This window comes from Trachypithecus francoisi, unplaced genomic scaffold, assembly GCF_009764315.1.
Source record: "Trachypithecus francoisi isolate TF-2019V2 unplaced genomic scaffold, Tfra_2.0 Contig01579, whole genome shotgun sequence".
In the NCBI taxonomy this organism is placed as follows: domain Eukaryota; kingdom Metazoa; phylum Chordata; class Mammalia; order Primates; family Cercopithecidae; genus Trachypithecus; species Trachypithecus francoisi.
The window spans coordinates 30,642,352-30,780,578 of NW_022681442.1; the positions used below are offsets into that span (position 1 = coordinate 30,642,352).

At 49.2% G+C, this 138,227-nt stretch overlaps 8 protein-coding genes across 22 annotated transcripts in view; 2 read left to right on the forward strand and 6 right to left on the reverse strand.

Moving 5' to 3' along the window:
• KAZALD1 (Kazal type serine peptidase inhibitor domain 1) overlaps positions 1-463 on the reverse strand; it is an 8,127-nt gene extending 7,664 nt beyond the window's left edge. For 2 of the 4 annotated variants that reach the window (XR_004431023.1, XM_033185306.1), the window contains exon 1: positions 1-461. This exon is cut by the window's left edge and continues 1,640 nt beyond it. The gene's annotated coding sequence lies outside the window, so the exon portion shown is untranslated. The other 2 variants (XM_033185309.1, XM_033185307.1) reach the window with 2 other exon arrangements.
• An 18,393-nt stretch (positions 464-18,856) lies between these two features.
• SFXN3 (sideroflexin 3) lies at positions 18,857-27,924 on the reverse strand. Of its 3 annotated transcripts, XM_033185342.1 has the most exons (13): positions 27,593-27,924; positions 26,641-26,809; positions 25,313-25,476; positions 24,501-24,671; positions 24,069-24,167; positions 23,609-23,684; positions 23,362-23,447; positions 22,963-23,090; positions 22,736-22,785; positions 21,826-21,920; positions 21,441-21,490; positions 20,916-20,963; positions 18,857-20,649 (listed from the first exon to the last, which is right to left on the reverse strand). In XM_033185342.1, the coding sequence occupies exons 3-13, from the start codon at positions 25,471-25,473 to the stop codon at positions 20,642-20,644; spliced, it is 972 nt and encodes a 323-aa protein (XP_033041233.1). In that variant the 5' UTR covers positions 25,474-25,476; positions 26,641-26,809; positions 27,593-27,924; the 3' UTR covers positions 18,857-20,641. The 3 variants fall into 3 exon arrangements, with proteins under 3 accessions (XP_033041233.1, XP_033041245.1, XP_033041238.1); XM_033185354.1 differs by lacking the exon at positions 24,501-24,671; XM_033185347.1 differs by lacking the exon at positions 21,826-21,920.
• Positions 27,925-27,977: 53 nt separating this feature from the next.
• Positions 27,978-51,781, forward strand: PDZD7 (PDZ domain containing 7). Of its 2 annotated transcripts, XM_033185316.1 has the most exons (17): positions 27,978-28,062; positions 28,753-29,143; positions 35,078-35,218; positions 35,553-35,727; positions 36,769-36,945; positions 37,208-37,355; positions 38,464-38,524; positions 39,895-40,290; positions 40,818-41,015; positions 43,503-43,553; positions 44,146-44,321; positions 47,736-47,827; positions 47,978-48,069; positions 48,232-48,303; positions 49,150-49,755; positions 50,659-50,759; positions 51,158-51,781. In XM_033185316.1, exons 2-17 carry the CDS (start codon positions 28,918-28,920, stop codon positions 51,404-51,406), a joined length of 2,961 nt encoding a protein of 986 aa, XP_033041207.1. In that variant the 5' UTR covers positions 27,978-28,062; positions 28,753-28,917; the 3' UTR covers positions 51,407-51,781. The 2 variants fall into 2 exon arrangements, 1 of the variants encoding a protein (XP_033041207.1); XR_004431030.1 differs by lacking the exons at positions 44,146-44,321; positions 48,232-48,303; positions 49,150-49,755; positions 50,659-50,759; positions 51,158-51,781 and having other exon boundaries at positions 47,978-47,988.
• Positions 51,782-52,163: 382 nt separating this feature from the next.
• On the reverse strand, positions 52,164-62,967 carry LZTS2 (leucine zipper tumor suppressor 2). 3 transcript variants are annotated; one of them, XM_033185330.1, is made up of 5 exons: positions 62,751-62,967; positions 57,050-57,499; positions 55,825-56,484; positions 54,265-54,522; positions 52,164-53,510 (listed from the first exon to the last, which is right to left on the reverse strand). In XM_033185330.1, the coding sequence occupies exons 2-5, from the start codon at positions 57,455-57,457 to the stop codon at positions 52,827-52,829; spliced, it is 2,010 nt and encodes a 669-aa protein (XP_033041221.1). In that variant the 5' UTR covers positions 57,458-57,499; positions 62,751-62,967; the 3' UTR covers positions 52,164-52,826. The 3 variants fall into 3 exon arrangements, with proteins under 3 accessions (XP_033041221.1, XP_033041229.1, XP_033041217.1); XM_033185338.1 differs by lacking the exon at positions 62,751-62,967 and adding an exon at positions 61,252-61,369; XM_033185326.1 differs by lacking the exon at positions 62,751-62,967 and adding an exon at positions 60,002-61,011.
• A 2,964-nt stretch (positions 62,968-65,931) lies between these two features.
• Positions 65,932-72,867, reverse strand: TWNK (twinkle mtDNA helicase). Of its 2 annotated transcripts, none has more exons than XM_033185387.1 (5): positions 70,959-72,867; positions 70,527-70,705; positions 69,895-70,002; positions 69,433-69,574; positions 65,932-67,139 (listed from the first exon to the last, which is right to left on the reverse strand). In XM_033185387.1, exons 2-5 carry the CDS (start codon positions 70,646-70,648, stop codon positions 66,819-66,821), a joined length of 693 nt encoding a protein of 230 aa, XP_033041278.1. In that variant the 5' UTR covers positions 70,649-70,705; positions 70,959-72,867; the 3' UTR covers positions 65,932-66,818. The 2 variants fall into 2 exon arrangements, with proteins under 2 accessions (XP_033041278.1, XP_033041276.1); XM_033185385.1 differs by having other exon boundaries at positions 65,933-67,139; positions 70,527-70,767.
• Positions 72,867-74,547, forward strand: MRPL43 (mitochondrial ribosomal protein L43). The gene is made up of 3 exons (XM_033185398.1): positions 72,867-73,093; positions 73,222-73,328; positions 73,449-74,547. Exons 1-3 carry the CDS (start codon positions 72,963-72,965, stop codon positions 73,688-73,690), a joined length of 480 nt encoding a protein of 159 aa, XP_033041289.1. The 5' UTR covers positions 72,867-72,962; the 3' UTR covers positions 73,691-74,547.
• Positions 74,548-74,808: 261 nt separating this feature from the next.
• SEMA4G (semaphorin 4G) lies at positions 74,809-92,830 on the reverse strand. 4 transcript variants are annotated; one of them, XR_004431066.1, is made up of 16 exons: positions 91,127-92,830; positions 87,717-88,223; positions 87,477-87,625; positions 87,144-87,206; positions 83,080-83,178; positions 82,422-82,515; positions 82,170-82,283; positions 81,792-81,961; positions 81,539-81,708; positions 80,785-80,929; positions 80,433-80,655; positions 80,084-80,199; positions 79,791-79,951; positions 79,554-79,615; positions 76,064-77,119; positions 74,809-75,932 (listed from the first exon to the last, which is right to left on the reverse strand). XR_004431066.1 is itself a non-coding variant. In XM_033185378.1 (15 exons), exons 2-15 carry the CDS (start codon positions 87,838-87,840, stop codon positions 76,290-76,292), a joined length of 2,535 nt encoding a protein of 844 aa, XP_033041269.1. In that variant the 5' UTR covers positions 87,841-88,223; positions 91,127-92,830; the 3' UTR covers positions 74,809-76,289. The 4 variants fall into 4 exon arrangements, 1 of the variants encoding a protein (XP_033041269.1); XR_004431064.1 differs by having other exon boundaries at positions 79,776-79,951; XR_004431065.1 differs by having other exon boundaries at positions 79,776-79,951; positions 90,793-92,830.
• Positions 92,831-96,085: 3,255 nt separating this feature from the next.
• Positions 96,086-138,227, reverse strand: part of SLF2 (SMC5-SMC6 complex localization factor 2) — a 55,150-nt gene continuing 13,008 nt past the window's right edge. For 2 of the 3 annotated variants that reach the window (XM_033185366.1, XM_033185372.1), the window contains exons 6-20: positions 137,446-137,516; positions 134,417-134,539; positions 133,854-134,021; positions 132,759-132,861; positions 125,536-125,611; positions 124,283-124,424; positions 118,891-118,993; positions 116,930-117,106; positions 114,990-115,087; positions 114,266-114,353; positions 111,901-112,032; positions 111,354-111,431; positions 105,592-105,678; positions 101,695-101,763; positions 96,086-99,354 (exon numbers count right to left, since the gene is read on the reverse strand). In XM_033185366.1, the coding sequence (XP_033041257.1) occupies positions 99,319-99,354; positions 101,695-101,763; positions 105,592-105,678; positions 111,354-111,431; positions 111,901-112,032; positions 114,266-114,353; positions 114,990-115,087; positions 116,930-117,106; positions 118,891-118,993; positions 124,283-124,424; positions 125,536-125,611; positions 132,759-132,861; positions 133,854-134,021; positions 134,417-134,539; positions 137,446-137,516 (1,551 nt within the window). In that variant the 3' untranslated portion in view covers positions 96,086-99,318. Of the gene's footprint in view, positions 99,355-101,601; positions 101,764-105,591; positions 105,679-111,353; positions 111,432-111,900; positions 112,033-114,265; positions 114,354-114,989; positions 115,088-116,929; positions 117,107-118,890; positions 118,994-124,282; positions 124,425-125,535; positions 125,612-132,758; positions 132,862-133,853; positions 134,022-134,416; positions 134,540-137,445; positions 137,517-138,227 lie in introns of those variants that run through there. The other variant, XM_033185363.1, reaches the window with a different exon arrangement.

A 138,227-nucleotide genomic window follows, 5' to 3' on the forward strand; every position in this document is an offset into this window, starting at 1 on the left:
GGATCTCTTAATGAATTGCTGCCGGCTTCTAAGGCCTGGAGCCGATATTTCAACAACAAACTCCACAGACCTGGAAACTCTTCACTTATCCCACTATTGTAAACGGTTGCTTACTTTCAGTCTTTCCTATGCTCTAAGCTTCTGGTAGTAGGAATCGTGCCTAACTCACTACTGTATCTTGTGAACCTAGCCCCGAGCCAGGTGGCACGGCAAACTCTTGGTAAATATTTGTGGATTAAATGTGAAAGACTGCCTGAGTGTTTAACCTGGATTTTCTGAGTCGCTGATGGAGAACAGTAGATAGACGGCGAACCGGCGCCCTCTGGTGGACTTGTGGTTAGTGACGAGAACATCCTGGAACCGTGCATCCAGGTAGGCACAAAGATAATAAAAGGGGATCCAACCCGGGAGGCGGGGCTTGCAGTGAGCTGAGATCCGGCCACTGCACTCCAGCCCGGGCGACAGAGTGAGACTCCGTCTAAAAAAAAAAAAAAAAAAGGGGGGATCCGCTGTTATTAAGTAGAGATTTTGTTCCTGTAAAACCCTACATACCGTAAAAATACTTTTAGAAGGGAGTTTTTTGAATAGGACACAACTTGAGAGTTTAGATACATTCCCCGATCCTCAGCATCCCATACTTTATCCGTCAAGGCTCCAAAACTTTCGGTAACACCTATGCGCATCGTAAATAGTAAAGAGATAGCAAATGATTTTGCGTATTTATACTTTGAAAACGTTTACTCGGTTTTGTGCAAAACGGGCCAAAGGGAAGGGATTCTCTAGCCTAGATGATGTGAATACTGCTAGGGAGAGGAGCCAGGTGGCAGCATCCTTTGCATTTAATGAGGGAGACTAGATCCAGATGGGCAGGGTGACGTTGAAATTTGTTGACTAATAGATGGCCCCGCCTCTTTTTTCCCTTTTTCCTGCAGATGCTTGTACTGAAGAAGGAATGAGGTATAGAATGTAGTTTTCTTTCCACCGTGAAACCCTCTGTTCACAAGATTATCATACGTTCACTTTCAGTCACTGACACATGAAATAACTGCAATATAATGACAGAATGATGAGCTGGAGTGTGGTGGTGCACACCTGTAGTCCCAGCTATTTGGGAGGCTGAGGCAGTAGGATCCCTTGAGCTCAAGGGTTCGAGAGACCATGTCTTTTTAAAAATACAATTTTAGGGCCAGGCATGGTAGCTCACACCTCTTAATCCCAGCACTTTGGGAGGCAGAGGCAGGCAGATCACCTGAGGTCAGGAGCTGGAGACCAGCTTGGCCGATATGGTGAAACCCCCGTCTCTACTAAAAATACAAAAATTAGCCGGGCGTGGTGGTGCACGCCTGTAATCCCAGCTACTCAGGAGGCTGAGGCAGGAGAATCGCTTGAACCTGAGAGGCAGAGGTTGCAGTGAGCCCAAATCACCCCACTGTACTCCAGCCTGGGCGACAGAGCAAGACCTCCTCTGAAAAAAAAAGAAAGAAAGAAAGAAAAAAAGAAAAAATAGAATTTTAAAAATAAAAGAACTCTTGGTAAATATTTGTGGATTAAATGTGAAAGACTGCCTGAGTGTCTCTACTAAAAAATACAAAAAACTAGCCGGGCGAGGTGGCGGGCTCCTGTAGTCCCAGCTACTCGGGAGGCTGGGGCAGGAGAATGGCGGGAACCCGGGAGGCGGAGCTTGCAGTGAGCTGAGATCCGGCCACTACACTCCAGCCTGGGCGACAGAGCGAGACTCCGTCTCAAAAAAAAAAAAAAGAGAAAAGAAGAAGTATATGGATACTGATCACAACTGTATGTATATTTATCATCTATATCATCAATAAACACCCTAAGAGAATTTGGAATGAGGCTAGTGGTTGAGTGTAATACTCACTACTCCTTTATTTTGTAAGTTATTTTTCCTTTTCTTTTTTTGAGACAGAGTCCAGTTTTGTCACCCAGGCTGGAGTGCAGTGGCACAGTCTCAGCTCACTGCAACCTCGGCCTCCCAGGTTCAAGTGATTCTCCTGCCTCAGCCTCCTGAGTAGCCACCCGGCTAATTTTTTTTTTTTTTTTAAGTAGAGACAGGGTTTTGCCATGTTGGCCAGGCTGGTCTTAAACTCCTGACCTCAAGTGATCTGCTTACCTTGGCTTCCTGGTAGAGGCTATTTTTATAGGTAAAATAGAATGTCAAGATAAATGTAGCACAGCTGGGACGGCAGGGTAAAAAGATTGGCTGGGCATGGTGGTTCATGCCTGTAATCCCAGCACTTTGGGAGACCAAGGTGGGCGGATGACCTGAGGTCAGGAGTTCGAGACCAGCCTGGCCAACATGGGGAACCCCATCTCTACTAAAAATACAAAAATTAGCTGGGTATGGTGGTGCATGCCTATAATCCCAGCTACTTGGGAGGCTGAGACAGTAGAATGGCTTGAACCCAGGAGGCGGAGTTGCAGTGAGCTGAGATCATGCCACTACATGCCAACCTGGGCGACAGAGCAAAACTCCATCTAAAAAAAAAACAAGAAAAAAGGAAAACATAATTCAGCTACAAGTAATGTTACAAAATGAAGACTGGAATAGCCAGGAACTGGCTCTCTGGAATACCTAGGCATTAAGGCAAGTTAAATAAGCTTTAGGACATCTAGAAGGAATCAGGCCTCAGTCTACCTTCCCATATCTCAAAAGGCAATCCCTCTCCCCAGCACCCACCTTCAGTATCCCATTGACCCTTGAGATGGTGATTATAGCTCCATCCAACCTGATGACTTGGCCAAATGTTATATTGATAAACTTAGAAAATATGCTTAAATCATTCTACATGTAGATTCTTTCTACATTTCTTTTTCTTTCTTTCTTTTTTTTTTTTGAGACAGAGTTTCACTCTTGTTGCCCAGGCTGGAGTGCAATGGCACAATCTCGGCTCACTGCAACCTCCACTTTCTGCGTTCAAGCGAGTCTCCTGCCTCAGCCTCCCATGTAACTGGGATTATAGGCGTGCACCACCACGCTAGGCTAATTTTGTATGTTTAGTAGAGACAGTGTTTCACCGTGTTGGTCAGGCTGGTCTTGAACTGACCTCAAGTGATCCGCCCACCTCGGCCTCGCAAAGTGCTGGGATTACAGGCGTGAGCCACTGCTCCCTGCCCTTTCTACATTTCTTGTTCTCATTTTGTTTTTAACTTAATTTCATTATGAAGTATAACAGACAAGCAGAAGAGTGCACAAAGTAGACATATGGTTAAATTAATTATTACTGAATGAACACTTATGTGATCATCATCCAGGTCAAGAAACAGAACATTGCCAACACCTGCAGAAGCCCCCATCATGCCCCCTCCACAATAGTTTCCCTCCTCTTCTCCCTAGATAACCTTTTTGTTTGTTTGGTTGGTTGGTTGGTTCGTTTGTTTTTGTTGAGACATGGTCTTTCTCTGTTGCCCAGGCTAGAGTGCAGTGGCGTGATCATGGTTTGCTGCAGTCTCAAACTCCTGGGCTCAAAGGATCCTTCCACCTCAGCCTCCCAAGTAACTGGGACTACAGGCACACCACCACACCTGGCTAATTTTTTTATTTTTATTTTTGCAGAGACAAGGTCTTACTATGTTATCCAGGCTGGTGTGGAACTCCTGACCTCAAGCAGTCCTCCCACCTCAGCCTCCCAAATTGCTGGGATTATGTAAACCACTGTGCCTGGCCAATAACCACCTTTAACTCTATACTTTAATTTTACCTGGTTTTGAAATTTATATAAATTGGGACATGCCTAGGATTGGAATTACTGCTTCATGTGATATGCATATTCAACATTAGTAGATTTTCTTTTCCTTCCTTCCTTCCTTTCCTTCCTTTCTTTCTTTTCTTTCCTTTCTTTTTTCTTCCCTTCCCCTTTCCCCTTCCTCCTTTCCTTTCCTTCCCCCTTCCTTCCCCCTTCCTTTCCCTCTCTTTCCCTCCCTTTCCCTCCCCTCCCCTTCCCTTCTCTCCCCTCCCCTTCCCCTCCCCTTCCCCTCCCCTTCCCCTTCCCCTCCCCTCCCCCTCCCCTCCCCTTCCCCTCCCCTCCCCTTCCCCTCCCCTCCCCTTCCCCTTCCCCTTCCCCTCCCCTTCCCCTCCCCTCCCCTTCCCCCCCCCTCCCCTCCCCTCCCCTTCCCTCCTCTCCCCTCCTCCCCCTTCCCTCCTCTCCCCTCCCCTCCCCTCCCCTCCCCCTCCCCTCCCCTTCCCCTTCCCTTTCTTTCTTTTTCTTTTTCTTTTTTGTTTTGTGAGACAGGGTCTCACTCTGTCTCCCAGGCTGGAATACAGTGATGTGATCTCACAAACCCCATAGCAGATGCAGTCAGTGCCTCACCCGTATACCCTTGGCTCACACCAAAGGTTACCTGCAGATAGTTCCTTTATGATCTGGTGGGTCTGTCTGTCTGAGGGAGTTCTTTAGCTCCTAGAGTGAGCTTGGCTGACGTGCAGGGCAGGCTGGAAATGCCATGGAGGTAACAACTCGGGATCAAGCCACATCCAGTGAGGAAAAACACTGGAGGACAGATAATCCTGTTCCTTTCCCTTCAGTGGGGTAATTTTGAGGTGTGTTCTCCACGGTTTCGCAGAAGGCTTAGAGAGACTTGAGTCACAGTTGCCCTCAGTGGTAACCTGCTCATTAATGCATCCTTTATTCGGTTTTCTTCCCCTCTCTGACTTCCCTTCTCCCTCACAGTGTTTTCTGGGATAAACTCCCAAATAAACTACTTGTACCAAAATCCTTGCCTTGGGATCTGCTTTCTGGGAAACCAAAACCTAAGACAACCCCTGTAAAGGGAGGAGGCCATCTTCCTGAGTGCCCTATCAAGACCATAGGGACCAGGGAGAGATCTTAGACCCCAGCACCACATTGTGACAATATCTTTGCTCACATCCCACTTTATTTCCTTCCTTTTTTTTTTTTTTTTTTGAGATAGAATCTTTTTCTGTAGCCATGGCTAGTCTTGAACTCCTGACCTCAGGTGATCTGCCTGCCTCGGCCTTCCAAAGTGCTGGGATTACAGGCATGAGCCACCGCACCCAGCCTGGATATCCCACTTTCAACCTTTTCTCTTGAGAAATAACAGAGTCTAGTGTTGGCTTCTGTGGAGTGTTGGGACTCCCCTCAGCTGACCAGTTCACTGAAACTAAGGAAGAACCTGACAAATGTGTGCTCTGAACTCCAAGCAAGAAACAGTGGGGGCTTTTTCAGGGCTGATGGGAAATAAAAAGGACTAATTAGCTAACAACTACTTGGCTTTTAAGCAGCCAAACCACACGGAGAATCTCAGGTCCCAGTAGATCATCAGTATATGATTCATAGAATGCTGTGCATGTTTAAAAGTTCATAAGCATTACATGTCAACATACTCAGCCTACCAAAATCCAGAGCCTTTTGTGCCTTTTCTATCATTTTCCTCAAGGGTAAGGTACAAGAAGAGAGGTAGCAAAATGTTGCAATCAAATCATGGGACCAGGAGCAGTGGCTCATGCCTGTAATCCTAGTGCTTTGGGAGGCCAAGGCAAGAGGATCACTTGAGGCCAGGTGCCTTGGGAACATAAGGATACCCTGCCTCTATCCCCTCCCCAAATAGCTTAGCATGGTGGCATGCACCTATAGTCACAGCTACTTGGGAGGATGAGATGGGAGGATCGCTTGAGCCCAGGAGTTCAAGGCTGCAGTGAACCACAATTGTGCCACTGCACTCCAACCTGGGTGACAAAGCAAGACCCCGTCTCCAAAAACAAAACAAAACAAAAAAGCGGCAATCAGGAGAACTTCCCAATAAACCTGCTGGATCTGTCCCCCAGTGTGGGGGATAGAGGTGGGAAATTGGTTGAGTAGAATCATATAGAAGTTGATGAACTAAAAAAGTATGTACAATTTTGGGGCTCTAAATTGGGGGTTAAGATCCCCTGGGTCCTTGGACTTTTTGACTTGCTGTCACACTCCCCTCAACAACTTTTTTTTTTTTTTTTTTGAAGGGTCTTTCTCCATATCCCAGACTGGAGTGCAGTGGCACAATCACAGCTCACTGCAGCCTTGACCTTCTGGGCTTAAGCAATCCTCGTGCCTCAGCCTCCTAAGTAGCTGGGACCACAGCTGCTTGTCACCACACCTAGCTAATTTTAAAAAAATTATTTGTAGAAACGAAGTCTTGCTGTGTTGCCCAGGCTGAACTCAAACTCCTGGGCTCAGGTAATCCTCCCACCTCAGCCTCCCAAAGTGCTGGGATTACCAGGGTATGCCACCACACCTGGCCTAACATTTTTGTTTTGTTTGGAGATGGAGTTTCACTTTGTCACCCAGGCTGAAGTGCAGTGGCACCATCTTAGCTCAGGGCAACCTTCACCTCCCAGGTTTGAGCAAATCTCATGCCTCAGCCTCCTGAGTAGTTGGGATTACAGGTGCACACCACCATGCCTGGCTAATTTTTTTGTATTTTAGTAGAGACAGGGTTTTACCATGTTGCCCAGGCTGGTCTCAAACTCCTAAGCTTAGGCAATCTGCCCGCCTCAGCCTCCCGAAGTGCAAGGAGTACAGGCATGAGTCACTGTGCCTGGCCTGGCCTAACATTTTTGAAAGTGTGGATGTATCACAAGAGACAAAGCTGCTGCGACCCAGGTCAGCTGTGACGGGCAACATGTAGGGTAGGTGGCAGCTAGAGGCCCCACAGTCTAGGAAGGGCCTCCTAGAAGTTTTTATTTTGACTTAGAATGGAGGCTTTCAGCCTCAGCTTTGTCAGCAGCTGAGACCCATCTGAACCAAGGTTTCTTCTGAGAAACGAGGGTAAATTTGGACTTCAGGCATGTCATATTTGGCATGGTGTTTTTAAGTTTTTACTCAAACATTGAGACATTTTATATAAAAGTCCAGAATTTGGGGCCAGAATTGTCAGGCCAGGATGTTCAGAGAGGCTTTGAGGAGAACCCCCAGCTGTTCCTAGTGCTAGGATAGAGAGGTGGGAGGGGTAAGGTAAGAAAAGCCAGAGCTGATATCCAAGCTGCTGATGCTGCCAGATTGTTTTGAAAACAAAAAACAAGCAGTGGGGAATCTGGTCTACCCAGCAACAATTGAAGGCGAGTACTGGCTGCTCTTTTAAATAGGACTGGCCCTCTCCAGCTCAACACAATCCCAACCTAGTGTGCTTCCCTCATTTAGGATTCCTGACTGCTCTTGTAGTCTTTGAGTTCATGTTCCTTGAACTAGATGGTTCCTTCAGCTCTAACATGCAATAATGATAACAAGCCAGGCACGGTGGCTCATGCTTGTAATCTCAGCACTTTGGGAGGCTGAGGTGGGAGGATCTCTTGAGCCCAAGAGTTCAAGATCAGCCTTGGAAACATAGTGAAACCCCCATCTCTACAAAAAGTAAAAAATTACCCGGGTGTGGTGGCACATACCTGTAGTCCCAGCTACTAGGGAGGCTGAGGCTGGAGGATGATCACTTGAGCCCAGGAGTTGAGGCTGCAGTGAGCTATGATGGTGCCACTACACTCCAGCCTGGGTGACAGAGCGAGACCCTGTGTCAAAATAATTATAATAATGATGATAACGACAACAATAATAGCTATCATTTATCAGTGCGACAGGCCCTATGGCAAGCAATTTATGTATGTTAACTTGTTTCAGACTTACAAAACCGTGTAGGGTAGGATTATTAGAAGAGAAAGCTGAGTTTCAGACCTGTAGGAAACTTTGCCCAGTGTCACTGACCAGTAAGCAACAGAGCTAAGACTTGAACCTGGAGCTGCCTAGGTCCAAGGCATGGTTCTAACATCACACATCCTGCCACTATTAGTGTATCTTTGTCAGCCTAACTTCATTGCAGCTGGAGCCAGAACAGCAGAAAGTGTTTTATAAATGTAAACACCCTATATTCAGGGGCCAAGCTGTGGAAATGCAGGCGAATGTGTGCCCAGATGGCAGGAGATCAAGAGGTAGGGAGATGATGGGGAAATCGCAGGTCACAGCATCTGGGCACCTGAGGCCAAAGTGCTTCAGGGTTGGCCTCAAGAGAAGACAAGAAAGATGAGGTGGGGGGAGGAGAGGGGAAGCCAGGATGTTTGAGAGTCCTTGGGGAGAACCTCCAGGTGTTCCTCCTGCTGAGACAGGCGGGTGGGAAGTGAGAGAAGCGAGCGCTGATGACTGAGCTGCTGGGGTTGGCAGGAACCTGACTCCGTGGTTGGAGCGGGGGAGTGAGACTAATGGGAATCAGGAGGCTCTCTGAGCCCCAGGGCTTGGTCCTCCCCATTCTTGCTCCCCTCTCCTTGCCTGAGTGGTCTGTGGCGACCAGACCAGTCGCCACAGACCTTTGCAGGAAACAGCCCAGCAACCTTACAGGGGAAAAAATTGAGTCCTGCTTAGGTACAGAAACACAGCAACTTACTTAAGGTCTTGGGGCACCCGCCCGGGGCAGTGCATCGAGTTGGGACGTGAGAAGAGGAAAGGGCTTGTCCAGAGGCGCGTGGTTCCACAGCACATAAGTTTGGGGGTGGCCCGAACCTGAAACGGAACCTTGGCCAGCATCCTGCAACCAAAGCCTGAAGCGCCCCCCGGTGGGGACCGAGAGCGCTGCAGGCAGGTGGCGGCGCGGGTCGGGCGGGCGGGCGGAGGGAGCTCCCGCTACGTGGAGAACGAGGTGCGCCCCCTTCCCACCTGCGCGAGGGCACCCTGCCCGGGGGAGGAAAGGCGGGAGTCCGAGGCGGGTCGGATTCCCAGCCAGCTCCCTCCTCACAGGAGGCGGCCCATTATCCGGCGTCGTTAAAGAGCAATTAGATGGAAATTAAGCTGAGAACAAGTATTGATTATCTCATTAAGGCCCGGGGAGCCCGCTCAGTCGGGGAGAGTTTACCGCTGCTCAACCCATTATCTGCAAGGTGAAAGCCTGCGGTCATCAAAACCCAGTCATGTATCGATCTTGCCCCCATCCCCAGACCCATTCCACCCCTCCCCCCTAGAGTAACTGGGTTCTAGAGAGGTGACACCAGGGGTGTGATGAGCTGGAGGGAGAGCTCAGGCCCCTACTGTCTCTCTCAGCACTTTCTCTTTAGTTCCCTTTATTTCTTCAGTTTCTAGTCCCAAATTTCTTCTTTTTTTTCTTTCTTTCTTTTTTTTTAATACGGAGTCTCGCTCTGTTGCCCAGGCTAGAGTGCAATGGCGCGATCTCAGCTTAGGGCAACCTCCATCTCCTGGGTTCAAGCCTCCTCGATTCTCCTGCCTCAGCCTCCCGAGTAACTAGGATCACAGGCATGTGCCACCACACCCGGCTAATTTTTGTGTTTTTAGTAGAGACGGGGTTTCACCATGTTGACCAGGATGGTCTCCAACTCCTGACCTCAGATGATCCTCCCGCCTTGGTCTCCCAAAGTTCTGGGATTACAGGCGTGAGCCACCGAGCCCGGCCCAAATTTCTTCTGATGGTGGGGAAGGAGGAAAACCAGAGACAGTTCACATCACTCTGAGATTGGAGAAAGAGGAATTCTGTGGTTTTACATCCAAGGAAGAGAAACCGGAGTTGAGACGTAATGGAAAGAATTTGCCCCTGCTGACACACAGTACAGGGCACCCCTGGCCCCTGAACTCCTTACCTCCCAGGAGCGGCTGAGTTCTGGGTCACCATCATCGCCAAAGGAAGAAATTCCTAGGACAACCCCACAGGCTCCCCAAAGCCCAGCAACTTCAGAAGTCAGAGGGAGATTCCTGGGGGTCCCTGATGGTGTGATCTTTGTAGAAAAATCAGTGTCCAAGAGGAAAGTTTTCATCCTGGCTTTACTTCTAACTGGCTGTGTGACCTCCTGCAAGTCACTCTGCCTCTCCAGGCCACAGAGTCCTCAAAAGAACGGGACCAGAAGAGCCCCAAGGCTCCAGGCCAAGTTCCTAGCTCCCTGCTGGCAGGCACTGGGGATGCGGCTGTGTGCTCTGCTCCACGTGTCCTCAGGAGCTCATGGTCCCAAAGGGGAAAAGACGCTGAACTGACATCATGGAAATCAATGTTACAATTATAATAGGAGTTAGAAGAAAGAGTGCAGATGCTGTGACGAAGTTTAAGCCTCAAGGAGGCTTGCACAGGAAGCAGATATTCCAATAAACACACAGGGGACAAGCCTGTTGCCCACTCATTCATTCAACACACAATTACTGAATGCACATCAGAGCCCCTGGTGAGCAAAACTATGGCGTCTTCCCCCTGGAACCCACAGTCCAGTGAGGGAGACAGACATCAATGGTATATATAATTGCCCGATAATTGCCGCACAAATAAAGGCAAAAGCACAAATACGGTAGGTATGCTGAAAAGTATGACGGGGCGCACGGAGCGAGAATAAGAGAACTGAATTGAGGGAGGGCGGGGGCCAAGGAAGCCTGTCCGAAAAAGCGATGGTCAGCCATCATTTAAGGTTGGAAGTCCTTACATTGAAGCAGCAGGAAAGCTGGAGGAGTCCCCTGGAGAGGGCGAGCCCTTCTTCCCCCAAGTGCCAAGACTCTGCCTTGCCTTCGAGCGCTCCCAGGTCGGCGACGCAACAGAGAACACTGACACTCGCAATCCCATTGCTGGACTCACCTGAGCCTCAGGTGGGCGGGCGAGTGGTAGGGGGAGCTGAAAGGAAGGCGGAGCGGAGGGACAGCAGCTGCAGGTGGTGCGCGCAGCCCGCGCCGGGTTGGCTCGCGCCGCCGCCGCAGTATCTGGGCTCATCTCCCTGCCCCGGAGCCGGGCAACTATTAATCTTGGTTGACGGTTTCTAATGTCCTGGTTGGGAGGTGGGGAGTGCGGCCCAGTCCGCCCTAAAGGTAGAAGTGGTTAATGGGCCTCTTCATCACCGCCAGGAGCTGGTCCCTGGCGGAGCGCGAGGGGCGCTGCAGCAGGTGAGACACGGAGCTAGCGGAGACCCTTAATGAAGCTGCCCGGGCTGGGGCGGACAGATAGGGAAGCTGGGGGAGGGAGGCGGTTCCAGGGGTGAGAGATAGGTTCGTCCGCCCCAACAGTCCAGCTTTGGTTGTGTGGAATAGAGGAGCTCGCCTGGGCGCCCTTTACCTGAGGGGGCCTTCTGAAGGCGCAGTGCTGGGGTAGGATGCTGAGTTAGGCCTGCCTAGATATGGATCTTTTCAAAGGTGACACGAGTTGGGCTGGATTGGGGTGTGGGGGGGCGGTCCGAGAACCCGGGTCGTCCTGCAGTAAGTGAGGACCAGACACAAAGTGGGTGTCTGAAATGTTTGCTGACCTGCAAGGCCTGTGCCTCACGTGTGCAGGGGAGAGATGTTAGGGTCAAGTGAGAATTTCGGGACCTGCCGACCCCAGTGATCAATAGCTTCCCGTCTTTTTACAGTCGCTCCCCTTCCTGCTCTGTGACTCAGTTTCCCCTTTGAGGCGGGTTTTTAAGCTCCCCAGCCCTCCAACTCCCAAGCCCGTCCCCTCCTCCAGCATGAGCTAGCGGGACCTGTCCCTAACCCCGTCCTCTCAATGCAGTCACCACTACCTTCGTCTTCATCCTGGCCCAAACTGCTGGGAGAGAAGAGGTGGTCCCACCCAGCCGTGGTGGCGCCACTCCAAGGCCCTCCGCTGGGACCCGCTGCCTCGCGGAGCCCGGGCTTCTCTGCGGGCTTGGCTGTCTCTCGTTTGCTGTCAGCTTCTCTCCCGCCCCCTCCCGTCTCCAGCCGCATCAGAAATATATTGTATACTCACCTAATCCTGTTCAATTACAGCATAATAAAACACATAATAAAAACCTAATTCATTTTTCTCCTACGCCCCCAGTCTCCCAGCATGTTCTTGCTCGGGATTAAAAATTTGTCTTCGTGTTTGTGGCACGCAGTCCCAACGCCTCCACATATTTAATGTATGAGCTGGGGCCCGCGAGCTCTGCGGTCTTTGAGCCAGGATGGCGCCTGCCAGTCACCTGAGGATGCTGGCAGGAAAGAGGGAGGGGTGTGGACCTGCGTGGGGCCCCAGCAGTGCCCACTCCCTTCCTTTTCCTGGATGAGGCGCTTGAAGGCCCCCAGGTCTCCAGTGGCAGGGAGACAGCACATCCTTCCCATCCAGCAGACCCAGGGTAGCTGCCAGTAGTCACATCTTGGAGCAGGCCTACCTGGTGCCGCTCAGCGGGAGATACAGAGTAAAACCACAAAGAGGGGCCCCTCTATCCTCAGCCTCCATTCCCTCCTCTGCCTCTGACCTTCTGAGATGGCTTGGCCTGGCCTGGCCAGTGAAGCTCTGCCTTTCCTGCCTGGACCACCATGTCCAGTCCCAATGGATTCCCTAACACCCTCTGATCACATTGTGAACAACCTTGAATTGCTAAAATAAGGTTAGAACTTCCCACCAATAAGGGAAAATTTCCTACAAAGACACAGTACCTGGTAGGTTTACAGAGGGCAGGTCTGAGACCCAAATACAGCCCAGTGATATTCTTTTGTTTTCTTTCTCTCCCTTTCTCTCCTCTCTTTCTCTTTCTTTCTCTCTCTTTTTCTCTTTCTCTCCTTTTTCTTTCTTTTGACAGGCTCTCACTCTCTTGTCCAGGCTGGAGTGCAATGACATAACTCACTGTAACCTCGAACTCCTGGGTTCAAGTGATTCTCCTGCCTTGGCCTCCTGAGTAGCTACGATTACAGCACATGCCACCATATCCAGCTAGTTAAAAAAATTTTTTTTTTTTTTTGTAGAGATGGGGTCTTGCTATGTTCCCCAGGCTGGTCTTGAACTCCTGGGCTCAAACCATCCTCCCACCTTGGCCTCCCAAAGTGTTGGGATTACAAGTGTGAGCCACCATGCCCCGCCTGTGTTCCTTCATTTCTTCCTTCATTTATTGAGGACAGAAGTTCTCAAACTTTCTACATCTATAGAACCCTTAGTTTTTCAGTAATTTTTTCACAGCACCTTAAGCCAAAAGAAATAGCTAACAGCCGGGCATGGTGGCTCACGCCTGTAATCCCAGCACTTTGGGAGACTGAGGCGGATGGATCACTTAGGGCCAGGAGTTTAAGACCAGCCAGGCCAATATGGTGAAACCCTAAAAATACAACATTTTTTTTCTACTAAAAATAAAAAAATTAGCCAGGCATGCTGGTGGGTGCCTGTGGTTCCACCTACTTGGGAAGCTGAGGCAGGAGGATCACTTGAGCCTGGGAGGCAGGGTTGCAGTGAGCTGAGGTTGCACCACTGCACTCCAGCCTGGGCAGCAGAGCAAGACTCCATCAAAAAAAAAAAAAAGAGAAGGAGAGGGAGAGGAGGAAGGGGGAGGGAGAGGGATTAGCTAACAGTTTTCTTCAAGTACTTAGGTCCAAACAACTTAAGTATTGACATCCTAACAACTTTGTAGCTGTCTGAAAAATGCATACACATAAATTGGAAGAAAAAAAGAATATTTTTTATTTCATTCTTAACCCCAGTTACTTACTGATGGGATGCAAGTGCCTGTTGGGTTCTGTGTAACTTCTCAGGACTTGGAATCACCTTGGACACTGTCACTCTCATTTCCCATTCCACATTGACTTTTGTATAGTTCTTTGTATTACATTAACCATCAAAAGCCCAGTGATGCTGGGCGCGGTAGCTCACGCCTGTAATTCCATCACTTTGGGAGGCCAAGATGGGTGGATCGCCTGAGGTCGGGAGTTTGAGACCAGCCTGACCAACATAGGGAAACCCCATCTCTACTAAAAATAAAAATTAGCCAGATGTGGTGGCACGTGCCTGTAATCCTAGCTACTCGGGAGGCGGAGGCAGGAGAATCACTTGAACCTGGGAGGCAGAGGTAGCGGTGAGCCAAGATTATGCCATTGTATTCCAGCCTGGGCAACAAGAGTGAGACTCCATCTCAAAAAAAAAAAAAAAAAAAAAGAGAAAAGATCATTAACAGTGATGAACAAATCTAGCAGGATGAACCAGACTCAGACGACTTGAGAATTTAGAAAGTAATGCTGCCAGGTAGAGCGCAGGGTGATGTTTTACCTGACACCATCACTGAGCAGCATCACCATCCCAACCCACTGTGCCTTGGTGCCTTGGAAAGAAGGTCATGAGAATGAAACTATATCACTAAGTACAAGCAACACAGCTGTGGGACCATTCTCTAGGAACTGGACAACAGTACGGTGAAGATGTCTGCCTTCCAGCCTGCCTTAAGCCACAGCAGTTTGGTGCCAGCCCCAAGAAGCTGCAGATGTGAAGGGTAGGTCAGCCCCACAGGGAACTGCCAAAGGAAATAGGCATTGGCTTGTGCAGGGAAAGAGATAAACAACAGACTTGGAGAGAGTGGCTCTGATTACATATGAGACACTCTCTCCAACACCCCATTCCCTGCATTGGAAACTCCTAGAGAGACAAGAGAAGAGGGAGGGAGGAGCTGAGCTCTTCCTTCGTCTTGCTGACTGTAATAAGTAGGGGAAAAGCTTCACTTCCTCAGGGGACTTTTCAAGCCATGTTATCCCCAAGATTCTGATATGCCTCCCTGGGAGGACGTGCTTCTCCATCCTCCAGGCTGAAAATCACTAAAGCTGTGAGCCATCATTTGTTTTGAAGGTGTCACATTTTTACATTTGTTGAGGTATAAAACAGATTGAGAACCATTGTGTTTATGACCTTACCTGAGATCAATATATGAGTGGAATTGGGTGGGATTTAGGGCACATTGGGATTCCTCATTCATTTACTAAGCAAACAAGTATTGAGTGCCTACTGTGGATAAGGCACTATTGTAGATGCTGTGGGCATTTAAAAGGCAATATGTGAATTGGTGATTAATGGGTATATACTTTCAGATTTGCAAGAGAAAGTTCTGGAGCCTGTTTCACAACAATGTGAAAATATATATATCTGTGTGTGTGTGTGTATGTATATACATTTTTTTTTTTGAGACAGGGTCTCCCTATATTGCCCAGGCTGGTCTCAAACTCCTTGGCTCAAGGGATCCTCCGGCCTTGGCCTCCCAAAATGCTAGGATGACAGGCGTGAGCCACCACACCCAGCCAACAATGTGAATATAGTTATTATTGTACACTTAAAAATGGCTAAGATGGTACATAGCATGTTATGTGTTTTTTACTACAATTTTAAAGTGAAGATATGGCACCTGCCCTCGGTGGGCTTTCATTTAAACTGGAAAGAAACATCTGTATAAGACCAGTAATACATGTAAATACCAATCAGGGTGATTCCCAGTTCACAGCAATTGCCCTGCTTTGGTTACAGCCTCAACGTCAGAGGTAAACCTGAATGTCCAATGTCCTTGCATGTTGACCCTGACCCCTGGCCACCTCCTAGGGGTACACAACTGATCTAAGCTGTTCCAGTTTTTGAAACTTGGAGAAAGCAGAGATAATTCTGTTATAAAATGTTCTTAAGGGTTTTGTTTTGCAGAGATTTCTGTATCTCGCTTCCCAGATGGGGTTATGTTACATAGATTTTCCAGTAAAAGTATTAGGTTGGTGCAAAAGTGATTGCGGTTTTTGGCAATACAAGGCCTCTTTTCAAGGGGATTGCCATGCCCATAAACTCCAGCTGCTGACACCCTCAAAACTGGCTTTGTCCTTTCCAGTCCTGTTATTAACCTCCATCTCTAGGTATGAAAACTATAGCAGAATCTTTCCAATATCTCCGCCTATTTAGTGAAGCTAGCCACAGTTATTTTCTGTTGGTTTCAACAAAATAATCTCAAAACCCAAACCAAAGTGTTCCTTTTGGTAAATAAAAATTGTCAATTGATGAGGACTTGCTGGTGATAGAGGAGGGGAGGTCGGAAGGAAAATAACATAGCTGGTTAATTTATAGGTTAACATAGCAAACTCTTGCCCCATAAGCAAGCACTTCAACCTCAAGGAGCTTTTCGTTTCTTTATTAAAGGCATGGGGTTATTTTCCTACTGGAGGTTTTGGATATGGGGTTGTGTGTGTAGTCCAAGCTATGCAGGGTTCCTCCTGCCTTCTCCAGGTCGTTATTCAGTTGCAAACATTGCTGGTCTGAGAAGAGGAAGGAGGAAGCTACCGGAGGCTGTGGCCTGCAGCAGAGGCTGCCTTTGTCTGGCAGCCTGAGCTGGGACTGGAGCCTAGGAGAGCACCAATGAGGGAAAAGATGTGTATAAAGGAAGAGAGAAGAGAGCATCTTAGGAAACTCCCCTTTTGGGGATGATAGAGCTGAATCAAGATTCCTCCCCAAGCCGGGCGCGGTGGCTCAAGCCTGTAATCCCAGCACTTTGGGAGGCTGAGACGGGCGGATCACGAGGTCAGGAGATCGAGACCATCCTGGCTTACATGGTGAAACCCTGTCTCTACTAAAAATACAAAAAACTAGCCGGGCGACGTGGCGGGCGCCTGTAGTCCCAGCTACTCGGGAGGCTGAGGCAGGAGAATGGCGTGAACCCGGGAGGCAGAGCTTGCAGTGAGCTGAGATCCGGCCACTGCACTCCAGCCTGGGTGACAGAGCGAAACTCCGTCTCAAAAAAAAAAAAAAAAAAAAAAAGATTCCTCCCCAATTCCTAGCAAACAGTTGTCCTTCATGCCTTTCGAGCACGCGCTGTGTACCTGCAGGTGGAAGGGTAGCTTCTCTGTTCACCCAACCGCCCATTTCTACCCAGCTCCGGCCACAGAACCACACGCGGTGGCTCACGCCTGTAATCCCAGCACTTTGGGAAGCCGAGGCGGGCGGATCACAAGGTTAGGAGATCGAGACCACGGTGAAACTTCGTCTCCACTAAAAATACAAAAAAACTTAGCCGGGCGCGGTGGCGGGCGCCTGTAGTCCCAGCTACTCAGGAGGCTGAGGCAGGAGAATGGCATGATCCCGGGAGGTGGAGCTTGCAGTGAGCTGATATCGCGCCACTGCACTCCAGCCTGGGGGACAGAGCAAGACTCCGTCTCAAAAAAAAAAAAAAGAGTTCAGCGAACGTTTCCTGGACTGTTAGGGAGGGAAAGGAGGAGGACGGCGCCGGAGAAAGAGCCAACAGCCTCTAGAGGCAGCTGAAAAAATCCGGGCTTGGGATCCAGGAGGAGAGTCCTCGCGTGATTCCTCAAAAACCTCGCGGATTTCTGGGCAGGAAGTCAAAGTGCTGGCGCTAGGGAACTCGTGGGTTTCGAAATTGGAAAGGAGGGAGGGGGAATTGGTGGATTTAGCGATCCAGGATCGAGGTCAGCGAGAAAGCGGATCTGAGACGTAGCTTCCAAGCTCCGACCCGGAAGGTGAGGGAGACTCCAGGCCTGAGGCACTAAAGCCGTTGCTCGGGAAACGGGAAGGAGGCGGAGCCTAGCTTAACTGACTGACAGGGACCACAGAAGGGGCGAGACTCTGCTTCTGAACTGTCCGTTCCCAGAGGGGCGTGGCTTACCTTTGACCGCGAGGACCCGGGGACAGGGCTTGAAATGGACAAGCTTCACTGAGAGGAAATGGGGCTTGGCTCTGACCTGTAGGGCACCAGACCCAGCAGGACTAGGCTAGAGTCTGTCATAGCCCCACAGTGCCAGAGCTGAAGCTGGCCCTGATTACCTGTCCTTAGGAAGCCTGTGTCACTGGTTCCGGTGATCCTGGAAAGGAGCAGGATATCGGTACTTGACCACCTCCCTATGGCCAGGCTAGACTTAGAACATGGGCAGGGAGAGAGGGAAGGTTGTGGTCTTTCCGGTCTTCATAATAGGCAGGATGGGGGCTCTGAAGCAAATGAGGCCAGGCAAGGGGAAGAAGATGGGAGGGAAGGCCAAGGACACCAATGCGGGCTTCCAGAGAAGGTTCCTGGAGTCTGAGATCTGGAAGGAAGACAGGAGGCCCACAGGATAATGGGGCAGAGCACTTTCCAGTGAAAAAGGTGCTGCCCTTCAGCCCAAATGCTGACTTCTGAGGAAATTTCCAAGTATAAGGAGGCAGTTTGGAAGGTATAACTGGCTAAGGTTTGTCCCTAGAGAGTCTGTGATGTGCCCTATAGCTAACTCTTCTGATGTGTCTGAGAAACTGGTGTGGAATTAGGAAGGAAAGATGACAGAGAAGCCCACTAGTGCCCTGGCCAATCTTTTCTCTGACGTGGTTTAATGTTATCTGTGGAACACAGATAACTCTGTTATAAAATGTTCTTAAGGGTTTTGTTTTGCAGAGATTTCTGTACCTCACTCCCTAGATGGGGTTATGTTACATAGATTTTCCAGTAAAAGTATTAGGTTGGTGCAAAAGTGATTGCAGTTTTTGGCAATACAAGGCCTCTTTTCAAGGGGATTGCCAAAGGCCAAAAGTGTAACTGCAGAAAGAGCTTTAAGAGTTGACCAAGGATTCCAGTGGGCTTGGTGATTGACAGGACAGGATGAAATTAAAACTGGTTATCTAGGCCAGGCACGGTGGCTCACGCCTGTAATCCCAGCACTTTGGGAGGCCAAGGCAGGTGGATGGCTTGAGCCCAGGAATTGGAGACCAGCCTGGGCAACATGGCAAAAACCATCTCTATAAAAAAATACAGAAAATTAGCTGGGTTTGGTGGCACGTGCCTGTAGTCTCAACTACTTGGGAGGCTGAGGCAGGCGGATAATTGAACTGGTGAGGTAGAGGCTGCAGTGAGCCGCTGATCCGTGCCACTGCACTCCAGCCTGGGCGATACAGGGAAACCCTGTCTCAAAGAAAAAAGAAAGAAAGAAAGAAAAGAAAAAAGAAAGAAAGAAAAAGGAAAAGGAGAAGAAAAAAGAAGGTGAAAGCATCTACATTCCCTGTCTACCATACTTGGTGTGCCAGTGGGAGTACTGATTTTCTAATCTCAGAGCTCCCTCTGCTGGGGGATGAGGCTCCCTACACAAGGGGAGGAATGAGACAAGACCTGCATTCAGTAGGGAGAGACGGAAGGCTGCAGGCAGGGGACTGTTTCTGGGCCCTCAGGACATGGAATCAAGTGAAGACCAAGAAGTAGACAAGTTTGCAGTTTATTGAGTAATGGCTGACTTCATAGATGTTATCACTGGGGGCGGTTGATGGGAGGAACTGCATCAGTTCTCACTCTCAGAGTTCCCCTTTTGGGAACAAGTGCTCTCAGAGGTTCTCACTGAAGCCCTTTTATCTGCCCCGCCCCACCCACCACTGAAGCCAGAGGTCATGGGAGTTGGGATCTAACTACACTCTGTGAACTTGCCAGCACCCATTCCATCCCCAAGCCCATATTTTATTTGGACTAGCCATTGATGCTCGGGCCCTTCCTCTTCCAGGGGGTGGGAGGGTGGAGGTAGGGACAGGACCAACCCTCAAGAAAGAAAAGAGGTTAAGGTGGGGGTTTTGCTGAATGTCTAAGAAATGTCAGTGGAACAGGCTGGGTGCGGTGGCTCATGCCTGTAATCCCAGCGCTTTGGGAGGCCAAGGCAGGTGGATCACCTGAGGTCAGGAGTTTGAGACTAGCCTGACCAACATGGTGAAACCCTGTCTCTGCTAAAAATACAAAACTAGCAAGATGTGGTGGCACATACCTGTAATCCCAGGTACTTGGGAGACTGAGGCAGGAGAATCACTTGAACCCAGGAGGCGGGGCTTGCAGTGAGCCAAGATCGTACCATTGCACTCCAGCCTGGGCAAAATAGTGAACCTCCATCAAAAAAAAAAAAAAAAAATAGTCAATGGAACACAAAATTCCCTGTCTAAACATTGTACATTCGGGGCCTAGCTGCCCTTGAGGATGTCCTAGTTACACCCTTTCTGATACCTGTGGAGTTTAAGCACCATTCCTACAGCTGTGTCCCTTGGGAGAGGGTGCAGTGGGAGCTCTTAAAGGGGAATGCTTGCTCTGCTTCTGTGGCTTTTTGTTTGGGAAAGGGAGTTGGGATTGCAGGATTTAGATTTGAGGTCATGATGTCAGAGCACACCAGGAACTCCTAAGACTGTGCCTGAAGATGCCCACGCTGCCAAGTAGGGTGCTGGGGGAGACAGCGAGGGCAGTACAGGACACAGGCGCTCCTTCGTCTGGTAGAGAGGAGGAGGTGAAACGGAGCTATTCCAGAATACAGGGGATGGCACTGAGGGATGCATAAGTCCCCTGCCTCCCTTGTCCAAACATGTTCTCCTCTGCCAGCCCAGTCAGCTTGGGGAGCTAGATATCAGAAACCTGAAGGATTCAGCCCACTTTGGCCTACTAGTGTCTGTAAGTCTCTGTCCTGAGATCCTGGGGCTCCTCCTATGTCTAGAAGGGATGAGGTGCCATCAAAAATAACTTGGCTGGTATAACAGTTTAGAGAAGGAAGTCCCACCTGTAGCCTGGCTGGCAGGCAGGTACATGAGGCTGAGAAGGGAAGCCAGATGTCAGAACATACTAGGCTAGCATGCCTGCTCCTAGCTTTCAGGACCCAATGTACAAATACACATATGTATCATGTATGTATATGCGTGGACACTCAAGCACAGGAGGGAGGGGTTATGTGTTCTGCTCTTTGAAACCAGAGAGGGGAGGAAAAGCCTTATGGTGGTATCTCCCCCACCCTAATAGGTTGCTACCCTCAATGGCCATCTGCCCACCAAGGCCCCTACCCAGTGCTGGGCAGATAGGCAAGTGGCAGGGGTGACATGACTCCACTAAAGCAGCAGCCCAAGGAAGTGAGGGAGGGGACAGAGGCTGACCCTCCTCAAAGCCCCTTGTTGTAGTAGACCACTTCTACGCTGGGGTTTTGCTCATGGATCTGAGCTCTCAGCTCTGGTTCCAGCTTGCTTACGTTTATGGAGCTGCAATAGAACAGCACAGGCCAGTTAATGTCCCCTGAATCCAACCCCACTCAGGCCCAGGGATTGCCATCCCACCTCCTCCAAGGCTGAAGAATCCTCTCCTTCTACTGCCAGAAGGACTGGCTCACTGTCATTCCCCCACTCCCAGAATCCGTGGAGTGCCTGCCAGGCCTCCTCCTGAACACACTGGAGGACCCTAGGTCAGCTGGTCCAGAGATGCAGAGTCCAATCCAGAGTCCCCCACCCAGCCCAGGGACAGCACTTACCTCTTCTGGGGGAATAGGGCACAGCACAGGGGGGTCGCAAATACCAGACTGGAGGAGATGAGTGTTGGAAAGGTTTGTAAAGCTTTGACCTTAGGGTGTTCCCTCCCTACACCCCACTCCATCCTTGGAGATCGCTCCTAAGGGTGGAGATTGATAAAAGCTGAAAGGACCTTTTAGGAATAGTAAACCCAACCTGGACATCTGGTTCTGAGGAAAGAGAGCCCCACAGCCAGTAAGTGGCAGAATCAGGAATTAAATGGGCATGAATCTCCTGGATGGCACCAAAAGGTACATTTCCATGGTTTCCTCTTATAGATGAAGACTGGAACCCCCTCACTAAACTCTTGACCTTCAAGGACAGGGACCGCCCCCAACACACAAATACACACACCTAGAGGTGTTCAAAACACACACCCACTGAATGTATGAATGGATGATATAACATCTTAAAGACAATCCATACCTACCCACATCCACCATAGACAAAGCACTCCCCACACCCCAGCTAATTCCTTGCATACTTACCAGAAGCCCACCAGTCCCACCTGCAGGGGCGCCCCCAGCCAAGGGCGGCGCTGTGGAGAGACAGAGAGACAATGGAATGGCTTGTGTCCCCTGCCTCACTGTCACCCCATTTTACCCACCATGGCTCTATCCCATCAGCCTTGCCTTGGAGCCCTTAGACCTGTGACCCTTTTCTTTTTCCCAAAGCAATAACAGGGCTGGGACCTCTAGATTGCACCCTTCCACTCCAGCCAGGCCTATATGCCGATTACCCTCCCTGGCACCCCATGACACATTCTCACCTCTCAGAACTGGTTGCCATGGCACTCCCCGGCCCTTTTTTCCCTTCCCTCACTTCCTCCAGGAGCTGATTTCTTCAGGAAACCTCCTCTGAACCTCCACTTACCTCTTCCCATCCCAGTGGCATGAATCTGACCCTTTCCAAGCACGTCTCTTCCTCGGCACTCTTCTCAGTTTGCTCTGGCCACGGAGACCACCAACCTGTTCCTCAAATGTGCAAGGCCCTCCTGCTGCAGTGCCCTTGCTACTATTTTCTCTACCCCAAACACTCTTCTCTGCATTCTTTGCCTCTCTCCTCATCCTTCAGGGCTTTAGAGATCCCTTCTCTGACCATCCTGTCTAAACAGCTATCCCCCATGAATCTCAATTACACTGTCCCACTGCTTTCCTACAAAGCACATATTACACTTTCTAAGAATGTATTTATTGGGTGCCTCCTTGTTTACTGGTTTCTGCATCAGACTATAAACTTCATGAGGACAGGGGCCATAACCATCTTGTTCAGTGCTGTCTCCTCAGCCCTAAAACATGCCTGGTGCATGGCACTCAATACATTTGTGAATAAATTATTCTGTGAATGAGCCAGGGCTTGTTCCTGTGCTTTGCTTTCATGTCCTGTTCGTGTCTGTGTGTGTGTGTGTGTGTGTGTGTGCGCATGTGTGTGTGTGTGCACCTGTGTGTACCTCTTAGTATGGAGGCACTAGGGAGTGAAAGAATGAGCATAAGATCAAGTGTGACTATGACAGTCCCCTCCTTTGTGTATCAGAAGCCCCTGGAGTAACACTGATGAAGTTGGTTTCCTTCCCTCATCCTCTCCTCCTGCCCCCGCAGTGTTCCTTCACCCCAGCCCAGTTCATTCTTGCTGAATGAATGAAGGTGGAGGAGGTGGTGCAGGGGTCAGGAGAAGGGCTAGCAAGTCTTAGAGACTCAGACCAGGCTGGAGAGAGGGTTGGGGCCTGGTCACTTCTTCTCCCAGCCATCCCCCATTCCAGGACAGGAGAGGTAGAGTTGCCTACCTTCAGGAAGTCTTTCTTCTCCAGAGTGTCCATGATCAGTGGGGGGATGGCTGTGGGGAGAGCAGGGCCAAGGAGGAGAGCATTAGTAGTGGAGTCAAAGTCAGGAACTGTGAAGGGTGACCCCCTCAAAGCTCCTCCCTCTCTCCCTAGAATCCTCCAAAGTCCCTGAGAACTGCACCTGCTTCTCTCAGAGTCTCCTGTGCCCCACCCAGCCACTCCCACCTTACCCATGGCAGGAATCGCCATGCAGATTCTTGAAATCACCACCTGGAAGATTCCCTGCTTGGCTGCAGTCACCGAGTAGCCAAGCCTCTGACCTGCCTCATCAGCCACCGGGATGCCCACCTGCAGCTCTCTGCGAAGGGAGCGGGGTTAGGGTCAGATCACAGGCCGCGGATCCCGCCTGCAATGCCCGAATGGGCAGCGGCTCCTCAGGGTTCCCTCACACACCCCAAACTTAAAGGCTGGTTCTCCCACCTGAGGATCCCAGGGTCAGACTGAGCCAGGGCCCAGCAGCTCATGTCTGAGGAGGGAGAGGGATGTCCCCATTCGGAGGTGGTCTGCATGACTGGACACTGTGCTACATTATACTGGGCATGCACGTGCCAGGAGCCGGGGTCACTCACCTCTGCCTCATCAGGGGGATGTTGATGCAGTTGGCAGCTGCCACCGCTGCAAAGGGCACAAATCTGCCAACCAAAGGGGGCAGGTGCTGCGGAGGAAGGGTGTTGTTCAGTGGCCCTGAGGGCCATGGGGTGGTGAGGGACTCTGAGGAGATATAGGGGGCCTATAGGTCAGGACTGGAGGCGTGATGAGGAAGAAGGAGACAGATAGAGGATGAATGGGGGGGTCAGGGGAGTAGGGGGCCTTTACCTTGGTGAGGGATTTGAGTCCCAGGGCCGTGGCCACAGCTCCAGTGGTGGCACTCACATAGGCTGTCCCCAGCTGCCTGTGGGTGGAAGAGCCAGGTCACAGGGAGAGGTGAAGAGTCCAGCAGGTGGCCCTTTCTTTTAGGGATATACTAAGTCCTCAATACATGAGGCGTAAAAGGGGAAGCTCCTTGCAGAGGAAGCCCTCCCTCCATCTCCAGTGTAAACTTGTCTGGAAGCCCCAATCACACCCTGTGAAGAGGGATGAGTCCCCCACAGCATGCATAAGAGGACCTCATGCTTTCAGTTAGGCAGGGTAAGTTGGGGTGGGGCAGGCTGAGGAGAGAGCGCTGAGCACTGGCTGCAGGGACTGCAGGGAGTGGGAGAGAAAGGAGAGGGCACTGTGGGCTGGGAGAAGAGGGTCAGATGGGACAGTGCAGCTGCTGCAGGGGGCTGGCTCTCACCTCACGGTGATGGGAGTGTCGCCACTGCGGTTGGAATAGTTAACAATGGCATTGAAGGACTGATTCACCCACTGCCAGAACACCACAGTTGGGGTCTTCCTGAGGGAATAAAGACACTCACTTCTGCCCCCTCTACAGTGGCCCTCATCTTTAGACCCCTGTAATGAAACCAAAGGTTATTCCCCAAGCCTAAGAAGGGACCCAGTTGATGGCCCTAGAACCTGCTCTGGTAACCCCTATGTACCCCCACCCCCATTTATACAAACACACCTACTGTCTCTGGGGTGAGAGAACTCCTGAGGCTGAATTCTGAGGAATGGAAGGGATTCTAACACAATCTTTCACTCGCCAAATTGGCCTAGACAAGAAGCACCTAGTCAAGCCGTGCTCTAGCTTAGGGCACTCAAAAGGGGGACATGGGACAAGACCTGCCTGTAGAAGGTGAGCATGCAGCCGGTGATGGTCATGTTCATGGGCACCTGGGCTGACATGCGGCCAATCAGGACCACCTTCTCCCCTGTGTCCGGATGGAAGGCAGAGTCATACACATACTTGGCCCTCCACAGCTGGTCCTCAGTGATCCCTGGGGTCACAACGCCAGCCCTGCAGAAGTTGGCAAGGAGCAGACAAGCTATCCCAGGGGGCAGATCTTCCCTCACAGGCCCCATCTGCCCAGCTCAGGGTAACTCTGGACAGAGAACCAGGAACTTCAGCCCCTAGTCTCAGCATAAGGGAGTTCCTTGTCTTTGGAGGAGGGCCAAAGTTTCCCAGAAGTGGAGGCTCCTATTTCTATTTCCCTTCTAGCCACACGAAGAGGGGTATCCTTCTGTTTCTGCTAAAATCCTGGGTCATGGGTGATGGTGGTTTCCAGTGGGTCAAAAATGGCTGCAAGCATCGCAAGAGTTTTTCCTCCCAAAGATAAGGGGAATTCCCTTCTATCTTCCTGGGACTCCACTTTGAGCACCTCTATCCTTGCAGATGGTGACCCAGCGATGGGATAGGTCCCTGTAGAGGTTTGTGAAACATACAGCAGCCCTTCCCATAAATATCAGTGCCATCTTCTCAACCCAAATGCTCTAAAATCCTTTGGGTTAAAGCTCTGTGATGCCAACAGAGGGGGCTAGAGAGTGAGGGGATTGAGGGACAGGGTCACTGTCAAGCTTGAGGAGGCAGGTACAAGACATACTATATTAATCCCAGAAAATGAGATCCTGGCACACAGGGTCAGACTGGGGGGTGGTCACCTGTAGTTCTGCACAATGTTCCGAGAAGTTTCCAGCTGTGCCGCGGACAGCAGCAGATTTCGAGGATCAGTAACAGTGAAAAAGTGCCGGGCTCTGCCCAGGAAAGTACTTTGGTCCCAGCGAGGTTCCTGGATGTTGATGTCTAAAGGCAATTCACCCATTTTCTGCAGGACAGATACAAGGGTCAGAGTGGGAGTCCAAGGGTCCAAGGGCTCCAGCTAGGGGAAATTTTGGTGCCCCTGCCCTGGCCCCTGAGCTTATCATCAGTCCCTTTAAGAGCTCAAGGTGACTAGAAAGATAAGCAAGGGTGTGGGAAGGAGCTGTTTCCTCAGCAATGTCCCTGCCCAGGGACCTGTAGCCACTGGAGGAAGGGGAGGGGAAGACCAGAAACAGGAAAACAGATCTCCTTGCGCTCTATCCTGGTACAGATTTTCATGAGGGAGGATTTACATGTATGTGGTTGACACATGAGCAGCAACAAACATCTCAGCCACGTGTACTGCAGATGCACAAGAATATATAACACATATATTACACACCCATGCTCAGGTGAGCTTTAGGTCCCAGCTGCCCTGAGACCTGGATACAAATCCCCAAGGCTATTTTGGAAAATGGCATAAGACATCCCACACTCCAGTCCCTGATTGGAGGAGAGCAAGGCCTTACTGGCCACCCAGGGCTTATCTGTTTCAGATCTCAATCAGGGGACTCTGATGTCAGCCATGTGTGTGCATGTGGGCACACACAAGTCCCCTCTACAGACCCATTTTCTCCAACTCACACTGAATGACTCCAGGCTCTCCCTGGTCTCTGGCCAGGTAGGGCTGGCACAGACACTCATCCACCTCTCTGAGCCACTTGCCTCCGGATAAGAGCAGGATTCAGTGGCTGCTCCCTCCACCCAGCACAGAGAGGAAAACCTGGTACAGCCATCTGGCTGAGTTGGGCAGAATCCTACAGAATGACTAATCCTCTCCAGCCACACTTCCTCCCGCAGAGGCAGACACACCCTCCCCTCACACTCACATACCCACACACAAAGACACCATCATGCACACCCTGCCCAGACATACAGACAGAGTGGAGGTGTCCTATATACACCGGCCCTCAAAGACTATTACAGGCGCACACTGTGCCCATCTGCAGACACTTGAATGTGTGACTACACACAGCCCCACCCTGACATTCCTCCCGCAACCTCCCTTGTGCCCTGTGGACCTCCATAGAGCCGAAGATACTGACTGCACCAGGATAGACAGTTTCAAGGCAGGCTTCCTTCTCTGACCCGCATTCCCGAACCCCGCCAGCCAGGGACAGCGAGCACTTACGCTTTCCAGGGCTTCCTGAAGCTCTCAGAACCGCCTTCCTCTCTGCCTCCGCTGTCGCCGCCGGGCCCTCCCAGCCATCACGCGGGACGTCACGCGTGACGCCGACCAGCAGGGAGGGGCAGGAACTTCCCGGCCGCGCCCACCCAGTGGGCACGGGGATTGGCAGAACCTGGGGGAGGTGGGTGTCATTCGAAGCGATCCCCCCGACCCCGGCCTGGGCCACCGGGACCAGGCCCTAAGCTGCTTCCCAGAGGCAATCCCACCTCGGGGATCAGTTCTGGCCCGCTCGCCAGCCAGAGGGAGGAGGGGCTGGAGCTGCGGGCGCTGCTCCCTTTGTTTACAGTCCCCTGGCGGGCCTCAGCAGACCCCCAGCCCTGCAGCAAGAGGTCTAGGTGCCCAGAGAGAAAGCCCAGGGTGCAGGTGGACAGTGTGGAGGGGCGGTCCTCTGCTGGCGCGCCGGTAGGGACTCGGGTTACCACCTGGCTTGTTTACTGGATGGCTACCTTGGCAATGGCCTCTGGCTGCTTGCCCCCCTGGGCTCCTACCCTAGTATCCACAAGCTCCTCTTGTAGCAGCGCGGCATCCGCATCACTTCACAGCCCTGCTCCTGTCGTGCCTGTGCCCCTTCTATGTCCGCAGCCCTCTCCCTGCTCTTCCTCTGTAACCCCTAGCTCCACTGTGTCCCTGGTCTCCTTACACTCCCAACCCCATCCCTGCACCCCAGACCGTAGCCCCACCCCTGGGATGTGGAGGGGCAGACAACCCCAGGAACCTCGCGGTCTGCATCCGAATAAGTACATCAGAAGGATTCTTAGGATTCTTCCCGTCCTGGCACCAGCTGCCCCACCCTGCGACCATTCCAGAACTGGGTAGCCAGAGACACCTTCTGACAGAGGAGAAGGATGCAAGTGAAGAAGGCACCCCCTCCGCCACACACATACTCACAACTCACCCAGTCACCACACAGAGCACACCTGCAGCAAACGCAGGCTCACGTCCCGCTCTGCCCGGTGACGTGCCCCCACGGAGGCCTCAAGGGTGCCCACGGAGGGATGGCAATTCCAGGAGCCCGGGTAGCTGGCTTGGCTCAGAGAAGAGGTGCTTCTAGCGGGAAGGGAACAAGCCGCTAAATTAGACCCAAGCCCTAAATTTGTGGGATGAACTAGGGCGTCAGAACCAGAACTGGGGTGGGTAAGGAACTCCGCTGCCCGGGACCAGGTAACACCAGTCTGTCCCTGGAGCGCAAGGGAGGTGTCGGAATAGAATGACTGACGGCCTTACCAGCCAATGGGAGCCCAGGGAGGTGCAGGCCAGCCCAATTCCCACAGCCTCCGCGGAGCGTGGGTGGGATTTGCAGACTGCCACAGTAGCTCTCGCCCGAGGGTGGTTTGACAAGGCTGGCGGCGCCACAGCAGCGACCAGGTGAGGGGGACCAGGCACAAAGGGGTGGGGGGCCTGGAGGGCCGAGTTGATATTGGGGTGCTTCATTCTGGGTCCCAGAGCTTCTCTGAGGGAATTGGCCTTGGGTTTTGCGCGGGATGTCGTGGGACCCCTCTCCAGCGGATCCTCCCCGCAAGCTTGGGAAAGGTTCATGCAGACTCTTTAGACCCGGAGCCGCAGCCTGGAGCCCGCGGGTGTCTGGGGGGCTTCCTCGGCCTCAGCTATCTAAGGTCCTGAAGCCCTGTCCTCGAGGCCCAGCCCGCCCCACGCCGCCCCCACCCTATCCCGGACCACCCCCATACCCGCATATGCATGAGAGAGGTGATGCCATGAGCTGTCCCGACCTCTCTTTTGTCTCACACCGCTCTAAGCCCCAGGGCCCTCAGTAATCCCAACTCCACTCTCAACCTCTACTGAGGACTGAGGACGGGAGTAGATGACTCAGCCGCCAGCAGCAATGAGGGGTGAAAGGTTCCCATCTGTCTTCTATAAAGTCAGCGAGAGTCCACGATGGTGCCTGGATGGGGCAGTTCTCTGGTCTGGGGTGAGACAGGAGGGCGGCCTAAGGCATGGGAGGGCAGGATGCTTAAACCAGCAGGGAGGGGTGGAAGTTTTGGAGGGCAGCAGGGGAAACATTTACACCCCTCCCTCATCCCTGCTCTCCCTGCCCAGGCCTGGAGCTCACACTTCTGAGAGGCATCGCAAGCAAGGGCCTTCACCTTACTGAGACCCCATCCCCTCAGAGAGGCTCATGGAGCTCGAAGCACGCGGGGCTGGCCTTTCCAGAGCTAGCAGATTCCTTCTGGACCTGTAGGGTGCCGCCCTAGCCCAGCCGCCATGGCGCAGGGTTTCGCAGTGGGCTTCGACCCACTGGGCCTAGGAGACCTAAGCTCCGGCTCTCTGAGCTCCATCTCCTCCCGAGGCCACCTAGGCAGCGACTCAGGCTCCACCGCAACGCGATACCTGCTAAGGAAGCAGCAACGGCTGCTGAACGGGCCCCCCCGCGGAATCCGAGCCTCATCACCCATGGGACGCGTCATCCTCATCAACTCCCCCATCGAAGGTGGGGGTGGGATCCAGCCACCGGCCTGGGTTGGGGAAGGTGGGGGTAGGGGACAGTGGGAACTCAGCAGGAGGAGGCAGAGCCTGTATGAGCGGGGGAATTCAAGAGATGGGAGTCACAGGGAGGTGGCAGGCAGCCTGGGAACCCATACACTCTTCCTCACCTGCTTCTTCTCCAGGCCAATCCTGCAGGGGTCCAGGGTGGTAGAAGGGTCAGAGGAGGGAGAGAAGGCCATGGCAGCAGGGAAAGGCATGCATGTGGTATGCTAGCCCCAGGTGGGCAAGGCAGGGGATTGAACTGGCCTCTTTCTCCCATGGGCTCTGCCCTTCTCCAGATCCACTGTGTGTACTTCTGGGGGATGGGGCAGGATAAAGGAGGACATCCTCCATCAACCAGTCCATTGTGTGACAAGCTCTGTGCTGGGCTGCGAGGAGTCAGTGCCCAAGTGGGTAGACAGAATTCAGGGCTTCAGTGCTGAAGGAGGGGAATGAAGGCAGCACAGCAAATGTTCAGAAGAGGAGGGTTGAGGGTGGAGAGGGAGCTCCATCAGGGAAGGGGAGACCTAAGCTTATGTAGTTGCTTAATGCTGCTTCATGGAGCACCAATCCTATACCAGCCCTGGGGAGGTGTTACAAGGGACCTAGAGAGAAATCAGGCTCCCTCTTCACCTTCCAGAAATCTACAGTGTAGCAGGACAGAGCAACAAGAACAGCTGGTGACAGGGGTGAGCTATCACCAACAAAGGCTGGAAATGAAAAGCATGGAGCATGGTGGGTGGGCACTTAGGAGCCAGCCTGGCTGCAGTGACAGATGTGAGGCGACTAAGAGCTGGTGAGCAAGACAGGACCTTGAATGCCAGGGGCGGAGCCAGGCCCCCTGAGTGTGGGCTTTCTGTGGGCAGGACCAGATAAATATCTCCAGCTCCTCTCCTCTTTCTTAGCCAGCAGAGCTGCCCTGGCTGGATCCCAGACTGGACTCTTCAGGCCCTGTTCCTCCCCCTCTGACCCAGCGGGGCATCTCTGTTCCCCTCCCTAGGCCACCGGAACAGGGGTGGGCATGTTGCTCAGGGAACAGGCTTTCCTTCACCAGTGGCTTGGCATGCTCACCCCTGTCATACACCAGTCTATGCCTCACCCTCTGGTGAGCAACAGGGCACTGCTGAGGGTCACCGCGGTCATTCTGTTCAGGGAGCAGAAGTCTCCAGGGGAGTTAAGAGACATTGGGGAAAAGGGAAGCAGGCACCGCAGCAGTCTTTATTTGTCCCATTCTATGAAAAGAACTATGCTATACTCCCTCTGATACGCACACTCTGTCTCTCCCTCTCCCTCTCTCCCTCCCTCTCCCCCCACCCCTTCCCTTTGCCCACGTATGATGCAAGGGCTGTTTATACTGTCCTTTTTTTTTTTTTTTTTTTTTTTTTTTTTTTTTTTAGAGGGAAAGGGTCTTGCTCTGTCGCCCACCCAAACTGAAGTGCAGTGCAGTGGTGTGATCATAGCTCACTGCAGCCTCAAACTTCTGGGCTCAAGTGATCCTCCAGCCTCAGCCTCCTGAGAAGCCAGAACTATAGGCATGCAACACCAAGCCTGGCTAATTTTATTTTATTTTACTTTTTGTAGAGACAGAGTTTCACCATGTTGCCCAGGCTGGTCCTGAATTCCTAGGCTCAAGTGATCTTCTGACCTCAGCCTCCCAAAGTGCTGGGTTTATAGGCATGAGCCACTGTGCCTGGCCTATACCATCCCTCTAAAGATCCTCTTCCAGGGTTTCATGATTGCTTTCTCCCTCTGCCTCATGCTACTGCCACTGTGCAGCCAAGGAAGCAGGATCTCCTAGCAAGTGAGGGACTGGGGAGTTGCTCTGACCAGTTGGCTTCTCCTCTGACTGGGCTGGGACCCTCTGAGTTCAGAATTCTCCCCTCTGCCTGAGCGCAGACATCTCCCAAGTCCCCGCAGCCTGGAACCCTGCCCCATATTATTATGTAGATCACTCCCAGGGAGTAAAGTAGCTGATAAGGAATAAACAGTGGGAAGAGGGACATTGCCACCTACATCAGCCCCATGAGGCCCCACCAGCTCCTTAAACTCAATTGGTCCCAGAGAAAATACATTACCTTTAATCCAGGAAAGCATTACCCTTAATGCATTTCTCATCACTCTCCTAGTTTGTCCATCCATCCATCCATTTACTCTTTCATTTATTCAAAAAAATACTTATCAAATACAAGTGCTGTCCAACATATTGGAGATATACTACAAGAGAATTACGAAGTCTCCACCATGATTGAGCTTACAGTCCAGTCAAAAGAGACAGATAAATAACACAAATAAGCAAACAATGGCAAAGGATGAAAAGAGTCAGAAGGTGATCATCTGATGATATGATAGAATGGTGCTTCTCAAACCTCAGATGCCTCAGAATTGCCAGGAAGGCTCATTCAGGGATAGATTGCAGGGCTCAGTCCCAGAGCTTCTTGGTCCAGTGGGTCTGTGGTAAAGCGAAAGAATTCCTGTTTTTAGCAAGCTGTCAGATGACACTGATGCTGCTGATACAGCACAATGCTTTGAGAAGCCCTACAAGAGGGAATCCCTGGGAGGAGGGGTAGGATACTCCAGGAAGCCTTCTCGGAGAAAGTGGTGTCTGAGCTAGGAGGGAAATGAGGAAGAGGAGCTGACCTTCTAAAGGCCTGGGCAGGAGCACTGCAGGCAGAGGGGACACTGGAAGGGTTTGACCTCCACGAGGAACAGGAAGATCAGGGTGGCCAGAGCTCAGTGAGGGAGGGAGGGTGGAAGGGAGGGCGGAGGGGTGGGCAGAGGGAAGCCCAGGCAGAGCCTTATAAGGCATGGTGAGGAGACTGGAGTTCTAGAAGCAGGAACAGGTGTTGAAGTTTTTAATCAGGGAAAAGACATGATCTAATGTAAGAGCTGACTCTGGGTACTGTATAAAGAATAGCTAATGGGGGCAAGAGCAGAAGCAAGGATAGTGCCGGGGCTGTAGTGGAGCACCTGGAGGAGAGGCTGGGGCAGTGGAGGTAGACAAGTTTCCATTCTTGCAGGGCCCAGGCTCCTGGAAAACCTCAGATTTCACATTCCCTGACCCAGGGCCCTAGGGAGGCCCCAGTGAGGCCCTGAGGAGAGAGGGTTGAGAGCAAGGGAGCAAAAGGCTCCTTGGCTAAGGCTGTAAGTGGCCTGAGATCTGTGTAATCTAATCAGCTGGGAAAGCCCTGGCCCCCCACATCTGTCCTGCACCGCCCCTCCCCACAAGCTGCCCTTGGGGATTTCTTTCTGAACTGCCCTGGCTGTGCCCTGTAACCTGACTTCTCTTAGATCAAATTGAAGAGTGTGTGTGTGTGTGTGTGTGTGTGATTTCTCCCTGTCAAACACCTCTAGAGTAACCCTTACCCACGAAGAAATCTCAGCTTCTCACCTGGGACCCAATTTACCCCTCCAGCCTTCTTGCTTTTCTGTAACTGGAAGGCCTCCTCAAGGGCCCACAGCTGAGCGTCTCTGGCTCCTTCCCCCTCATCAGTGCCCCTCCCTTTCCCCTCACCCATCAAAATCCCACCCATCAGAGTCCTTATAGAAAACTTACCTGGCCCGGGTGCCTTGGCTCATGCCTGTAATCCCAGCACTTTGGGAGGCCAAAGCAGGTGGATCACTTGAGGTTAAGAGTTCGAGACCAGCCTGGCCAACATGGTGAAACGCTGTCTCTACCAAAAATACAAAATTTAGCCCGGCGTGGTGGCACATTCCAGTAATACCAGCTATTGGGGAGACTGAGGCAGGAGAATCGCTTGAACCCAGGAGGCGGAGGTTGCAGTGAGCCAAGATTGAGCCATTGCACTCCAGCCTGGGAGAAGAAGTGAAACTCCATCTCAAAAAAAAAAAAGAATCCTTACCTGACAGGTTCAGCCTTAGGAACCCTCTTCCCCACCTACTTTCCCCAGTGTGATGGAGAGGGCCGCCTTGGGCACATACATATTGCAGTGCAGTGTGGCTTGGGGTTTCTTTCCCCATGTAGCCAGGTAGTTCCTAGAACCCTGACTTCCAGAATCACAGAGTCTAAGAGATGGAAGGGTGCTCAGGGATTCCATAACATCCCAGAGATTTGCTGGGTCTCAGCTTGCATGCCTCCAAAGATGGGAAGCTTACTATCTGTCTTAGAAAATCCCTTGGCCGGGCGCGGTGGCTCAAGCCTGTAATCCCAGCACTTTGGGAGGCCGAGACGGGCGGATCACGAGGTCAGGAGATCGAGACCATCCTGGCTAACACGGTGAAACCCCATCTCTACTAGAAATACAAAAACTAGCCGGGCGAGGTGGCGGGCGCCTGTAGTCCCAGCTACTCCGGAGGCTGAGGCAGGAGAATGGCGTACACCCGGAGGCGGAGCTTGCAGTGAGCTGAGATCCGGCCACTGCACTCCAGCCTGGGCGACAGAGCAAGACTCCGTCTCAAAAAAAAAAAAAAAAAAAAAAAATCCCTTCCATTTCAAGGCTGGGGCAGTGACTCACTCCTGTAATCCCAGCACTTTGGGAGGCCAGGGCAGGCGAATCACGAGGTCAGGAGTTCGAGACCAGCCTGGCCAACATGGTGAAACCCCCATCTCTACTAAAAATACAAAAATTAGCCGGGTGTGGTAGCACATGTCTGTAATCTCAGCTACTTGGGAGGCTGAGGCAGGAGAATCACTTAAACCTGGGAGGCCGAGGTTGCAGTGAACTGAAATCGCATCACTGCACTCTAGCCTGGGCGACAGAGCAAGACTTTGTCTCGAGGGAAAAAAAGAAAGAAAACCCATTCCATTTCCAATAGCTGAATGGTTTAGAAAGTTTTTCCTGACAAAATCTGCCTCTGTCTAATTCCACTATGTGAGCAAGAGTACTCCAGGCAGGTTCTGTTTACACAGATGAAAACATCCAATGCCTTCCACTGGGTAGCTCTACAAGCATTTGAAGATAGAGCTAATATACTAATTTATGCTGCAAGCTGATGAGGCCAGACACCCTCAACTGTGCCCCATAGAACAGAATCTTGAACCTTTTTGTCTGTCCATCTGACTCTCGGAGTAACAGAATTGTTTATTAATTTGGCTTCCCCCAGGCCCATGGGCATGTGAAGCTCAGAAAGCATTGATACACACACACACACACACACTCACTCATACACACACACTAAGAAGGAAGGAGAACAACATCTTTTTCTTTTTCTTTTCTTTCTTTCCTTTTTTTTTTGAGACAGGGTCTCACTCTGTCACCCAGGCTGGAGTGCAGTGGTGTGAACACAGGTCACTGCAGCCTCAACCTCCTGGGCTCCTGCCTCAGCCTTCCCACGTAACTGGGACCACAGGCATACACCACTACACCCGGCTAGAGAATAGTGTCTTTAGCATAGAGTCCTGTCCCACTGATCTCACCTTCTTCCACACCCTCCTGGCCCATGGTCTCAAAATCACTCAGAGGGGGCAGGACACGTGGCTCACACCTGTAATCCCAGCACTTTAGTAAGCCAAGGTGGGATAATTGCTTGAGGCCAGGAGTTTGAGGCCAGTCTGGGCAACAAAGTGAGATCCTGCCTCTACAAAAAATTAAAAAATAACCCAGGCACAGTGGTGTATGCCTGTAGTCCTAGCTACTTGGAAGGCTGGGGCAGGAGGATTACTTGAGCCCAGGAGTTTGTGGCTGCAGGGAGCCAATGATCACACCACTGCACTCCAGCCTGGATGACAGAGCAAGACCCTGTTACTTTAAAATAAAATAAAATAAAAATCACCCAGAGGGGCCTTAAAAATGGGCTGACCTGCCCCACTGCATTTAGGCCCCTACATGCCTGTGTGACTGTGCCCAGCAACCCAGCCTTTGCAGGCCCCAAGTTGGGGAACCCAGGGGCCCTCAATGCCCGCAATGAACATGGGAGCATCCCTAAATCCCTGTCCCCACAGCCAACAGTGATGAAAGTGACATCATCCATTCAGTCCGGGTGGAGAAGAGTCCAGCAGGGAGGCTGGGCTTCAGCGTGCGTGGGGGCTCAGAGCATGGCCTGGGCATCTTCGTCAGCAAAGTGGAGGAAGGCAGCAGTGCAGGTAAGCGGAACCCCCAGGTTGAAGTCCAGGCTTAGGATGTGACTCCAACCTCAGTGAATTGCAGGGGATGCTGCTGTCAGGGACAGAAGGAAGAGTCCCCAACTCTGGAAGGCCTGACTGATGGGGGGACAGGGCTCACCCTCAGGGCAGAATGGTTTAAGGGACAGATCCCTAGGCACTGGGAACACTCAGCCCCTGTTCTGACAATCCCCACTCTGACTGAGGAGATCAGTTGAACTCGAAGGAGCTCCATTTGATGGGGGAGGCTCAGCCCCCACCCTGGGGACCCTTCTCCCGAGTGCCCCATGCCAGCCACTCCCATCCTGTGGTGCAGAGCAGGCTGGCCTGTGCGTGGGGGACAAGATCACGGAAGTGAATGGGCTAAGCCTGGAGAGCATCACCATGGGTAGCGCCGTGAAGGTGCTGACGGGCAGCAGCCGCCTGCACATGATGGTGCGGCGCATGGGCCGCGTGCCAGGCATCAAGTTCTCCAAGGAGAAGACCACGTGGTGAGCAGCAACTCCCTCATCCTAGCCCTGGCCGTGCCCCAGCCCACCCCAGCCCTACCACCACGCAAAACCCACTGAGGGGAGAGGCTTCTACTCCTCCTGCTCACAGGCACAGGAAACACAGGGGATCCAAAGGCCTTACCTCAAAATAAGGAGAGACCACATCTGTCCCTTGCCCTCCTCCAATGGCTCTGCTCTCTCAGATCCCAGTGGTCCTGCTGCCACATTGCTGCTGCTCCTGCTGTGAAACCCGGGGGCAAAACACCACCTCCCCACAGGGGTGCTGTAAGGATTAGAACTGGGACCTAGCCTGGGCAACATAGCGAGACCCCTTCTCTAAAAAAAAAAAAGAAAAAGCCAGGTACAGTGGCTCAAGCCTGTAATCCCAGCACTTTGGGAGGCTGAAGCAGGTGGATCACCTGAGGTTGGGAGTTCAAGACCAGCCTGACCAACATGGAGAAACACTGTCTCTATCAAAAATAAAAAATTAGCCAGGCGTGGTGGAGCATGCCTGTAATCCCAGCTACTCGGGGGGCTGAGGCAGGAGAATCGCTTGAGCCCAGAGGCGGAGGATGTGGTGAGCTGAGATCACACTATTGCACTCTAGCCTGGGCAACAAGAGTGAAGCTCTGTCTAAAACAAAACAAAACAAAAAAACTGGGCATGGTGGGCATGTGCCTGTAATTCCAGCCATTCAAGAGGCTGAGCTGAGGTGGAAGGACTGCTTGAGCCCAGGAGGTTGAGGCTGCAGTGAGCCATGATCACACCATGGTACTCCAGCCTGGGTGGACAGAGCAAGACCCTGTCTCAAAAAAAAAAAAAAAAAAAAGGAATGGTCCTGGCACATTGCAGCTGCTCAATAAAAAGAGGCGATTTAGGCTGCTTTCCCAGCTAATGAACCTATGTCCCACTGCAGGTCTCAGGCCTGGGGAGTCCCCCAAAGGCAACCTCCACTTTCCCAGCAGTTGTCAGAGCTGCTGGGAGGGTGGTGGGTGGCAGCGGATAGAGGACCCTGCCTGAGGGCCCCCTGCTGTTGTCCAGGGTGGATGTGGTGAATCGGCGCCTGGTAGTGGAGAAGTGCAGTTCGACACCGTCCGACACCAGCTCAGAAGATGGTGTCCGGCGCATCGTCCACCTATACACAACCTCCGACGACTTCTGCCTGGGCTTCAACATCCGTGGGGGCAAGGAGTTTGGCTTGGGCATCTATGTGTCCAAGTGAGGGCTGAGGCAGGAAGTGTCTTGGGGTAGAACTGAGAATGGGGCGTGGTGTAGGGCCTAGGCTGGGATGTGGGGATGGTCAGCAAGTGAGGCCTGGCCAACCACCTGTCTCAGTGAGGGCCTGGGAGGGGCGGGAGGCCCCAGTAGGAGGGTCAAGGAGCTTGACTGGTACAGTCTTGTGTCCAAGAGAAGGGGGTCTGGAGTGGGGTGAGGGAGGGCAGGCCAGGGGCCTATCAGACTAATGCCTGTCTGGCCTCAGAGTGGACCATGGTGGGCTGGCCGAGGAGAATGGCATCAAGGTGGGGGACAAGGTCCTGGCGGCCAACGGTGTCAGGTTTGACGACATCAGCCACAGCCAGGCCGTGGAGGTGCTGAAGGGCCAAACGCACATCATGCTGACCATCAAGGTGGGCAGAACTGTGGGGGCAGGGAGAAGCGAGGCTAGAGGAGGGGCTTCCCAGGCCACCCTACTTCTTAATTATGCTTGGCAATTTATGATGTTCCCACAGCCACTAGAAGGTAGACAGGCATTGTTCTCATCCCTGTTTTGAAGAAGAAGAAACTGAGGTTCAGAGAGGCACAGCAACTCACAAACAGGTCACTTACTCAGCTGGTCAGTGGCTGGGCCTAGTTCCAGTCCTGCTCCCCACAGTGCTAGAGTGGTGCCCCTTTCTTATGAAGGGTGGAGGCCTAGGGTTGAAAGGAACAAATGTCTTGCCCAGAAGGGAGGGGTGGTGGGCATCCCCAGGGCATAGAGCAAGGAGAGCTGGGCTGGGGCCAGAGGTTGGATTTCACAGGAGGTGGCTGGATTCATTATTCCTGTGGGTCTCACACTTGTCTGAGGATCAGGTCTTCTCATTCCGGCTCCTGGAGGAGATGCCACCTCACTCTCCTCTGGTGTTCAGCCCTGGCCTCTGCTCTACCATTCTGTTTCCCCAAGCCTTCACTTGGAGTGAAACCTTCATTGGGTGCCTCCTCTGCTGCCCTCCCCCACCCATTTCTACCTCTTCCCCATCCAATTTTTCCTTTTCCTTCCTCTCAGATTATCCCAAACATCTCTCCTCACTCCCACTCTGCCCCTCATTCATTCAACAATATTTTTGGGCACCTGCTATGTGCCGGCCACAGTGCCAGGAAGTGGGGCTACAACAATGAACAGGACAGATAAGTTCTCTGCTACTAGAAGGAGACAGATCAGTAAACTAGATGCTTGCAGATGTTGACAAATGCTCTAAGGAAATTAATAGAGAGATGGAATGGAGTAATTCAGGAAGGCCCCTGTATCTTGGGGTCAGGGTGGCCTCCAGGCAGAGTGAACAGCAGGTACAAAGGCCCTGAGGTACAAAGGAACTTGGCATGTTCAGAAAGAAAGTGGCCTGTATGGCCAGAGCATGATGAATTTGGAGGACCAAAATGAAGTTGAACGTTTACTCCCATCCTGTCACCCCCGCCCCATTCTCACTCTCTGTCCTCACTGCTCCCCCTTCCCTCCTGTGCCCACCATCCCCTCCCCAGGAGACCGGCCGGTACCCTGCCTACAAAGAGATGGTTTCTGAGTACTGCTGGCTGGATCGACGTAAGTGGCTCAGATCTCCAAGGTTGGAGGGAAAGGGTGGAGGCCTGAGGGTGGGGCCCGGATCTCTGAAGAAGAAAAGGGCCAGGCTCGGTGGCTCACATCTGTAATCCCAGCACTTTGGGAGGTGGGAGAATCGCTTGAGCACAGGAGTTCAAGATCAGTCTGGGCCATATAGGGAGACCTCGTCTTTACAAATAATAATTTAAGCTGGCCATGGTGGCTCACGCCTGTAATCCCAGCACTTTGGGAGGCTGAGATGGGCAGATCACCTGAGGTTAGGAGTTCGAGACCAGCCTGACCAACATGGAGAAACCTCATCTCTACTAAAAATACAAAATTAGCCGGGCATGGTGGCCCATGCCTATAATCCCATCTACTCGGGAGGCTGAGGCAGGAGAATTGCTTGAACCCAGGAGGCAGAGGTTGCAGTGAGCAGAGATCATGCCATTGCAGTCCAGCCTGGGCAACAAGAGTGAAACTCCATCTCAAAAATAATAATAATAATAATAATAATTTTAAAATTAACTGGAGTGGTGGTGAGGGCCTGTGGTCTGTGCTACTTGTGAGGCTGAGGTGGGAGGATTGCCTGAGCCCAGGAGTTTGAGGCTGTGGTGAGCCGAGGAGCTGCACTCCAGCCTAGGCGACACAGTGAGAGACTGTCTCAAAAAAAAAAAAAAAAAAAAAAAAAAAGAGAAAAACAAAGTCCAGCACGGTGGCTTATGCCTATAATCCCAAAACTTTGGGAGGCTGAGGTGGGTGGATCACCTGAGGTCAGGTGTTCGAGACCAGCCTGGCCAACATGATGAAACCCATCTCTACTAAAAATACAAAAATTAGCTGGGTGTGGTTGTGCACACCTGTAATACCAGCTACTTGGGAAGCTGAGGCACGAGAGTCACTTGAACCCAGGAAGTAGAGGTTGCAGTGAGCTAAGAGCATGCCACTGCACTCCAGTCAGGGCCATAGAATGAGACTCTGTCTCAAAAAAAAAAGAAGGAAGAAGGAAGAAGGAGGAAGGAGGAGGGAGGAGGGACGGGAAGGGAGAAGGGAGAAGAAAGAAGAAAGAAGAAGAAGAAAGAAGAAGACCAAAACCCTTCACACAATCTAGAGCTATTTCTGGGCTCCGCTCTGAGAATCTGCGGATAAAATGCAGGCTCTCCTAGGGTCTGGAGTCCCTGTGGGTGATTGGAGAAGTGACATGCCTTAGGGCAGTGGCAGCATTTCGGAGCAGCGGGTTCCCCACCACTGCGGTTCTAACCCAGGCTGCTGCCTGACCTTGCCTCCTCCACCCCTAAGCCCAAGAGTGGTATGCAAGTCCGGTAGGGCCCTGAAGCAAGCCCGCTGACCCCTGGCTTCCCTACTCCCTGCAGTGAGCAACGGGGTGCTGCAGCAGCTGTCCCCGGCCTCTGAGAGCAGCTCCAGCGTCTCTTCGTGCGCCTCCAGCGCCCCCTACAGCTCAGGCTCCTTGCCCTCGGACCGCCTGGACGTCTGCCTGGGGCCGGAGGAGCCCGGCGGCCGCGGCCCAGGCTGGGGGCGGGCCGACACAGCCATGCAGACAGAGCCTGATGCCGGGGGCCGGGTGGAGACCTGGTGCAGCGTGCGGCCCACAGTCATCCTCAGGGACACCGCCATCCGCTCGGACGGCCCCCAGCACGGCCGCCGCCTTGACTCTGCCCTCTCTGAGTCCCCCAAGACGGCCTTGCTACTGGCCCTCAGCCGACCCCGGCCCCCTATCACGCGCTCCCAGAGCCACCTGACCTTATGGGGTACGTGGGGGATGGGTGGCTGCTGCTCCCTCCACAGCCTCTGGTCCAAAACCTGCCTCACACCCTGTCCTGGGCTCAACCCTCCCTTTGCCCCAGGCCTTGACGCAGCCCCTGCCCAACCCAAGCTCCAGGCTGCTCAGACCCTGCTGTGGGCTCCACTTTAAATTAGTCCTGGACCCTATGCTCACCCTTAGTCTCAGTCCCTGTTCCCCGAACCAGCCCTTACCCCAGCCCCTGGATCCTGGAGTTCCCAGGCCTGTTTACACACACAGTCGCTCACACTCACATGCACGCATGTGTGCCCTTCTCCAACTGGGCTTCAATGGAGATTCCTTACATAGCCACAGCTGTGCGTTGGGGAAAGGGTCAGAAAGTCGGAAGAGGAACCGCACTCCCACCCCCGCACAGCTGCAGATCCTGTCTGCCCTCTCCTCTCCCTTCTCTCTGCCCCTCTCCACACCCCTGCCCCTTGTCCTTCCCTTCTGCCCATCCCTCCAGCACCCCCGGTTGCTCCCTTGTGTCTGCAGAGGAGAAGAAGCAGCGGAAGAAGGAGAAGTCGGGGTCCCCTGGGGAGAAGGGTGCCCTGCAGCGCTCCAAGACGCTGATGAACCTCTTCTTCAAGGGAGGGCTTCAGGGGAGGCTAGCAGGGGATGGGCACAGAGAGGCCTGGACACTGGACAGCGGGATCCCGGCCAAAGCTTGCCCTCACCTGGACATAGAGAAAGGTAAGTAGTGGGTTGAACAAACAGGAAGACAAGGTCAAGTCCACTAGCTTCGGCATCCAGCAGTTCTGAGTTGAGATCCCACACGGCCTTTTACCAGCTGAGTCCCCACTCAACCCCTGAGAGCCTGAGTTTTCTCATGAGTAAAATGGGGGTAATAATACCTACTTTTCTTTCTTTCTTTCTTCTTTCTTTCTTTCTTTCTTTCTTTCTTTCTTTCTTTCTTTTTCTTTCTTTCTTTCTTATTTTCTCTCTCTCTCTCTCTCTCTCTTTCTTTCTTATTACTACCTTTTGAAACGGAGTTTTGCTCTTGTTGCCCAGGCTGGAGTGTAATGGCACCATCTCAGCTCACTGCAACCTCCACCTCCCAGGTTCAAGTGATTCTCCTGCTTCAGCCTCCCAAGTAGCTGGGATTACAGGCATGTGCCACCATGCCCGGCTAATTTTGTATTTTTAGTAGAGAGGGCGTTTCACCATGTTGGTCAGGCTGGCTGGTCTCAAACTCCTGACCTCATGTGATCCACCTGCCTCGGCCTCCCAAAGTGCTGGGATTATAGGCATGAGCCACCACACCCAGCCAGTAATACCTATTTCTTTAAGAGTAGTGGGGAGCAAGTGATTTAGTGTATGTGAATCATTTAGTACGTTGTCTGGCGTACAGAAGGTGTTCAGAAAATGTAGTGGTCATTGTTATACTGCCTCATCTCCCCATTTTATAGAAAGGAAAACTGATGAATCATAGCACAGCAAGGACGTGGGAGAGCTCTGATCAGATCCCTATGCTCTTGGTGGTGGCAGCGGTAGGGCACACTTTTCCTAGGGCATTTGGCTTCACCTCCCCTGGTCAGAGTTCTGTTTGCTTAATTCAGTTCTAGAAGCATCCTTGAGCAAAGCCATTTCTAGATCGGAGCCCAGGTAGAAAGGCCTAGCCCAGGCTGTACCCATGTCAGGGTCTGCGAAAGGATACTCACAAGAGGCCCTCTCATCCCTCTGGTGAGTTTCAGAGACTAGACCAAGGGTGGATGAGTTAAGACTCTTGGAGTTGCACGTGACAGAAACTCAACTCACACTAGCTTTACAAAGCATTTCTTCCAGGCTTAGTGGCACATGCCTGTAATCCCAACTATTTTGTTTTTTTGAGGCAGGGTCTTGCTCTCTCTCCCAGGCTGGAGTGCAGTGGCGTGATCTCAGCTCACTGCAACCTCCGCCTCCTGCGCTCAAGCGATCCTTCCACCTCAGCCTCCCAAAGTGCTGGTATGACAAGTGTGCATCACCATGCCCAGCTAATTTTTTTTTGTATTTTTTTTTGCAGAGATGGGGGTTTCACCATGTTGCCCAGGCTAGTCTCAAACTCCTGGACTCAAGCTATCTACCCGCCTCAGCCTCCCAAAGTGCTAGGACTACAGGCATGAGCTACCGCACCTGGCCAACCCCAACTACTCTGGAAGCTGAAGTAGCAACATCACTTGAGCCCAGGAGTTTAAGACGAGCCTGGGCAATATAGCAAGACCCCCATCTCTAAAGAAAAAAAAAGTAAAAGAAAAATAAAGCACATCTTGGCTCAGCTACTGATTTAAGCTGGGTCTAAACATCTGAGCAACATCATCAGACATCTGTCCCCCTCCATCTCTCCCGTGAGTTGGCTTCACTGTTGTGGGCTTTGCCGACTTAGGGGTAAGATGGCTTCTATTGCATAGCAACCCCAGGAGAAAGTGCTTCTCCTTAAATAGTTGCAGCTGAAGTCCCAGGGTAGGCTGTCCCTGGCCCAGCTGACATCCTGTGCCATGCAGAATAAATCGCTATGATGTGGGAGAGAAAGTGCTTTTGTTAGCCAGCCTGGGTCATATACCCACCCTGGAGTACATGGGCTAAGAACAGAGCGGGGTGGGTCCCCAGGAGAAAATCAGGGTGCTGTTTTCAGAAGAGGGGGGTGGATGTCGGATCCACAAAACAACCAGAGGATGAGGAGCTGGACCCTGCTTCGCCCTGGGGTGGGAAGTTCTAGGGTCTCAAGGTGATTGTACCATGGGAGAGATGATCCCTTCCAATTAGGGCTGCCTGGCCCCTCTCCACCTCTCTTCCCACTGCTCCCAAGGCCCTGCCCTCTGCTGGTTCTCCTCTCACCTCTCTGGCCACTCCTCTATCTCCTTCCAAGGCTCCTCTTTTTCCCTCCATCCCCTGAAGGAGGGTACTTCTCCGAGCTCTGTCCCTGAGGTTCTTCCCTCCATACATTTGCTTCCAAGTGAATTTGCATAAGCAGAGCTCAGACTGCACCCTCTCTTGATCCAAAACCATCCTGACTCCCCATTGCCTATGAAGGAAGTCCATAGCCTGAGCATTGCCTTCAAGTCCCTCAGGGCCAAGCCTCTTGCCTCCCCATGCACCTACTTCCAGTCTGAATTTTCCATTCCAGCTTGTCCTGAGCCCTCCTGACCCCCATTTTCAGACTGGGGGCCAAGACCTGCACCTGAGCCTCTTTCTTCTTCATAGCAGGGAGCGTGGGCCCAGTGCAGAAGTTTGTCACCTGGAGACTGAGACGCGGTAATTCATGCATCCCTTTACCAAGGCCTGGTTTACAGTAGAGTGGCAGATGAGGGTGCATGCTGGGGGCCAGCTAAGTGACTTTGGACTAAACTCAGTCAGGGTCAAGCATGGGGGATCAGGCAACTAGACTAGTACGTATTGGGGGCAGCTAAAAGAATTGGACTAAGCTTACTAGGAAAGATAGGGTGGCAGACAGATATTGGTGTGCATTTTAGGAGCTTGTGTTGGGACTCCCAAAGATATATTTGGGGATGATGAGGGAGCCTGTGCTGGGGCTCCACTGGGGAACAGACTACTATGATGGTGCATGTTCAGGGGGCTCTGGGGGCACTGGGCTAAGACCCCATTAAGAAACAGACTGGTATAGGGGTCCGTGTTGGGGCTGAGGGGCTGGGGTTTGTGCTGCATTGGTGGGCAGGTTACTGTGGGCAACCACAGTGGGAGCATATAGGCTAGGCTAGGATTCTGTCCCAGGCACCTGGGCTCTCAGCTGGCCAGTTATGGGGCCCAACCCTGCTGAGGGAAGCCCCTCTCCCCTCCCCTGATGACTCCTGGCTCCTTATCACGCCCTTTGGCTCCTGCCCTGCAGACCAGGAGAGGGGCCAGGCCCTGCTGTCTGCCAGGTCCAGGAGTCCCTGTAGCCAGCTGCCCAACGTGGATGAGCAGGTTCAGGCCTGGGAGAGCCGTCGGCCCCTCATTCAGGACCTGGCCCAAAGGCTGCTGACTGATGATGAGGTGCTGGCTGTCACCCGCCACTGCTCCCGGGTAAGCCTCCATCCCGCCTGCAGCCTTGGCACATGGTCCTTCAGTCACCCAGCCTATCATTCATTCAGGCCACTGTCCACTGACCAGTGTCTGGGCTTGATGCCAGGAGGCTAGTGGTCAGTCAAATCAGAAGTCACCCCTGTCTCACACACACACACACACCTGCCAGCTCACAGGAAGAAGAGCTAGACAGTCACTAGAACCAAAACGCCCATGGTGATGAGTCACACGAAGAGCTGTGAAGAAAAAGAACATGAGAGGGTAAACCAGGAGACACATATTAGATGGTGTGGGCTGGGAGGCCCTCCCAGAGGAGGTGGTATTTAAGCTGAGACGAGAAGGAGAGGACACTTTTCCCGAGTGGGAAAAGGGAGTCCCTGCAGTCACCTGCCTCTGCTCTCTCTGAGCCTCCATCCTTCCCTGCATGCCACCCTCTGCTCCTGGGTCACCCAGCAGGCCTGGCCTCATGCCAGGTCCTCTCCCCTATTGCCCAAGTAAGTAATCCTTTGCCTCCCCTACACACCACACCTCAACCCCTGCCCCCCAACACCTAAACTGTTGTTCTCTGTTCCCTTCCACTTCAAAAAGAGCCAGAGGGCCCCGGGGTGGGGAGAGAGTCAGATTTGAAGGAGTCTCTGGGGCCCACATGTTGGGGAGGCTGTGGGGCACGGCTCACTCCCTCCAGGATTGGCAGGTCCTTTTCTGTGCCTGTCTCAGGAAGACCTGGGTGTGTACGCTGGGCTCCTTGTGAGGAGTCTGCACACTGTGTGTGAGGGCGAGCTGGGGGGTCTTGGAAAATTGTTTGTGGATTCCCTCACCCTTCACCTTGCTCAGAGTGGGGCTGTGTTGTATGTCTGTGTGGTGTGTGCACTGGCGTGTCTGTGGGGTACCTGGTTTGTGTTGATATGACTGCACGATTGTGTGTGTGTGTGCATGTGAGCAAGCACGTGTCTGGCTAGCGCGCGTGTGTGTGTGTCCATGCATTGTCACCTGGAGACTGAGACATGGTCATTTATGCATCCTGTTACCAAGGCCCGGTTTGCAGCAGAGCTGCAGATGGGGGTGTGTGCTGGGGGGAAGCTAAAGGGTTTTGGGCTAAACTCAGAAAGTGTCACCCTCAGCTCCCAGCGCTAAGTAGGGCAATGCAGGCTCTGTCCATGAGGTGGGACTCTGGGTCTGTCTCTTTGGCAGCTCCTTTTCCCTCATCCCTCCCTTCTCTGCTCAAACCTCCTACTGTGCTCCCATACCACCTGCTTAGCTCAACCACCACCCAAACCTGACCCAAGCCCCCCACACCAACAGATCAGACCCTCAGCAATGGAGCCCTGGCCGGAGTGATGAGCAAAGTTCTCCTGGTGACTGGGGCAAGTAGCCCTGAACCCCAGGCTTTCCTTCTCTCCCCATGTGAGCCATCTCTCTACAGCTGCCAGACCAAGAATCAGAAACCCCTCTCTGATTGGCTAGGTGATGTGGCTCATGCCTATAATCCCAGCACTTTGGGAGGCCAAGGCGAGCGGATCACCTGAGGTCAGGAGTTCGAGACCAGTCTGTCCAACATGGTGAAACCCCATCTCTACTAAAAATACAAAAAAAAAAAAAAAAAAGCTGGGCATGGTGGCAGGTGCCTATAATCCCAGTTACTCAGGAGGCTGAAGCAGCAGAATTGCTTGAACCTGGGAGGTGGAGGTTGCAGTGAGCCGAGATCACGCCATTGCACTCCAACCTGGGAACAAGAGTGAAAATCTGTCTCGAAAGAAAGAGAAAAAGAGAGAAAGAAAGAGAGAGATAGAGGGAGGGAGGGAGGGAAGGAAAGGAAACCCTTCTCTGATCTCTGTACACTCCCCAAGTCACCTGGTGACCCATTGTCTTTGGCAGAATAAAGTACAAGTTCCCTGCTCTCACATTCGAGGTCCTCCCCGATTCAACTCCCTAACCCACCAACCTCCACTTTCCCATGGCCGCCGCATGGGTTTATACAGGTTACAACCTGCACAACCTCAGGGATGCTACTCACATAGTCACAACCTGTGCAACAGCCCTGCAGGGAGGTTCTTCATGGACCCCATGGCCACGTTTAAACCACTATCTACTCATTTTCCCACACCACCTTTGCAACACTTTCTTCCCAACTTTTGTGCTGTTCCCTACATCTATCTTCTAAGAGTCAGTCAGAATACCACCACCTCCATGAAGCCCACTGGGATCCTCCCACCTTCCTCTGAGACTCCCTGTGCTCCATTGCCCCTGACTTGTAGTTCACTGGGGTATGTGACTCATCTGCCCCTCGCTCCCACTAGACCCAGTTTCTGAAGATCTGAGACAGGATCTTTGTGCCCCTGCTGCCCAGTACAGGGTCTGGTACTTAGTGGGTAACAAATCCAAGTCCATAGACTTAAAGCGTGTGCACATATGGGGCTGGTTCTGCACCATATGTGTCTCTCCAGACAAAAGGGAATGTAAGGTTGATATGTGTGAGTCGCTATAACTGTGTGTGGTTTGGGGCCACACACATCGTTTGTATTGTATTTATTTCCAGATATTTATGAATGACTCACTCTGACCACCAGGGCATGCTCTGTCTCTGCGCCTGTGCCCATAGAAAGTGTTCTATGCATGCATGTCACTGACTCAGTCTCCCTCTCGCCACAAGGGGTCGGTGTGCTGTCCAAGTGGGATGGCTCCCAGTGTTCAGGTCTTCAGAGTCAGTGGGGTGTGGCTGGTGGCATCCCGGCAGTGCCAGGCAGAAGGGGTTCCACCCCGCCCCCCATCCCGCCCCAGGAACTGACCGGAGAGGCTTTCTGCAGAGCCGCTCCTTCCCCAAGGCTCCCATTCCAGCCCCAAACAAAGCCTAATTTGTAGGTCTGTGTGCAGACACATGCTGGGACAGCCAGGCACACAGCCTAGGGTTTGGCTCAAATTCCTTCCTTCTGCCTGGGATGTGGGGGTGGGGAGGAGAGTCCACTCCCTGCACATCCTTTTCCGGCACCAGAGCAAGCAAGAGTTAGACTTCCCGGGTTCCAGTCCCTCTTCACACTTCCTTATGTGTATGGCTTTGAGTGAAGGCCTTCTCTCTGAGCCTCAGTTTCGGCATCTGTAAAACAGGAATAATTAATGCCATTTCTCAGGGTGGTTGCTGAGAGATGGTATGTAAAAGGCTTAGAAAAGTGTCTGTCCCAAAACTGTTACCAATGCTGTTGCTATTTATTGCAGGTCTGTTATTACTGCAGGCTTCCACCCCATCACCAAGATCAGACCACCCTGCGGCAGCTGGGGGTGGAGTAAACCTTTCCCAAGGCATGCAGGGCTGGATAGGTCCCCACATGTGTAGAAGAAACACCTGCATGCCCTGGTGTCCCCCTCACCCAGCTCTGGAAGTCCCCACTGCTGTCTGACCTGTGGTGCCTCTATCTGCAGTATGTGCATGAGGGAGGTGTGGAGGACCTGGTGAGACCCCTGCTGGCCATCCTGGACAGGCCCGAGAAGCTGCTGCTGCTGCGGGACATCAGGTGGGAGGAGGTTGCAGAGAGGGCTTGGGGGCAGGAAGGGGATCCCTGGTACCACCCCCAACCTCCCAAGGGCTGAAGGGCATCCTGGCACCTCCAGAACTGAAACCCTGCCTGCCCCTCCCACCCCTGCTGTCTCTCACCCTCTCCCAGGAGTGTGGTGGCCCCCACAGACCTGGGCCGCTTTGACAGCATGGTGATGCCTGTGGAGCTGGAGGCTTTTGAGGCCCTCAAGAGCAGAGCAGGTCAGCAGTGGGAGGCGGGAGTTCTGGGTCCCAGCCCTGCGGGGGATGGGGATGGGACCCCGTGGTGGAGAGGGCTGCAGAGATTGCCGAGCCCCTTGAGCTGTGTCCCTCTGGGAGCCTGGTGGGGTGCCTTGCCTCTGACCTGTTCATCTTTCCAACCAGTCCGGCCTCCTGCTTTGAGACCAGCCCGGCAGGACACGCCACCCAAGCGTCACCTTATCACCCCCGTGCCTGGTCAGTCAGATCCCAGAGCCCAGGGAGGGGCACAACCCTGGGGAGATTCGGGAAAGGAGGATGGGCCTTCTACTTCTTTCCCCACGGGGAGGCAGTTGTGGCTTCCAGGCACATTGCGGTCCCCTGAAGGAAAGCTCTTGTCCACCAGAGCCATTTTATCACATCCGCTGGTCACCACCTGTACTATTATTTACTTAATAGTTGGTTTGAAACCTGCTCACTTTTAAAATCTAGTCTCATTCTATGCAGTAATCTCTGAGAAATTATGTTTGGTGTGCTAGTCGTATTTTTTCTTAGACACATTAAAATAGAACTGTAACGATTCCAACAGGAAGTATTAAAATGCAATTCTAGGCCGGAAGCGGTGGCTCATGCCTGTAATCCCAGCACTTTGGGAGGCTGAGGTGGGCGGATCGCTTGAGGTCAGGGGTAGAGACCAACCTGGCCAACATGGCGAAACCCCATCTCTACTAAAAATACAAAAATGAGCTGGGCTTGGTGGCGCATGCCTGTAATCCCAGCTACTCGGGGAGGCTGAGGCAGGAGAATCGCTTGAACCTGGGAGGTGGAGGTTGCAGTGAGCCAAAATTGCGCCACCGCACTCCAGCCTGGGCGACAGAGTGAGATTCCATCTCAAAAGAAAAAGAAAAAAGAAAAAAAAAGCGAGTCTAATAGAACATGTTTGTCCGCCTACCCCATGGGTGGGCCGCACTGCACTGGTTCCTGAACAAACTCGGGCCTGGCTCTCACAGGCCCCACACGAACCAAAGCAAGGCCTGGGTCCTGGAGAGGTGGTCCAAGCTGGGAGGGGAGGAGTGGGCAGCTGACCTTGGCGCTCTTCCCCAGACAGCCGCGGAGGCTTCTACCTGCTGCCGGTGAACGGCTTTCCGGAAGAGGAAGATGATGGGGAGCTGAGGGAGCGGCTGGGGGGCCTCAAGGTCTCCCCGAGTGCCTCTGCCCCTCGCCACCCTCATAAAGGGATCCTCCCTCTCCAAGACGTGCCAGTAGATGCCTTCACCCCCCGCCGAAGTGCCTGCACACCCCCTCCCCAGCCACCCCCTGTGGCTCCCCGGCCCCCGAGGCCTAACTGGCTGCTGACAGAACCCCTGAGCCGAGAGCACCCTCCACATGGCCAGGTCCGGGGCCAGGCTCAGAGCCGCAGCCGCAGCCGCAGCCGCAGCCGCAGCAGCCGGGGTCAAGGCAAGTCTCCGGGTAGACGCTCCCCATCCCCTGCGCCTACCCCTGCCCCCAGCATGGCCAATGGGCGCTACCACAAGCCTCAGAAGGCCAGGCCCCCTCTGCCACTATCTCTGGATGGGGAGGCAGCCAAGGTGGGGGCCAAGCAAGGGCCCTCGGAGAATGGAACTGAGGGGATGGCAGAGGAGGCAGCCATGAAGACCCCCAGTGGCGAGCTGAAGACAGTGACACTGTCCAAGATGAAGCAGTCCTTAGGTGAGTCCAGGTGGGACTGGGCCTGGCAGGGGACACTAGGAAGCCTGGGCCCAGGAAAAGAATCTGGGTTATTGGGCCAGGCGCGGCGGCTCACACCTGTAATCCCAGCACTTTGGGAGGCCGAGGCTGGTGGATCACTTGAGGTCAGGAGTTCAAGACTAGCCTGGGCTACATGGTGAAACCCCATTTCCACTAAAAATACAAAAGAATTAGCTGGGCGTGGTGGTGGGCGCCTGTAATCCCAGCTACTCAGAAGGCTGAGCAGGAGAATCACTTGAACCCAGGAGGCAGAGGTTGCCGTGAGCCCAACTGAGATTGTGCCACTGCACTCCAGCCTGGGCGACAGAGTAAGACTGTCTCGGCCGGGCGCGGTGGCTTACGCCTGTAATCCCAGCACTTCGGGAGGTCGAGGAGGGTGAATCACCTGAGGTCAGGAGTTCCAGACCAGCCTGACCAACATGGAGAAACCCCGTCTCTACTAAAAGTACAAAATTAGCCGGGCATGGTGGCACATGCCTGTAATCCTAGCTACTCGGGAGGCTGAGGCAGGAGAATCGCTTGAACCTGGGAGGTGGAGGTTGCGGTGAGCCGAGACTGCGCCATTGCACTCCAGCCTGGGCAACAAGAGCGAAACTCTGTCTCAAAAAAAAAAAAAAAAAAAAAAGACTGTCTCAAAAAATAAATAAATAAAAGGGAATCTGGGGTATATCTGGGTGGGGTCTAGATTTGAGGGGCTAGGATCTGGAGGATTTTGGAATGAATTGAGATTTGAGTAGTAACAGAATGTAGGGATGTGGGAGAAGTTGGGGCCTTGGGTTTGGGGATGGGATTCTAGGTTTCTCCAGGGAGCTTGCATTTTGGGGTCCGGCTACACTCTTTCACAGTGTTTCTCCCCATCACTAGGCATCAGCATTTCTGGGGGCATTGAGTCCAAGGTGCAGCCCATGGTGAAGATAGAGAAGATCTTTCCTGGGGGGGCCGCCTTCCTCAGTGGGGCCCTGCAGGTGGGTGAAGCATGCCCAGGCCCACCCTCACAGCCCACAGCTGAAACCAGGCAGGAGATGGGCTGGCCATGCTCAGCTTCCAGCCAGACATGTTTAGCCCAGGTTGTGGGAGGAGGCTTGGGGTGAGGGGGTTCAGACGAGCAGGATGAGCAGGCCCAGGGAAAACTCTGTCCCCTCATGCTAGCCTGAGCCTGAGCCCCAAGGGACAAAGAGCCCTTGTCTGTGCCCCACCCTGTCCCCAACAACTCCAGGCACAAAAGTCTCATTGTCCATCCCCTCCACCCAGATGGGGGAGGAGTGTCCTCGTGGGTGGAGGTGAGAAGATGCTGCCTTCAGGTTGGGGGCTGGTGCAGGGTGACATGGGGAGGGAGGGATGTGACTCTCTCACTCCATCCTAGGCTGGTTTCGAGCTTGTGGCAGTGGACGGAGAGAGTCTGGAGCAGGTGACCCACCAGCATGCAGTAGACACTATCCGTCGGGCTTATCGAAACAAGGCCCGGGAGCCCATGGAGCTTGTGGTCAGGGTCCCCAGGCCCAGCCCACGGCCCTCACTCTCTGACTCATCAGCCCTTACTGATGGGGGCCTTCCTGCTGGCCATTCGCCTGCCCACCAACCCCTTGATGCTGCTCCAGTTCCTGCCCACTAGCTCCTAGAACCTCCCACCAATTCTCAGACTCCTCCCACCGATGCCAGGCTCCTCCAGCCAACTCCCAGCCCTCCAGACTCCTGATTCTAAGCCTGCACCCTCCCCACGCATCCCATGACCCTTCCCCTAACCTCAGATTCCCCACTGACTCCAACATCCCGTTATCCCCAGGATCTCTCCTACCAACTTCCTCAGGACTCAGGACTCAGGACTCTCCGGCTCCTGCCCACCCACTCTTCCTCCTCCCAGTGCCACACTGGTGGCTCACATCTTTCCACTTTCTTCCTTCCTCAGCTGTCACTAAGGCTGTGCCTTAGTGTCCAAGGACAAGGTGCTAGTGGGCAGCCTGTGTCACCCGCACTCTCGGCTCCCCTATCTCCCAAGCCAGGAAAGGGGGTAAGAAACTCAAGGTCTGGAGCTTGGGATTGGTGGGCACTTTCTCACATGCTGCCTCTTACTTTATGAGTCACCCAAGCCTCCAGGGACACAGGCTGTCAGACAGGGCCCTCAAGGGGTCAATGTATCCATTCCTCAGCCCCAAGCAGCATTCTTTGCAAGGAAAAGGATTAAAGGCTTTTCTAGTCCCTGAAATCCTGAGAGATCATTTCATGTGGGGGTCCATTAAGACCTCAGACATTCTACTGGATTTGTCCTTCCTCCATCACCTTTTCTCCCCAAGAGAGCTCGGGGAATAGCCAGCAAATAGAGGGGGTGTGGGTCAAACAAGTTCCTATACTCTTTATCCAGCGCATTCACATTATTTTTAAACAAAAAAAAATTTTTTTTAATTTTTTCTTTGGGTTTGTACAAGAAATTTACAGTGTGAAAAATATACAAGTGAGAACGAGGCCATAAACCTGGGTGAAGGGAGAGGCTGCTTGGTCACAAACACAAATACACAAGACATTTCTGAGTTCTTCCTTTGGTCTGACTTTAGCCCCCTCACTCCAGGAGAGAGGCTACAGAGCTCGAACCTGGGAACCGAGCCCAGGCCCGGCCCTGTCCCCAATATGGGCAGGCACATCTGGAGCAGCTGGTGCCATCTGGCTTTCTCTGGCTTTGGGGCTGGGGGGAATGTGGAGAGGAGGGAGCCCCTTCTTCCTCCCAGCTCCCCTGGCTGAAGTGGGCTGGAAGCGCCTGTGAACAGGGTTGGCAGTGGCACTGGCAGCGGTGGGGAATGAAGTGGGTAGTGACAGGAGCCTCTGGGTGACAGTGAACACGGGGACCTTCAAGCAGTATGATCTTGCTCCTCCAAGTCATACGACCACCCCGAGTTCCTGGCAGAAGCCCAGAGGCCTGGATCCTAGGAGACAAGTGGCTTTGGGGCCCTCAGCTTTTGGGGTCATCCGTGGGCCCTGGGGCCTAAGTGGATCTGCAGTCCCTCTGGCAGAGCTCCCTGCAGAGCTGGGTGCCGAGGGCCCTAGATCTCAGTAGCAGTGATCTCCTCCAGGCAGATGCAGGGGGCCTGCTCAGCCAGGCCCAGCTCCGCGAGCTCCCGGGCCTCCAGCTCTAGGCTGAGCTGCTGCAGCTCCTGCTCTAGCTGCCGGTTGCGCCGGTACATCTGGATGTAGTTGTGCTGCAGCTGCTTCTGGTAGCGGATCACCTGCTCCTTCTCTGCCTGCCAGGCCATCCGCTCCCCCTCAAAGCTGTCCCGCTGCTCCTCACCCCGCCGCCTCTCCCGCTGCAGCTCCACCCGCAGTCGCTCCACCTGGGCCCGCAAGCTGCCCCCAACCCCGGCTGCTGCCCGCTGCACTTTGGCCTCATCACTCTCTGCCAGGAGGAATGGGTCAGCGGTGGCAGGTGGCACAGCGGGCTCCCGGAGTCCAGCCGCCTCAGCATCCAACTGCCCAGCTTTCTCCCGCAGCCGCTCCGCTTCCTGGCGGTGTCGCTGCAGCTCCTGGGAACAGGCTTCCAGCTCCAGCTCCCGAGCTCGGGCGGCCTCCTGTAGACCCCGCGCACGGCCCTCACTGACCCGCAGGGTAGCACGGGCCTCCCGCAGTGCCACCCGCAGGGCCACCAGCTCGCTGCCCTTCTGCACCAGCTCTGCCTGAGACTCCTTCAGCTGCTGCTTCAGCAGGGAGATCTCGCCTGATTTCTGGCACACCTGGGGGTGGGAGGCAGTGGGGAAGGATGGTGAGACAGGTTCTCCTGGGGGGACAGGCCCCGTGCATCATGCCTGGCATTTGGGAGGAGAGTCCATCTTTATCCCCATTTTACACATGGAGACACTAAGGCAAGTCTAGTGACATGTCCAAGGTCATAGAGTTAAGATATGGCTTAAGTGGAAAACAGACATAGTTTTTTTGCTTCAAAGCTGGTGTCTTCAAAGCATCAGGAGACACTGTGGAAGTACCACCGAGCCCTGGGGACTGGGTGCTAGCAGGTGCTGCAGGAGTGGGGGCAATGGAGGGCAGTACCCAGGTGTCTACTGGAAAGGTACTACAGTGACTTGGTTAAGAGCTCAGATATTGGAGCCAGACTGCCTGGGTTCAGATTTGGCACTTCAGTCTTTCTGGGCCTCAGTTTACTCATCTCTAAAATGGGGAGACGAGTGGTAGCCCCCTCAGTATTGTTATAAGGATGAAATGATCTGTCCCATGTAACATGCTTAGAATAGTGCCTCCACACCACAAGCACCACATTCTTACTACTGGCTGGAAGCGTGGCTTTGTGCCACTAGACAAGGCCAACAAGGAGACCCTTCTCCCAGAAAGGGACAGAGGAGAACCTCATCTCACCGAGGTGAGGAAGGGGAGGACCTCTGGGGGTGGCAGGCTGAGGGAGGGTGCGGCTGGGCCCCTTTTTCCAGGGTTTCTCCCTGTGTGACCCTGCTCCCTGCCCCTCCTGGTCTGACCCACCTCCCACTTGGTCTCCTCAAGCCTTGGCCCGAGCTCCCGCTGCTCCCGCTCCAAGGTGGCGCAGCGCCGCTCCAGCTGTTCACGCTCCTGCAGCAGCTGTGCGAAGTCATCCTGCAACTGCCGCTTCTCCTGTTGCAGCTGGAACACCTGCAGCTGCAGCAGCTGTTGGGCCCGCTGTGCCCGCTGTGCCTGGGCCGCACAGTCCTCTCGCAGGGCCTCGCGCTCTCGCTGCCAGTGCCGCTGCCGCTCCTCATAGGCCTGCAGGCAAGAAGACAGACCCAGCTCCTGGGCAGTTTTCCCAACTCCCCACTCAGTGTCTGCTCTGGCGGCCCACTTTTGAGGGCTCAGGAAGGGTGTATTCCATCAAACAACAATAGTAATTGCAACAATACTAACTGCTTTTATGATGATCACAGAAACAAACACAAGAGCAAGCAGACCGGGCTCGGTGGCTCACGCCTGTAATCCCAGCATTTTGGGAAGCGGAGGTGGGTGGATCACTTAAGCTCTGGAGTTCGAGACCAGCCTAGGCAACACAGCAAAACCTTGCCTCTCCAAAGAACAAAAATTAGCTTGGTGTGGTGGCATGTGCCTGTAGTCTCAGCTACTTGGGAGTCTGGGGTGGGAGGACTGCTTGAGTCCAGGAGGTTGAGGCTACAAGGAGCTGAAATCGCGCCACTGCACTCTAGCCTGGGTGAGAGAATGAGACCCTGTCTCAAAAAAAAAAAAAAAAAGCACTTGGCCGGTGCAGTGGCTCAGGCCTGTAATCCCAGCACTCTGGGAGGCTGAGGCGGGTGAATCACTTGAGGCCAGGGGTTCGAGACCAGCTTGGCCAACATGGTGGGAACCCCGTCTCTACTAAAAATCCAAAAAAAAAAAAAAAAAAAAAGGCAAGCATTTATATATAGCATTTCCTAGGTACCAGGCATTAGTCTAAGCACTTTACACCTTTTGCCTTATTTAATCCTCATAACAATCCTATGAAGCTAGAAATATCCCTATTATAGATGAAGAAATAGAGGCTGAGTAAAGTTAAGCAACTTGCTCAAGCCCAAAAACTGGTATTTAACAGTGGGAGGTTTGAATCCATGCACTCTGACTCCTTTCCACCCCACAAGTTTTGAGATAGAGTCTTGCTCTGTCACCCAAGGCTAGAGTGCAGTGGCAGAATGTCAGCTCACTGTAACCTCCTCCTCCTGGGCTCAAGTGATCCTCCTACCTCAGCCTCCCAAGTAGCTGGGACTACAGGTACATGCCACCACACTCAGCTAATTTATTTTTAGGAGAGATGGGGTTTCCCCATGTTGCCCAGGCTGGTCTCAAACTCCCGAGCTCAAGCAATCCGTCCACCTCGGCCTCCCAAAGTGCTGGGATTACAGATGCGAGCCACCACGTCTGGCTACTCCACAAATTAAACCAGACAACTGGTGGGAAGGGCAGGGGGGTCACAACTACAACTACCCAACCCCTCTTCCCTGCTGAAATGGAAATGCCCCTTGCATTCCCCAGGCCTTGGGATGTCCTGCCATGCCCCTTCCCCATCATTGCCTCTGACCACACCTGGCACATGGTAGCCTCATTCTCGTCCAGACTGTCCCGCAGCTGCTGAAGCTCTGCCTCCTGCTCTCGGAGCTTTCCTTCCAGGACACAGTGCAGCAGGGCCTCGTCCGAAGGAGGTGGAGGCGGGGGTGGTGGTGAGCGCTCCCCACAGGAGCTGCTGTCAGGGGAGGCCCGGGTACCATTGCCCAAAAGCCCGGCAGCCACACGGCCCCCCAGGGAGCCTGTGCTCTTGCTGGAGGAGGACCGACCACTGTCTGAGTGGGAGGGCCCAGTAGGGACCCCTCGGGCTGGCCCAGGCAGTGCCCCTCGCCCAGAGCCATGGGAAGGCAGGTGCCCGCCTGGGGAGCTGGTGGTTGGCTCGGCACCTCCGGTGCTGTAGGTGGGCAGGCTGGACAGTGAGTTTCGGCCAGAGTCGGATAACGTCCCTGATGGGCAGCCACTGGCCCAGCCACTAAATGCCAGGGGTTTGTCAGCAGCTGAAGAGGAGGAGGAAGAAGAGGAGGAGGAGGCAGGGCCCCCAAACAGCTGCGTCAGGCTGCCCTGGCTCCCAGACAGCCCGGTGGCCCGAGGACCCATGAAGCTAGGCAGGGACGGAGCCCCTCGAGGTTTGGGCAGCACTGGCTTGAAGGCTGTTGGGCGGATCAGGATCTTCTCCATGTTCTGAAATGAGGTGCCATGTGACACTGGAGATGAGCTGCCCAATCTTGCAGAGCCCTTATGACACTCCCTGCCCTCCCATCTGGGGTCCCCAATGCCCATATATTCGTAACAATTGCGGCCACTGGTGGAGATGGCCACCAGTGTCAGCTTTGTATCAAGCAATCTGAAAGGTTTATCCCCATTATCTAAATATGATCACTATTCCCACATTACAGATGAGGAAATGGAGGCTCAGCAAGGTTAAAGGCCTTGACCAAAGCCAAACATATAACTGGTGCAGAAATAACCAGAACATAAGCAACTAGCACTTAACAACTGTATATATGCTACATGCTAGGCACTATGCTATACATTATTTGACCTTCATGTCAGTTCTAGAAACTGAGGCTCAGGTTAAGTGACTTCCCTGAGGTCACACATCCAGAATGAGAGAGAGCTGGGATTAGGACCCAGGTCTGGTGAATCTGAAGCCCACACTCTTTCCTCTATATAAGCTTCTAAATTCCAGTTTTCCAAGGGGGGACTCTCGTTCTACCCAGGCCCACAAGGAAGAGCCGGTCCTCACCTTCTCCAGCTTTCCAGAGACAGGGATGAGCTTCGGTGGTGGGCCACGGAGGTGGGCATTGTGTGCCCGCTGCTCTCGGGCATCCTCAACATCACTGCTTGGGCTAGGGGGTGACTCCGTCCGGAAGTCCTCATTGATATAGGTGAAGCTGGTGACAGGGACAGCCTTCCTAGGAGGCACAGCTGGGCACAGCGGCTCCTGTGCCTCATAGCCACCCCGCAGCAGGCCATCCTGCTGGCGGAAGAAGGTGGGCCCAGGAGGGCCGTGGTGGCGGGGAGGAGCTGGACCCCCGGGACAGGGCCGGCCTGAGATAAGGCTGCTCACACTGCCCATGGCTGGAGCTTGCGGGGCAGTGGCAGCTTCAGGAGCAGGCTCCAGTGGCACTGGCAGAGTCTGCACAATGGCCATGGTGGCAAAGGCTCAGGCCTGGCCAGCGGCCTCGCAGGTGACCTGTAAGCAGGGCAGTGGTGTCAGAGTCCCTCCACCTAGAGACCCCTCCTGACCCACTGGTCCTGACCAAACACCTCTTTGACATCAGTAACAAGCCTTGATCCCCACACCAAGACTTTCCCTTCAAGTGCTGGAATGAACCTCAATTCCCCCTGGGCCCCAGACCACACTGTCCAATGCTGGTCTGAACAGGGCTGAGGATTGAATTCACTCAGTAGAGATGCTGAGAGGGATGGGAGGCCTGGGTGATTACTGCAGAGCCACTTGTCAGCAAAGACCCAGGCCTAAGCCAAATCCTGCATCCCACAGAGGCCAGGACTCAGGTGAGGGAGGGGCCCTCTCTCCCAGCTTGAAGCACAGGTCCCTGGTCCTCTAAGCCAGGTGGGCAGTTTGGGCTGAAGTACCTCAGGGGTGCAATCAGCACCTCCGATGGTAATTAGGGAACAAAGAGCCAAAGTCAGTCAGTGCCCTGCCTCCCTCTGCTGGGCCTCAGTTTCTCCCAGACAGTGAGGTGGCTAAACTGCCTCTCTGTGGATCCGGCTAAATAAGAAAACCACCACTCTTAGGGAGTCCACAGGTGTCCTTTGGGGTCTCCTGCCTCCCAGAGGTGGATGCAGGCTCATACAGTTTCCATGACAACTCCTAACCTCTGCACACCCAATCAGTGAGGCCTAAAGGAGCCTCCATAGGCCCTACCCCACTGCCAACCTCTCTGAAATCCTACAGCTTCAGAAGGTCCCCAGACTAACCCTGAGGGGAGGAAGGTAGAAGTCCCGCCTTCACCTCTAGTGGCTGGTCCAAAACCTCACTTCCACAGAACCCAGGCAAGACGGCTCCACCTCCCCAGGCCCTGCTCCTTCCTGGAAGCAGCTGCAAGCCTCCACCCAGAACACCCTCCCTAGTCCCAGTCCCAAGGCCGCTGATGACCAGGACTTAGGCATCTGCTGAAGTCATCATTCAGAGCAGGGCCAAGAACTGGACAGAGAATTGCAATGGGAGTAGGAATGTGTGCATTTAGTTATTTGTTGTGTGACTACATGCACAGGAGCGTGGAAATGAACACGTGTATATGAAAATGTGTGTGAAAGCATTGTGAATGTGAGTCTACACGTTTGATGTATCAGTACATTCACATACATGAGTTCATGTATGAATTCACATGTGTATATCTTACAAGAGTATGTGGGTAAGGGGTCATTAGAAAGCCTGTGAAAGTTATAAATGTGGATCTAACAAGTGAATTTGCGGTGTGTGGGAGAGACGGTGCCTGGACAGCTTTGTCAGTAAGTTCATGAGTTTATGTGTGCGACTAGGAAGGTGAGTGCACCAGGATGTGCAGAGGAACCTGTGAACGTGGGCACGCAGGTATGAGAGTGGTGGAAACCTGGGTGGCTTGAGGGCCCGTTGGTGGGGGGAGCCTGTTTCCTTCCCTCTCTGGCATGTGGGGAGAGGTGGGACATTATCTAACTCCTTTGCCTGATCTGTTCCCCTTCTTTCTCGCATGCGCTCCATTAAATCCACCGCCCTCCTTCCTACCCAAGTCAAAAGATACTGCGAACCAGGAAGAGGTGTCCAGGCTGGGGCAGGAGCTGTGGGGAGCTGGGGGAGGGGTAGGCCGGGCGCAGGGACCGATCACAGGCCCCTCTGCAGGGCGGGGGCTCAGACCACCCCACACATCCCAGCGCCTAGCAGAGCAGATAGAGAAACCCTTCCCCTCCCCTCTCTGGGCCCACTCCAGGGCGTGGAGTGAACAGTGGGGAAGGGACTTCTTAGGGGGCCAAGGGCTGGCACCTCTGTTGCATTTCCTCACTTCAGCGAGCACGGAGAAAGTGAAAACTGAAGGAAGGAGACAGGCTCAGAGAAAGACAGGGACCCAAAAGAGACAAAGACTTGGAGAGGCCCGAGGGTCAGGCCGACAAGGAGATAGTCAGGCGTACCCAGTGAGCCAGGGCCCCCAACCCCACGGAGCCGAGGGCCCCTAAGTCCAAAGTGCCACAGAGCTGGGCCCTGAGAGCCACATACCCAGGGAGCCAGAGCCAGGAGTCTGGAAAGCCAGGCCCAGCCAGCCCGGCTCCCGCTCTTGGAGAGAAGGAGGGGCAAGTGGAGGCTCCATTTTGAGAATTGCGTTTGTGGCTGTGGGAGATGGGAACCCCTCATTCTCCCCAGCACTCCCTGAGCAATCACTCTGGCCCAGGAGCACCCCCCTTTTAGCGGGCTGAGGGGAGCTGAGGGCTGGAGCTGGTTCAGGGCTGGTGAAGGATCTGAAGAGTTGGGGAAAGTCTCCCTGCCACCCAAACTCCAATGACCAGTCAAGCGGGATCAAGTCTGCGATCACGAGTTCCCACTCAGCGGCGGGAAGCCGGGAGCCCCCGATCCATCCTCCAGAATCCAGCCCCCCTTCCACAAAGTGGGGCGTCTGGGGAACGCTGTCTCCCCGCTGGACTCCACCGCGCAGAAGTTGGGGACTCCCCAGGCCACCTCCCAGACCCGGCCCCCCCTCACCTCCGCCGCGCTGCTCCATGCTCAGCCCTAGGCCGCCCCCAGCGCTCCACAGGCGCGCCGCCCGGCTCCGGCTCCGGCCCCGGCCCTGGCCCGCGTACCGCCACTCGGAGCTGCCCGGCCCGGCCCCGCCCCGCCTCCGCGGCGCCCCCGGCCCTGGCCAGCCCCCGCCCAGCGCGAGTGGGCGGCGCCGCGCGGGGGAGGGTCCGAGGGGCGTCTCCGCCCCGGGACGCGGACACGCGCAGGGACACGCGCAGGCACCCGCGTCACGCGAATCCGCCGGGGCGCACGTAGGGGCTGCTCGGCGGCAGTCGGGAGCCCTCCCTCCGACGCCCTGTGACTGCGTGTCCGGCGGCTCGGTTCGGCTCGACGCGGCGGCGCCGGTGGTCACCCTCCGCCCCAGCCGGGGCCCCGGGGCCAGCGGCAGCTGGTCATTGTTCCAGCACAAAGGGCCACGGCGCGGCGGCGGCCGCCCCTCCCGCTCCGCTTCTCCAAGCGAAGCTTCCTTGACACGCTCTCAGCCTCAGAGTCCCAAGCGAGAGAGGTCGACGACCGGCCGTCCCCCACTCTCCGGTGCCGGGGCCCCGCGTCGTAGCAAGAGTCGGAGGCCGAGGCTGGGTCCGCGCCTGCCCCACCAGCGGCGGGTTGGAGGCGGCAACCTGGGCTTCGCAGAGGCGGCGCCACCTGGCGGCCCGCTCGGAGAACACACCCAGCCGCCCCCCACCACGCGGGCCCTGCCCCACTCCCCGGCACCGTGCCCTTTTCCCCGCGAACCCAGGCTGGCCTCTGGCGCGGTCCCGTGCTCCCCAGCCTCCCCTCGGGACCGCTTGCTAAGAGAGAAGTCATTTATCGGAGAGGAGCGGCCCCTGGCTCCCCAACAATCACTGGGGCAAACCGGTCCAAGCCTACAGCCCAAACCTACACAAGCCTCACGGCAGACAACATTCCACTTTCTCAGGGTCGCAAATATTCTCACCTTCTCGCACACAATACAGTGTCCCTAACACCCACACGACCTTTCCCACATGCAGCCTCACCACGCAGCCACAAGCAGTCTCAGCTGTCACGTGGGTCCGCGTTCCTTCTTTCCATAATCTTCCAGTCCAACTCACACACAGACACGGTGTCACAGGCCTGGTGGGCACAGGCTTCCACAACAATCCGCAGTCCTTCGCACCCAGTCACTGTCTCAAATGCACTTAGTCTCCTAACCATCTTTCACGCATTGACAGCCTCTATTCACAGTCACTCACACAGACAACTTCTTACACGCCGTGCTTCACAAATATTCTACCGCACAGCCTTTCCCCTAGGGGTCTCGGTGACCCGGTCAGGTCAGCTGATGCCTGCATCCCTGGGCAAAGACAGCGTTTCTCCCCTAACCACCCCCTCCCCCGCAGGGCCGAGGCCTGCCAGAGCTCGCCCGGGCCCCAGGAAGAAGCATCCCCCGCTTCCAGGCCACAGCCCTGGCCGGCTCTCAGCTCTATTTTTAGCTCCATGGATAGGGTTGTTTTTCTTTCTTTTTCCCTGGAAAGGGAAACACAGCCCAGCCACCCTCAGACTCACCCCAGACCCTCAGCCTCACAAGAACAGACTGAGCCCCTCTCCCCAACAGAGCCCCCTCCTCTGGCCTTGCCCTGATCCCTGCCTCCTGGGGCACCGAAAGCCTCCTTCCCTTTCTGGCAGCCTGCCCAGCTCAGGCGGCAGCTGGGCTCAGCGTGTGTGTAGGGGTAGGGGGTGGGGCGGGAAGAAGGCATCGAGCTACTGCCCACTCCCTCATTCCCTGGGGGGAGGGGCTCGTCCTCCTTTTTCTAGGGGGCTAGGCCCACTCTGGTATTGAGGGGGCGTTTACACTCATGCATTTTCTGGGGGGGGGGGAGGAGACTCCGACTCCCGCAAGGAGTGGAGGTGAGGGTAGGAAGGGGACCCGCAGGCGCTCAGGCAGCTGCTCTCTGGGCTGGCGGGAATAGGCGGGGGCAGCTGTCCACTGCCATCCAGGGCCTGTCTCCGAAACCTTCGGGAATGCAGATATCAAGAATGTCCTGGGGGAAGGACGTACAGGAGCTCGCGTTAACCCCAGCCCTGCCCAGCAGCCCGGCTCCGCCCCGGCTCCAGGGGGCGCTGTGCTCCGGTTCCTGAGAGAGGGCTTATCCCCGCTCCAGGCGGAGAATGGAACGCCGTCCGGCCTGGAACGAAGCACCTCGTGGTGTGGTGGGGTGGGGTGGGGTGGGGTGGGATTCCCGCCCCGTGGTGGGGTTGGGGGCACAGGCCACTGGTCTGCGGAGCTGTCACGTGCCTGGCGCCTGTTTACGTCTTGGTCTTCACCTGCGGGCGGCCAGGAAGCAGGAACCTCCGGGTGCGTCCCACCCGGCCCGCCCCCGTCGGCGGTCACGGGGCTGCCCCTTTCCCGCACCCAATGCGCGACCGCAGAGTGCCCTGCCCGCTGTGGGTCCGCGCGGGCTGATTGGCGCTGTCCCTGGGAGTGCAAGGGTAGAAAACTAGGCGCGTCCTTTCCGACTACATGTGTGTTCGCGTGTCCCAAGTGCGGGCGTGGGTCTGTGCACGCGTGTGTGGGGCCCGTCGGCGTGCGTTTTCGTGTCGCTTCCCTGTTCGGACTCTTCGCGGGCGACCCACCAAGTCCGGACCCCCCTCCTCACCCCACTCCTAGCTTCCCCAGAAGCGGAAAGTTCGTTCAGGAGCGGGGATGTGCGGGAAGCAGGAGTTCCTGCACCTCCGCGGCCCCACCACTCACCCAGCGCCACCTGCGCCTCGGCTCCAGCTCCGGCCCCGCTCCTGCTCCAGCGCGCCCACCTCCTCGCCGCGACAACGCCGGCTCCCTAGCCCGTTCCTAACTCTGGGCTCCGAACTCTGGGCTCCGGGTTCCGGGTTCCCGGCTCCCGGCTCCCGGCTCCGGGCTCCCGGCTCCGGGCGCCCGCCTGGCCTGACCTGGTGGGGCGGGGCGGGACGGCTCAGGCCGCGCCCCCCACCCAGGGAGGGGAGTGGTCTGCTCCGCACTCCACCAACAGCCTACCCAGTTCCCAGCCCCACAGGGACTCGACGGTGGCCGAGGCTGCCCCTCCGGCCTCCGACTTCCCAGTTTACTGGATTTGGTTTTTGACCTGGGGAAGGGGGCGAGCATCTCGTGACCGATAATTCGACTACCTGGCTGCCTTAAACTAAGCTGCCTATAGAACTTGACTCTGCCACCCTCCCTGCTCCGTTGGGAGCTCAACCCGGTCCACTCTTGGCCCAATCCCCAAATATAGGGAAAACCCCTGGGAAGCAGACAAAGAAGGCTCGAGTTTCACCAGAGCAGCTCCCACCTGCCCCCACCATGCACACACCTCAGCGTGGGGCTGCCCAAGCAGAACCAGCACAGCTCCCTCCCTAGAGTAGGTGTCTGCCCAGGTGAGCAGGCCTGCCAGTTCTGACCCCCCACGGGACATGGCTGGGCTTCTCTTAGACTCATAGTCCTACCCACAGGCACAAACAGGAAGTTAGCCTGTATTGCAGGGAGGCCCCAAGGGCTCCCTCCCGCCAGGGCACTCAAGGCAGCATGTGGGAAGATCTTTAGGTATCTGGGCCATATGGGCTGCTGGAGACCTCGGTGAGTTGTTTTTTGAGACGGAGTCCCGCTCTGTCGCCCTGGCTGGAATGCAGCGGCGCGATCTTGGCTCATTGCAACTTCAGCTTCCAAGGTTCAAGTAATTCTCCTGCCTCAGCCTCCAGAGCAGCTGGGACTAGAGGCGTGCGCCACCACGCCCGGTTAATTTTTGTATTTTTAGTAGAGACGGGGTTTCACCATATTGGCCAGGCTGGTCTTGAACTCCTGACCTCGTGATCCAACCGCCTCGGCCTCCACAAGTGCTGGGATTACAGGCGTGAGCCACCACACCCGGCCGAGCTGTTTCTTATTAAACCCATCCACAGCAGAGAGGAAGCTGCTGGAGGACCAAAGCTGCCCCCTCATAGCCAAGTGTGACATACACTATCAATTGGAGGACAAGACTGTAGATCCAACTGGACCCAGCTTAGCTAGGCCTTTCCTGAGTTCTCAGGGAAATTCTTTTGAATTTTTTTTTTTCTTCCCAATCCACTGAACCTATGAGTCAGGGAGATTCTTAACATCCAGTTGGGTGTAGGCAGACCAGTCCTATCCCAGGGCATCTGCACAGGCCCTAGGGACCCCCCACTGCTTTCTAGAATCCAGGGATCTGAACAGACTAGGCCCCATCATGATGTGGGTGTTTAAGGCAGGTATGGAGTAGAATGTGTTTGTGCAGGGAGTGGGGCTGGGGAGAGTATTAGCTTCCCCTCCCCCTCATCATTCTGGTTTGTGCTGTGTGGGGATGTCTACTAGAAGGGTGGGGCAAGACAGACAAGTCTGTATCCCTCTATCCCCAGTTCACAGAGACCTCACAAAGGTCCCCTACTGGAAACCCCTAAAGGATCTCCTGAGTACCCACCAGGCATTCTAGGGAGACAGGAACGTGGAACCCACATCCTTACAGGTAGGACTCATCTGGTATTGTGCCTCTGGAAGGCATGGCTGCTGTTCAGTGTTACAAACTCTGGATGAAGCCTAGACCAGTCAACGGCTGGGAATGATTACTGCGGGATTAGGGAAGCCTGGCTCCAGCCAGTCTGGGAGAGACCCCCAAGAAGGGAGGCCCTGGAGGAGCTCTCCCCACCCCCCAGGTTCTTCCTCACAAAGAGCAGCTTTCCAGCAGCCTTGCTCTGGATGTTTCAGGAGACATTTGTGGCCAGAGTTCTCACACTCCAGAGACCACAGACCCCTCAACCAGTCCCAGAAGCCCCTTCATAAGTTGAAAGGAACAGCCTGACAAAGCAGCTCTGCATCCAAAGGGAGCAGGAAACCTTCCCCCAACCCTTACAAAAGGATTCTCCCCAGCCCCCTCAGAACATCTTGCATTCTCACGACTCTTTTAGGGAAATCCAAAGGGAAACTAGGACTTTTGGATATCAGAGGACAAGAGATGAGGTGTCATCATTTAGGAATACTTCTGACAGTCCCTCTGAATCACCTATTTTACAGTCTCCTCCAGGGTTTGTTAAAAATGAGGATTACTGCCGGCCGGGCGCGGTGGCTCAAGCCTGTAATCCCAGCACTTTGGGAGGCCGAGACGGGCGGATCACGAGGTCAGGAGATCGAGACCATCCTGGCTAACATGGTGAAACCCCGTCTCTACTAAAAAATACAAAAAACTAGCCGGGCGACATGGCGGGCGCCTGTAGTCCCAGCTGCTTGGGAGGCTGAGGCAGGAGAATGGCGTAAACCCAGGAGGCGCAGCTTGCAGTGAGCTGAGACCCGGCCACTGCACTCCAGCCTGGGCGGCAGAGCGAGACTCCGTCTCAAAAAAAAAAAAAAAAAAAAAAAAAAAAAAATGAGGATTACTGTACCCCTCCTCAAATCTCCAGAATGAGAAACGTATGTGGTGGAGGATGGGGGGAGAATGGGGCCTAGGTTCTGCATTTTTCACAAGTCCCCAGGAGTTCTGGCACATATTAACATATGAGAAACATGGAAAGGGTACAGGAGGGAGAAGGATGGGGGGTGGACAGAATATGTTGAGTCCACTTGAGAGGTGAGTGGCTCACATCACAGAGGAATGGCCAGTCAGGCAGGGCCTAGGCATGTGGCCCAGTGATTGAGTACCTGTGCCAGTAATCACTCAAGATCCTCAGGGAAGTTAGGTATGAGGACAGACCATTTTGTCTTCCCTAGGTCAAGAAGAGATGTAAAGGGGAGGTAGGGTGTGAAGGCCCTTTAATGTCCCTACTTCCTTGGGAGCCCCCTGCTCAAAGGCTGCAAACGGTGGGAGGGACCCGTCCATTCCCAATCCCCAGAGGGAAATTCAGCTACAGACTGGGGAGACACCTGGTGGAGGAATAAGAAAAAGCACAGAAACAAAGGCAATGGAAAAATTTTTTAGTAAAACTGGAAAAGGCTCTACAAAATGTCCTAACTCCAGCTGTCTTGAGGCAGCACACAATAGCATCAGTGTCTAGGTGGCAGGCACTCCGGGCTGACAGCTTCCTCCCATGGCTCTATGGCCAAGCAACCCAGCCCGAGGCAGCTCCCACCCTTGAGGCCCTGGTATTGCAGGCCTAAGCACCTAGGATCCAATTCTAGTACATGCCACTTCATGGCAGGCTCTACAAAGTGGAGAGCAGAGGGGCTTGGTACCCACTGTATCGCCCTTTGACTCTGAAAGCCTAGGCTGGAGTTTTGCATGAAGTCCCCGACTCCCCTGAAGGTTCAGGGGGCCTGACCTTACTGCCTTGAATCTGACCTGCTCATTCCTACCTCAGGGCTTGGATTTCCTTTTCTCTGCCTGGGTCCCTTCTCCGGATGTTCATGGGGCTCTCTAATTCTAGTTGTTTAGGCCCCAGCTCACACGCCCTTGGCTCAGTCACCTTTTCAGACCACTTATCTACACTAGCCTGCCAGCAGTCTATCGCATTTCTATTTTCTTTACAGCATTCTTCACTAACTAAAACTAGGTTTTCTGCTTATTTGTTCATTGCTTGCTTGTCTCTTCCACCAGAATGCATGGGGGCAGAGACCTTTCTCTTTTCAGTGCTGTATATACAGGACCTCAAAGAAAGCCTGAGAAACACAGTAGTTTCTCAGTAGTCTGCTACATTGAATTTTCTCACTATAGAAACCAGCTCTAGGTTAGGCCCCTCAGACTGAGAAGGGCACACAGCTCAGGACCACAGGATAGAGAAGCCCTCAGAGTTTTATGCTCCAGCCTGTCCTATCAGGCTCATTTCAGTGAACAGCTCTGCACAGCCTTCACTTTGAACGCTTAGAGGTATCTGGCTGGTTGGCAGTGGGGGCCTGGCCTGAGCAAATCTCAGATTTCTGTGGCGTAGCCCCCTTTTTGCCAGAAGAGGGCTTTTTGGCCACTGGTCCAGTGTCATCCTTGATCTTCTTGAGCCGGGCCTTGTTCTTTGGTGGAATGGAGAAGGTGAGGGAGTTCTTGTTGAACTCAAGTGGGAAGACACCTACATCTCCATCAAAGCGGTTCTTGGACACCTGCAGATACCGTTTCCCTGGCCCAGTTACCAGCTTCTTGTCCTGCAGGATCAGAACATTGTCTGCTTCCTGGCTTGCCTGGGGGGGGGGTGGGGAGGGGGCAGAAGGAGGAAAGCAGGAGTAAGAAAACATGAGCAAAGCAGAAAGGAAGGCTGACAGGGCAGGGAGAAGTGATTAAGAATGGGGAGAGGGGCTGGTCACAGTGGCTCACGCCTGTAATCCCAACACTTTGGGAGGCCGAGGTGGGCAGATCACCATTTCAGGAGATCGAGACCATCCTGGCTAACACGGTGAAACCCCATCTCTACTAAAAATACAAAAAATTAGCCGTGTGGTGGCACACGCCTGTAGTCCCAGCTACTCGGGAGGCTGAGGCAGGAGAATCACTTGAATCCGGGAGGCAGAGGTTGCAGTGAGCCAAGATTGTGCCACTGCACTCCAGCCTGGGCAACAAAGCGAGACTGTCTCAAAAAAAAAAAAGAATGGAGAGGGAAAGGGAAAAGTACTTCCCCCCATGACCAAAGCTCTTTGAACTACTGACCACGATGCTGGGGCCACTCAAATCTTTCACTTCCCTGACAAGCTTGCTGCTGTTTCAGACGCTGCCTGTGCTGTTCCCTCTCCTTCTCCACAGTGGGCCACCCAACTCAGCCTCAGCTTCTTCTCATTTAGGTCTCGGTCTAAATGTCACATCTCATGAAGGAGACCATTCTTTTTTAGTTTTTTTTTTTTTTTAAAGGCAGAGTCTCAGCCAGGCACAGTGGCTTATGCCTGTAATCCAGCACTTTGGGAGGCCAAAGTGGGCGGATCACAACGTCAGGAGATCAAGACCATCCTGGCTAACACGGTGAAACTCCATCTGTACTAAAAAATACAAAAAATTCCCGGGAGGCGGAGCTTGCAGTGAGCTGAGATCCGGCCACTGCACTCCAGTCCGGGCGACAGAGCGAGACTCCGCCTCAAAAAAAAAAAAAAAACAAAAAACAAAAAACAAAAAATTAGCTGGGCGTGGTGGCACGTGCCAGTAGTCCCAGCTACTTGGGAGGCTGAGGCAGGAGACTTGCTTGAAACTGGAGCTTGCAGTGAGCCGAGATTGTGCCACTGCACTCCAGCCTAGGTGACAGAGTGAGACTCCATCTCAAAAAAAAAGACAAGGTCTCACTCTGCTGCCCAGGTTGGAGTGGAGTGCAGTGGCGTGAGCACAGCTCACCACAGCCTCAACCTCCCAGGCTCAAGCAATCCTCCCACCTCAGCCTCCTGAGTAGCTGCGACCACAGGTGCATGCTACCATGCCCAGCTAATTTTCAAATATATATATATAATATATATATATATGCGTGTGTGTGTGTGTGTGTGTGTGTGTGTATTTTGAGATGGAGTCTCACTCTGTCACCCAGGATGGAGTGCAGTGGCGCGATCTCCTCTCACTGCAAGCTCCGCCTCCTGGGTTCACGCCATTCTCCTGCCTCAGCCTCCCAAGTAGCTGGGACTACAGGTGCCCGCCACCACACCCAGCTAATTTTTTTTTTTGTATTTTTAGTAGAGTCGGGGTTTCACCATGTTAGCCAGGATGGTCTCAATCTCCTGACCTGGTGATCCACCCACCTTGGCCTCCCAAAGTGCTGGGATTACAAGCGTTAGCCACTGCGCCTGGCCAATTTTCAAGTATTTTTGTAGAAACAGGGTCTCACTACATTGCTCAGATTGCCAAACTCCTGGGCCCCAGCAATCCTCCTGCCTCAGCCTTCCAAAGTGTTGGGATTACAGACGTAAGCCACTGTACCCTGCCATTTTTCCACTTCTACATTACTCTCTTTCCCAGCTCCATGTTTGTTCCATCATGGCACATGATTTGTGCTCCTTGCTCTGAATTCCCTGTGCCCAGCCCAGGCCTCGTATGTAATAGGCATTCACTAGAAGCTCCAGGATTGGGCTGGTCCTGATGCCCAGAAGGCCCTCCCATTTACCTGATCATCTAATACCCATTGTCTACCAAACCTCAACCCAACCTTTGTTGTCACCTTCTCTGGGAAGTCTCCCAGATGTCCCAGGCTGACTCAGACATCTCTTCTCTTTGCTCTCCAAATACTTGTGCTACCTATCATAGCTCTTATCATATTGAATTGCAATCACTGTGTTACTGTTTCCCACAGGAGAGGATGTGAGCTCCTGGAGGGCAAGGAGAGCAAAGAACTAACTATGAGTGTCTGTATTTCCAGCATACATATTCCTCACATCATGGCCCCAGAGACATTGCCTCCTGTCTGTTCCAGATGGACAGTCAAGATGATTAAGGCTGAATAAGGGCTGTCTCTGGTCACACCTATCCACTCTACTTTCCAAAGCTTGAGCTCCTCTAAAGGCCACTCACTTTGGCTGAGCCAAAAATGGATGCTGTCTGTAGTTCCTTGTCATCATCCTCTTTCCGGGGGTGAATGACCAGCGTCACATGGCAGTTATTGTCTGTCGCAAACTTCCGAAAGACCCCGACGATGTAGTCTTGAGCTGCGATCCTACCTCCACCCCAACAACACAAAGAGCTTATTAGACACAGAAGGACAAGAACATACACATACTCTTGATTCATTCACATCTCCCCACAAACTACCACAATCCACTCTACCTCCCTCTACCCAAGGACTCACACTCAGATCCCTGTCCATACATCCTGCTGCCATACCCCACACCTCCATATGATACACATGGGGGCGGTACGTGCCTGCACACATCTCAGAAAATAAGAGAGCACAGCGTGTGTGCCTAGAGGCCAGCTGCCTGAGAAGTATGTGTTGTATGTCCAAGCGGGCTCAAGCTAGACAAGAGAGGATGTCACCTGTCTGTGGACAGCTGCTCGTGACCCATCATGAACTGCAGGTTGTCGATGACCACATGACAAATGTCATAGACGTAGACTGCATGTTGCATTGTATCTATTACAGTCCTGGGAAGAGGAAAGGCAAGGAATTTGACAAGTTGTCTCTAGACCACCCCAGGCAGAGGAACTAACATCCTGAAAACTCTTGGCTGCCTCCTCTGCCCTTCTATTATTATTATTATTTGAGACAGGGTCTTGCTCTGTAGCCCAGGCTGGAGTGCAGTGCTGTGATCACAGCTCACTGCAGCCGCAACCTACTAGGCTCAAGTGAGCCTCTTACTTTAGCCTCCTGAGTAGCTGGGACCACAGGCATATGCCACCACCATGCCCAGCCTAATTTTTAAAAATTTTTTTATGGGGGGCGGGTCTCCCTATATGGCCCAGGTTGGTCTCAAATTCCTGGGCTCAAGTGATCCTCCCAAAGTGCTGGGATTACAGGCATAAGCCACTGTGCCCAGCCCTGCCCTCATTCTTTGAAAAACTCGAAACCTAAGGAGATGGGGGAGTTCCTACTGGAGCTGGAAATCAAAGGTTCCTGAGTGCTGGGATATGTCTGGGAAAGCAAGGTGGCTGGAGTCTGGGAGTCTCACCTGATGCTCTGCTGTCCATAGAAAGTCATGAAATAGAGGGGCAGGTCCTCAAAGCGGTCAGCCCAGTGATCGTATTTGTCCAGTTGATCTTCCAGCCGCCCCTCGGCAAACTGTGTAAGCATGACCCGGGCTAGTCTCACATTACTGATCTCGAAGCTACCCCACAGTGTGTTCACCCCCTGGGAACACAAATCCAGGGCATACTCACTGATGAATGTCGTCTTTCCACTGCCTGTTGGCCCTGCAGTGGGGTGGAACAGACTTGGGTGAGGGAGGAAGTCCTACCCTTGAAACCAAGACGTAGGTCAGGGCTTTAAAATTGTGGGGAGGGGGCAAACCTTCTTTTCAACATTGTCATGGCCCAAACCCACTTGCTTTTGTCACCTGATCTTCTGCCCCTTTACTCTAAGTAGTGATTTCTCAAAGGGTTACCTGTGAAGACCGTCAGTTCACCCTTTCGATGTCCCTTCAAGATACGATTGAGGTCTGGGAAGCGGCTCCAGCGGAGGCCAGCTGTTTGCTCCACATTTGACAGTTCTCCTAGCACCTCCTCCCGAAGCTGCCGGAAAGACACGATGGACTTGTGCCAGGCAGGCAGGGCGGTACGAAGAATACGAGAAAGATTGAAGCCTCTGTTCAGGGCCTCCAGGGGACGGGGCTGCTGGTCTCCTGGCCGCACCAAGAAGCATCGTTTGGGGTTCAGTTTTCGTGCAAACAACTTGGCCGCTTCCCAGGACCGAAGGTCATCCCCCAACCAGAATACAATCCGCCGGAACTGTTCCAGGTAAGGGAGTAAGGAAGGGGGTAAACAGGTCGTTCCTCGGGGTAGAGTAAGGGTAGGCAGCCCCGTGGACTGGTTCAAGGCCAGGCTGTCAAGCTCACGACTGGTCAGTACCACCTCAGCATCTCTACGACTAATCAGTGGTAATCCAAACAGATTGTGGTAGGCACTGGGTCGGGGAATAGTGGTTTCCTCATAGCTCACTCCATCCCCCTGGCATTTAGCCTCTAGTAGCTTCAGGCCTCGTAATCCTGAGCCACCAGGGGAGAACCAAGGGAAGACAAGACTGCGAGCAGGTCGCAGATATCGCACACTGAAACGCTTGAGTGTGTCATCTGTAACCTTGGTAAGGCCAAACATTGTATCAGCCAGCTGAACCTCTTTCTGATCAGGCAGCTCCCAGAGAGGTACTGCTCGGTTCCAGATCCTCCGGACCTCCTCGCTGTCCTCAAATTCTGGAGCCTTACTAAGCAGAAGCCCCTCCTCGGCCCCATCCCCTCGCCCCTCCACGCTGGCCTGGAAGTCTTCCCAGCTCCCCTCTGCTAGGCTGGTCATGCAGAGAAAGCGGCCTGTGGTCTTGTCAATGAAGAGGCTGAAGGAAGTGGTAACACCAGTCTGGTCTTTGAGCTGCGAAGACTCTGCAAAGGGGCTCGGTGCCCGCAGGCAACTGTGGCCATCCTGGAAGGGGATCCCATGCCCCCGCAAATACTGGCGGATTTCGGTTGCAGTTACAGGCAACACTGGCATCTCCAAGGCTTGGAGAGTCTCCTTCCCGTACCTTCTGCGAGGAGGGCCTGGGGCCAAGTTTCGGGGCAGGCCCCTCCGACCCATCCACTCCCCACGCAGGGGTAGCAAGATACGGAGGGGGTGCCCACCTCTGAGGAGGACCCACATTCCTAGCCAAATGTAGGAAGTCACTACTTGAAATGCCTTAGGTGCCTGGTTAGCGTGCCTTCACTAGACCAGACTCTATGGATACCCCACGCAGCACTCTGCAGAGCTCACTCTAGGTGCCTTCTTTCTCTCCATGAATTTCTCCTCTTCAACCCCTCTACCCTGCTGCTTAACACATATGCCCATCTACACGACCCTTTCACGTCCACGTCCTTCTACAATGGCTCCCTCACTTCTATGGTCCGTTACAGTTTCTCTCCACCACCTCACCTCTATGACCCTCTACACAGTTCCTCACTGATACAGTTTCTCTGCATCATCTTCTCACCTCTACTGCCCCTCCACAGCATCTCCTCGTCGTCCTCATTTCTATAGCCACCTGCATCCTTTTTATATTCCCTTTGCCCTGGACCCCGACTACAGACCCTCTTCCCCTGCTCCTTCCCCTCACTGGGATCTCAACACAGCGAGAGCACCCAGCACGACTCCCGCCAATCCTCGGGTCCAAAGGAATGCCTGTCTCTATCCTCCCCCGTGTCTTCACTCCGCTCTGCTACTCCGAGCTCCGCCGCGCCGGTCCCCGGCCCCGGGTTACCACTCTTGTCTCTCCCACTTAGCCCGCAACGTGAGCCTTCAGCACACGTTGCTCGCCTTGACCTCGGAAGCAAAACTGCGGGAGCGGTCGTCCCGGAAGCGGAAGTCTCGAGGTTTAGTCCCGCCCCCCCTCGCCGCTTAGGCTCTGCGGTCTCCAAGCTGTAGCTATGACTGCTCGCGGGACTCCGAGCCGCTTCTTGGCCAGTGTTCTGCACAACGGACTGGGTCGCTACGTGCAGCAGCTGCAGCGTCTGAGCTTCAGCGTCAGCCGTGACAGCGCCTCGTCTCGCGGCGCCAGGTGAGCCAAGGGAAGCGCGCGGGCGCGGGTCGGGGTGGGGGTGGGGATAGGGGTGGGGGTGGCAACGACTCCCCAGGTAGGTCGCCCCCAGTCAGGGGTCATACTGCTCACTCTCCCGGGTCCTTTAGGGAGTTCGTGGAGCGGGAGGTGATCGACTTCGCCCGACGGAACCCAGGGGTCGTAATATATGTGAACTCGCGTCCGTGCTGCGTGCCCAGAGTAGTGGCCGAATACCGTGAGTGGGGCCGGGCTCCGTCTGGAGGGCGGGATGGGCTCGGCCCGCTAGCCTCTCTCTCTCCTGGTCGCACTGGCCAGCTTCCGCCCACTTTCACTCACTCTCACCCCCTTCTGCCAGTTAACGGGGCTGTGCGCGAGGAGAGCATCCACTGCAAGTCGGTCGAGGAGATCTCGACGCTGGTGCAGAAGCTGGCCAACCAGTCGGGTTTGGACGTGATCCGCATCCGCAAGCCCTTCCACACTGACAGCCCTAGCATCCAGGGCCAGTGGCACCCCTTCACCAACAAGCCGACCACTTTCCGCGGGCTGTGCCCCCGAGAGGTTCAGGATCCTGCCCCAGCCCAGGTGCAAGCACAGTGAAAAGTTGCTCCACCAACTCCAACCCCAGGCTTTGGACTGTTTCTCCAGTAAAGGTGGTTCTTTCCCTTTGGGATTCCAAGCCCAGGTAAATGGAACCCATCAATGGGCAAGTTGATAGAGGTTCTGCTTGGGATAAAGAAGAGCTGCCTGTTTCTTTCCAGTGCCTGCTTCTAGGGGCAGTGACCTTGTGAACCCCTAATTTCTATCAGTTAGCATCCCTAAAACCTGAGATGAGGAAGACTTAAAGGGTTTTATAGGGCCCTTGTTTTTTAAATCCAAATTGATAATAATTATATCTCAAAACACAATGAGAGGTCTGAAGGCTGGCTTCTGAAGAATCCCTGATGTCTTCTTGGTACAACCACTGAGCTATGGAGAGCTCTGTTGTGATGGGATAGGCACTTTATATCTGTGTGAATGTGTGTGTGTACAGATTTATAAAACTGAGGTTAATAAACTTATCCCAAGTCACATTTCAGGTCTGTCTTCAAAATGTGTGCATATGTTCAGCACAAGCCTCAGTTTTCATTATTTTAAAACTAGACGCAGAACATATAACAACCATCAGGTGGTTAGTATTAAAGGCCAAGTAATTAATCTAGGCCTGACCCCTGAAAGGGAGAGGGGAGTTATTCCCTGACTAACAAGCTTTCTGTGGTCTTAGCTATACATCTCCTTCCCCCCACGTCCCTCTTTGTGCAGAAATAAAATCCATGTCCCCTGAGCCAGCTGGTGGGGGGTGCTGAGAACCTTGGGGAAGGGCAGGAAGGCTGATTAATATTTTCTAGTCTTAGTTTAAAAAGGGGGAATGGTGGAGAAATGAGAGCCAGAAAATAAAAATCTAGAAATCCTCGTAAGAATTCTTGAACCGTTGTCATTTTCTTGTCATGCCCTAACACCATGATCAATGAATAGTGTGAACCTTAATAAAGAGGCCTGCGTGCCTGCCAAGGAGTCTGGATGGAAGCAGAGGATCCCAATCTCCTCTGCAAATAGTTGTACTGGGGAGCAGAGCCAACCCTGGAAGCAGACATCACTGCGGCACCTGTATAGGCTCAGGAGCCTGTCCCCGGGTGATCAGGGCTGGGCCCATCTAGATGAAGCAGACTACTCATAGCTGTGGGGAAAGAGGGTGTTTATTAACCAACGGCAGGGGGAGAAACTGAGCCCAGGCTCCCCACTCTGTCACATGCCTGTTCCACCCACCTGGTGGTAAGTGGGGACATTCCTAAAGTATAGCCATTCTCACAATAAATACATTCATTGTGGGGTGGAGGTGGGAGAGTTTGGGTGAAGGGCAGTAAAAACGCGTGGGATTCCACGTTCTCAGCTACAAAAATAACAGTCATCCTCACCCGAGGGGAATGGGGAAGCTCAGTCAGAATTGATTGTCCCATATCGGCCTAGAGACTGCAGCGGCCCCTGGACCCTGAAAGTGCCCCGGTGAGGTAGGACAGGGGTAGGAGCTAAGCATCCGAACTCCCAGCCACTGCCCTTTGCATAGTTCCAAGAACGGGCTTCATAGGCCAATCGAGACACCAGATTTCTCCTCCCTTTCCCTGCTGTAGTCTAGGGGAAGCAAATGCTTGATTCCCCCAAAAGAGAGGCTGGCTCATTGAGTGCAGTGTTGGTCATCCATCCTAAGGAAGGGCTGTGAGGACAGCTAAATGGGAGGGGGATCTCCCTCTGAAATGTCCACGGACCAAACCCAACAGACACAGGTCCAAGGCAGCACGGGGAGGCTCAGAGGTGCATGTGAGTGGAAATGTAAGCACGTGTGATACAGGTGTGTGTTGCCACATGTGCATGGGGATGGGACATGCCTGGAGCTCTGTCTCTGATACTCTTGAGAATGACCAAGCAGAGTGGGGAGGCTGATTCACAAGGGCCACACAGGAAGGGAGAGGAGGGGAGTGATGCAGTCTTACCTCCCCAGGCTGGCCTGTTCCTAAGCTCTTGACAAAGAGGTCACCACATGGGGCTGGGGAAGAGGACCAGATAGGATGTGGCAATTGGGAGGGTACCCCAAGTCCAGAAGCAGGGATGAAACAAGAATGCACCAGGAGAAGGTGAGGGTAGGGGCACTGCAGCCCAGCCGATAAACATTCTTCCACGTGTGCATGTGAATATACGCAGGGCTTAGGTGGCTGGCAGAGGTCTTGTCTGGTTTCAGGACCATCCAGCACACAGGGCCATGCAGAGGGTGGTGACATTGAGCCCATATGGACCTGCAGAGCCCTGCCTGGGAGAAAGAGAAAGGGTTTGGGCAGATGAATGGAACAGGAGGATGGAGTCCTCGCCTCTAGTGTTTAGGTTAGGGGATAGGAACTGGCTCTGGGTCTGCAGGGCACCTGATCCTGAGGGAGCACCTACCTCTGAGGAGCACCGATGGGCCTGGGCTGCTCACATGTGGGTCTGTGGAGACTGAGGAGGGGGCTTTGGCTGGGCCTGACTGGCCAGCCCTACAGGGACATCAAAAAGTTGGGAAAAGGGCATAGAGTCGGGGGAATGAAGGTAGGGTGGCTGTGTTAGGGAGGCAGTGGCCCAGCCTGGGACAGACAGGCTGGCTTGGAAGAGCATTTGTTCTGGGAGACTGGGCTCAGACAGAGCTCTCATCTAGCTGCTCCACGAGCTGTGTGTGCTTCCTTTTCTCCAGGATGCGGCTGAGTTCCTCAGCGAAGGAGCAGGGCCCTGCTGGTGCTCCATTGTTGCTCTGCCTCAGAAGCACATAGCTATTGCCATTCATCCTTCGCAGCCGGCTGGGCAGTGCCACCAGGCCATTGGTCAGCTCAGCTGGTGGCAGTGGGGGCGGTGGGGGTGGTGGGGCTGGGGCTCCCTCCCCAGGGATGATCTGGAGACAGCTGCCCTCCAGGCCCCCAGCCCCCTCCTCCTCATCGCCCTCATCTTCCTCTCCAGGACACTGGCCTGAGACTGTCTGCAGTTGCACGGCAGATCCTCCTGCCCGGCTGGCCCGACCCAGTGAGTATTTCCGTCGGCGCCCTCGTCTGCCTTCCCGCAGACAGGCCACATAGAGGAGGGAGGAGGCCAGGATGAGACAGAGGCCACCAAGTGCGGCAATGGCTAGCACATAGAGCAGTCTCACATCAGGTGCTAGCTGTGCCCCAGGTGTGTCAGGGGCTTTCGGAGCTGGGGCAGGAGTGGCTGGCCGGACCACAAGGCTATAGGAGGCCAGCAGGGTGCGGAGGCCATTTTCCTCAGCATAGCAGCCATAGTTGCCACTGTGCTCAGGCTGTGCATCTGTCACCAGCAGCCCATCCACGCCCACACGGTAGCCACCCTGTCCATCGCTCAGGCCCATGCTTCCATTGAGTAGCCACAAGGCCCGGGCCAGGTTGGATGGCTGGTCACAGGGCAGGAGGACATCATCACCCCGGAGCACAGAGCGGGTCTTCAGTGGTGGTGGTGGCCCTGTGGGGGTTGGGGGAGAGGTCAGTACCAGCCCATCTCAGGAAGGGATTAGAGATGGCAAGCCAGACTGTTGACTGCCAAGTCCCTGGCACCAAGCGCAGAACCTGGAATCACCGTGACAGCTGACCTAGGCTCTGTGCTCATGCTTCCACGTAAGGTTCACGTTGGCCCTTCCCAGGAAGCAGGCAGTGCCCTTTTGCATTCTCTCTCCATTCTCTCATCCTCTCCTGTAGTTTCACTTTCTGCCATCTGCCAGTAACTCCTAGTCTCTCCCTCAGACTTCTCTCCTGAGTGCCAGACTTGGATATCTACCATGTGCTGGGCATCTCCACGTGAGGTCTCTTGGACACTTCAAAGGCCAAAGCTTTTCTCCCAAACTACGCCAGGTCCTTTCCTTGAATTGCCACCACTATGAATGGCACAACCAGCCATACAGTTGCTTAAGTCAGAAACCTGGGAGTCTCCCTCCTCTATCTTGTTCGCCTTTTTTTGTTTGTTTTGTTTTTTTGAGATGGAGTCTCATTCTGTCACCCAGGCTGGAGTACAGTGACGTGATCTCAGCTCACTGCAACCTCCGCCTCCCCGGTTCATGCAATTCTCTTGCCTCAGGCTCCTGAGTAGCTGGGATTACAGGCATGTGCCGCCATGCCCGGCTAGTTTTTGTATTTTTAGTAGAGACAGGGTTTCACCATGTTGGCCAGGCTGGTCTTGAACTCCTGACCTCAAGTGATCCAACTGCCTTGGCCTCCCAAAGTGCTGGGATTATAGGCATGAGCCACTGTGCCCGGCCCTTCTTCATGTTTGTACCTAACTCGCACGAAGATTCGGTTTCTGGCATCTATCTTAGACCTGTTGATCTCTCTCCTTCCATGACTTCTGGCCCACTCTGGCCCCATGTAATCCATTCTCCGAGAGAGGTATTTTAAAAACACAAATCTGATCTTGCCACTCTCCGGCCTAAAACTCTTCAGAGATTTCCTGTTGCTTTTCGGATAAAGACCAAAATCTTCAACATGGTCTTTGCCCACTTGTCCAGCCCATTCTCCTGTCACTCAAATGTGCCAGCCTCCCTCTGCCTGCTGCTCCCTCTGCTTGCATGTCACCCCATTACCCCATGTCGTCTGCTTGCCTGGCTAACTTGTGGGAGATAGTATAATACAGTATAGTGACCAGAAGCACAAAGTCAAGTCAGACTGCTTAGGGTCAGGTTTGAATTCTTTCTTCCTTCTATTCCTTCCTTGCTTTCTGTCTTTTTCTCTCTGTCTGTCTGTCTCTCTCTCTCTCTTTCTCTCTTTCTTTCTTTTTTTTCTTTTTTTGGAGATGGAGTCTCGCTTTGTCTCCTAGGCTGGAGTGCAGTGGCCCAATCTCAGCTCACTACAACCTCCGCCTCCTGGGTTCAAGCAATTCTCCTGCCTCAGCCTCCTGAGTAGCTGGGACTACAGGCGTCCGCTACCACTCCTGGCTAATTTTTTGTATTTTTAGTAGAGATGGGGTTTCACCATATTGGCCACGCTGGTCTCGAACTCCTGACCTTGTGATCTGCCCACCTCGGCCTCCCAAAGTGCTGGGATTACAGGCTTGAGCCACCGCACCCGGCCCTCTTTCTTTCTTTCATGAGGTCTCACTCTGTTACCCAGGCTGGAGTGCAATGGTGTGATCTTGGCTCACTGCAACCTCCACCTCCCAGGCTCAAGTGATCCTCCCATCTCAGCTTTCCAAGTAGCTGGGACTACAGACATGTGCCACCATACCTGGCTAATTTTTGTATTTTTTGTAGAGATGGGGTTTTGCCATGTTGCCCAGGCTGGTCTCCAATTCCTGAGCTCAAGCAATCTACCTACCTTGGCCTCCCAGAGTGCTGGGATTACAGGCGTGAGCCACTGTACTCAGCCAGGTTTGAATTCTGGTCCAGTTTCTTAATAGCTGAATAAGTTTGAGCAATTTACTTATACTCCCTGGGCCTCAGAGAGGTCCCTCATGGGGATAATAATAATGGCACCTTTCTCATAAGAATGCTGTGAGAATAAATGACATCATGCATAGAAGTATTTAGATCAGTGCCTGGCACACAGTAAATACTTAATACATCTTAGCTATGATGATTAACTTTTGTTCTTCAGATACCAGCTCAGTCATCTGATCTCCCTTGGGGAAATACCCATCACGTTCCTGAACCCTTGTCATCCGCTACTTGGCTGTAAGCTCTAGAAGTGACAACACACTTCACATCTTGAATGTGTTTCCTACTTTATAATTCATTTGGGCAGTAAATGTTTGTTGAGCACTTACTCTGTGCCAGGCTCTGCGTTTGAGTCATCCTTACCAAATGCACACAGCCAAAGCCACTCAGATACAAACGTGTACGTACACATAGCAGTAAATGGCAAAGAGGAGAGGCTGTGCAGCTAGACCCACACTCGTATGAGTCACTTACCTGTATCCCTGCTGCTCTCACAGCCTCGATTTCCTCTCTCTATGTCCTGTATCAGTGCTGTCCTGGGACAGAAGATCAGGTTTTATGAACAAGGGGAACTGGGTTTCAGTTTCCCAGTGACAGGGTAGATAGGTCTGTTACCAATAACTAGCCCCTGCACTCCCCCAGGCCTTCCTCCTCCACTCAGGCCACATGTGACTCTCACCCCCCACCACTTCCCACCTGCTTCCCTGGGACCTGTTGGCTATGGTGGTGGCTGCCATGCAGGCATGGGTGCCGGGGTCCCAGCCACAGTAGGGGTCTCGGGCCAAGATGCAGTCATAGCAGGATCTGTAGCGGGAGCAGCTGGAGAGTGGTAGCTGGATGACTCCGCTAGGAGCCCCCACATAGAGGCTGTGCTGGGAGCCAGATAGGACAGTTGGTCAGCAATGCCTCCACTCAAACTTACAGGTACACAGCCTCTGCCCAACCTCCCCCCTCCCTCCTCCTATTTCAGCAAGCCTATATTAAGGGTCACAGAGAAGGGTTACCTGCATTAGAGAGATGACTAGATTTTCCACAGACTGGGGCTCCCTGAACACTTGTGTCTCTTCAATAATGTGCATCCCAGAGCCCAGGACTACGGCCTTGTGGATCCAGCCATCAGCTGGCATGGAAAGAGCAGAGAGTCAGACCCCAACTATGGGATCTGTTCTCAGCGCCCTGCAAGAGGCCTAATAGGAACAGCTCAGGAGTCATGAGGTCCAGAACAAGGACTCAGCCAGGAGCAGTGGACCCTCAGGACATTGGGAACTCCAGATTAGTCATGGCAGGAATTAATGGATTCAGAAGCATTAGTGATCAGGGCCAACAGGGATCAGGGATTGGGATCAGAAGCACCTGTGCCCAGAAAGAGCAGGTCATAGGTGGGTCCAGCAGGCGTGGTGACAGGTGTCCCTGTAAGGTGTGTGTAGCGTACGTTGCGCTTGAGCAGCAGGGGCCGTCCACGTGTGGGCACAACGGGCCGAGCCATCAGTGGGTGCAACTTTACAAAGTCCAGGACCAGGGATGGCAAGTCTTGGGATGAATTGTAGCCTTGGCTGCGCAATGAATCTGTGATACACTGGGGTGGGGGACAAAGGTGGTGAACCTCGGGACTCCACCACCTGCCTGCCCTCTCCCCAAGGCCAGACTCACTGACCCTTCCCTGGGCTCTGTCTGCTCAGCACTGGTCCCAGGCCTGGGCACTCACCGAGCCAGGCCGGGGCTCAGGCACCCCACCCTCATAGCGACCCCAGCGCCGGGAACCATCCTGGTATTCCATATAGGGTCCTGCAAAGACAGCCTGGATCTCTGCCAGGTCATAGCGGCAGATGGCTGAGGCCTCCAGGGTCTTCCTAGGAATGGGACATAGGGCAAGGGGGGCGAGTTACACAGAGTCAAGCTTGCCCCCCAACCCATGCTCAGCCTGAAGCTCACTGTTACCTTGGCCAACCCCAGCTATAGTCCCACAGGGCCTCTCCTGTGAGTCAGTGGACCACTGCATTCATTCTCTGGCTCTATGTGCTTGATGTGCTTAAAATTCTTGATTCTCTAGCTTGATGTGCTTAAAATTCTCACTTTGCCAGCACTTTGAGAGGCCGAGGCCAGTGGATCACAAGGTCAAGAGATCGAGACCATCCTGGGCAACGTGGTGAAACCCCGTCTCTATTAAAAATGCAAAAATTAGCCAGGCGTGGTGGCGGGCGCCTGTAGTCCCAGCTACTTGGGAGGCTGAGGCAGGAGAATCACTTGAACCCAGGAGGCAGAGATTGCAGTGAGCCGAGATCACGCCACTGCACTCTAGCCTGGCAACAGAGCGAGATTCCCTCTTAAAAAAAAAAAAAAAAAAATTTCACTTTGCAGCCAGACCTCCCCACAGTGGATCCTATCTCATCTTCACTGACCTCTGCTCCAGCCCCTATGCTGTCCCCAGTTCCTTGCCTCCCCATTGTCCCTGCACTGACCACTGTGTGCTCAGCGTGAAGGCTGCATAGAAGTGTGTACGGCTTGAGGTTTCAGCATCCAGGCTGCAGACCCCACGCAGTGTCTCATACAGTGGAATGTGGCAGATGAGACGGGCTTTCAGGAAGGATGTCCACTTCTTCTGCAGGATCTTCTTCCCTCCCAGGTCTCCCTGGGGAGGTAGGGGTACGGGTTAAGGGGCCAGGGTCAGAGGTCCAACCTCTATACCCATGCCCCAACATCAGCCCTATCCACCTTGCAGACACGAGCCACACGGGCCACACGGTGACTGCTGCGGCTCTGAGTGAAGCTGCCAGAGCCCTCCTCAGTGGCACGCTCCGTGAAGAAGTAGTATACCTTGTCGTCGTCACCCACTGCACTGGCCTTGCTCTCCCGCACGAGGACGGAGAACACAAACTCAGCATCTGTGGGTCAGGCAGTTTGAGAGGCTTTTGAGACAGGCTGAGGACCGCTTTCCCCCACTCTGAGGCCTACCCGTCACTTGACAACACACAGGAATGGAATGGACAGGCTCACCTGGGGATTGGGGGGGGGGGTGGTCAGCTGGCCAAGGGAGTAAAAATGAAGAAATAGTCCCCTACCCCCCATCATCCTGTGCCTCATCCTCCTAACCATTGAGCCAATGCATTGGTGTCTCCTCAGTTCTCAGGGAGTGTGGGTGGCGGCTCCGACGGATGTCGGGAATGCTCCGGAATTCATACCGAGTGGCTGTGTAGAGGCCTCCATCTGGCGTGGGGACATTCCAGGCATGAGAGACATGTCATATACAACAGGGCACATGACATATACATGGTGGCAGGTCCTAGAGATGAGATCCACATCCTAAAAACATCATGCTTGTGATAGGGAAGAGGGCCTGCTCACCAATGATGAGGCCCGTGAAGCCACGGGCTGGGTCGTAAGGACACTTCTCCTTCCCCTCCTCAAAGCTGGTTGGCAAGGTGAAGGCCTCAGCATCCTAGGGAACAAGGGACCAGCAGTAACTGGTTCAGAGGACAGGTAGGGACAGTGGCTCCAAGTCAGATCAATCTGGGGTCAGGGATCAGCGATCAGGGCTAGGGGCAGGTTGTATGGCAGATGCACCTGACAGCAATAACTTAAGCATCCCCTGAGAATGACCTTATGGCCTAAAAACAATGTATGTTTGGAGTTCCAAATCTGCAAGTGGCCAACCCAGAGATTCACTCCTTATCTATGAAGAACATATGAGCCCCTAGCCCCTCCTGTGGAACACATGCCATCCAGGGGATCAAGTCCCTTTGTTTTGGGTTAAATGAAGTTTGCCAGGTGGAGGTGATTAGGGGGAGGCTGCTAAGTGAAAATGCTATATAAACTGCATGCTTTTTACAAAGGGGAGTGGTTCTCCAGTGCAGCCTGCCACCACAGGACTGTCCTGTATGGAAGTCCCCTTAATAAACCATCCGTCTCCTTCACTGGCTCTGAGTCTCTTCTTTGGCATCTCGAACATGATCCCATCCCTAATGAAGTCAACAGAGATCTGGCGCAACACAGGTATACTCACAATTGCTGCACAGAGGGGCTGGAAGGCGTGAGTCCCACATGCATAGAGATGGGTGGAATTGAGCCGCTGCAGGAACCGCACATGGTTAAAGCACTCCGTCTGTGGGATGAGGTGGAGAGGGCTGTGAACCCTCTGCCTGACTAGAGGCCTCCTCCATTAGTCTAGCTTGTAGTTTGGCTCTTGTCCCTACCCACAGGACAAACGGTTCTTTCCAAGATACCTGTGATCCTTCTCACTGCTCCAGAATATTTCCTGGAACTCACTCTCCTTGGCCTCCCAGTAACAGGACACTATTTCTCTCCTCTGTCCCTCAGATTATCTGACGCCACTTTGCCACCATCTCCTGTGTCTCTTGCAGTTCCCTCCACCCCTGGTTCAAGAGCTGCCAGGGATTCCACCATCCTGAGGTGCTTCTCCTCTCCCATTCAGCTCCTTCTCAGCAACTCTTTCTATTCTTGGAACTCCTGCCCTCCCCGCTGGGGTGATACAACCAGATCTATCCCCAGATGCCAGCTCGCTCTCCACCTGATATCCCAGGGATGCTTTAAACTCACCTTGTCAGAAGCCAAGTTCATCCCCTCCTCCATAACCTACATCTTTCCTAAACCTGTTTATCCAGTCTTTCCCACCTCACTTCATCCACCCTACGACTCAACTTAGAAGCCAGGAATTATCCTTGCTGCTTCCTACTTTCTCACCCCCACATTCAGTCCCTCTCCACAATTAATTCATTGTCCTAAATGTCTCTTGACTTGGTCCACTTTGACTCCACCAACAGCACCCAGTCCAAATGACCACCATGACCTCTTCCTTAGACAACTGCAGTTGTTACCTGATAGCTCCTCCCAACCTTCTCTTTTATAAAAATGACTTTTATAACAGCTATTTATTCAGTCAACGATGATTACATGTACATAGTATAAAACTCAGAAAGTACAAAGGGGTATGTTATAAACAAGGAGTCTCCCATTTATCCCTGTCTCCCAGGTTGCCTGCAAAGAAGACTGCTGTTACTATTGTCTGAAGTTTCCTTCCAGAGATATTTTACCAAACAACACACTTTTGCTACTCTCCAACCACTTTCCAAGGGATATTCTAAAAATGTAAACCTAGTCAGGTGTGATAGCTCACACCTGTAATCCCAGCACTTTGGGATACTGAGGTGGGAGGATCACTGGAGCCCAGGAGTCCAAGACCAGCCTGGACAACATAGCAAGACCTCATCTCTGTGTGGTGGCATGCACCTGTAGCCCTAGCTACTTGGGAGGCTTAGGCAAGAGAATTGTTTGAGCCCAGGAGGTCGAGGCTGCAGTGAACCACTGCACTCCAACCTGGACAACAGAGTGAGACCATGTCTGAAAAAAAAAAAGTCAAGTGGATCACACCACTGTATCGGCTCATCAGTGACCTGAACATAGAGTCCCACATGCTCCTAGCCCTGTGTGATGGGACTCTGCCCCTTCCTCTGGCCTCACTCACCCCACTCCAGTCACACTGGTCTTCTCTGCCTGTCAAATGCCCTCAGCTACCAGTCTCTTGACTCCTTTGCCATGTTAATGATTCCTCCTCTTGCCTGTTACCCAGGGCTTAAATCCATACAGGCCTCTTTGTGTCTCTTCCTGCTCCCTCACCTGGTACAAGCCACTGGCATCTGTCCCTCCTCTCCATAAGCCTGCTCAGGTCCCTTCCTCTGACCCAAATGATGCCCCAGCTTCCTCACTGCTTTTCCTGCCTCCAGACTCACCCTATTTTCATCCATCCAGTGCCTGGGGCCAGAAAAATATTCCTAGAGTGGTGTTTCCCCAAGAGGTTTGTTTATTTATTTATTTATTTTTCTTGAGACGGAGTCTCGCTCTGCCGCTAGGCTGGAGTGTAGTGCGTGATCTCAGCTCACTGCAACCTCCGCCTCCTGGGTTTAAGAGATTCTCCTGTCCCAGTTTCCCGAGTAGCTGGGACTACAGGTGTGTGTCACCACGCCCAGCTGATTTTTGTATTTTTAGTAGAGACAGGGTTTCACCATGTTGGCCAGGCTGGTCTCCATCTCTTGACTTTGTGATCCACCCGCCTCGGCCTCCCAAAGTGCTGGGATTACAGGCCTGAGCCACCGTGCCCAGCGGATGTTTACATTTTTTAAAGGGGGGTAGGGAGGTATTCTCTGCTCAAATAACTTTAGAAACCACAGGTGAAACCTATCTTTACTGGGGTTACTTCCTAGAGCCTGAAGGATGTTGCTGTGCATTGTGGGACTGGGCATGCAGTGTTTCCCAAACTCATTTGACATTTAAACCCCTCCTTTGAAAATTAGTGTTCCTCAGAACATGCTTTGGGAACTGTTCTATAAAGCCTTGCTATCCAAAGTGTGGTCTGGGGACCAGCAGCATCAACTTCACTTGGGAGCTTGTTAGAATTGCAGACTTGGGCCCTTCCCCAGACCTACTGAGTTTGGCACCTGCATTTATAATATATTTGGGTGATACATTAAAGTTGGAGCCTCTAAAATATCAAATTGTGAGGGTGTTCACTGTCACAGAATAAAACCCAAACTCCCAGCTGGGCATCTGTGGCCTTCTATGACCTAGTTCCACCTGCCTCCCCAGCCCTGTTTTCTACTCGTGCTGCACCAAGAGGCAGTCTTTGATGGAAGCTCTTGGAGATGCCTTTTTAAATGCAGCTGTCCCAACACCACCCCCGGCCCACCTTGGCCCAGTGGACCTTGGGAATTTTTTTTTTTTTTTTTTTAATTAGAGATGGAGTCGAACTCTTGGGGTCAAGTGATCCTCCTGCCTTGGCCTCCCAAAGAGTTGAGATTACAAGTGTGACCCACCATGCCCAGCCCAGGGTTGTTTATTTTGTAAAAGCTCTCCAGATAGAGCCATTACATAGCCAGACATGGGACCCTTGGAGACACACTATTCTTTAGCTGGAAAGGCCTGACGCTTCATTAATGCCTCTCCATGGAATACTGGGTATTTCAACTATTCCTTGACCAAAGGCTCATTTTTCTCATCTGCGAAATGTAGGATAATACCATTTCATAGGGTTATTTTAGAATTAACTGAGATAATAGCTAAATCAGCACTTACTATAGATGGTCCCTGACTTAACAATGGTTCCGTTTATTATGATGGCTTTAATGGGAAGTAACCCCATCCTAAGTAAGCATCTGTAGAGGTTACTTACTGTTTTTTGTTGGTCTGTTTTTTTGAGACAGGGTTTTGCTTTGTCGTCCAGGCTGGAATGTAGTGGCTTAATTATAGCTCACGTAGCCTCAACCTCCCAGGCCCAAGTGATACTCCCACTCAGCCTCCCAAGTAGCTGGGACTACGGGTGCATGCCAGCATACTTGGCTTTTTTTTTTTTCTTGGTATATATTTTGACACAACAGGTCTTGGTGTGTTGCCAGGACTGGTCTCAAACTCCTGGACTCAAGCTGTTCTCCCACCCTCAGCCTCCCTGAGTTGTTGGGATTACAGATGTGAGCCACCGCATCCAGCCTACTTATTGTTATGATGATTATTTGGGATCCCAGAGAAGATGAAGATGCCATTGCAGGACAAGCTAGTAGGCCACCAGATGTTTGAATTAGAAGTACTGTGCCCAGATGCCAGGTGCAACGGCTTACATTTGTAATCCCAGCACTTTGGGAGGCCAAGGTAGGAGGACTGCTTGAGGCCAGGAGTTCAAGACCAGCCTGGGCAACATAGCAAGACCCTGTCTCTACAAAAAATAAAATACTTAGCTCGGCGTGGCATATGCCTGTGGTCCTAGCTACTCAGGAGGCTGAAGTGGAAGGATCCCCTGAGCCCAGGAGTTTAAGGCCACAGTGAACTATGATCACGTCACTGTACTCCAACCTGGATGACAGAGTGAGACCCAACCTCAAACACAGAAAAAAAAAATGCTGTGCCCATGGCTTCCCACTCTGGCAATGCTTACAATGTTTCTGTGGTTGCTGAGATTTACTGGCAGGTCTGTACCTACCCATCTGTGTCCCCAACAACCCTGGCATCCCTGATTGAGGAAGAAGAGGAGGAAAGGAGCTGGGGACAGGGCAGATGACATACCTGGTTGTTTTTCCCTTTTTGATGACATTTGCTTTGCATCTCTGGGGAGGCTTCCCAGTGGATCTAGTGGGGGCAAAGGGAATAGGCTGATGCATTGACCCCAATACCTATTACTCATAGGACCAGGCAATGGGACCCCACGGAGCTGGGGAAATTGGGGTGAGGATCAATTTCAGAAGGAACATTGAATGCAAGGGACACCTGGGCTGGGAAGGGCAGTGCTGTCTGACCAGGGGGCTATGGAAGGCTTGGCAGGGTTTTCAGGAAGTTGAGGTCCCAGGGAGCTGGATGAGGATGGAGACCCTCTGGGTGGTCCAGGTTCCAGGGCCTGACCTCTTTGTGAGCCCCATCTCCTATGTCGTTGGCACTGAGAGAGAACAGGGCACCTCGGGCTCCCACCAGCAGCCTTGCTGAGGCCTCCTCCAGGAGCAGTGTTGAGTAGTTCTGGGCTTGGCCCTCGAAGTGCCGGGTCCCAGAGAGCTCTGGGGAGAGCAGGTACAGTGAGTCTAGTTCTGGGGTGCCTTCCCACCCCCAGCCCTGGCTCCTGCTGCCTTTTGAGGTTGAGGGTCTAACCTTCATAGGGTATGGTTATCCGAGGGGTGGCATCTAGTTCTCTAGATGGTCTCCGCAGTGAGGGTCCCGGGACTGCAGTTGCTGTGAAGATGCTCAGGAGGAGGGGCCACAGCCTCCCCCACATCTTCCTGGGGAGGCCCAGACTAACAAGACCCCCAAAGGGAGCCAGAGTCACAGGTTGTAGGGGCAGGGAATGGGAAGCACAGTCACAGAGGTCAAAGTCCAAGGAAGTCACTTGGAAGGTCAGGGGTCATAAGCTCATGGGAGTCAAGGAATCATGGGGCCATGGGGGGTCCTGGAATCGGGGGGACATGGAGTCACAGGGTTGTGTGGCCATGGAATCCCAGCTAAGAGGTCAGAAGGAGGGAGGGGTCACATGCCTTTCTGCATCAAATGCAAACTCCATGGTGAGAGGGAGTTGTGAAGTTCTAGAGGGGTTGTAGGTTACTGATGGGGTCACCCTGCCCCCGACAGTAGAGCTAGTCCTGGTTTTCTGAGGTCCGTTTTCTGAAGAAAAAACAGGGGAAAAAAAAAAGCTCTTTGATCTGTATGTGGGTGGAAGATGGATGGCATTACTCAGACTTCAGGGGGCACTGAAGGAAGGAGGCCCAGCATCCACAGAACGCCCACGACAGGATCAACTCACAATCATTCTGTCTATCCCTTTGCTCTGATGCTGGAGGCTGGGGTGGAACTTACCTTCCTTACAAGACCCTAGACACCCACAACCCAAACCCAAGGTCATGACCCTCTTCTGGCCAAGTCAGAAGCTCCGCTAGGCCCTCAAGTCAAAGGAGCTGGGGTTCTCTGAGAGAATGCCTGCTTCTCTCAACAATGAGATGCAACTCGGTCAGCAGCTGCCCCTGCTGCCTGCGGGGGTGCCTTATGCAGGAAGGCCTGACCAGAGAGGTTTAATGGGCCTTTGTTTATTTTGTCCTGCTTTCCCTTTGTTTTTTCTTTTCCCTGGCCTGAGAGCTCCCTCTGGAATTTCTCTTTAATTATAACTTCTCCTTGGTATTCCTCTCTAAGGGGGTACAAATCTCTGCCCATGCCAGTCTGTACTGCACCCTCTGGCTAGGCATCCACACGTGTCCCTACCTGCAGGTAGGCATTCACAGGCATTGGGGTGGGTACCTAGGGTCCCCCTGGTTGCACAGGTGTAATGTCTGTGCAGGAGGCTGTAGTGTGCAAGGCCAGTTGAGACATAAGCAATGTGAAGAAGGTAAATGATGGGATCCCTGAGCCCTTGGACCCTCCCTCAAGCCAACCAGTTGGGGAGGGAATGGGGGTGGGTGGTGGGCCTCTCCCAACCCCTGTAACAGGCCTCCTAATCACCAAGGGTTTCCTTGAAGAGTTCCTTGGCTGGGTGAGGTGTGGAGAGACCTAACCCATTGCATCTCATCTGTCACCCACAGGCAGGGCCAGAGGGTGCCACTGGTGCCTCCTCTCCCAGGTCAAATATTAACTATCTGGCCTTGGAAAGAGGGGAGGAATCAGGAACTGGACAGAGGGATAACAGGAGCATTTATTCAAGAGGTAAAGGTCAGCACTGCAGGGGCAGAGCCCTGAGGGGGAGAGTCGATTATGAAAGGGAGAGGAGAGGATTCCTTGATCCTGAAAGGGTATAGGCTCCCTGTTTGGGAGCTGGGACAGCAGGAAGCTTCAGGCAAGCTGGCCATGCCCCACCCCTCCCTGTGGAGGCACACCTGTTTACCTTTGGGACCTCCTATTTGCTCAGTGCAAAAGGCATGTGTGTGGCGAGCACTATGGCTAGGAGGAACATGCCCCAGGTTACAGGAGCCACTCAGTGTGGTGCATGTCACACTTACAGTTTGAGAGTCACATGGGTGACTCTAGGAAGATGATGTACACGCACATGGGTGCACACACACACACATACACATTCACAAGGAGGACTGTGAACACATGGATTCACAGGGGTCACTCACACATACACTCACAGGGAGGTTTGTGCACACATATGCTCACACAGGGCCACAGCCACAGGTAATCACACATATTCACATGTGAAGTTGAATTTACATGCCCATCCATTCAGCAGGTCACACAGCCTCAGAGGTTGAGGAGAGATAAACCCACACATACGGGTTTCTGTCACGGACGGTGCACCTATTCAACAGGAGGGTCCTATCCATGCACATGTATGTGTGGGGACATGCACACAAACCCATTGATGTAGTGGGCCAGGCAATCATGTTCACAGAAGGGTCAAGTACATGTGTGTTCACACAGAGTCCTTGAACACACAACGACATCCATGCAGAGAGAAGCACACCTGCATACAGGGGTCCAGTTTTCACCATAGGCTTGGGGGCTGCTAGTGTCCACTACGGTGAGATGAAGAGAAGAACCCTGCCTGCGTTCCTGAAAGTCCCAATTCTAAGGCCCAATTTCAAGTGTGTGTGTGTGTGTGTGTGTGTGTGTGTGTGTGTGTGGGCGAGGGGGGTGATGGGGGAGGTTTCTGACGTTGCATGGTCAGATGGGATGGGTGCATGAGTCAAGGCCGCTCTACAAGGGAGGGAATGGGAAACTAACCCAGGCAGGAGGAGGCCCCTAGCTTTAGCAAAGGAAAGATGGAATGGAACGCATAACTTAGTACTCCTCCACCCCGATGTATATTGCAGTTCTAGAGGTAGGAGACGGGCTGGCGCTCTCAACCCCCACTTAACCTGTTGGGAGGGGGCGGGGCTAAGTGGGCGGGGCGGAGCATACCACCCCTCCCTTCAGTGGCGAAGCGGGTTTAAGGTCTCCTGTCCACGCCCCACACTCCACCCCAAGTTCCACAGTTCGGGTTCTTCCCCAGGGCCAGCCCCCTGAACTCTGATCACCTTCCCTCTATTAGATCCTGGGGTGGAGGGAATTGGGGAGGAGAGACCCTTAAAACAGGATCAATGGAGGATCAGCAGGCTCTCGACCTTCATCCCAGATGTCCACTTGCCTCGTGTAGGCGGTAACTCCCTCTGCCTAGTAGGATGGTGGTCTCTCCTGGCTTGAGAGAGCCCCTCCCTATAACATCCTGGACAGTCCGCGGTTCTCTCCCTTCGTCAGGTCTAACCTCAGTCTCTACTGCTGCAGCTCGAGGACAAGCTCTCCTTCGATCCCGCCGGACGCCGGGAGACGTGACCCAGATCCTGGGGAACACTGTTCGCCACGCGGACCCCTCCCCATGCTGGTCCCCGACTCCGTGATGGCCGGTCTGCACCCCGCGCAGCCCGAGGCCTGGCCCGCGCCCCTCTAGAGCCTTCATGCAGAATCGGGGGACCTGGCGGTGAGAAAGGCCTGGCCCAGCTTGGAGGGTAGAATGGACGTGGGGAAGGCCTTGCCCGACCCCCGGCCTGAAGCCCCCCGACTCAGGCCAGGCCGCCGCCCGCACTCTCCGCCTTGCTCACCTTTGCGCTCGGATCCAGGGCCATAGAGACAGCGACGCGCGGCTCCGCGGCCCCACAGCACCAGCTGCGAGAGGAAGGGGCCGCGGCTGGAGGCGGGGCGGGGGGTGGAGGCGGAGCCGGGGGTGGGGCGGGGTCCTGGAAGGCGGGGCCGACCGGGTGGGGTGAGGGGAAGGTCGCCGCTCTCTTCTTTGCGCCCCCTGCTCTAGCACAATACAGGCGGTTTGAGAGCGAGGCTCACACACAGCCTTCGGCCATCGGGTGACCCCCCGCCTCTAGGCGCTGCGGTCCTGATAATCGCCCCCTTGTGGTGGCCTCGCCACCCCGTGCACCCTCGACATGCTTATAGCCCGCCCTCTCCTCCCCTGTAACCCTAGGATCCCTCCGACTTGCCTACTGCTGGGGACGTGCAAACCTGCCCTGGCGTTGAGGGGTTGGGGGACCCTCTGGGAGGGCCTTCTGGCCTGTCCTCTAACCTGGACCTCACTCCCTGCGCTCCTGCCACTCGCTTCTGCTCTAGGATGTGGAGGGAAGGCTACCCTAGGGGGAGACTGGAGGTTGGGGAAGCTCTGAATACAAGGAAGGGGCTTGATCCCCAGCTTCAGGGGCTGTTGAGCTTGAGCTATGCGTGGGGGAGATGGGGTCAGGCCTGAAGGGGATGCAGTAACAGCTTGACCTGAAAGGCACACAGAAAATGCTTTTTCTGGATAAATAAGCCACAAGCATTTGCACCTGTTAAACTCACCAAACCTTAACCCTAACCTAGGCTCACCTCAGGGACTGGGTCATTCAAACACTTGCCTTCCCCTCCAGCTCATCTTGGGCACCATTCTTATCCCGAACTTAGAGTGCATCCTTCTAGGCAATCAAATACCCTGTCCTTCCCAGATTCAATCACCTTACCCAGCAGCAATCTAGGAAACCCCTCACAATCAACTCCCCAACTCGTTTAACTCAATTAGGATGGTCCTTCTGTGCAAACTTGGGTCCTGCCTCCTTTAATAGGTCACAGCCTATTAAAGTGAACTTAGCCCCTATAGTCCAAACGAAACCTGCATTCAGGCCCTGACCCAGCCTGGTCCTTCCTCCTCCATCCATGACAGTATTCATGTGGGCTCAAGAGATGGACCAAAATGATAAAGTCCACAGGAACGTATGTGATTGACTCTTGCACACGCCTAGGAGTCAGAACAGAATTCAAGTGGCACATTTAACCAAAGGAACCTTGGGAAAGACACTTCATCCTTCTTTCTGGATTCCCCAAAGCTCACAGTTTGGCACTGAATCATATACAATCTCGTAGTTTGGATGGCTGTGTGTGACTGCAGACTGCTAGACAGCAGGGCCCACATCACAGTTCCACCTCCCCCAACACTCTGCAAATAGGATATGTGTGGCGGGGAGAGGGAAGGTAGCTGGGGAGAAACACAATAAAAAATGTACACATGCTTTTACAAAGAATATCCTGCTTCATTTTTTATTTGTACCCTCATCCCATCCTGAGGAATTTATAGCCCCATTTTAATGGATAGGGAAACAGGCTCTAAGACATTAAGTAACTTGTCTTGAAATTCATTCTTGTGTTTACAGAGAGGACAATCAAGACTGGAAAAGTCTTGGGAGGCCGAGACGGGCGGATCACGAGGTCAGGAGATCGAGACTATCCTGGCTAACATGGTGAAACCCCGTCTGTACTAAAAAATACAAAAAACTAGCCGGGCGAGGTGGCGGGCGTCTGTAGTCCCAGCTACTCAGGAGGCTGAGGCAGGAGAATGGCGTGAACCTGGGAGGCGGAGCTTGCAATGAGCTGAGATCCGGCCACTGCAATCCAGCCGGGGCGACAGAGCGAGACTCCGTCTCAAAAAAAAAAAAAAAAGACTGGAAAAGTCTGAGAAGGAGGAAGCAAGGTAAGCCTGAAGGGGAAATACCATTGGCAAAGGTAGAAATGTTCAAGCTTATGCACAGGCTTGTGTTGGGGCACTAGGGAAGGGGCATGAAAGAGGGCAGTCAGTTTGATTTGATGAAATTGCAGTGGGTAGGGGGGTTCCTAGTGGGAAATAAAAGGGAAAAGTCAGCTAGTAGTTTGAAAAAGACTACAGAAGAAAATCCTGAGACGATGGACTGAGTAAGGAAGTCTGAGCTGGGAAGACCAGTTAAGGCAGGGCTAAGAAAGATAAATCTGCAGTCCTTAATAGAAAGTGGATTGGTGGTAACAGCAGAGGCAGGGTAGGAAGACTGCTGGTCCCTCAGTACCAGATAGGAGAGCAATTCAACTGCAGGGGCCCAGAAGGCTAAGAGGCATAGCTTCTCAAATGTTCACAGAACCTGCAGTGCTGACTTCAGATACCTCTGGAGGTGGCAAGTAGGCCAATGCGGCAGGCTCAGTAACTCACTCAACTTTATGAGCCAAGCTTTGCTCCTCTGAGGTGCTGATGGCAAACTCAGACATTGTTAAATGAGTAAAATGTGTGTGATTTCAACTATCACTGGACAGTTACTTCATTACTTTTGATACCAGACCACAATCCATTTCCTTCTGCTATCCTTCCAGTGAAATCTCTAAACCTAATGAGAGTATCAGAGTAAAGGCAATTCATGGAGCTGTCTATAGGAAGCCCTTTTGATTGATAGTACATCTCTCTGCAAATCCACCTGATAAAATAAGAACGGGGGAATACTGACAAACAGTGGAAAAGAAAACTGGAAATCAAATAAAGAAATTAATCCAAACCCAGCCATAAATCTGCATCCTGGGACACAGGCAGGTCATTCTTGAACAGGCTGTCACTCATCCATAAGGCCACTACCCTGGCTGCTTCACAGGGTGGCTGTGAGAAGATTCCATTTGGAAACCTTCTGGAGAACTTCAGACACACAGAAAAGTATGAGTTTTGTTTTTGCTATTCTATTTTCCCCAACTTTGCTGTAAGAAAGTGGCTGAGAGTAGTGCTGGCCGTCTTCAGCACTTTGCACAGAATAGTTACTCACTGTAGCAGGGATCCTAGGTGAAGGGGGTGGGTATGAATTCCTGAAACTTGAGCAGGTTCCCTGAAGCAAGAGAACTCTGGCCTAGTCAAGCTGTCCTGCTTCCTGTTCAGTGTGGCAGCATTTCTGTTCCTGCTTTGCCATCTCCATCTCTGGTTTGCCGAGCACTTTCCCTTTAGGTGGTGTGATCTTTATTTTGGCCATATATACAGCTGAGGAGCCTCTTCTGTAGGGGATGTCACCAGTGCAGCAATGCAGAAGTCTCACTATTCCACTGTGCCTCAGAAGCCTGTTTTGCCTGTTAAGTTTTCCTCCCAGCCAGTCGTCTTGGAGTCAGACCCAAAGCTGGGCCTTCTGGTTTGCCCTCTCTTGACTCCAGCCTAGGGAATGGTTAGCAAGGGAAAGGGAGTGTCAGGACATTTCCACAAATGCTGGAAAACCACCACCTACCACCAATTTCTCACCTTTAGCATGCTGGCTTTTAAAAAGTGAAAATTTTAATAAAAAAAAAAAGCAGGGACAGCTGGACAGAGAAGCCTCTGGAGCTCCCGGTATCCAAAGGAATAGGGCACACTTACAACTATAATTTTTGGAGATATGGTTTGCTCAGATGTCAGTACACCCTGAGGTGTCTGCTTAAGATCAATTCTGTCATCAGATAAAAGCCTTGTTAGAGCAGCAAGCATTTGCTGAGTTCTTGCTATATGCCAGTCACTGTACTAGGCAATTTTCATGCATTAGCTCGCTTAGTCCTCACAAACCCTGAAATAGACACCGTTATTATTCCTTTTAACAGATGAGGAAACAGTGAGTTTAAGTAATCTGGCAAAGATCAAAAGGCTAGTGTGATGAATCTGGGATCTGAGGTCAGGCCTTGGGCAAGGTCAAGGCCCTCAACTTGCATAAGGTTGTGCTGCCTGCCCTCTAGTAAGTACTTACAGCAATATCTCTGCTTCTGCCTGGGCTGTCATCTCTCGTCCCTCTGCCCCACTGTCAGAGAAAAATGCTCCCATTTAGTTTCTTTCTAACCAGCCTGTCAGAAGGGAGAAATACTGGCATGGTTTTGGAACTCAAGCCCTCTGACAATGTCTGGGCCTTCTATGAGCTCCAAAGTTTCTCCTATGAGGTTTCAACCTCTGCCTCCCAAGTTGGCATACCCAGAACTTATCTGCTTGGCAGGTTGGAGGTGCTCAAGCCCTGCTTCTGGATTGTACAGCTTCTTCTTTCTTGGTCCTGGGCTCAAGAACAAGGGAGTCAGGTTAAGGGTTATTTGTTTCTAATTCTCTTTGCCCAAGAACAGAAAGTATTTTAACCTGGATACCAGGAGGTAAGATTCATGAGGGCTCTGTGTTGTTCACCACCGAATCCTTATTGAATCCTAAAGAGTGCCTAGCATGTAGTTGAGACTCAATTGTTAGAATGAATGGTGGAATGATAGCTGGGCGTGGTGACTCACGCCTGTAATCCCAGCACTTGGGGAGGCCGAGGCGGGCGGATCACGAAGTCAGGTGATACAGACCATCGGCTAACATGGTGAAACCCCATCTCTACTAAAAATACAAAAAATTAGCCAGGCGTAGTGGCAGGAGCCTGTAGTCCCAGCTACTCGGCAGGCTGGGGCAGGAGAATGGTGTGAACCCAGGAGGCGGAGCTTGCAGTGAGCCGAGATCGTGCCACTGCACTCCAGCCTCGGCGACAAGAATGAATGGTGGGATGAACATAGTGAATGAGGTAAGAATGAGATTACTGAATTCCTGATTGCAAAGTATACAGCAATTAACTGGGTTATATAAAAGTGAACTGTGTACAATGGTGGCTTTATGTTTTCCAGAAACCGGAGACATCAAGCTAAAAAACTGGAAAATCCAAAGCAAGAAGAAATGATTAAAAACCAGGGGACTGGGGTGGGGTGAGGGAACAGGGCATTCCAGATAACTTAGCCTCCTCAACTCCCAAACAAATATTACCAAACACATGTTCAAACTGAGAAAAAGCAGTTTTAATAGCACACACACACATATTCATAGGACTTTAACAAGATGTAGTATAAAATCTTTAAAAAAATAAAAGGAAAGAAAAAAATCTGTATTTACTGCCTAAGAGCTGGTGGATTAACTGGCTGACAAGACTGTCCAGGGAAAACAAATGCACAGATAATGACGTGAGCTGACACTGTTCATGAGTAAGGAATAACCACGGATCATGCTAACTGCTCTACGTGCCCAGCCACCTGGACCCTACTGTTGCCTCCTTAGCGACAAACCACCACAGTCATCCCCTAATTCTCCAACTCAGTAGCTTGTTTAATGGGCTACCTCTTAAAATTTTCATTTTTAATTTAAAAATTACCCTTGGCTTAAAGACGCCACACATTATTACTGGTCAGTCCCCACCAATTATATTTGTTTTGATAACAATAAAAATGCAAATACTCCAACTAAGCCTGGATGATAATACGCCATTTTTTATCTTTTACATTTGAGATTTTTGTGAAGTTGAAAGCAAGCTACTATTTGCGCTTCAAAGCAGAAATAAAATGCAAACCTTCCAAAAGGTGACAAAGGCACCACTGCCATCAGGAGATAGAAAATGTACAAATGCTGTTACTTTACGGCTACATCGATGCATTTTGTGCACAGAGAGCCTCTTAATGTGATAAAACTAGTAGAATTATATTTTCAGTAACAAGAAAGGCAGTTAGAAAAGGCAAACAGTTACACACAAAAGCATAAACACAAGTACCTTAATGTGCAGCTTGCAAGAAGGGTAATAAGTTTGCCATAAATATCCATAAAATTAGACAAGGTGATTTTTGGCACAGTACTATTGCCAAACACACCACCACTCAGTGCAAGCTTTGTTGCCAAGTCCCCAAAGTGGCCTGACATTCTCTGTGCAATGAACACTTCTCCCTCTCTACCATCCCATTCACTGGGCAACAGCAGCAGGAGGGAGACAAAGCATGGGGACTCGAGGGAGAAGGAAAATACTTGATTTGGAAGAAAAACCATGGGTTACTTGTGCTAAAAGAGAGTCACAAAATTTTCTTGAGAACCCAAATGCAAATACTGACTGGACTATGACCTGGAGTCTGAAGACCTCTACCAGAGTCATAAATACAAGGGCCTAAACTGAGGTCTGGCCATTTATTTTAAAGGGATGATGAAATATTTTTTTCTAAAGGAGACATATAATTAAAAATAGAGATTTTTTTCTTATTGGAACTGTTAAATAAAACTGTATCAAAGTAGTTTTAAATTTGATGGGCAGTTATCTGTTGAAACTGCAATACAAAAGGGTCACTTAAAAAAAAACCCTGAATAACCCACTTGTCCCCCCAATCAATGTACACAATTAGAAAATATTTACACACGGTAAATTACAAGCAATATAAGCAGTATTTTATACTTTGAGATTTTGTACACTTTACACAATGCAAAATGAGAAAAATATGAACACGTATAAAATTACACACAAATAATGTATCTACAAAGGATTAAATTACAGAATGAAAGCCCCCATCGTTGGGCAGACAGATGCCAGTTTCAAGTTTCTGTCAAATAGAACTCTTTGTATCTATCTCTTTAACCGTAAGTGGCATTTTGTAACAATACCCTTGAGAGGTAGTATCAAGATAATAATATTCTTACCAGTAAACAACACAGAATAAAACTTTTGTTGGTCTGACTCTTGGAGCCTCAATCAGTTTAGGTTCTTGGAAACTGGATTTACTTAGTTTTCCCTATAAAAATCTCTGACTGCCAATGTTTGATTGACATGAGTTCAAAAGTTACTGATGCTATTTTAAATGATAAATTTAAGACAAAATGCTTTTTACTCCTAAGCCTCAATTTAGAGGTAGAAAGTTATTTTATTTTCTTGCCTCTCAAACCACAAACATCAAGTCCAGTTTCCATTCCCCTCCATCATCTTTCCCCTTACAACTGGAGACACTAGAGCACTCAGGAGAACAGGTCACTCAAGCCAATAGTGAACAAGGTTGTTGGAAAGAACAACAAAAAAAGCTGCCATTCTTTCAGGAAACAAACTCTCCTAAAAGGGACATCTAGTCAACAAAATAATTTTCTAGTTGGCTAGTAAGAGTTTGTTACTACCCCTGGGCTAAAACCAGCATGTGCACTTCCACTAACCCTCTACCATTTAAACCAAAGGATGGCTTTCCAGTGTTTAAGAATTTAAAGCAGCTGTGGTTTTGAAGTGCAACAACTTCAAGATACAAGCAAACACACACACACACACACACACGCACACACACACACACACACACACACAGACATAGTATCCCAAAGAATTCAGGTCTCTGCCAAAGTTATATACTCATGGAAACAAGGTTGTTGGAAACTTGTCCAGATCTTTAGGCTTTTACAATATAGACTTCTGTAATATGGTTACCAAGAGCCAGAATTCTAAGATATAGCCAAGATTCTAAGATTTAACCAGTATTTAAAATATATGCATTTAAAAGAAATCCAGAACAAACTGCATATGTATGTTCTGGCATCAAAACAGGGCCACTACTTTACAGCTTAACCTCTTCCTCTTAAGGGAGTCTGACACATACCAAAGTTTTGTTTCTCAACTGTTTGTTTAAATGTATTTTTAAAACAGATTTATAATCTTGAGTAATGAAGGAAAATGCATGGATTGAAACCTCCTTGTGGTTTATAAAATTTACAGAAGAGATTTATGCTTTTTATTACTAAACTCAGTTTTAAGCATTCCCTTTGTGTCAGAAAATAACCAAGAGGGAAAATTAAAACCAACTGGAACTTGGTCTTGCTTTCCATGTCCAATTTCTTAAGTTAGTCCAAGCTCTTTTCTTACATATTTCCTGTGATTATCTAAGTGACAAAAATACTATCTAAAAAAGATAACTGGCTTATAATTTAACAAAAGGAGTTAACTGGGGCAGGTTAGACATGTGACTATTAGCTGCTTTTACCCCTCCCCTCTTTTAATAAGACTGCGCTTTTGAAAGGTCAGTTGCCGTAACAATTAAGCAGATCATATTTCATATCTGCTTCAGAAATGGCAATTTCATTACCAGCTTCATACTAGATATTCAAGTGGCACATTTGCTGTACATTTTCTTGGCATTCCATTGGATTCTGTAATAATCCTTTCTACTCCTGTAGGAAAGGCTCTTATCGAATTTCTCTTGCTTCATATTTTTGCTGCTGCAACTCCTATTAAGAATCTGGTACCCAGAAATCATGAAGCTGCCCCTAAAAAAGGGGAAAAAAAGAGGGTAAAGCAAAATTTAATCAGATTATGAATTACTCCTTATAAAACTACTAATCATCAGACAATAGGCTTTGATAAGACAAGTAATAAAATCTTTATATTGACTTATCTGAAAATTTATGGTAATCAGATTCAAATTTCACATACAGTGGTCAAACAATAAAAAACAGTATAAAATAAGTGCAGGATGTTTTTCTCACCACTGCACACATGGAGGGACTTAGTTAAGCAAAATAAATAATGTTAAGCTGATTAGTATAGTTTTGCTATTAAATTATTTTCTGTTTTAATACCACATCAGTACATGACCAGCATTAAAAGAAAATCCATTAAGGTTAGAAACAAATACAAAAACAACAAAACATAAATTTAAGATTTCTCAAAGATTTAGAGAGATTGCTTTATCTACTTGATATTCAGTGTTCCTACTATTTTGATACAAAATATAAGTAACTTCTAGGCCCTGGTTACTCAAAGTTTAGTCCCTGGAGCAGCAGCATTTGCATCCATCTGATAACTTGTTAGAAGTATAGAATATCTCAGTTCTCACTCCAGACCTATAAATCAGAATCCATATTTCAGCAAGTTCCTAGTTGATTCCTATGTACATTAAAATTTGAGAAGTGTCATTTTAGACAATCCTATGCCAGTTAACTCTGTAAACAAGCAGGCAAGCACACTTACTAGCAGGTGTTAAAAAAAAGTCCTTCTTAGGCAAAGACTCCTTAGACATAACATCAAAAAAAGTGACAAAAATATATACATAATAAATAAAAGAAAAGCAACACACAGAATGGAAGAAAATATTTACAAATTATATCTCTAATAAGAGATTTGTATCCAGAACATACGGGGAATTTATACAACTCAGTAACAAAAAGACCAATATTGAAATGAAGTATGAGATGAAAAAAATGGACAAAGGATCCTAATAGACATTTCTGCAAAAAAGCTCTACAAATGACCAATAGGCATATAAGAAGACGTTTAACACCATTAATTATTAGGGAAATGCAAATTAAAACCACAATGAGATTCTACTTCCCTACTCTCTACTATGGCTTTAGTAAAAACAAGTATTGGTGAGAATATGGAGAAATCAGAAACCTCAGACATTCTGATGGGAATATAAAATGATGCAGTCACTTTGGAAAACAGTTTGGTAGTTTCTTAAAACACTTAACATAGAATTACCATATGGCCCAGCAATTCTACTTCCTTTTCAAATGCTTCATTTGAGAACATATATTCACATAAAAACTTGCATACAAATATTCATGGAAATATTATTTGTAATAGCCAGAATGTGAAAACAATACAAATGTCTAATAAGTGGATAAATAAATGTGACATATCCATTCAGTGGAAAATTATTTGGCAATAGAAGGGATATACATGCTATAACACTTATCATTATGTTAACTGAAAGCAGACAATTACAAAAGACTACACAGTATATCTCATTTACAGACGTCCAGAATAGGGAAATCTATAGGGACAGAAAGTAGATTAGTGTTTGCCTAGGATTTGGGAGGATTCAGGAGGGGAATCAAGGTAGTAGGGGAAAGGGGAATGACTGCTAATGGGCATGGGATTTCTTTTTGGGGTGATGAAAATGTTCTAAAATTAGGTTGTGGCGATGGTATTCACTCTGTCAATGTATTAAAAACCACTGTACATGTTAAGTGGGTAAAATCTATGGTATGTAAATTCTATCTCAATAGATCTGTCTTAAAAATGCTCTTCATTAGGCCGGGCGCGGTGGCTCAAGCCTGTAATCCCAGCCCTTTGGGAGGCGGAGACGGGCGGATCACGAGGTCAGGAGATCGAGACCATCCTGGCTAACACGGTGAAACCCCGTCTCTACTAAAAAATACAAAAAACTAGCCAGGCGAGGTGGCGGGCGCTTGTAGTCCCAGCTACTTGGGAGGCTGAGGCAGGAGAATGGCGTAAACCCGGGAGGCGGAGCTTGCAGTGAGCTGAGATCCGGCTGCTGCACTCCAGCCTGGGCGACAGAGCGAGACTCCGTCTCAAAAAAAAAAAAAAAAAAAAAAAAAAAATGCTCTTCATTGAATAGCCTCCATTTGATGGAATGTAATATTTTTAAATTGGCTCAACCACTTCTGGAAATAAATTAATGAATATAAAGCAAACAAAAACTAAAAATAATTACAAACCATGTATTATACTGGCGTTTTCAGTTTATCTTAAGATAACTAGAAGCAAACGCACTGTTATACTCTATTTTATTTCAAACAGTATGAAGAGTGCCATTCAGCAAAACTATTAAGAATAAATGAAATTGTGTAACAAAATGACACCTGAGTAGGCCGACAGTTCTGGATTATTTCCTGCCATTTTCCATGTATCCTGGCAACCAAGTCTTTCACCTTAAAAATATCAAAAACGGGAAAAGGGATTGGATTAAAACATCCTCACCTACAATCAGCTTAACACTACACAAAAGATCTGACAGTTGCAACAGGCCCACACTCGACAACTCAATTTGATTTCTGTCAACAAAGAGAAAATAAACTATTCATCTTTTGGAGGAGATCTCAAATCATAAGTAATTAATAAGACTTTCCTTTATCACCATAATCTAAACTATTGAATGTTTATGATTTAACTTTCCTGTTACTAAGGATCATCCCAAAAAACACGTTCTCTGCCTTCAAAGGAACTTAACTTTAACTTGCTGGCTTTTGAACAACCAGACAGAGAAGCTGAAGGGTGGTCTGTGTCAACAGACCCAAGGCTTTGGCTGTTCCGTGCCTTCCCTGCCCAGCTTCCCTTTGAAAGGATCAAGGCCATTAAAAAAACGTTTATTTGTTCCTCTCCACATTATTAGAAGATCCAAAATTCACTGTTACTCCCCTCTCCATGTCTGTGCCCAAGTACTATGAATCCCCTTTAAATACTTAGTATTTTCCTACATTTGGAGGTGTAGCAAGTCTCTATGCAAAACTGAAACTTTACCACAAAAACCAAACTCTGTCACTCTAGAGATTCTCAATTAGCTATTGAACATAACTGCTTGAGAAAAATGTTTTAAACAACTTAGGAATTTTATAGCAGCTTTAAATTTATAAAGTAAATTACAATCTCTGCTTTTTTCTTCGTCTACAGTTCAGCAAATAAAGTTTCTCCAAAACAATCACCAACTTTTCTACAATAGAGGCTTTTGGAGAGGCAGACAACTCACCTATGTCAGCAGGACCATCCCTTGAAGCAATTTCCACAGACCACTGTGTCGCTTTCCACTTTAAGTAAGAGAAGCACTGGCAACAGTCTATGCCAAGTCCTTGTCTTTAAGAAATATAAAACTTGGGTGGTCCCCTTTTAGCATGTCTGTCAGTAGTAGCCACTACCAAGTTCTAGGGGCCAGCAATTCTGGTCAATGCTCAAAAGAATGTGCTTCTGAAACTAGAGTTCTACTCTTGGGCAAAGAGCTATCCCCTACAAGTATTTGAAAATCATAAATCTGATAACAACTTCATTAGTTGCTTATTTTTGTATTTCACTTAAATTTACTAAAGTAAATACATATACTAAATCCGAGTGGGCATTGTTCAAATGACAAATCTTTGCAGCTAATTAATGTAAGATATTAAGATACAAAGCTGAGGCTTCATATTCAATGACTATCCAAAGATAAGAGGCAAAAAGAATCAGCATTGTATTACATTACCAAAGCTAAAAGATAATCTTGGAATTAAAAAATCCTTAGAAAAAAGTATTTTTATTTTATTTTGTTTTATTTATTATTATTATTTTTTTACACAGAGTCTTCCTCTGTCGCCCAGGCTGGAGTACAGTGTCGCGATCTCAGCTCATTGCAAGCTCTGCCTCCTGGGTTCAAAGGATTCTCCTTCAGCCTCCTGAGTAGCTGGGACTATAGGCATGCGCCACCACACCTGGCTCATTTTTGTATTTAGAAAAAAGTATTTTAGGCCAGGTGCGGTGGCCCACGCCTGTAATCCCAGCACTTTGGGAGGCCGAGGCAGGCGGATCACGAGGTCAGGAGATCGAGACCATCCTGGCCAACAGAGTGAAATCCCATCTCTACTAAAAATGCAAAAAATTAGCCGGGCATAGCGGCGGGCGCCTGTAGTCCCAGCTACTTGGGAGGCTGAGGCAGGAGAATGACGGGAACCCAGGAGGCGTAGCTTACAGTGAGCGGAGATCGTGCCACTGCACTCCAGACTGGGCGACTGAGCAAGACTCTGTCTCAAAAAAAAAAAAAAAAAAGAAAGAAAAAGTATTTTAAAAGTGTCTGATTTTATGTTTCAGGAAAAACTGTCAGATCATTCTATTAATACTAACATTACTTTCCTACTCCATACTCAATAGATTTGGCTTTTCTACTGTCTTTGAGTATATAAAACCTTTAAGAAAAAAAGCTTAGCAAGCTTAGTGCTGAATCATTTCCATCCTAGAGCTCAGACTAGGTGATGTATGACTCAAAGATTTGAAGACTCCTGGCTGGGTGCAGTGGCTCACATCTCTAATCCCAGCTCTTTGGGACACCCAGGCAGGTGGATCACGAGGTCAGGAGTTCGAGACCAGCCTGGACAACATGGTGAAACCCCACCTCTACTAAAAATACAAAAAGGCCGGGCGCGGTGGCTCAAGCCTGTAGTCCCAGCACTTTGGGAGGCCGAGACGGCGGATCACGAGGTCAGGAGATCGAGACCATCTTGGTTAACATGGTGAAATCCCGTCTCTACTTTTTTTTTTTTTTTTTGAGACGGAGTCTTGCTCTGCCACCCAGGCTGGAGTGCAGTGGCCGGCTCTCAGCTCACTGCAAGCTCCGCCTCCCGGGTTCACGCCATTCTCCTGTCTCAGCCTCCCGAGTAGCTGGGACTACAGGCGCCCGCCTCGTCGCCCGGCTAGTTTTTTGTATTTTTTAGTAGAGACGGGGTTTCACCGTATTAGCCAGGATGGTCTCGATCTCCTGACCTCGTGATCCGCCCGTCTCGGCCTCCCAAAGTGCTGGGATTACAGGCTTGAGCCACCGCGCCCGGCCCGTCTCTATTAAAAATACAAAAAAAAAAAATTAGCCAGGCGAGGTGGCGGGCGCCTATAGTCCCAGCTACTCAGGAGGCTGAGACAGGAGAATGGCATAAACCCGGGAGGCAGAGCTTGCAGTGAGCTGAGATCCGGCCACTGCACTCCAGTCCGGGCGACAGAGCGAGACTTCGCCTCAAAAAAAAAAAAAGAAAAAAGAAAAAAAAATACAAAAAAAAATTTGCCAGGCATGGTGGCGGGTGCCTGTAATCCCAGTTACTTGGGAGGCTGAGGCAGGAGAATCACTTGAATCTGGGAGGCAGACGTTGCAGTGAGTCAAATTCATGCCACTGCACTCCAGCCTGGCCAACAAGAGTGAAACTCCGTCTCCAAAAAAAAAAAAAAAAAAAAAAGATTTGAAGACTCCTTCCTTTAATATATTCTTCAATGGAACATTCAAAGAATAACAGCTAAACTATTTCTACTCTATGAATAAAATAAGTTTTCAACCATCATAAAATTTCAAAGCCACTGTTTCATAACTTATATATTTATTTAAATAATGCTTCAATCCTTGATGGTAACTTAAGTATGAAGGTTTTAACATGTGTAATGGGGAAAAATAAGTATCATTAGTACTAGAAGTATTTTTCTCCTTGGGTGTCAGGAGTTTCAGAACAGAAAGTAAAGTGAAAAATTTATTTGCTCTGAGATTTTTTTTTTCTTTCACTTTTAATTTAGCTACACTAATTTAGCAGGAGCTGATTTCTGTTATTAAAAGAGAAAGTCCTATTTCTAATCTTATATGTTTCTTTTTTTTTTTTCGAGACAGAATCCTATTCTGTCTCCCAGGCTGGAGTGCCATGTGTGTTCATAGCTCACTGCAACCTCAAACTCCTAGGCTCCAGTGATCCTCCTGCCTCAGCCTCCCAAATAGCTGGAAGTACAGGTGCATGCCACCATGCCTGGCTATTTTTCAAAATTTCTGTAGAGATGGAGTCTTGCTATGTTGCCCAGGCTGGTCTTGAAGTCCTGGCTTCAAGCAATCTGCCTGCCTCAGCCTCCCAAAGTATTGGGGTTACAGGCATGAGCCACCATGCCTAGCTTTATATGTTCTTTTTCTGAATACAGGCCTGTATGCTTCTATCCTTAAATATTAACGTAACCAAGATTAAGAAAAAGAAGAAAAAAAGAAAAAACACACTTACCTTAGTTCTGTAAAAAAGTCTTGCATCTTCCCTAATATCACATTTAACATGCTTTTCCAAAGCCCCACAGAGTAGCACAAAGTGTTTCTGTGCAAAACAAATGCAAGGGATGAAAACAACTCTGAAGCATTACAAATTAACAAAGAAGAAATTATGCAGCTAGAACAACTAAATCATTTAAAAATCTATTATTCCTGTTAGCAATGCCTGATGTTAACTATCCCACATAACAGTAGTTGTATCAGTGAAAGTTGCTTCCATGACAGTAAGATTATTAGTTTAAAAAATATACACTCTAACAAAAGTTGTTTTGCTATGCATTAACTCACATTAATGAAAATTAACCCCAGAGCTCTAACTGGGTAATATAGTACTCAGAAATTTAAAGAGTCCTTCCTTTAACATACTCTCTAATAAAATATTCACATGACAGCTAGCCTTTAAAAAAAAAATTAAAAAATTTTTTTTTAAAGAAATGGGGTCTGGCTCTGGTGCCAGGCTGGAGTGCAGTGGCACAGTTATAGCTCACTGTACCCTTGAACTCCCCAGCTCAAGTGGTCCTCCAGTCTCAGCCTCCTGATTAGCTAGGATTACAGGCATGCAACACTATGCCCAGTTCTTTCTTTTTTTTTTAAGACAGAGTCTCGCTCTGTCACCCAGGCTGAAGTGCAGTGGTGCGATCTCAGCTTACTGCAACCTCTGCCTCCCAGGTTCAGGCGATTCTCAGACTCAGTCTCCCAAGTAGCTGGGATTACAAGCGTGTACCACCACGCCCAGCTAATTTTTGTATTTTTAGTAGAGACAGGTTTTGCCACATTGGCCAGACTAGTCTCAAACTCCTGACCTCAGGTGATCCACCTGCCTCAACCTCCCAAAGTGCTAGGATTACAGGCATTAGCCACCGTACCCAGCCATTTTTTTTTAATTTTTAAATTTTTTTGTGGAGACAGGGTCTCATTTTGTTGCCAAGGCTAGTGTCAAATGCCTGGCTTCAAGTGATCCTCCCACTTCAGCCTCCCAATGTGTTGAGATTACAGGCATAAGCCACTGCACCTCGCCAGCACAACAATGGCCCGTTTGATATTTGGTAATGTTGGTATCTTATGAATATATTATAGTGTTGCCAAGGTATAATGGTTAAGTTCCACTCCAACAAACAGAGCTAACATTTGCTGACAATCTTTTCAATATGACATGGTTATAAGACCATATCACACCCCTCTTTCTGGCATATATGGGAATTCTTATAGCAAGATCAGTTTGCGACTTTTTTTTTTTTTTGAGATAGGGTTGGCCAGGTGCAGTGGCTCACGCCTGTAATCCCAACACTTTGGGAGGCCGAGGCGGGCAGATCATGAGGTCAGGAGATCAAGATCATCTTCACTAACATGGTGAAACCCCGTCTCTACTAAAAATACAAAAAAGTCGGGCGTGGTGGCAGGCACCTGTAGTCCCAGCTACTTGGGAGGCTGGGGCAGAAGAATAGCGTGAACCCAGGAGGCAGAGCTTGCTGAGAGCTCATCCAGCCTGGGTGACAGAGCGAGACTCCATCTCAAAAAAAAAAAAAAAAAGAGAGGGACTTGCCCTGTTGTCCAGGCTGGAGTGCAATGGTGGGATCATAGCTCACTGCAGCTTTGAACTCTTGGGCTCAAGTAATCTTCCCATCTCACTCTTCTGGGTAGCTGGGACTACAGGTACTTGCCACTACACCTAGTAAGTTTTGTTTTTGATTTTTTTGTACAGACAGCATCTTGCTATGTTGCCTAGGCTGGTTTTAAACTCCTAGGCTCAAGCAATCCTCCTGTCTCCACCTCTCCAAGTGTTGGGATTACAGGCATGAGCCACCACACCTGGCCCTATTTTTTTTTTTCTATAGGAACGAGAGAACCTTTCATTAATAGAGGTTCATACTTAATTCTTTGTAAATTATGCATCTTAAATTTTAGAAACGTATAGACGTAAGCACTTCTTTCATATATACTTGGTGAGATTGTAAATGAACACTTTCTGGGATGAAAATGTGATAATAGCTATTTAAAATAGTTAAAATTTGAAATATTTATAAACTTTGATCTAACAAGTCTACTTCTAGGAATTTACCTTATAGCTAGGCTTGAAGAAGTGGGCAAAGATATATGAATAAGCATGTTCATATTAACACTATGTGTAATCACAAAAAACATACTGTTTATCAATAAAGGTTTCAAAATACTACAGTTATTAGACAGAAGTGCTAATATTTGATTTTTTACATATTTTTTGAGACAGGGTCTCTGTCACCCAGGCTGGAGGGCAGTGGCATGACCACAGTGCATGGCAGCCTTGACCTCCTCGGGCTCAGGTGTTCCTCCTGCCTCAGCCTTCCAAGTAGCTGGGACTACAGGTATGCGTCACTATGCCCGGTTAATTTTTTTTTTTGTAAAGACAGCATTCTGCTATGTTGCCTAGGCTGGTCTTGAACTCCTGGGCTCAAGCGATCTGCATGCCTCAGCCTCCCAAAGTGCTAGTATTACAGTTGTGAGCCACTGTGCCCAGCCAAGTGCTAATATGTTAGAGAGGAGCCTGGGCGCAGTGGTTCACGCCTGTAATACCAGCACTTTGGGAGGCTGAGGCGGGTGGATAACTTGAGGTAGGAGTTTGAGAACAGCCTGGCCAACATGATGAAACCCCATTTCTATTAAAAATACAAAAATTGGCCAGTGTCGTGGCGCACACCTGTAATTGGAGCTACTCAGGAGGCTGAGGCAGGAGAATCGCTTGAATAGAGGAGACGGAGGTTGCAGTGACCTGAGATTGTGCCACTGCACTTCAGCCTGGGTAACAGAGCAAGACTCTGTCTCAAAAAAAAAAAAAAAAAATTTTTTTAAAGAGGAATAAAAGGAAGTTGCAAATGATACTAATACTATGATTCCATTTTTGTTAAAATAATTTAGTATATTTTATGTAATATATTAGTAAATTGTGAAGAAATTTACAACAGGGCACTGGATTGTAGGAGTCTTTCAGTTTTTACTTTATATAAGTTTTACAATAATCACTAATTTTTTTTTTTTTTTTTTATAGAGATGGCATTGTCCAGGCTGCTCTTGAACTCCGGGGCTCAAGTGATTCTCCTGACTCAGCCTCCCAAAGTGCTGGGATTACAGGCATGAGCCACCATGCCCAGTCACTGACTTTTTTAATCATAAAAAGTAATTTATAGCCGGTGCAGTGGATCACGCCTGTAATCCCAGTACTTTGGGAGGCCAAGGTGGGCGGATCATGAGGTCAGGAGTTTGAGAGCAACATGATCAACATGGTAGAACCCCGTCTCTACTAAAAATACAAAAATTAGCCAGGTATGGTGGCAGGTGCCTGTGATCCCAGCTACTTGGGAGGTTGAGGCAGGAGAATCGCTTGAACCTGGGAGGCAGAGGTTGCAGTGAGCCGAGATCGTGCTAGTGCACTCTAGCCTGGGTGACAGAGCAAGACTGTCTAGGAAAAAAAAAAAAATTTTATAAAATATAGGAACCATGTAAGAACATTACAGACAGATGACTATATTAGCTTCCAATCAGGAGAGAAAACACTCTTTTTTTGAGACAGAGTTTTACTCCTGTTACCCAAGCTGGAGTGCAATGGCGCGATCTCAGCTCACTGCAACCTTCGCCTCCTGGGTTCAATCAATTCTCCTGCCTCGGGCTCCTGAGTAGCTGGAATTACAGGTGCCCACCACCATGCCCGGCTAATTTTTTGTATTTTTAGTAGAGACAGGGTTTCACCATGTTGGTCAGGCTGTCTCCAACTCCTGACCTCGGGTGATCCACCCACCTCGGCTTCACAAAGTGCTGGGATTACATGCGTGAGTCACTGCGCCCAACCACAAACACAGTTTTATACACAATAGCATTTATAAAAACATAAGAACTAGTCTTTTTTCTATCATGTCTAGGAAATACTATGTATTTTATTTTATTTTTTTTTTGAGGTGGAGTCTCCCTCTGTTGCCCAGGCTGGAGTATAGTGGCGTGATCTCAGCTCACTGCAACCTCTGCCTCCTAGGTTCAGGCAGTTCTCCTGCCTCAGCTTCCAGAGTAGCTGGGATTACAAGCATCTGCCACCATGCCCAGCTAATTTTTTTTTTTGTATTTTTAGTAGAGACAGGGTTTCACCATGTTGGCCAGGCTGGTCTCGAACTTCTGACCTCAAGTGATCTGCCTAGCCTTGGCCTCCCAAAGTGCTGGGATTACAGGCATAAGCCACCATGTCCAGCATAAGTTTTTTTTGTTTTGTTTTGTTTTGAGATGACGTCTTGCTCTGTCACCCAGGCTGGAATGCAATGGCACGATCTTGTCTCACTGCAACCTCCGCCTCCTGGGTTCAAGCGATTCTCTTGTCTCAGCCTCCCGAGTAGCTGGGATTACATGCATGCACCACCACGCCTGGTTAACTTTTTGTATTTTTGTAGAGATGGGGTTTCACCCTGTTGGCCAGGCTGGTCTTGAACTTCTGACCTCAAGTGATCCACCCGCTGCACCCTCCCAAAGTGCTGGGATTATAGGGGTGAGCGACCGCGCCCGGCATATCCAGCCTAAGTTTTAAAACAGGAATTGGAGTAGTTAAGATATGAAATATAAGGAATTAAGCAAGAATTGCCCCAGGAGTATGGGAAGAATAGAATAATTCAAAATGAAAATCTGAATATTAGAAATGCATTTCTAAAGTAGCCTGCCTTACCATCAGTTTAATTTTGAAGGCAAATGTTATTTCTAAAGGAACAAAAGGGGAATGGCAAAAAGATGGGAAGAAATGAGCTAAAAGCTGGTGTATGGCAGATGCAACCGATAGCAATAACTTAAGCATACTCTGAAAATGAACCTATGGTCTAAGAAGAATGTGTAACTGGAGTCCCAAGCCAAAGAATCTGGGAGAGTCCAACGTGGAGTTTCACTCCTTATCTATGAAGGACATCTGAACCCTCGGCTCATTCCTTGGAAGGCCATACGGGATGGAGGCCCTTTGTTCTGGGTTAAATGGAGGTTGCTAGGTAAAGGGTGCTAAGTGAAAATGCTATGTAAACTGCATGGTCTCTACAGATGGTAGCAGTTCTCCTGTGTAGCCTGTTGCCACCTGACTGCCATTTCTACTGGAGTCAATATGGGTCCAGCTCAACACCAGCCCATTTGATATTTGGTGATGTTGGTATCTTATGAATATATTATACTACTGCCAAGTAGTATAATGGTTAAATTCCACTCCAACAAGCAGAACTAACATTTACTGACAATTCTTTTCTTTTCTTTTTTTTTGAGATGGAGTTTCACTCTTATTGCCTGGGCTGGAGTGCAGTAGCGCAATCTCAGCTCACTGCAACCTCCGCCTTCTGGGTTCAAGCAATTCTCCTGCCTCGGCCTCCCGAATAGCTGGGATTACAGGCACCCACCAAAACGCCTGGTCAATTTTTTTGTAGTTTTAGTAGAGCTGGGGTTTCACCATGTTGACCAGGCTGGTCTTGAACTCCTGACCTCAAGTGATCCACCCGCCTTGGCCTCCCAAAGTGCTGGGATTACAGGTGTGAGCCACAGTGCCCGGCCAACAATTCTTTTCAATATGATATGGTTAAAAGACCACTATCACGCCCCTCTTTCTGGTATACATGGGAATTCTTATAGTAAAATCAATTAGCTTTTATTAAGTTTTCTCCTATAAAAAGCATGCTCACTCATTCCATCATCAGTAATACCTATTTAAAAACAGCAGCAACAACACTAAACACTACCTACCCGTTGTCCAGAAGAAAAAGAATGAGAACAACTAACTTCACCGACTAAATGAAGAAGAATGTAGGTCAGGTAATATGCCTGTTAGAGAAATGAATAAAATTAACACGTATGAATTAGCTAGCATAGATGTCATTCCAATTTACACATTAGGAAAGTTGCCCAGGAAGGATAAAGGATATGTTCAAGTTAACCCAGCTGGTCAGTGAGTAAAAGCCAAGCATCTAAACTAGGCTTTCTAATTTCTAACTTAAGTGCATTCTTTTTACCATGACTCATGACCTCATGACTGCCCTAATAAAGGGCTACAAAAAATACTCTTGGGAGCAAATTACCAACAATCATCCTTTTACTCACATTTTCAACTCTCAAATTTATGGAACAATTTCATGACAGCGATAAATTAAAAATATCATTCGCTTTAAAATTATGTTTGCTAGAATGTATCTAGTGTCCAAATCCAGAAATGCCTATATTATCAGTCTATGGTTAGGAAGCTGATATCAGTTATGCTTCTATGTACTCTTTGAGACCTCCTAGCACTGGATACCTGCTTTTCAAGTTCTAAATGAAGACTGTCATCAATAGTGCCATCTGGTTGTTCAGCCTTTTTCTTCAAGACCATTTTCTTTAACAAATCAGAAGGCTTCATCTGCACAAGATAGCGATGTAGGACTGATACCTATCAAAAGAAAGAGGAGACATTGAACAAAGCTAAATAATACAGTTGCTCTTTCTTAGGCTATTTTTTCCAGTGTGTCCTCTTTCATTTTGTCCTTTTATTATAGTTTTCTTTACACTTGAACAATATTCATTTTCCCTTTATGTAAAACCCCTGAATTGCTTAAAAAAGGATTTTAAGTGGCCAGGCACGGTGGCTCACACCTGTAATCCCAGCATTTTAAGAGGTCGAGGGAGGTGAATCACCTGAGGTCAGGAGTTCGAGACCAGCCTGGCCAACATGGAGAAACCCTGTCTCTACTGAAAATACAAAAATTATCTGAGTGTGGTGGCACATGCCTGTAGTCCTAGCTACTCGGGAGGCTGAGGCACGAGAATCACTTGAATACGCAAGGCAGAGGTTGCAGTGAGCCGAGATCATGCCACCTCACTCCAGCCTGGACAGAGCAACACTCCGTCTCTCAAAAAAAAAAAAAAGTAAAGGATTTTAAGTTAAAGATTTAGTACTTGTAACTTAGGATAAATGCTTAGGAGACCAAATTATATTATAACAGAGGCCACAGGGAATGCTTTCTCTGTTAAATTATTCGAAAGTCAACAAAGTTGACTTTGTGGTTAGAAGTCATTGAATTCTGAGAAGAACTACAAGAAGTTGGGGTAAAAATCACAACTAGATTGTAACTTGAATATCAGTTAGTGAGTTTGAGGGTTAATTATTCATATAATTATTCGGTTAATTACTCTATTTTACATGGGCAAAAAAGGAAAAAGTAACAGAACAACAAAAGTTAGGAGAAATGGTAGAAATCCTATCCCCGGATCTCTTTTAAAGGCAGTAAACATCATTGAAAGGAATGAGAACTATCTGCTAATTACCCTGGTAGCTCCAGCACGATCCCCATATATCTGGAACCAAATCTACCTCAACTCTACTAAAGCAGAAACCAGCTGTGCCCATCAATCTCTCCATTCCCCAGCATCTTGTGCATGCTTCAGTTACTGTTCTTACCACACTAACCCACAAGAGTTGGTTAATTTTGTTTCAACCATTAGATTATGTTTTCAAGGGCAGCCTCAAATCTAAATCTTTGTTTTGTTTTAATTCCTAAGGCCTGGTGGCATACCGTGTACCAAATTGCAATTCAAACAAGAACAAAGGGACATCCAGATCAGGTTCTACAGTGAGATTTTTTTTTTTTTTTTGAGACACAGTCTCGCTCTGTCGCCCAGGCTGGAGTGCAGTAGTGTGATCTCGGCTTACTGCAAGCTCCGCCTCCTGGGTTCACGCCATTCTCCTGCCTCAGCCTCCCGAGTAGCTGGGACTACAGGTGCCTGCCACCATGCCTGACTAATTCTTTCGTATTTAGTAGAGATGGGGTTTCACGGTGTTGGCCAGGATGGTCTCGATCTCCTGACCTCGTGATCCGCCCGCCTAGGCCTCCCAAAGTGCTGAGATTACAGGTGTGAGCCACCGTGCCCTGCCTGTGGTGAGTTTTCAAATCCAACCAAGGGCAGCCCCATTAGTGCTATCAATGTTCGTAAAAAGCATTCAGAACTTCTCAGAGTGGGACTTCCATAGGACATTTTTTTAAATTAAAAAAATTCACATATATATATTAAAGACAGGGTCTCCCCATGTTGCTTAGGTTGGACTCGAACTCCTGGATTCGAAGGATCCTCTGGCCTCAGCCTCCCAAGTAGCTGGGACTATAGGTGTGTGCCACCACTACCCAGCAACAGCTGGACATGTTTATCCACACTCTCATATATACATGATATATTCTTACTGAACAAGTACTAGAGGGCAACTACATTTAAGCTCTATGATCTAAAAAGACTCATTTTAAAACAGGTTAAAGATGCAATCAATGTACAATGGTTTTGCAATTTCTAAGCTTGCGATAAAATTGCTAACTTAGACAAGCTGAACTAATTCAATAAATGAAATCATATTCATATAATTCCACATTATGATTTTTCCAGTAGTTTCTTTATACATTAATTCACATCTGATTGTCCACAACCATCCTATGTGGTGGAGGGTGCAATACTATCTCCATTTCACAGATGAAAAAACTGGATCTTGTTAGTTAAGTGTGCTAGAGATCACATGAACAGTATCATGCTTGAGAGCTGAGCTCTGACCCCAGGACCTTTGACTTAGGGTTCATCAATTTTCCTTATACCTCTCATTACCTCTCCCATTTATTAAAAATAAAAATATTTATTTATACCTGCAGATTACTGGCATTAGGAACATCTTCATGTTTCTCATCCAAAAGCTTTGAAATAATCACTAGACTGAGACACTGTCTCAGTTGCCTAGAATTAGAAGTTAAAAGTATTTAGAATGTATTTTAATTAATACTGCTTGAAAAGCAAATGAATGAGTCAAGAGGAGCTCTAGTTCTAATTGGAAATATAGGCAATGTTTCAAGAGAAGTCTGTACAGGAACATATAAGCTGTTATACTGTTATAGAACAGTAAAATTTTCATGTAAAATATTTGTACATAAAACTTGAATTATCTGAAGCTCAGTAAATCATTTAACAGCCTTATCTTTGACCCTGATGATTTACTGACAGAAAACCTATTTTTTTAACTGATGAAATTTATTTTTACTAAAGCAAAAAAAAGCTGATTCATTTATTTTTGTGGAATATGTCATCTGTATTAAGGTAACAGATAAACTAAAATTAAAAATAAAAAAATATTTAACTTGGGTGACAGAGTGAGACTCTGTCTCAAAAAAAAAAAAAAAAAAATTACATAATGACCTGAGTTAAGAATTAGAGTAAGAAAGAATCAGGCTATCAATGCCTTTTCTCACAACTGAATATGAAATAAACATCTCTGATCTAACATTCAAAGAATGATGAATAGAAATAAAGAACCAAGGCATTTCATTAATCTAAAATTATACAATTTCTTAATGTTTAATTCTCACTTTTCAATACCTTCCACGTGATGTCCAATTAGGGACCAGCTGTACCAACCACAGAAGGTTGTGGGGATGACTGGAGAGTTCATTTATGCCCAGACAGAGTTCAGGCACCTGAAAAAAAAGAACATGTAAGATTTCTTTTCAAACAGAACAGTAAAATCAAACACCCAACAGATCATCTACATCCCTTCCTGCCATAATGGAAGCACTCGTACAAAATAAGGGCACACATTTTTAGAAATAGCATGGAGTCTAGAATCTGCTAAAATGTACACAATACACAGATTGTTTTACTTATACTATCTTAAATGGACTGAACAGATACATTTAGCAGAATTTCACTTGGCTTTCATGTTTTGTACTACATCATATCTTTACACAGTCCTTCTTGGAAGGATAAACTGATCTAAATACAAATGTGTATCAGAGTTGTATAAGACTATATATATTCCTGATTTGGGATTTCTTGCGCTTTAGGGATCCTATTCCAATATTTGTTTTTTTTTTTTTTTTTTGAGACGGAGTCTCGCTCTGCCGCCCAGGCTGGAGTGCTGTGGCCAGATCTCAGCTCACTGCAAGCTCCGCCTCCCAGGTTCACGCCATTCTCCTGCCTCAGCCTCCCGAGTAGCTGGGACTACAGGCGCCCGCCACCTCGCCCGGCTAATTTTTTTTGTATTTTTTAGTAGAGACGGGGTTTCACCGTGTTAGCCAGGATGGTCTCGATCTCCTGACCTCGTGATCCGCCCGTCTCGGCCTCCCAAAGTGCTGGGATTACAGGCTTGAGCCACCGCGCCCGGCCCTATTCCAGTATTTGTAAAAGCCTAACACCTGGCCACTGGGTGTGGTGGCTCATGCCTGTAATCCCAGCACTTTGGGAGGCCAAGGAATGTGAATCCCTTGAGGCCAGGAGTTTGAGACCAGCCTGGCCAACATGATAAAACCCTGTTTCTACTAAATACACAGAAATTAGCTGGGCGGGGTGGCGTGTGTCTATGGTCTCAGCTACTTAGGAGGCTGAGGTACAAGAATCACCTGAAACTGGGAGGCAGAGGTTGCACTGAGACAAGATTGCACCACTGTACTCCTGCCTGGGAGACAGGAGATGCTGTCCAAAAAAAAAAAAAACAAGCCTAACACCCCCCAAATATGTATTACCATTGTGTATCAATTTTTTAAAAAGCCTAACAGTTGCTTCAAAATAATCTGATGAGCAGGGAAAGGAAATATAGGGTCAGTTTTACATTAGACAAGATTATGTCTCAATTATTGAAGCAAAGTGATACTTAGGAATTTATTATATACTCTTTGCCTTACTTCTGCCTATTTTAATTTTTCCACTAAAAAAGACTGAAAAATATAATTTTTAAAAAGTCCTAACAAAAATCATACATGTTCATCCTCCATATGGTTGCAGAAGTTCAACTCAAATTCTGGTTGTAGGTATGACTCACTCCGTCATTTCATTTAGGTCTCTGCTCCAAGGTTATTTTGGAAAGGCCTTTCCCTGACTGCCTTATATGAAATAGCATAGCATTCAGTCTTGCTGTACTCATGTCCTGCTTTATTTTAATTTGTAGTGCTTAACTACTACCTGACATGATAATATAATCAACATTTACTTGCTTATCTAACCCTTTGACTAGGACAAAAGCCCCATGAAGGTAAAGGCTTTGTCTCTTTCACAGCTCAATCTCTAGCACCTACATTAATGCTGAGTCCACAGGAAATCCTCAGTAAACACATTTTTGTTGGATAAAGAGCTGAAGTTTTAGAAAAAATTCAATTATCATGAATTTAAATAATACAGCTCCAGCAAACAGTCCCTTCCTCAGTTCATTTTTAATCTGCCAAAGATCTTAACTGAGTTGAGAAACAGTATTAATTCCATATGCACTATGAGTCAAATTGTAATGCTATATAAAAAATGAATAATGAAGTTTTAAGTAACATTACCTTTGTGTTCCAATCTCTGATGTTTTTCATCAGGTTTATCAGGAGGCTTTGAAAGTCTACTAGAGGAATTTGTTTCAGCTGTTTTTCCAAACTCATTTTAAATAACATTAATATCAGCAACATTATTTCACGATCCTGGTAACCTTCTGGATGTATAGATGTACACAAGCCTAGAAACTGTTTAACATAAATGCACAGACAAAAATATTTTAGGAGGTATATTTTATTTTTAGGGTTTTAATTATAAACTCTTTTTGACAAAAGATGCAAAAAAGAACTATAAAGAAAACAAATATCAGATGTCTAGAGAAAAGAAGGCAAGAACTACTCCACGTTAATAGTTGAATTAAGTGGCATTTTCTTCTCCATTTTCCATTTTTGAGATTTTCTTAATGGTTCAGTATCACTGATTCAATTCAGCAACTAAAAATGTTTCACACTGTCATTAACTATTTTTGACCTTCTTTTTTTTGAGACGGAGTCTCACTCTGTTGCCCAGGCTGCAGTGCAGTGGTGTGATCTCAGCTCACTGCAACTTCCACTTCCCAGGTTCAAGTGATTCTCCCGCCTCAGCCTCCCCAGTAGCTGGGATAACAGGACCTGCCACCACGCCCGGCTAATTTTTTTTTTTTTTTGCGAATTTTAGTAGAGACGGGGTTTCACCATGTTGGCCAAGCTGGTCTCGAACTCCTGACCTCAGCTGATCCACCCGCCTTGGCCTCCCAAAGTGCTGGGATTACAGGCATGAGCCACCGTGCCCGGCCTCTGCCATTAATGCTTGATCACTAAATTATATTGTAAGACTTCTTTCTTTTTTTTTTTGAGACGGAGTCTCGCTCTGTCGCCCAGGCTGGAGTGCGGTGGCGCGATCTCCACTCACTGCAAGCTCCGCCTCCCGGGTTCAGGCCATTCTCCTGCCTCAGCCTCCCGTGTAGCTGGGACTACAGGCGCCCGCCACCGCGCCCGGCTAATTTTGTATTTTTAGTAGAGACAGAGTTTCACCGTGTTAGTCAGGATGGTCTCCATCTCCTGACCTCGTGATCCGCCCGTCTCGGCCTCCCAAAGTGCTGAGATTACAGGCATGAGCCACCGCGCCTGGCGACTTCTTTCTTCATACATCCTACTTATAAAAAACTATTGGTTTCAAAACTAATGATGTAACTGACCTAAAGTTCCTGTTCATCACTAATATTAAAACAACACAAAAACAGCAAAAACAATCTTTAATACAAAGACTATTGCTAAGAAATTTCAGAGACTGGAAATCACCTGGTAAGAAACTAGTTTTTTTTTTTTTGAGACAGAGTCTTGTTCTGTTGCTCAGGCTGGAGTGCAATGGCACGATCCTGGCTCACTGCAAGCTCCGCCTCCTGGGTCCACGCCATTTTCCTACCTCAGCCTCCCAAGCAGCTGGGACTTCAGGACCCCATCACTATACCTGGCTGTTTTTTTTTTTTTTGAGACACAGTCTCACTCTGTTGCCCAGGCTGGAGTGCAGTGGCGCGATCTCAGCTCACTGCAAGCTCTACCTCCCAGATTCACACCATTCTCCTGCCTCAGCCTCCCGAGCAGCTGGGACCACAGGTGCCCGCCACCACACCCAGCTAATTTTTTTTTTTTTTTTTGTATTTTTAGTAGAGACAGAGTTTCACCATGTTAGCCAGGATGGTCTCGATCTCCTGACCTTGTGATCTGCCTGCCTTGGCCTCCCAAAGTGTTGGGATTACAGGCGTGAGCCACCGCGCCCGGCCTGTATTTTTAGTAGAGACGGATTTTCACTGTGTTAGCCAGGATGGTCTCGATTTCCTGACTTCGTGATCTGCCTGCCTTGGCCTCCCAAAGTGCTGGGATTACAGGCGTGAGCCACCGTGCCCAGCCGAGATTTTTTTTTCAAAAAACCATTAACCACAGACTAAATGGTTCTAGCTCTGAGCCAAAGACACACAAAAGTTTTTTCCTACCTTAACCACATTTAAAATGTTGGTTTCAGGAAGTGTTGAAAAAATTGGCTTATAAGATGAATCTTCACTTTCTTTTCCCCTTGATGTTGTCTGTGTTTCAGAACTATTGAGAAGTGAGTAAAGCAATGTGGAGTTAGGCACAAAATATATTACTCACTTTAAGAAATATTGGGCTACTTTTTAAAAACTATGTTTTATCGAGGTATAATTTACATACACTAAAAGGAATGTACCCATGTTAAGTTTTGATAATCATATATACTAATGTAACCACCATCCAAATCAAGAAGTAGAACATTTCCATTCCTCTCAAAAGTCTCTTTATGCCAAATCCAAGTCAATCTGCTATCCCTGACTCAAGGCAAACACTAATATCATTTCTATCATTATGCATCAGTTTTCTCTTGAACAAACTACTTTTTATATGGTACTATCCTCATTGCTCTTGGTGTTAGAGAGCTATGTAGAAGATGGCTCTGACTAAAAAGAATTCATAATAGTTAAAAGACTCATAAATGGCCTAAAGAAACTGCTATAGCAATATACAGAAACAATTCAATGCACTCTACTTCTAGTTATCAGAGGTTATCAGTGAAGATTCATGAAAGAGGAGATGCACGAACTTCGCTTTCAAAAGATAACATTTTAAATTTTTTGAAAAAATAATACTCTTACATGGTTTAAAAAAATCAAAATATATTAAGGTACAGTATTCTGGGATAAACTGCCCTCCTAGCTCCGTTCTTTATAACTACTCGTTTCTTCCCTAAAATAATTACTATGAGTTTTAGTCCTTCCTTCCATTGGCATTTTATGTATAAACAAACAAATACGAATATATGTCCCACTGTGGTATAAGAAGAAATACATTTGATCTTTGTCCCCAATCCCTGGCACAGAGCTCCTAAAACCTCTGGAATGTCTGATGAGGTAGGAGGAGCCTCTTTTGTTATTTATAATAAGCCCTTTTCAACCATATCTAAATTTATGCTAATAAAGTGACTCCTGGAGGATAGGGGCTGGTTGCCAGAGTTATCAACCATGTGACTAGAAGGCTGAAACTTTCACTCTCACCCAGAGGGGTTAAAGATTAAGTTAATCATCAATGGCTAATGCTTTAATCAACCATCCCTGTGTAATTGGCCCTCCAAAAATACCCTAAAGTTCAGAGAGCTTCTGGATTGGCTAATGCATCAAGATGATGAGAGGGTGGGTAGGGTGCCGTGGCTCACACCTGAATCCCAGCACTTTGGGAGGCTGAGGCAGGCAGATCACCTGAGGTCAGGAGTTCGAGACCAGCCTGGGCCAACATGGTGAAACCCCATCTCTGCTAAAAATAGAAAAATTAGGCGGGCATGGTGACGGGCGCCTGTAATCCCCGCTACTTGGGAGGCTGAGGCAGGAGAATCACTTGAACCTGGGAGGTGGAGGGTGCAGTGAGCTGAGATCGCGCCACTGCACTCCAGCCTGGGCGACAGAGCAAGACTTTGTCTTAAAAAATAAAAAAAATAAAAAAAATAAAGGCAAAACTCTGTCTTCTCTATTAAGAAAGAAAGAAAGAAAAAAAAAAAATGATGGGAAGGTGGAGTACCTGGAGTACCTGGACAGGCCAGGGAAGTTCCATGCACTCCCATCCCCATACCTTGCGCAGTGTATCTCTTCCATTTGGCTGTTCTTGAGTTGTACCTTTTACAGCAAACCAATAATAGTAAGTAAACTGCTTTCCTGAGTTCTGTGAGCCATTCTAGCATATTACTGAACATAAAGGGGAGGAGGACTGTAGGAACTCCCGATTTACAGCTAGTTGTTTAGAAGAACGGGAAGTCCAGACTTGTGATTCCATATGAAGTGGTGGCAGTCTTGTGGGATTCAGTCCTTAACCTGTGGGCTCTGTGCTAACTCTGGGTAATTAGAACTAGAATTGCATTAAACTGTAGGACATCTAGTTGGTGTCTACAGGGAACTGGAGAAATGACAATGTGTAGAAAACCTATACATTTGATGTCAGAAGTGTTGTGAATGTAGAAGCCCTCCTACCTCTTTTTTTTTTTTACCCTTTATCACTCCCCCTTCACCTTTAATACAAATGGTAGTATATTATATACCTTTGTACCTTCCTTTTCTCACTCAGCAATGTATCTTGGAGATATTTCCACAGCTACATGTGAAGAACTTATTTTTTAAAATAACTGCTTAGTACTTCTTTGCGCCCTTCTAGTTGTATAACCTTGGGCAAGTTACTTAACCTCTCCGTGCCTACCTTACTTGTAAAATGGAAATGAAAACCTTACTAGTATTTGTAGTAACTACTAAGTGAGGTACTATGTGAATGAAGCCCTTAGAACAGAGTCTGGCACACAGCAAACACTATATAAGGGCTAGCCATTATGATGTGGAGGGACAGCAGGCAGACCAATTTGATTAGAAAGCTGACAACAAAACAGAAAACAGGTCAGGGTAAAATCGTAAAGTCTTAAATATAGGGTATAAAGGTTTGAGAATAGTAGAGAGTGAGAAAGGCCCTGGAGGAAAGATTTTTTGCCAGGCTAGGCAGGAAAAGAGAATCTGAATTAGATTGACACAGGAAATGAAAAGGGACGAATAGATACGACATAGGTGGAGGAAAAGGAACGTAGGGATGTGATAATTGAAGGGATACAGAATTGAAGGTTAGAATGTATTTAGACTTAAATTTTAAGTCTATGTACCTAGCAGAATAATGGTCAAGAAAAGAACTGTACTAGTATCCTTTAATATCTGAATTTTCTCTACCTAAATATTTACTCTGACGATCTGCAAACATTTTCACTCTACATCTACTATTTGTATAGATAACTTGCCATGATAAATATGCATATACACACCGGCAAAAATGGGTAAGCTGTGAGTCCTGGTTAAAAAAAGAACAGTGATGGCCAGGTGCAGTGGCTCATGCCTATAATCCCAGCACTTTGGGAGGTCAAGGTGTTAGGATTGCTTGAGCCCAAGATTTTGAGACCAGCCTAGGCAACATAGCCAGATCCATTCTCTATAAAAAAATTTAAAAACATTGGCCAGGCATGGTGGTGTGTGTCTGTAGTGCCAGGGTACTCAGGAAGCTGAGGTAGGAGGGCCACTTGAGCTCAGGAGTTCGAGGGTGCAATGACCCATAACCGTGTCACTGCACTCCAGCCTCAGTGACAGACCAAGACCTCATCTTGTGGAAGGAGGGAAGGGGAAGGGGAAGGGGAAGGGGAAGGAGAAGGGGGGGAAGAAGGGGGGGAAACGAGGGAAGTGAGGGAAGGGAGGGAAGGGGAAAGGAGAGAAGGGAGGGAAGGAAGGAAGGAAGGGAAGGAAGGGAGGCAAGGGAGGGACGGAGGGGAAGGAAGGGAAGAAAAGAAAAGAAAGAAAAGAAAGAGAACAGTGAGTGGGGTAGTATCTTAACAAGTTCAAGCCAGGCAGTGGCTCATGCCTGTAATCCCAGCAGTTTGGGAAGCTGAGGCCAGGGGATCGTCTTAGCTCAGGAGTTCCAGACCAGCCTGGGCAACATGGCAAAACCCCGTCTCCACAAAAAATAAAAAAATATTAGCTGGGCGTGGTGGTGAGTACCTGTGGTCTCAACTACTCGGGAGGCTGAGGTGGGAAGATCACTTGAGCCTGGGAGGCAGAGGTTGCTGTGAGCTGAAATTGTGTCACTGCACTCCAGCCTGCACAACAAAGCAAGACCCTGTCTCAAACAAACACACACACACACACATACACACAATTTCCAGACTCATGCTCATGTTGTTTAAACAGGCATTTTGTTACACAGCACTCATTCCTTCACCAGATCACTTGTGTTAAGTTTGTGCCCACCTTTACTCACCACTATACAATAACAGTGGTGGTGACTATAGCCACCACCGTTTATTTCCACTACTGTACATGCTCACTACAGTAAGAAAAATTCAAATTGTTGTACACAACCTACAAAATTACCACACACTACTGAGTTCATTAAATGTTAAATAATAAAGTAGCAGTATGTTAAATGTTTATATTATGCAGAAATATGTGGTAACTTTTAAAATGTAAGTGTTTAAGAACATTCTTGTAATATTTAGGGGAAATAGTTGGGATTTTTGGATGGGCTGGATAAACATTATTTTTCCTATTTAAAGTGATGAAACATAGTCTCTAGCTGAAATGTTGCTATCCAATATATTTTCAGATACAGATTACATCTGAGTAACCAGGGATCCTATACGGAGTGGAAACAGAATTTTCATAATGTTTAAGTGAATATATTCAACTTTTTCCTCTTTTACTTCCTTTACCTTTCCATTTTTATTCCTTTTTCTGTGATCAGTCTATTCATTTCCTCTGCCCATTTTTCTAATAGGTATTGATCTTTTTCTTATTGACTTGAAATTAATACTTTGTCTGTAACCAGTTTCCTTTTTTTTTTTTTTAAGATGGAGTCTCACTCTGTCGCCCAGGGTGGAGTAAAGTGGTGTGATCTTGGCTCACTGCAGCCTCCGCCACCCAGGTTCAAGCGATTCTCCTGCCTCAGCCTCCCAAGTAGCTGGGACTAAAGGTGCGTGCCACTACACCCAGCTAACTTTTTTGTATTTTTAGTAAAGACCCGGTTTCATCATGTTGGTAAGGCTGTTCTCAAACTCCTGACCTCAAGTGATCTGTCTGCCTTGGGCTCCCAAAGTGTTGGGCTTACAGGCATGAGCCACTGTGCCTGGCCCCCATCCTTTTTTTTTTTTTTTTTTTAAAGACAAGGTCTCAATCTGTCACCCAGGCTGTAGTACTGTGTGTGATCACAGCTCGCTGCAACTTCCAATTCCCAGCGTCAAGTGATTCTCCCGCCTTGGCCTCCCCAAGTGTTGGCATTACAGGTATAAGCCACCACACCCAGCCCAGTGTATCTTTTAACTAGTTACACTTCACATATTTGAAGGTTATTCATTTCTGTTTATTATTTTTATACCCAGACACCCACACCAAATTTTCTTAGCTATTTGTCATAGTTTTTCACCCAAGTCTTAGGCTTCTATGTCTAGATTAACTCACATCTACAAATAATCTTTCAGCAACTCCTTTCCAATTTTTGTATCTCTTGTTTTTTGTCTCTTGTCTAATTACTCTGGCCAATACTTCCACCAAAACAATGTTAAATAACAACGGAAAGTCTTGTAAAAAGAAAACAAAACTTTTATGAGAATATTCCTATTGTTTGCCTGCTAAACATGATGATGGCTTTTAGATTAAGACAGATGTTAAGAATGTATCTAATTCAAGATTGATCTCAACTTTGAGAGACCTTTTTAAAAATCAGAAATAAATATTAAACTTTAGCTATAATTATAGGTAAGTTGTATGAAATGGTATTTTTGGAGTTAATTATGATGAGAAAACTTACACTAGATAGTCTTCATTAAAGTCTGGCTGAAGATTCTCCAGGGGAAACAAAGATCTAAAATCAATCCCCATATTGAAAAACACAGCTGCTATATCAGACAATGATGGGATCCAGGGCCAAACTGGTGAGTCACTGAAGGTATCTAATTAACAGAAGAAAACATTTCATTCTAAATCTGTGGTCTATAAACCCACATTTGCAAGGTGACAGTCTGCATGTGAAACATAAATAATTACAATGGTTTTATACAAATGACAGCTGCGAATTTTATGCTAACAATATAGTTATAGGTTGAGCATAGGAATTATAGATTCCCAAATAAAATGAAGAAAATGACATAAAGAAAATATCTGAGAGTGATGGATAAAAGGGTGTAACTCAGAAGGAAGTAACACGTTTTAAAATGGCTGGAAATACCACTGGTAAAATCCCAACTATCAATAACACAGGAAGATTTTTTATCATCTTCATTACCTTTATAGTCCCAATCCCCAACACAGATGAAACAGGTAAACCACCATGCTTCTTTTATTTTTAAGGGCTCTCAAAGATGAGAAAGCAAATGTTACACCTTTGCAGTGGATGCTTTCAATATGCCTTACTGTATTATCAGTATAATATTGCTGCTTACCAATAAGCCAATTAAACTTAGTTGGCTAAGTAAGTTTGGAACCATTTCCACTTCTCAAGCAAAGTAAGCCATGATTTGGTAAATAGTAGGTGAGGGTTTCCACTTGCAAGATCTTATACTCTTTTCTCAATGCAAGTAGGAAAATTCAGATACTCATTGTTTAACTGAAGTTCCATTTCATTATTAAAGACTTTTGAGGTCGGGTGAGGTGGCTCATGCCTGTAATCCTAGCACTTTGGGAGTCTGAGGCGGGTAGATTGCCTGAGCTCAGGAGTTTGAGACCAGCCTGGGCAGCATGGTGAAACCCCGTCTCTACTAAAATACAAAACAATTAGCCGGGTGTAGTGGTATGTGCCTGTGGTCCCAGCTACTCAGGAGGCTGAGGCATGAGAATTGCTTGAACCAGGAAGGTGGAAGTTGCAGTGCTGAGATTGCGTCACTGCACGTTAGCCTGGGCAACAGCAAGATTCTGTCTCAAAAAAACAAAAAAATGACTTTTGATTAGAAAAATAATTTTGTATTGTATATTTCCAAATATACTAACATTTAGCAATATGAAAGATACCGTGTAAATAGCAACCAATAATACACACTGTAAATTGCAGTAAGTTGATATACTTACCATTTCTAATAGTTATTTCCATCAATGTACTTAAAATCTGCACTGACACAATACAGTCTGTATGAACTGACATCATCTGTCAAAAGCAGAGAAATGACAGGGTATTAAGAAGAAAGAAAACACAAACATTCATTATTTGCTAGGCACATATAAAGTTGTTTTATGTGGGCCAGGCGCAGCTGTTCATGCCTGTAATCCCAGCACTTTGTGAGGCTAAGGCGGGCGGATACCTTGAGCTTAGGAGTTTGAGACCAGCCTGTGCAAGATGGCGAAACCCTATCTCTACAAAAAATACAAAAATTAGCCAGGTGTGGTGGCGCACACCTGTAGTGGAGGATTGGTTGAGACCAGGAGGTGGAGGTTGCAGTGAGCCACGATCGTATCACAAAAATAAAAAATAAAATAAAGGCATTTTATGTGCATTTAATACTAATGATAGCCTTGTGAAGTGGTACTCATTACACATATGAGCAAATAGGTTTCAGAGAGATTAAATATTCTGCCCAACTGATATAAATGATATGTGGAGAAGGTGGAATTTAATTCTAAAGTCAGAGCTCTTTACATTCTAACATGCTGTTTTTGATTTTTACAACTTTCATTTATAATTAGATAAATAAAACATTTGAAACTATCAAAAAATGTCTTTTTAGTAAACAGCATGACGTGAAACCAAAAGACCACAAAGGAAAAGGCTGCAGGCAAAAATCAAACCACAAATTAAGAAGATACGAATATACAAAATAATATACCAACATAGTTTTTCAAAGATGCTCAATATCACTAGCTCAAAGAGATGTAATAAAAACAGTAAGATATCACTGATTGGCCAGGCCCGGTGGCTCACGTCTGTAATCCCAGCACTTTGGGAGGCCAAGGTGGGTGGGTCACGAGGTCAGGAGATCGAGACCATCCTAGCTAACATGGTGAAACCCCGTCTCTACTAAAAATACAAAAAAAATTAGCCGGGTGGTGGCGGGCACCTGTAGTCCCAGCTACTCGGGAGGCTGAGGCAGGAGAATGGAGTGAACCCAGGAGGTGGAGCTTGCAGTGAGATGGCGCCACTGCACTCCAGCCTGGGCGACTGAGCAAGACTCCGTCTCAACAACAAAAAAAAAGATGTCACTGATTGACTTCTAAATTGGCAATGATCAAGAATATTGATAATACCCTGCATTCATAGGAGTACTAGAAAGGAAGAAAGTAGTCTTATGCCTCATGTGAGTGCAATTTGGTTAAAACTTTTAAACTAGGGCCAGCTGCAGTGTCTCACACCTGCAATCTCAGCACGTTGGAAGGCTGCAGTGGGAGGATTATTTGAGCCCAGGAGTTCAAGACTGGTCTGAGCAACATGGCAAGACCCCACCTCTACAAAAAATTTTTTTAAATTAGCTGGGTGTGGTGGTGCATGCCTATAGTCCCAGCTACTTGAGGGGCTGAGGTGGAAGGATCACTTGAACTCAGGAGGCTGAGGCTGCAGTGAGCAGTGATTCACACCACTGCACTCCAGCCTGCGTGGCAGAGCAAGACCCTGTCTCAAAAAAAAAAAAAAAAAAGGCCCAAAAAATCCAAAACAACTAATTGGTAATATTTATGCGAAGTTATTATTTTATACTTTCACCCAGTTAGGCTTTTTACGTACACGAATTTAGATGCAAATAGCATGCCTGTAATGCCTTTTTTTTTTTTTTTTTTTTTTTGAGACGGAGTCTCACTCTGTCGCCCAGGCTGGAGTGCAGTGGCCGGATCTCAGCTCACTGCAAGCTCCGCCTCCCAGGTTTACGCCATTCTCCCGCCTCAGCCTCCCGAGTAGCTGGGACTACAGGCGCCCACCACCTCGCCCGGCTAGTTTTTTGTAATTTTTTTGTAGAGACGGGGTTTCACCGTGTTAGCCAGGATGGTCTCGATCTCCTGACCTCGTGATCCGCCCGTCTCGGCCTCCCAAAGTGCTGGGATTACAGGCTTGAGCCACCGCGCCCGGCCTGTAATGCCTTTTTACATACAGGAATTTAGAGACAAATAATATATCTCTGTTTTTTTTTGAGACGGAGTCTCACTCTGTCGCCCAGGCTGAAGTGCAGTGGTGCAACCTCGGCTGACTGCAACCTGTGCTTCCCAGGTTCAGATGATTCTCGTGCCTCCTCCTCCTAAGTAGTTGGGTCTACAGGCCTGTGCCACCATTAGGCTACCTAATTTTTTTTTTGAGACGGAGTCTCGCTCTGTCGCCCAGACTGGAGTGCAGTGGCCGGATCTCGGCTCACTGCAAGCTCCGCCTCCTGGGTTCACGCCATTCTCCTGCCTCAGCCTCCCGAGTAGCTGGGACTACAGGAGCCCGCCACCGCACCCAGCTAGTTTTTTTGTATTTTTTAGTGGAGATGGGGTTTCACCGTGTTAGTCAGGATGGTCTCGATCTCCTGACCTCGTGATCCGCCCGTCTCGGCCTCCCAAAGTGCTGGGATTACAGGCTTGAGCCACCGCGCCCGGCCAGGCTAGCTAATTTTTGTATTTTCAGTAGAGACGGGGTTTCTCCATGTTAATCAGGCTGGTCTTGAACTTCTGGCCTGAAGTGATCCACCCATCTCAGCCTCCCAAAGTGCTGGGATTACAGGCTTGAGCCTAACCTCTGATATAACCTTTTTTTTTTTTTGAGATGGAGTCTCGCACTGTCACCCAGGCTGGAGTGCAGTGGCGCAATCTTGGCTCACTGCAATCTCCGCCTCCTAGGTTCAAGTGATTCTCCTGCCTCAGTCTCCCAAGTAGCTGGGATTACAGGCACCCACCACCATGCCTGGATAATTTTTTGTATTTTCAGTAGAGACTGGGTTTCACTATATTGGCCAGGGTGGTCTCAAACTCCTGACCTCGGCATCCACCTGCCTTCACCTTCCAAAGTGCTGGGATTACAGACGTTGAGTCACCACGCCCGGCCTGACACTTTACAAGACAATTTTTTGGGAACAAAAATCTCAAGTTTAAAAATTTTAAAAATCATTTAACAAGGTAATTTTATAGTGGATTTGTAGAGGAACACATACTGTATTTCTATTGTTATCTTTTTCATTTGCTTAGAAGCCATAGATTGTAATACATTTAAATTTAAAGTGCAGCCAGGTGCAGTGGCTCACGTCTGTAATCCCAGCACTCTGGGAGCCTGAGGCGGGCAGATCATGAGGTCAGGAGATGGAGACCATCCTGACTAACATGGTGAAACACCGTCTCTACTAAAAATATTAAAAAAAAAAAATTAACCGGGCCGTGGTGGCAGGCGCTTGTAGTCCCAGCTACCTGGGAGGCTGAGACAGGAGAATGGCATAAACTCGGGAGGCAGAGGTTGCAGTGAGGCGAGATTGCACCACTGCACTCCAGCCCAGCCTGGACAACAGAGTGAGACTCCATCTCAAAAAAAAAAGAAAAAAAAAAAGATTTAAAATGTAAGGGGTTGCCAGGTGCAGTGGCTCACACCTGTAATCCCAGCACTTTGGGAGGCCGAGGCAGGCAGATCACTTGAGGTCACGAGTTCGAGAGCAGCCTGGCCGTCATGGTGAAACCGCGTCTCTACTAAAAATACAAAAAAAAAAAAAATTAGCCTGGCGTGGTAGTGGGCGCCTGTAATCCCAGCTACTTGAGAGGCTGAGGCAGAAGAATCGCTTGAATCTCAGATGTAGAGGTTGCAGTGAGCCGAGATTGTGCCACTGCGGCACTTCAGCCTGGGAGATCAAGCGAGACTCTGTCTTAAAAATAAATAAATAAAATAAAATAAAATAAAAATGTAAAGAGTAACCTGAACTCTACTTTCAATCAGTCATATGGCCTGTCATTTTGAACACAATCTATGTGGAAAAAAACTTCTGCTATGATGTTTGTGCTGTTAAGCTCTGCCACTAGGAGGCAACACCATTCACAAACATGTTACACATAGGATAAGGTTTCTAACAGTCTTTTTGTGGTGGGTGAAAAATTCCAGGGTGGGAAGTAAATGTGTAAAGGAGTATATACAGCAATCTAATGTCTATCAGTTGAGACTGAGTTAAATAAATCATGGTATAGCCTAACAAAGGAATACTATGAAGCCAATGAAAAGGACAACATATCAATACTCTGAGATGAAATGCTCAATAATTTACTGCTATCTGAAATAAACAAGTTATAAGACATATTCACATGTTCTGTTTATGTTAAGTTACACGGCAATTTTTGAATGCAGAGAATACCCTAGAAAACACTGACCAAAATGTAACAGCTCCAGAAATTAGGACTTGGGAGGAGTTCAGCCTTCTTATTCTAATGAAAAAAAATTTAAATTGTTCACTCAAAACAGATTCTGACAGAAACTTCTTTTTAAAAATATTTCAGGCTGGGTGTGGTGGCTCACACCTGTAGTCCCAGAACTTTGGGAGGCTGAGGTGGGGGGATCACTTAAGGCCAGGAATTCGAGGCCAGCCTGGCCAACATGGTGAAACCCCGTCTCTACTAAAAATACAAAACTTAGCCAGGTGTGGTGGCACAGGCCTGTAATCCCAGCTACTTGAGAGGCTGAGGCAGGAGAATCGCTTGAACCCAGGAGGTGGAAGTTGCAGTGAGCAGAGATCACACCACTGCACTACAGCCTGGGTGACCGAGTGAGACTGTCTCTCAAAAATAAACAAACAAACAAACAAATAACAAATAAATAAATAAATAAATTTTAATCTCCTTTCCATTTCACTCGAAATTTTCACAATCAAACCTGAATTCCTTTTGAAAATCGTTAAAAAAAAAGTTCTAACCTTTTTCTGGTCTACTACATCTAGATATTCATGATAAAATCACAAAAATGCAAGGATTTTAATTACATGTTAACAATTACACTTACAAAATACTAGTTAGGAGTATAGCATTAAAATGAATTGACATAATTTCTAAAAACTACTTACAAGTTGGTAAAGCCTCCCACGATGAAAATGGACTTGGAATCAAAAAAGGAGAAATGAGACAAAGTGTCTTACACAGAGAAAGTGTTTAATGAATGATTAGTCTGGTTTTCAGAAAATAAATATGAAATTTATTTAAAAACTGCTTAAATGAAGGGATGCTTGTATGTCATAATTAGGGTTTGAATGGCTATAACGATGGACCCACATCAACAAGAGGCAAATTAACATAGATAAATGCAAAGTCTTACTCAGAGGTTTAAGAAACGATATATACAATTAGAGAATAATGAAGCCCCGGCATAACAGTAAATGAAGTTTTTCTTTTTTTTTTTGAGATGGGGTCTTGCTCTGTTGCCCAGGCTGGAGTACAGTGCATGAATAGTTTTGAACTGTAATAAGTAGAAATTTGTAGGTTTCTTCAGATAGGCAAGAGTCTCACTGAAAACTGCTGGTAAGACAGACCTTATCTGGAGCATGTGTCCACGTATTTTCAGTGGAGGCAGTGAGGGAACACTTCAGGAGTGACATTGACAAGCTACTCCTTTACTTGGATCTTGCCTTAACAGCAAGACCTTCAACTACTTTACACTTTAAAAAAGCAAACTTTCTCTCTCACCCTGGTACTCTCTGTATCCACCTTACCCTACATTTTCTTCATAGCACTTATCATCCGACATAATACACTTATAAATGTGTACACACACACTTGTTTATTGTCTGTCTCCTCTATATTAACATGTGGGCTTCATGAGATCAGAGACACTGATTTTTTCATTGCTGTTCTCTCCAGTGCCTGACACAGCTGGCACTCAAAATGCCAACTATATAAAATAATGAATGAAAGGCTGTATTGGAATATCTCTCCAGTTCTCACCAAATACGAGATTTCTTGACGCTATCATAAAACCCAGAGTAGAACTCCATGTTTTCCCACTTTTCACTTTATATATAATAGCTGCAGTTCTTTGATACCACTGATACTTTTTTCCTTTTTGTTATAGGATTTCCGGGGCAAACACTCACTTATTGTAAAGGACTCTTTTATACTACGATTCCTTTTTCCTGAATGTATATTTTTCACACATTTAGGATTTTATTAAAGTGGAATACTCAGTAACCTGAGAATAACTTTTTTTTTTTTTTTTAAACAGATGTGGTCTTGCTATGTTACCCAGGCTGGTCTTGAACTAGCAATCCTCCTGCCTTGGTATCTCAAAGTGCTAGAATTACAGGCATGAGCCACTGCCAAGAATAACTTGTCATTCATAATCATTCTTGCCTTTGGAAGAAGGATAATTCCAATCTAACTGGGTAGTTACTATAGCACTCATTGATATAGAAGCTATTATACAGGAAAAAGCCCCTTCCATGCTCTCCCATACAAATGTTTTTTTTTTTTTTTGGAGACAGAGTCTCACTCTGTCCCCCAGGCTGGAGTGCAATGGTGCGATCTTGGCTCACTGTGAACTTCACCTCCTGGGTTCAAGCAATTCTCCTGCCTCAGCCTCCTGAGTAGCTGGGATTACAGGTGCTCACTATCACACCTGGCTAATTTTTGTATTTTTAGTAGAGACAGGGTTTCACCATGTTGACCAGGCTGATCTCCAACTCCTGACCTCGTGATCCGCCCGCCTCGGCCTCCCAAAGTGCTGGGATTACAGGCCTTAGCCACTGCGCCCAGGTGATACAAATGTCAAGAGTAAGAAACTTCTACATTAATCTGCATGAAGGTCCAAAGTATCTAGAGTAATACCAGGACTCTATACATAGCATCAATGATACCACTGATATTTAAAAAGTTACCAATTGAATTAACTTTGTGGAATTATCATATCTTAAATTTATGATAATTATTTAAGTGGATTTAAGTGTTAAATATGAATGGGGAAAAGAGTCAGTTGGATTTGCATCCAAAAAAACCGTATATACGAATGGGGAAATATTAGTATACAATTAAAATTCTGAAAATGTATACAGGTACCACCATAAACATGAAAAAAAAGTTAAAAAGAAATTTAGGTATGTAAGCATTAGACAATCCCTTCTAAAACTAACTATAATAGTGATTTATCACTGTGATGAAGGGTTCAGGTACAACTAACACTGACTGTCCTGTACAACTATCTACACTATCACTTCCTTTATAATCTCTTTACATTGACTCTTTTTGCCACAGCCTAAGTCACTGACATCATGGATGTGCTACATTAATTTTTTTCTGCAGTAATGTACAAATAAAATTATATTTAAAAGTTTTTGATTTGAAAATATAGTAGGAGGCAACTATAACCCTCCAAAGATTCCTCTTACCCGAAATAGCCACTTTAACACAGGGACAGGACACTGGACATAGTGATAAGCAGATGTAAGGAAACCTTGTGTTGTCAAAAAAATCTGATCTGTTTTTCCCGATCTGAAAAAATAAAGTAAAATCAACATGACTATTAACTTCATGGCAAAATACTTCTACTATCACCACCACCACCACCACCACCACCACATCTGACATAATCAGAGAAATGAGCAAGCAAATCGTCTTCAGTCCATGGAGGTGGACTCTACACAAATATGGATGAGTTACTCATAAAACAAATTTAATTGATGCCCTAAAGCTGATCCAATCTGTTGGCTAGGCTCCATATTTAACTGGTAGACAAAGCTATATTTGCTGGTAGTGTTGAGAGACAGCCTATCAAGTCTCAGACTGGGGAAATACTTTAAAAAATTGGCAGCAAAACTGATGTGATCTCTCTAGAGCTGAGATATCGTGCACTGAGAGAAATTAGATCAGTTTGGGCATTGTGGTGGAGATTACTAGCTGCACATCCCAGCATCTATTTTTGCCTCTCTTCTTGGTAACTGAACCCTGATTTGTAGCTGCGAACACTAGCTGCCTGAAATAAACATCACTCTCTGGCTTCCCTTGTGGCCAAGTGTGGCCATATTGACTAAGTTCTATTCAACTAACTTGGAGTGTGTGGAAATGCTGTGTGGAATTTCTGGGAATTTGAACTAAAGGCTGGAGCTCTAATAGCACCCGAAGCTAGGTGCTAAGAATGCTGGAGAAGAAAGATTATATGGTAAAACTGGCACTCCAGCCCTGGACTTGCTACTTTTATACTTCTTTCAAATACACTTCTTGTTTAAACCACTATTATTTTGACAGTCACTGTTATTATATACTGATCTTAATCCTAATTAATAAAGGCATGTGATGTGTCAAATAACTATCCTACACTGCTTCGTATAATTAAAGAAGAAAACATAAAGATCACTAGTAATAAGAGGATTAGGAAACTTAATAGGTCATAATAGAAATTAACCTTTAGAAGATTATATGAGTCAGAAGTGTTTTAGAGTAACTTTTTATACATATAAAAGTAAAATGTCTATTTTTCTACTTACTTAAGAATAAGTTTTTCTACAGCACTTTGTCCAATAAAACCAGAGTCTCTTAAATCCAAGGTATACTGATTGAAAATTTTTCCAGAATTGAGGAAATTAAATATTTCTTCACCTGGATGATGATCAGGAATAGCATCAATTGTAACTGAAAATTTCTTTAGAAATTCCCTGAAACATAAAAACAAGTCAATCAATACCAAATTGTTACACTACATATACTTTTGTATTTAAAAGCTGGGTGCAAAGAAAACTATTTTTTAAACCAATGTTAATCCCAAATTAGAAGACAAGCATGAGAAAAGTATGCTTTGCTTCTTCTACTTTTTGTAGCTGTTAGTCAAAAGCCACTAAATGTGTCTACCTGAAAAGAAACAATAACCAGGAGGAAAGATAAAAGATGAAACTTGGTCCTAACATTTGCCTTTCAAACCCATCACAGATAGATTAGAAACCTATCATAAATTATTCACTAACAGTCATCGATGGCCCATTTATTTTACAAAAAAAAACAAAAAAATGTAAAAACTTTAATAGGGTAAAATACATTATGAAAAATGCTATACCTGTGCTCTTCTAAGAGGCCATCCTCATCATCTGTACTGTCTTCTTCTCCAATTCTGATTGGGGATTTAATGCCTCGGCCTTGCCTTATGTCTTCTTGTAGTTGCTTCTGCAGTTCATCTAGCCTGAGAATTGGAAAGAATGTTATAACAGTTTACTCTAAGAATATTAAAAAACAGTCTTTAGTTTATATCTAAAAGCAGCACAAAGAAAACCCTTATTAAGTACCCTGGTATATGACAAATTTTATTATACTATAGGTCAAATTATGTCTCCCAAATACATCATGATGTACAATTTTCATGAAAACAGATATATTTTAGGGGCTAGGTTTTTACCCAGTTACCAGTGTGGCATTAGAATAGTGTTCCATTGTATAAAAGACTTGAGGATTTCCATAAAGCTAGAACTTCAAGAATGATCTGTCCAAATCACTTACAGAATGGGAAAAAAATCCCTGGTAAGTTAACTATGCTTTCTAGCAGTAGTTGTCACTGTCATCATCATCACAACACCTAACACTTACCAAGCACTTAATATGTGACAGGCACTGTACTAAGGGCTTTATATATTAATTCTTTTAACCCTCACAACAACCCCATGTAGTAGTTTATACACCTTTTATAGACAAGAAAACTGACATTAGAAAAGCAAAGTAACTTGCAAGAGCTTGTAATGCAAGGATGTGGGATTCATAGCCAGAGAATCTAGCTCCAGAGTCCTTGCTTTATACTGCCTCTCCAAGATGAAGTTATTTTAAACAAGGTTCTTACCCCAGCCACAAACAGTGGATACATACAGCTGAAGAGTAAATAACTAGTAAATGTACTGTTCTATCATTTCAGAAAAGGGTCAATCATTCGATTAAACTAGTACCCCTATCTTTCATTTGTGAAGTGCTCGATTTTAAAGGAGGAACTTCAGATTCCATATCACAGATCACAAGAATTCGTGAAATATTTAAAGAATTTTACAATACAGACAAGTTCTCTAATTAAATTCAGAAAGGAGGAAGCTTTTGAACTACTAATCATCTGAAAAATTCCTAAAGTTAGTTACTTGGTTATCAAGTTTGAGATATGTAGCACATACCAACTTCTATGTAATCAAGTCAGCTAAGCTGTTAGTGAAGTTCTCCAGGGTATGTTCAAGGACACTCCTTGAATTAACAAGGAATATATTTTTCCCCTCTTACTAGCAAAACCTATCCATAATGAGTCATGTAAATTTCATTAAGATCATTACGATCCTCAACTTTTTGATCTCTCTCTCTCTCTCTCATGTGTGTGTGTGGCAGGCGGGCGGGGGGAGCGGTGTTCATCATCATTCTAAACTTTTTCCTCAAAAGAGTAACTTGATAGAAATATTGCAGAAAATTCTACCTGTGTGAACCCCCCCACCCACCAAACAACCCAATTAAAAACAGGCAAAGAATCTGAAAAGACATTTCTCTACTTGTATAACAAATGGCCAATAAGCACATGAAAATATATTAACATCATTAGTCATTAGGGAAGGCAAACCAAACAATAAGGAGGTACCACTTTACTATTAGGATGGCTATTATCAAAACAAACAAACAAAAAACATAGAAAAAATAATGTGTTGGCAAAGATGTGGAGAAACTGGAACCCTTCTTCACTGTTGGCGCAGATGTGCAATGGTGCAGCCATTGTGGAAAACAGTGTGGTGGTACCTCAAAAAATTAAATGGAATTACCATATAATCCAGTAAGTCCACTTATGTGTATATATGCCCAACAAAATTTAAAGGAGAGACCTGAAGAGAGATTTGTATACCCATGTTCATAGCAGCATTATTCACAGTAGCCAAAAAGTAGAAGCAATCCAAAGGTCCACTGACAGATGACTAAAGAAAATGTGTTATAGACATAATACAATGGAATTATCAGCTTTAAAAAAAATGGAAATTCTGACACATGCTACAATATGAATGAACTCTGAAGACACTGCCCTAAATGAAATAAGACAGTCATAAAAGGACAAATAAAATACCACTTACATGAGGTACCTAAAACAGTCAATTTCATAGAGACAAAGTAGAAGGGTAGTTGCTGAGGGTGGGAGGAAGGGGAGAATGGGGAGTTATTGTTTAATGGATATGGAGTTCAGTTTGGAACGATGAAAAAGTTCTGAAGCTAGATGGTGGTAATGGTTGCACAACATATAAATGTATTTAATGCCACTGAACTATACATGTAAAAACAGTTAAAATGGTAAAATTTTATATGTATTTTCCATTTAAAAAAACACAAAAAATTCTACCCACGCTTTCGATCTAGAATTTCAGCTATCAGATGCTAGTTGTAATAAACAGAAAGGAATTTATATTATTAGTTAGTCCAGTATACTATAAAAACCTGGATCTTTTGAGCTAGTCTATGAAGAAGAGAGCCCGTCTTATTCCTTTTTTTTTCTTTTTTTTGAGAGGGGGTCTTATTCTGTCACCCAGACTGGAGTGCAGTGACTCAATCACAGCTCACTGCAGCCTTGACCTCCTTGGGCTCAGATGATCCTCCCACCTCAGCCTGTTGAGTAGCTAGGACCAGAGGCATGTGGCACCATGACTGGCTAATTTTTGTATTTTTTGTAGAGATGGGGTTTCACCATGTTGCCCAGGCTGGTCTCAAACTCCTGGGCTCAAGAGATCCGCTTGCCTTGGCCTCCTAAAGTATTGGATTACAGGCATGAGCCACCATACCAGGCCTCTTTTTTTCATTTGAGACTGGGTCTCACTCTGCCACCCAGGCTGGAGTGAAGTGGCGCCATCACGGCTCACCACAGCCTTGAACTCCTGGGCTCAAGTAATCTTGTCTGGGTCTCCCAAAGTGCTGTGATTACAGGCACGAGCCACTGCGTCCAGCCAACATATCTTATTCTAACACAGTTGACAACAGAGTCCGAAATGCATGCTAATTTCTCACGATTTTTTTAAAAAGGTAAATTAAAAGTAAGCCACACAAACAAGCAGAATGTTAAATTTAGCAAAATTAATCTTTATGCTAACGAACCTTTGTGTGTCTTCCATTTCCTTCACTAGACGCTCTAAGGTATTTGTGTAAGTTCCAGGATGAACATGTTCCTAAAACAAGAAAATTTAGAAATACTTTACAACATGTCTTAGTAGAAGAACTGGAATGTTTTAAGTAATTAAGGGTATGGAAGACTATTTTCTATTTCAATAATCTGGGCCAGGATAAAACCTTTCTTAAAGGATAATTTTCACCATCATGCTTTAAATTCAGTATTTTGCACTGCAGACAAATTGATTTTACTACCTATTAGGAAAGGCAGTACTTATAAAACCCTGCTAACTTTGAGATGTGACTGCAAACACTCAAGGACTCTGTGGCTACCCTGTCTTTACTTTTAAATTCTATTTTAGTAGAATCAAACTACTAATTTTTAGGTGTTACCATGGAATATTAACACCTTCCCCACCAAATTTTACAGACATCTTAGAATTTAATTCAGCTTATTCCCAAGATAGAATGAAGCACTTTATAAATAAAATTGCACACCACAATCAACAACATTTCTACACTCTACCTTCATTTACAGATGTGGTCTCCAAAGCAGGGGGTGTGCAAGGTGATCCATTGGGGTGCAGGAAGAAAATAATAGAACTTCTATTTATATGGAACTTCTATAGAGACTCCAGTAGAACTTAGTCTATAGTAACTTCTACGTAATTTCTATAGGAAAATACTTATTTTTCTCTTCTTCCTTTTAAATTCTGTTTTTGCATATGCTTTAGAAAGTACACAGTATCATAGTGGTACATATAATCTAA

Bases quoted from the DNA above. Each gene is read 5' to 3' on its own strand.
- SFXN3 (XM_033185342.1), bottom strand. From the start codon at position 25,473: ATGGGTGAATTGCCTTTAGACATCAACATCCAGGAACCTCGCTGGGAC. The intron at 24,672-25,312 runs GTGACCACCCCC...CAACTTCTGCAG, and splicing joins AACATTGTGCAGAACTACAG to GGCTGGCGTTGTGACCCCAG. The intron at 23,091-23,361 runs GTGAGTGACCCC...CTCCCTTCGCAG, and splicing joins ATCCCCCTGATGAGGCAGAG to AGAGCTGCAGGTGGGCATCC.
- PDZD7 (XM_033185316.1), top strand. From the start codon at position 28,918: ATGGCGCAGGGTTTCGCAGTGGGCTTCGACCCACTGGGCCTAGGAGAC. The intron at 29,144-35,077 runs GTGGGGGTGGGA...CTGTCCCCACAG, and splicing joins CATCAACTCCCCCATCGAAG to CCAACAGTGATGAAAGTGAC. The intron at 37,356-38,463 runs GTGGGCAGAACT...TCCCCTCCCCAG, and splicing joins ACATCATGCTGACCATCAAG to GAGACCGGCCGGTACCCTGC.
- LZTS2 (XM_033185330.1), bottom strand. From the start codon at position 57,457: ATGGCCATTGTGCAGACTCTGCCAGTGCCACTGGAGCCTGCTCCTGAA. The intron at 56,485-57,049 runs GTGAGGACCGGC...ACCTCATTTCAG, and splicing joins TCTCTGGAAAGCTGGAGAAG to AACATGGAGAAGATCCTGAT. The intron at 53,511-54,264 runs GTGGGTCAGACC...TCCCACCCCCAG, and splicing joins TTGAGGAGACCAAGTGGGAG to GTGTGCCAGAAATCAGGCGA.
- TWNK (XM_033185385.1), bottom strand. From the start codon at position 72,201: ATGTGGGTCCTCCTCAGAGGTGGGCACCCCCTCCGTATCTTGCTACCC. The intron at 69,575-69,894 runs GTGACATCCTCT...GGGTGGAGGTAG, and splicing joins GAGCAGCTGTCCACAGACAG to GATCGCAGCTCAAGACTACA. The intron at 67,140-69,432 runs GTGAGTGGCCTT...CCCCCCCCCCAG, and splicing joins CCATTTTTGGCTCAGCCAAA to GCAAGCCAGGAAGCAGACAA.
- MRPL43 (XM_033185398.1), top strand. From the start codon at position 72,963: ATGACTGCTCGCGGGACTCCGAGCCGCTTCTTGGCCAGTGTTCTGCAC. The intron at 73,094-73,221 runs GTGAGCCAAGGG...CGGGTCCTTTAG, and splicing joins GCCTCGTCTCGCGGCGCCAG to GGAGTTCGTGGAGCGGGAGG. The intron at 73,329-73,448 runs GTGAGTGGGGCC...CCCTTCTGCCAG, and splicing joins CAGAGTAGTGGCCGAATACC to TTAACGGGGCTGTGCGCGAG.
- SEMA4G (XM_033185378.1), bottom strand. From the start codon at position 87,840: ATGTGGGGGAGGCTGTGGCCCCTCCTCCTGAGCATCTTCACAGCAACT. The intron at 82,284-82,421 runs GTGAGCAGGCCC...TCCCCACGCCAG, and splicing joins CTTCACGGGCCTCATCATTG to ATGGAGGCCTCTACACAGCC. The intron at 79,952-80,083 runs GTAACCCTTCTC...TCTGGCTCCCAG, and splicing joins TAGTCATCTCTCTAATGCAG to CACAGCCTCTATGTGGGGGC.